The 140,371-nt window shown below is 38.2% G+C and overlaps 1 protein-coding gene across 3 annotated transcripts; it reads right to left on the reverse strand.

Moving 5' to 3' along the window:
- Window positions 1-39,029: 39,029 nt before the first annotated feature.
- Window positions 39,030-119,350, reverse strand: LOC126320553 (vitamin K-dependent gamma-carboxylase). Of its 3 annotated transcripts, XM_049994020.1 has the most exons (11): window positions 118,772-118,860; window positions 118,541-118,696; window positions 111,078-111,141; window positions 90,964-91,129; window positions 84,630-84,815; window positions 84,391-84,554; window positions 70,630-70,773; window positions 70,222-70,358; window positions 48,125-48,256; window positions 47,666-48,038; window positions 39,030-43,332 (listed from the first exon to the last, which is right to left on the reverse strand). In XM_049994020.1, the coding sequence occupies exons 2-11, from the start codon at window positions 118,649-118,651 to the stop codon at window positions 42,926-42,928; spliced, it is 1,884 nt and encodes a 627-aa protein (XP_049849977.1). In that variant the 5' UTR covers window positions 118,652-118,696; window positions 118,772-118,860; the 3' UTR covers window positions 39,030-42,925. The 3 variants fall into 3 exon arrangements, with proteins under 3 accessions (XP_049849977.1, XP_049849969.1, XP_049849984.1); XM_049994012.1 differs by lacking the exon at window positions 111,078-111,141 and having other exon boundaries at window positions 118,772-119,350; XM_049994027.1 differs by lacking the exons at window positions 118,541-118,696; window positions 118,772-118,860 and having other exon boundaries at window positions 111,064-111,141.
- Window positions 119,351-140,371: the final 21,021 nt, after the last annotated feature.

The following is a 140,371-nucleotide window of genomic DNA, read 5'->3' on the forward strand; positions in this document are numbered from 1 at the left end:
AGTGTACTGTAGTGCTCTCGAGAAGCGATGCGCTCCTAATGATTGGAAAAAAGCACAGGTCATTCTGATCTTCAAGAAGGGTCATCAAACAGACATGCAAAAATTTGGGCTTGTTGTAGAATTTTGGAACATGTTTTATGCTCACATATTAAGAGATTTCTGAAGATCAAAAATCTTCTCTGTAGGAATCATTGTGGGTTAGGAAACAACAACTGTGTGAAACCCAAATCACTCTCTTCATCGTGAGAGCCAGAAAGCAATAGATACAGGCAGACAGGCAGATGAGAAGAGTTCCGCACTACTGACCAATGAACAGAATATAGGTGTAGGGAATATCAGACCAACTGTGTGACTGGATTGAAGAGTTTCTAACAAACAGAACACAGCATGTCATTCTCAAAGGAAAGGAGTCTTCAGGCATAGAAGTAACTTTAGGTGTATCCCAAGAGAATGTTATAGGACCATTACTTTTTGCTATATGTAAATGATCTTGTGGATAATGTTGGAAGTTCCATGAGGCTTTTTGTGTATGATGCTGTTGTATACAAAAAATTCACAATTCTAGAAAATTGTAGCTAAGTTCAGAAAGACATGATTGACGCTTGGTGCAGGATTGGCAATCAACACTCAGCATAAACAAATGCAAAGTATTATGGCTAAATAGGCATAAGAGCACATTAATGTATGATTACAGATTACAGAGCAATCACTGGGTGCAGTCACATCCATAAAATATCAAGGATTGTGCTGATGCTAGACTAGAGCCATTAGAAGAAGCCACAGGAAGTGTAGTCCACCCACAAAAGGGGTAATTTACACCAATACTGGAGCATTGCTCGGCAGTCTGGGATCTGTAGGATAGATAGGGGAAATAGAAAAAATCCAAAGAAGGGCATGTTTCATTACTCTTTATTTAGTAAATGTGTCACTGAGATGCCTCACTAAAATAGAGTGGTTTACTGTTAAAGTTCTGAGAGCATGCATTCCTGGAACCAATATACTTGCAAAAAGACCATGAAGATAAAACAAGAGAGATTCAAGTCTACACTGAGGCATACCCGCAATCTTTCTTCCCGCAATCCATTTGTGAATGGAACAGGCAAAGGGGGAACTGACACTGGTACACGGAAGTACTCTCCACCACATACTGTTATGTGGCTTGCGGACTATAGATATAGATGTAGGACAATACTCCCATGGCTGAAATCCATATCACTGGAGAGGCTTAGCAGACCTAACCACCTATTGTGAGTCAGTGACTCATTAGTTCACATTAAAATGCAATAAAGTTTAAAATATGAATAAAATTCGATTTTTCTTACTGTATCCAGGGGTTTACAAAGCGCCCCAATGCTTGGAAATTAATTTTACTGGTAAAAGTTGATAAATCACCTTGCAGGAGCAGTGCAACGGTGTCTAGGAGGGAAGGGGGTGCCACTATTGGAGGGTTAAATGTGGTTTTACAAAATATAATTAAATCAAATATATCCATCAAACATTTAAAAACACAGTTTTCTGGCAGTAATGCATTATCTTTAGTGCTTCAAAAATACTACACAATTTTACACACATAATTTTAAACAGTTTTGTAATTTCCTATTCTGTAATGTTAATGGATAATTTTACTGTGGAAAAAATGGGCGTTGCATTGCAGGGTACCCGAATCCATGGGGGCCGTGACATGTGCTACATGGATAAACTGTTTGGTAATGATAGTTGGAAGAGAAAGAAGTAGATAACCAACCATATTCAAGACTTGTTTGGTGGGTGAGTGTCTACCAAATTGGGGTCACCATTGTGAGTGGTGCAGGTTCCTCAAAACTTACGGCATCTGATACATGGGTAAACTGTCTGTCAGTGATAGTTGATAATTGGAAGAGAAACAAGTTCCCAATGAGCCATATTCCAGGCATGTTTGTTGGATGGGTGTCTGCTATCATGGCCATCCACAGAAATTTATCCAGGAGGGAGCAAAAATGTAAAACTGCCATTTTTGAAATAACTGAATTGCTGAACCTGAAGATGTGCCATGTCTCAAGAATCAAATTTGTGAAAAAGCACACAAAACTTATTATAGTCTTATCCTAAATGACTGATAATTATCCATTCAATACTGGCTGTTGTGGCTCAGCAGTTCTAGGCACTTCAGTCTGGAACCGCGCGACCGCTACAGTCGCAGGTTCGAATCCTGCCTCAGGCATGGATGTGTGTGATGTCCTTAGGTTAGTTAGGTTTAAGTAGTTCTAAGTTCTAGGGGACTGATGACCTCTGAAGTTAAGTCCCATAGTGCTGAGAGCCATTTGAACCATTTTTTATCCATTCAATATATATTTGAGGTAGTTTACTTTGATACCTAAAAGGTAAGCATATTTCATTTGTATAGGCAAAGTATGTATTTTTGTATTATTAATATGATTAAGTATAATATTGTTGATGAATTAATGATCTAAAATAACAAGCTCATCCAATTCAATCAAGCATATCCCATGAATTATAAAACAAAGGTAGAAATATACACAAAATTTATTGAGGCAAGAACTTTGATTTTTTGCATTGATGTATGAGAAAGACTTCTTACATAGAATACACAGTTGATATTTAGATATAACACATATAATTAAAGCACTTTTGTACATACTATTTATTTAGATCATAGCAACAGTCAGATAAGATGGTGGAACTATCATGTACATAAGGTATGAAAGGGCAGTGCATTGGCAAAGCTGTCATTTGTACTCGTGCTTCATGTGAGATGGTTTCTGAAGTGATTATGGCTCCACAATGGGAATTAACAGACTTTGAATGTAGTATGGTGGTTGGAGCTAGACAAGGAACATTCCATTTAGGAAATCTTTAGGGAATTCAATATTCTCATATCCACAGCGTCAAAAGAGTGCTGAGAATACAACATTTCAGGCATTATCTCTCAACTCGGATAACACAGTGGCTGACAGCATCCACTAGTGACCAAGAGTTGTAGCGTTTGCGTAGAGCTGTGAGTGCTATCGGACAAGCATCATTGAGTGAAATAATTACATCAGTCAATTTGGGATATATAACAAAAATGTCCATTACGATAGTGTGACAAAATTTGGTGTTAATGGGCTATGATAGGAGTTGAATAATGTGAGTGCCTTCACTAACAGCATAACCATATCAGTTGGACCCTAAGAAGACTGGAAAATTGTGGCCTGGTCAGATGAGATCCTGTTTCAGCTGGTAAGAGCTGAAGGTGGGGTTTGGTGTGGGGCAGACTCCATGAAGCCATGAACCCAAGTTGCCAACAAGATACCATGGAAATGCCATGTGGTTCGGGCCCCCCTTTAGGTAGACCATACTATGTAAGCTGGTGATGGCTGTAAATGGGTTTGGGCCATGGCATGGACTGGATCCTCTGGTCCAACTGAACCAGTCATTGTTTGAAAATGGCTATTTTCAGTTACTTGTAGACCACTTGCAGCCATTCATGGACTTCTTTCTCCCAAACAACGATGCACCATTTCACCAGGCCACAATTGTTCGAACCTACTTTGAAGAAAATTCTGGATAATTTGAATGAGTGAATTGGCCTCGGAGGTCACCCAACATGTATCCTACTGAACATTTATGGGACATAATCAAGAGGTCAGTTCATGCAAAAAATCCAGCACTGGGAACACTTTAGCAATTATGCACAATTATAGAGGCAGCATGACTCAATATTTCTGCAAGACCTCCTAAGGAAATTGTTGAATCTATGCCATGTCTAGCTGCTGCGCTGCACCAGGCAAAAGGAGGTCTGACATCTTATTGAGAGGTACCCCATGACTTTTATCACCTCAGTGTATATTTCTATCAACATATCCATAATAGTAGTTTGATACAGCAAATAAAAAAATCTGAAATAGAGAAAAAAGGAAACAGAATGATGCAGAATCTCCTACCAGATGTCAACAAAATTAGCAGCACAAAATGCCTTTGATTAAAGGATTTCAAAGTGAAGAAAGAGTAAATGAACTGAGTTTTTATCTGTAACAGTTTCTTCACCTACAAAAGTTCATGTCTCATCATTTTAATAGATATAGCACCTCATTTATGTGTCCTATGCCTGCTTAATATTATTTGACATAATTGAAGTACAACAAAATGTGCTTCATCAACTAAATGAGTATGGGCAGCCTTCCAAAACCATGCAAATACTGAACCAGGATGGATGTTTGTCTCCCTAATTAGGTACATTTTTTTGCAGCCATATGAGCTCAGTTACAGTGTTCATAATTCTATGACTGAATTGTGTTGCATCTCACAGTGTTCAAGAAGTTGCCAACATCTGAAATGCATTATCTTTTTCTACAATGAAATTTGATACTTGTTTCCTTGTTTAGTGCAGACAACATCATTTTCTCTTTTCATCTATAGCACAGTACAGAATTAAATGGTACATTAATGTATTTTTATGATGTGACATAGAGAATGAGTGTGATTTTAAATATGTAAGACAGAATTCATACAATATTTTAAGATAACATGATATATAGAATTACATCACAAACATTCCACTTATAGTTGTGTTCCACTATGAATGGCACTTTTCTGATAGGCAAAGGACATCTGGGAGACATTCATGTTATTATAGTTTCTGGTTCTATAACTAAGTGCAGGACTATTTTAGTGATATGCACCATATTTTGTTAAATATTTTTTGAGAATGACCATTGTTGTATTCACATATAAGCACTGAAGGTTTAGGATTTTCAATGCAGGAAAAATAATGTGACATGAACCTTACCTTTTTCAGTTATATTTGTCATTAGAGTCATATGTGGCTGATGACTAGTTTTTGAGTGATGAATGCAGTTTGATTATAGCTGTGTTCCCCCAGAATACTACTCCATACTGGATTGCAGACTGTAAGAAAATGATATGCCTGTACTACTGTTTCTCTGTTTGAGCTTGTGCTTAAAACCCATAGTATATGTCAGATAACTCATAGATTAGATCCTTGGTCATGTGTATTCAATTTTGATGAAACTGAAAATATATCCCTAAAAATTTTACACCAACCAATATAAAATTTTGTTGTTTATTTTCAAGGAATGGTCAATTTGTTGCTCTTTGAGGGATATGTGATAGTTCACTGATACAGTTATTTCACAGTTCGTTATAAACATATTTTTTTCTGAACTAGTCTGTCAGCTGAATCGATGATATGTCTGGTGAAGGCTGAAGGTCTTTCCTGTCTAACCCGCTAATTAAAATGCTGGTGTCATTTGTTTTTGGAGTTTTTGATTTGTCATGAACAGCATCACTCAGATAATCTATGTAGGGTGTTTGACTGTTATGCATATAAATTAAAGGAATGAGTAGAGACCAATGAAACAAGCAAATAATCCTAATAAACATAGGTCTTCAAACTAATGGTTTCCACAATACCAAATATGCACAAGTGGAACTATGTCAGTGCTGCAACACTGTTATTGTCTAAGGCTATGTTTGTGCTGAACCTCTGTAGCTGGCACATCACTATCAGTTATTTGAGTAAGTTATCTTCATTGGTGTGAATTGTAGAGTGATGTTGAAGTGTCCAAGCACAGTTCAAGTTTTAGACGGCATTATGTTCCAGGTACCTGCCCCCACAGTGAACAGTAAACACAGTGTGCACATGTAACATTTGAAGTCATTTCCATGGCTCCTCAAGCATTTTCAGATGAAGAAATGGTAGGTATCCACTTCATGCAGAAGTGTTCTAATGGTAATGCACAAGAGGCAGTGCAATTATGTCACCAAATGTACTCTCAGATAAGACAGCCAGACAGCAGTGTGTTCACTGGGTCCCAACAGAACATGCATAAGGCCAGATCATTTATAAGCCTGGCATGAAACCAAGAAAAGTGTTTATACCACAAGTGGAGGAGCATGAACTACAGCAAGTGGATACAATGGTGGGCACAAATACCAGAAGGATTGCTGCAGCAGAACATGTCTTGCCCTCCATCATAAGGTGGATGTGCTGTAGCATCTCACCACAGGGCATGGATCACTTCCTTGTGCAGTTATTGCTACCTTGCCTAGCCTTCAAAAGCAGCTCCTAGAGTTACTTCTTGAGAGAGAGGCCTCCAAAGAGCATGACACAGCAGCTGACACAAGTTTTCACAAGGTATAAAGCCAGGGGGCAGCAGCAGTGCTTGGAGTGACACACAAGAGGTATGGATTAGCATGACATCTTTTCCATGTCATTGAAGGCAGTCTGGTTTGCTTATGTTGTGCATAACCAGTTGTTCAGCTCTGTGGACTGATTTCCTGCTGCACAAGCTGTTTGAATAGATGATCGTGTTTATGTTTCTTTGAGTTGTCATGCACACCTTGTTACTTGGCTCTGTGATTTTGTGAATAGTGTATTGTCCTGCCTGCTCTATGTGGTCTTGAAGCATTGTATTCTATTGTATGTTAACTGGGGGCCTAGAAATGACGGAGAGGCTCCGCCCCTACCGCAGCCACAGTGGTCTGCAACCCCATGACGACTACCACAGTCCACTTCACCCCTCCGTTGCCCCACACTGAACCAGTCTTGCAGGGTTATTGTGCAATTCGGGCCCAGGTGGACCCCCCACCCAACCCAAGGAACATCTCACACCAGACAAGTGTAACCCCTATGACTGTGTGGTAGAGTAATGGTGGTGTACACCTACATGGAGAACTATGTTTGCACAGCAACCACTGACATAGTGTAGCTGAGGTGGAATAAGAGGAACCAGCCCGCATTCGCATGGGCAGATGGAAAACTGCCTAGAAACTATCCACAGACTGGACGGCTCACCAGACCTCAACACAAGTCCGCCGGGCAGATTCGTGCCGGGTACCAGGTGCTCCTGCCCAATCCAGAAAGCCGTGCATTAGACTGTGTGGCTAACGAGAAGGCCAATTTTGAAGTAATTTGTCTGAAACTACTGGCCAGCATACTCTCTCCAAAAAAAATTGCCATGGTGAATGTTGTTATGGTTATGTAATGTACCCAGTCATCACGCAAAGATATATCAGTGGCCTACATCTTACCAAGTCCCTTTTTTTTAAATTGTTTTTGTGTTAAAATTCTTATGAAAGATAACCAGTTGTTCTAAGTTTTAATGTTTGTTTTCACTATGTTTTAGAAACTGGTGGGCTGTCTGGTGTTACTATTATCCAGGCCTTTTAAGCAAGTAGTGACTTCCAGCTAATGTTAAGATCCTAGCGAGTTGTTAATTATACTTCTTCCTTGAAGAAATTACAGCTCCCTTTCTGTAGTTCTGTCTTGGCAAAGCTTATTGCCTAGGGCATATCAACTTATTGGAAATGCTATATAAATGCAATGTGGTTAAACCATAACTCTACTTGTAGTATAATCCAGTCAGAAATTTATTTTTCTTGTTTCTTAACAGCACTTACTAACTTATTGGGAGAGTGTTCCATATTGGTGGCTTCTTGCCACATGGGCCTGGCTTACTTGCAGCCATGTGCACAGTTCTCAAGAATTTCCTAGTGTGGCTTGCTATTTGTTAACAGTCATGCATTGTGGCTGTCTGTGCTCAAGTTGAGTATCTTATGCTATTTGACTTTCACTGTAAACAAAATTTTGGTCTTAGCCAAGAGGCCTTTGATTAACTGGCTTTGCACAGGAAATTTTCTCTTTAATGTTTAATACATATTGTAGTCTTGTTCTAAGTTTTATTGTAATTTTTTATGTAAACCTTTGGGGAATCTCTATGTTACCTTTGTCAGTAATTTTATTTTGAGGGTCCACCTAAGTGTTGGACTAGAATTCACTTGAAGAAATTTAGTGTTTTAATTATTTTAAGTGGGTGGTTGTAATGGTTAAATTTAAAAATTTTAAAAAGGTCAGTATTGTTAAAGTCTTATTTCTTGTATTTGTTTGAAGTTATTGTTATTATTGTAATGTAATGGCCACCTTACTGGCCATTTTGAATACCTTTAATGGCAAATTAACTTCAGTTTCTCTACCTCTTTTTCAAAGTAGATCTGTTAGCAAAAGAAAATATATAAAAACAAATGTCATTGTTGTTGAAGGATAAATAATGTTAGTAAAGGGACCTAGTTCTTCCATGTCATTTCCTGATCCTGCTGATTCCTGATTTCATTGCTAGCCAATGAGCATGATTGCGTTCTTGTTGGCTAATCCCATGGCAGGGGGGAATTGGTATACCTCCATTAACATCTTTTGTCTTTGTCAAGTGTAAAATTTGTAACAGGTTTCGATTTCTTGCAGATAACTATGGGCAGTGTTGAGACAAGGAGCTGTGCAGCTATAGGCTAGCTGAAACACAAACATCTTTAATATGAACTGCGCGTTCATTGCACAGCTATGAAGGGCAGTGCTCAGAGTTTTCCGCAGGGTTCCTTGCAGCACTTGGTGAGTCTCTTCACATTTCATCCAAAATGATTGGTGAGGCAGGTGGCATTATTTCCACCATTTTTTTAAAAAAACTTTGGGTGAATTATTTCAAAACATTACATTCTGAGAGGGTAACCAACACACCTGTAAGCAGGTGTGTAGGGTTCAGGTCAAGTTGTGTCATTTCAATAATAATCTTATTGATCTAGCCCACCTTGTACTCAGCTACCAGTGGAAGGATATTGTAAAACAGCTAAGTGCAAGGATTAAAGAATTACAGATTAGGATGGGTGCAGATTTGGAGAGTGTGGGGGCAAGTGGGGAAGGGGGTGTTTTAGTTGGTCAGTTCCAATTTATAACTGCTGAAAAACAAGCTCTTGAGGGATCCATCAGAGAGTCTTTTGCTAAATTGTCAAATCCTGTTTGGTGTTTATTAAATGGCATCACTGAACTAGCAGTCGACCAATTGGATCAAGTTCATGAAGACTTATGGCTGATTGTTGGTTTGAATTATGTGCTGACACTTTGCAGATTTCACATTTAGTCATTCTTTCTGTTCCTTATCCTTTGTCTAAGGGTTTGTTAAGTGAGTTGCTGTCAGGTGTACTCTGAAAGCGGGAAGATCTGGAGCTGCTTAGAGCCCATATAATTGAAAGGAAGTTGCCAGCATGTCTTAAGAATGAACTTGAGTGCTTGTAGTATTGGCAGGTACAGCTTCTGAATAAACCTTATTTCAGCACATTGAATGTCCATATTGCTGTCATGGCTTTGAGTAAGAATGTAACCAAACAGAGCTGTATTTCTAACATCTTAGGGAGCATGAGGTTTGAGGATTGATCATGTATTGTCTTCACTCAGAAGCCACTTGCCTCTGCTCAACTCAATGATTTCATAACCTCTATTGAAGTATTTACATTTGCTGATGAGGAGCGTAAATGAAATGACCCTTCTTACTGTAGTGGCAACTATTGCAGCTCAGCTGTTAAATTATCATTTGAAGCATCTGATGTCAACTGGTCGTAAAACATTTCGTTTTGGCCAACATACTTTCTGGCCAGCTCTTTGACATCTTTAAACTTTTGGCCTTTAAGTGGGAGGAGACAATCATAAGCTTGAAGAAGGTCGTTTATTGTTATGAGACTCGCAGGTCCTTGGTTGCAAATTTGTGCATTATCAAAGACAGGCCCTACAAGAAGGCAGTGGGTGAGCAACTTCCCAGTCAGTACTTGAGAAAGGGCATACTTTGTCGTGAATTTGTGAAATTAGCTGAGCCCAAAATTTGTTTACCTGTTGAACTTGTTCCATCTTTATTTTGTGATTTTCATAGTTCCTTATTAAGGGGGGGGGGGGGCATCTGGGCCTCTATAAAACCCTTGCTAAGGTCCATGCCCATCTTACATGGCCATCCTTGTAGAAGAATATTCACCAGATAATTCAGATATGTGAATCTTGAAAAATGGTTAAGTCCAATTCCAACTTATGTAAAGGCTTATAGTATTCCAAATGGGAGCAAAGCCCGATGGATAAATCGTTCATCAAACAGGAGCTGGGAACCATTATATATTAGTTGTCGTTGATGCCTTTTCTCATTTTGTGTGGCTTTTGCCAAGTAGAGGGGCTACTGCCTCACTAACCATTTGTAATGTAACTCAGACATTTTCCTGGTTTGGTCTGCCAAAGGTGCTTGTTAGTGACAATGCTCCAACCTTTGTGTCATGAGAATTTAAACAGTTCTGTTTTGGTAATGCCATTAACCACATTGCGACCACCCCCTATTACCTTCAACCTTCCTTTTCGGAGAGTGTTAATCATAATCTTAATGCTGCCTTAATTATTTAAAATGCTAAGAATCAGACCAAATGGGACATTTCCATCCCTTGGATTAATGCGGCCTTCAATTCAGCACAGCTTCAGGCTTCTAAATCAGTTCTTGCTGCTTTGATATTTTCTTATTCTCTTATTTGCCCCTGGTTAATTTTTGAAGTATAAACAATGTGCTACCTGAGCAGATTACCCCCTGTCTGATTAAAGAAAACTGGCATAGAGCTAGGAAAAACATTGACATAACCCATCGTCATCAAGAAAGACAGTATAATCAAGGAAGGAGACCCTTTTGCGGCTGAGTTGGGGATAAGATTTTTGTTTGAAATTTTAGCATGGGGTGTAATCAGAGTAATGGTTTCAACCAGAAACCTTGCTCCTAATAAGTGGGACCCTCTGTAATTGTTAAGATATTAACTCTTGTTAGTATAATATTCCACATCCTGAAAACTGGGAAAATCTTGAAGGTAGATGTGAGCCATATAAAAACTAGCTGATTGATGTGTTACTCTCCTTCTAAAAAAGAAATTAAAAAAATAAAGTAAACAGAAAAAAAGTGGTTGGTTTTTGGCTTGAGTGGTGGAGATTGAGCTTTGGTGGCTCATTTCACTATCAATAACTTTAGCTGGCATCTTACCATGAGTTGTGGATTACTCCCTTGAGCAGTTACCACTGCCTCGCTTAGTCTCCAAAAGAAGCTGCTAGAGTCACATCTAGAGAGAGAGACCTCCAAATAATGTGGTGTCAGTAGTTGACAGGAGTTTTGGAGTTGGAGAGCAGCACTTGGAGCTACACATATGAGCAACACTTCACAACGCCTTTTCTAGTTATGGTTCACTTTTCCTCACCAGAACTTGGCAGGAGGGATGATCTGGTTTGCTTATGTTGTGTACCACTAGTTGTTCAACTCTGTGTACTGATTTCCTTCTCCACAAGGTATTGGAACTGATGTTCATGTTTATGTTTTTTTGAATCAGCATGCATGTCTTGTTGCTTGCTCAGTGATTTGTTAATAATGTATTGTCCTGCCTGCTATGTGTGATTTTGAAGCAGATCATCGTAATCTGCTGTCCAGTGCTCTCTCTCAAACAAATTTGCTATGGCTAATGTTGTTATGGTAAAGTAATGTGCCCAGTTGTCATGTATAGCTGTATCAGGGGCCTACATCTTACCTAGTTTTTTTTTTATTTTGTTTGTTTTAAAATTCTTATGCAAGAGAATCACTTGTTCTAAGTTTTAATGTTTTTTTTTTTTTCTTTTTTTTTTTTTTTTTTCTTTTTTCAAGATGTTTTAGAAGCTGGTGGGCTCTCTGGTATTGCTACTGTCCAGGCCTTTTAAGCACATTGTGAGCCCTGGCTAATGGTAATTGTATTTCTTCCTTGAAGAATTTACATCTTCCTTTCTGTAGTTCTGTGTTAGCAAAGCTTATTGCTTAGGGCATATCAACTTATTGGAAATGCTATATAAGTTTAATAATGGTTAAGCTATAACTTTACTTGTAGTATAACCCAGTCAGATAGTTATCTTTCTTGTTTGTTAGCAGCAGTTAGTAAGTTGTTGGGAAAGTGTTCCACGGTGGTAGCTTCTTGTCAAGTGGGCCTGGATTACTTGCGACTATGTGCACACCTCTCAAGCATTTCTTAGTGCAGCTTGCTATCTGCTTGCAGTCGGGTGTCCTGACTGTCGGTGCTCAAGTTGAGTGTCTCATGTTATCTGACTTGCACTGGAAACAAAATTTTGCTGTCGGCCAAGAGGCCTTGTATTGACTGGCTTTGCCCTGGAAATTTTCTCTTTAATGTTCAGTACATATTGTATTCTTGTTCTAAGTTTTATTGTAATTTTTTTGTGTACACCTCTGGATGATCCCTATGTTATCTTTGTTAATATTTTTCTTTTGGTGGTCTGCCTAATATCTTGGACTTGAATTTGCTTGAAGAAATTTATCTAGAACTGTTTTAATTATTTTATGTGGCTGGTTTATTTAAAATTGTTTAATTTAAAAGTTTTAAAAAGTCCAATACAGTTAAGGTCTTATTTCTTGAATTTGTTTGAGGTTATTGGTATTGTATTTTAATGTCTGCCTTACCATTTTGAATGTCCATAATGGCTAATTAACTTCAGTTTTTCTGCCTTTTTTTCAAAGTAGACCTGTTATCGAAGAAAGTATATAAAAATAAACTTTTTTGTTGTTGAAGGATAAAGGATGTTAGTTGAAGGGGCCTAGGCCTTCCATATCATTTCCCTGATTGTGGTAATTCCTGATTTCAGTGTATATTACATGAGGAACTGTTGCATCAATAGTATTTACAAAGTGCATAAGCTCTGGCCACACCTGACTTTCCAACCCAGGTTACCCTTGCCAGTGGATCCGTACACAATGTGGGAATGATCCACAGATCCTCACACAAGTTATTTGCAGACTAAGCATGCTTTATTCAAGGTTGTATTATGGACATCCACAATACACACATGAGAACACACCATTACCATTGTGTAAGCACATAATTGGAGATTTTCCTTTAATATGTGAGCAGGAGCCATTGGTGATTGGTTGATAGGGCCACATTTCCTACCTTGCCAACTTATTGCTGATGTGTACCATCATTTCTGGCAACACAAGCTAATCAACAACTTGGATGATGTCCTTTAGGGAGAAATGATGTGTGCATGATACACCCTTTCTGGTGCACAAGCGTCCTTCCATGTAGATGTTTGAGAATACCTAGTACAAATCTTTGACATCAAGTGTATTGATCATGGCTTGCCAGTACCACAGTACAGAACCTGTTGCATTTTGTGTGTGTGTGTGTGGGGGGGGGGGGGGGGGGACATTTAAAAGCATTAGTGTATTCCAGTCCCGTTGAAAGTGTTGATGAACTATAGGAATGTGTTGTCAATGGTTGTCATTGCATTCTGTCCGTGATTGGAATTCTTGTATGTTCGATGGGATTCAAGACAGGTGATCTGGGTGGACAAATCATTCATTCAAACTATCCAGAATGTTGTTGAAACCACCTGCAGACAATTGTGGCCCAGTGGCATGGTTCATATTCATCCATAAAAATTCCATAGTTGTTTAGAAACATGAAGTCCATGAATAGCTGCCAGTGATCTCCAAGTAGTCGTGCATAACCATTTCCAGTCAAAGATCAGTTCAGTTGGGCCAGAGTTTTCAGTCCTTTCCATGTAATCAAAGCCTACACCATTATCACCACTATGGAGTCAACACCATCTTACATAGTGTCTTGTTGACAACTTGGTTCTATGGCTTTGTGGGATCTGCTCTACATTCAAATCCTACCATCAGCTCCTACCAGCTGAAACTGGGACTCATCTGACAAGGCCCCATTTTTCCAGTTGTCTAGGGTCCAAATAATATCGTCAATGGCCCAAATAGTTGCTGCAGGTGATGTCACATTGTTAGCAAAGGCACTTGCATAGATTATCTGCTGCCATAGCCCAGTAATGTAAAATTTCACTACACTGTCTTAAGAGGTAATTTTGTCATACATCCCACATTGATTTCTGTCATTTAACAAGGTGTAGCTTGTCTGTTAGTACTCACAATTCTATGTAAATGCCACTGCTCTTGGTTGTTAAGTGAAGCCCATCTGCCACTGCAATGTTCACAGTGAGAGGTAACGTCTAAAATTTGGTGTCCTCAGCACAATCTTGACACTGTCAATCTTGGAATATTGAATTCCCTACTGTCCTACAAAATAGAATGTCCCATATGTCTAGTTCCAACTACTATTCTACATTCACAGTCTGTTAACTCCAGTTGTGCACTGATAATTGAGTCAGAAATCTTGTTGCATGAATCACCTGAGTATAAATGACAGATCTGCCAAGGCACAACCCTTTTATACCTTGTGTACATGATACTACTGCCATCTGTATATGTGCATATCACTATCCCATGGCTTTTGTCACTTCAACGAAATGTAGAATTCCTCATGTTTGAAGTTTTGTGGCTTTGGCCAGTGTTATATAATTTGAGCACAGGAAAGGAAAGCTAGCGATATGTTTTCTGTCATGCAGCAAACAGCATATGAAATAATGGGGTATAAAATTTTCCATTCCGATTACAATTTCCCCAAAATACAAATGATTAAAACACCTACTTTGATAGTTTGCGACAAAAAGTTATTTTGGTGGAATAAAAAGTAAATGGGAATAAACCCTCTCCTGCACGTCACAAAACAGTAAGATATAAAACACTTTACATCTCAAACCTGAGTGTGCCTACAAGCAGTCTTGTCCCACATATACATATAATTTCATATCTATCATTTGAATTCAGAAATATGTCAGTAGGGATGGAAGCAAGAAGAAACACAATTAACTAATTAGTCAATGCCTTGGAGAAATCAATTTATTTATTAACTCAGAAACTAAACCACAAATATGGGCAATGTGCAATACTGTGCATTCACATGTCTTTCATCTTTAGATCTCTACATATAATACATACTAACTATCCTGTTCACTGCTTTTGTAATGTTCCATTTTCATTGGTTCCTAAATGATGGAAACAATCCAAATCCATGTCACTGATGGTTCCTTCAGATCTTTCCTGTGACTCTTTTGTGTTGTTACTTGGTACTTGTATAGCAGCCTGCTCCCATGAGATACCAGATCAAGGTTACCAGAAGGTTTACGAATTGTATTTGAAATCAAATGTTGCAAGTGAAACATGCACTTGTGAACCAGTAATTTATGTGTTAGTTCCTGTAGCTGTGTAAATAAAAGCAAGGAGAAACCCTAATTTATCCATTGTCATAACTCATTTAAACAGTAGCAAAACAGAAACTTCCTGGCAGATTAAAACTGTGTGCCAGACCAAGACTCGTACCTGAGACCTTTGCCTTTCGTGGGCAAGTGCTCTACCATCTGAACTACCCAAGCCTGACTCACTCCCCGTTCTCACAGCTTTACTTCTGCCAGCAACTCTCCTTTCTTTCAGGAGTGCTAGTTCTGCAAGGTTTGCAGGAGAGCTTCTGTAAAGTTTGGAAAGTAGGAGATGAGGTACTGGCAGAAGTAAAGCTGTGAGGATGGGGCAAGTGATGCTTGGGTAGCTCAGATGGTAGAGCACTTGCCCGTGAAAGGCATAGGTCCCGAGTTTGAGTCTCTGTCTGGCACACACTTTTAATCTGCCAGGAAGTTTCATGTCAGTGCACACTCTGCTGCAGAGTGAAAATCTCATTCTGGAAACATCCTCCAGGCTGTGGCTAAGCCATGTCTCCACAATATCCTTTCTTTCAGGGGTGCTAGTTCTGCAAGGTTAACAGGAGAGCTTCTGTAAAGTTTGGAAAGTAGGAGATGAGGTACTGGCAGAAGTAAATCTGTGAGGACAAGGCGTGACCGTGCTTGGGTAGCTCAGATGGTAGAGCACTTGCCTGCAAAGTGCAAAGGTCCCAAGTTCGAGTCTCGGTCCGGCACACACCTTTAATCTGCCAGGAAGTTTCATATCAGTGCACACTCCACTGCAGAGTGAAAATCTCATTCTAGTAGCAAAACAGGATTAGCAAACATAGTCTTCCATTTACACTTGTAAAACTACAAGCAGCAGCTGAGCCAATGGTAAACCACGGTCGTGGTCAAAAATTCATAGGTGTCTGTAGCAGTGCAGAGTCCATACTATGTATTCTGTTGTTGAGTAATATACTCTGACATGAATTTATCTGTTATAATGGTGTTAATTCACAGAAATTGTTACAGTTTCTGACTTTGCCTGTCTCCCATTTTCATCTTTTGTTGTTAGGCTTTTCCTGTTGCCCTAGAAATGAGATACCGTGGTAGATGTGTGTGTTCTGTGTGGAAAGATATCTAACATTCCATTCTTCCAAATTCTCTGGCCATGTGCATTGGTAATATGTAAGGACAGGAAAGCTATTTTGAGTGAATGATTAACAGTAACAATAACAAACTAGGAATGAAAGAAGTCTATTGCAAAACAGAAAAAGGCTGATAACTTAAAATAAAAATAAGAAAAAGACTGATTGTTCATTTGGCACAATGCAAGGATTTCTAAGCATTTTGTCACTAAATTCTGTTCCGGCTATGTGGAAAAGTCAAAGTGATGCACATAGGTAATCCAATGATATTTGAACCAACAACTAAACTCCTTGCCTCAGGTCATGAGATGAGCTTCGTGCTAGGGAGGAAACATGTTACTGGTCCATTTATATCTCTGCCATTGCTCTGGTGGTAGTTGCTGCTAACAGTTCATAAAATGAAATACAAAACGTGTTGAATATGAAGCACAGGATTACATTCCTAGGGTCAAAAAATTAAATGTTTGATCTCAATGTCATGTCTATGTGATAATTATTTAGATTACTTCACCAGTAAGAAAAGATTATATGATGGGAATATAGCAGGATCACTCAGCACTAATCCTGAAAGTGAGTGAATATTTGTCAGCAGTACTGCCGAGTCTCAACTGTACTGGCAATATGAAGGAGCTCATGGACAGTTCACAATGCCCTCACTGCTATCCACAGCTTATTCCAGCTAGACCTCAGTGAAGCTGCACTACCAGACACTGATCTAAGAGTCAGCATCAGACCAACAGCAGATTACATAAATAAAAATTACAAATGAGATGCACTTGTGGTGAAAGCTTGTTTTAACAAAACTAAAAATGTGTGCAAAATGACCGAGCCCAAAATGTCAGGAAACAGTAAGATGCTACACTATGTTGACCTCAAATGGACTGTATTGACATCCAGACTTGTGTCATACACAACTAGAATATCAGACACATGAATAAACTGTGGAAATAATATGGAGAATGGACTACAACATTGATGCCACAGAGTAATAAATCAAATGAAGTCATACATTCAGTTTTTTTCCTAAAAACTAAATGTATGACTATTAAAGGAGAAACAAAAAAAGCAGAAATAGGCAAACGTGAAGTTGCACACTTTCTTATCTTTTTACCTCAAGATCTACTGTGGGTTGTTTATTGCATTCATGTTTTATCCTGTCTTGTTTGATAATGCCACTGACAGTATTTTGAAATCTTATCAGAGAATTCCTCTTATATTGTTGATGCTGTAAGTTGGTATTCATGAAGCAGAAAATTATGACAAGTTCTGAAAGGTTGCCAGGAGACATATGACATGGAGAGTTAGGATTTGTCATTTACTTGTGACAGTTTGCAGCTCAGTTAAAGTAGTGAGCACTCTACAACTATATGGACAAGACATTGCATCGATGAACCCTCTCTCTTGGCCTTAATCATAGCTGGGGTAGATATCTCACAACATTAAAGGTGATAGCAGGGGTACCTTATGCATGAAATGACCTTTTCGGAATCAAAAAGGTTTACTAACACAACATGATCTCTTAAGTGGGAATTATTTAGAATACTTCATCAAATTGGCAAGAAAAAGTCAAGCTAATTTAGCAGGATCAATCAGACCCACACCTCCAAATAACTGTTGTGACAACAGAGATGGAAAACCATTACCTACAATGTTGCAAAGTCTTGATTATGCTAGTGGCAAGAAGAATGCATTTTTGTATCTGGAATCATGCTTGATTGGATCCGAACATCCACTGTAACACATTGCTTCATGTTATGGATGTTTGGATCTGATCATGCACAATTCCATCTATGAAAATGCATTCTTCTTGTCAGTAGTGTAGACAAAACTTTGGAATGCCCTAGGCACTGTTACGGCAACTCTGTTTTCATAACAGTTGTTTGTGGGTGCTTGACTGATTGACCTGCTAAATTTACTTGACTTTTTCTTGTCAGCTCAATAAAATATTCTGAATGATTCTCTCTTACAGCATCACATTGGGTTAGCAATGTAACATTTTTTATTCCAAAAGGGTCGTTTCATGTATGATCTGCCACCCACTCTCACCTTTCCCATTTTGAGCTATCTATCTCACCTAAAATCATGGAAAGAGAATGTTTACTGTAGCAATGCCTTGTCTGCATAGTTTTAAAGTGATTACTTTCTAAAATGGTAGCTGCTTTCAAAATCAGATCCAATTTTGCTGTACAAGCTATATGTTACAACTTTCTTTCACTACTACTTTCATTGAGCTGCTAGCTGTCACAAGTAACTGATGAATGTTAACACTCCATATAATGTGTCTCCTGCCAACCTTGCAGGAGTAGCCATAGTCATCTACTTTGTGCGTACTGTCAGTGACAAGAATCTGTATTCTGTTCATCATCTCAATATAAAAAAAGACTGGATAATGTAAATAAAATAGAAAGAAACTTCCACATGCAAACAAGCTAAGTACACAATGTTTATGATAGATCTGCAGGTGAAAAATGTATGAAAGTGCACAACTGCAATTTCTTTTGTTTTGTTTCTGCTTCAATAGTTATACTCCCAATTTTTCCTTGTAAATCCAAAATTTGATTTATTATGTCATTGCATCAATCTATAAGCCTATTACCAATAATATCTCCACATTTTATCTCCACATTTTGGTTCTATTTCTGGTATTCTAATTGTGTATGACACAAGACCAGATGCTAGCCACAGTCCATTTTAGATCAACATTGCATAGTATCTTACTGTTTCTTGGAATTTTGGACAAGGTCGTTTTGCTCAAAATGTTAGTTTAGTTAAAATAAGCTTTCCCAACAAGCTAGACAGAATAAGTTGCAAGTCTAGTAGCTGGTTCAGATCACATTGACTACCAATGTGTACTGTTTCAGTTTTTTCTGTTTTCTCTGCAAGTAGGCTGAACGGATTTGTAACAAAATCTTTATAAAACTCTGGACTCCACCAACTGAATGGTCAGCCTATTGTTCTTTATATGTAATTTTAATCATCAACCTCATCCTGTAATGCAATAAACTTCATTCATTTCCAGTTTGTTATTGTCACTATTATTATTTTTATTTGTTCACTCACAAGATATTTCATATCTCTATTTGATACCATTGCACACGACCTGTGAATCTGGAAGAATGGAATGTTTGATATTTCACCATGTAGAATATACACATTTACCTCAGTGTCCCACCTCCAGGGCAACTGGAAAATCCCAACAACAAATGATGACAACAGGAGACTGGTGATGGAGGCACTACTCTGCAACATTTTTTGTTGATTTAACACCATGATGGCAGATAAATTCATCTGAGAGTACATTACTTGACACTCAAATATGTAGTATACACTCTGCCACTGATACAGATAGCTATTAATTTGTGACCATGGCCATGATTCACCACTGGTTCAGCTGCTGTTTATTGTGTTATAACTCTAAATGGAAGATTATTTTTGCTGATTTTGTTCCACTGCTGTTTGAATGAGTTATACTAATGGTTAAATTAGGATTTCTTCTTGCTTTTGTTTACACAGCTACAAAAACTAGCATGGAAATTCTGGGTAATCAAGTGATTGTTTTACTTGTGACTTTAAATTTCGAATACCATTTGTAAGCCTTCTGGCAAGCTCTATCCAGTACCTTGTGTGAACAGGCCTAGCAGTCTGCATTATCAGTACCAAGCAACAACATACAAAAAGTACCTGGAAAGATTCATTGTTTTCATCATTTAGAGACCACACAAGAAAGGAACACTGAAAAAGCAATGAACAGCCTAGTTAGTATGCGTGAGATGTAGAGTTCTCACAGGGGAAAACATATGAACCACAGAATTGCACATTGCCCACATTTAGATTTTAGTTTCTGTGTTAATGAACCTAATTTTATGTTTCTTCTCTTCCGAATCCTCAAGCGAATTGATTACTGTGTCACATCAAATAATAACTGGTTGGTCATAATCAAAGTGTAGGTGCTCACGAAGGTCCATTGGGGGCTGTAATTACCATATGAGAGCAAAACTTCGTAAATATGCTAACATGTTAATGTGGAACCATTTTATTCTGGAAAAAAGTTAGTTACAATTTTGGCCACCAGGTGCAAATCTGTTGCTGTACACTGTATGACAGTATGATGTCCATGGTGACAGTCATAACACGAGCGAACAGTACGGCTGTCAAGAGGAGAGATGGTGTCCTGTTAGTGAAACTATTTTATATGAATAGCAGCAGCTACAGTGCATTGAGATAGTATCACGGACTGAAACAACTCCTTAGGACAGGCCTGATGTCATTAAACGGTTTGAAGATGATGATAATGAAATTCACAAAGAAAGGTGAGATTGGTGTGGCACCTGGAATAGGAATGCATTCTATCATGGAGGAAGTTATTGACAAGGTTACTGTTGCAGTAATTGACCATACAGCATGTGCCCCAGGTAGTGTTAGTATTCCTGCATTGTCACGAGAATTGTACATCCCACAGTCAACAATATGGATATCTTTATGGTCTATTTTACACTGGTACCTGCAAAACATCCATATGGTACAACAAATGAAACCTCATGGTCCACAGCAGTGTTATGATTTTGTTCTTCAGTTTCTGGCATGGGTCAAAGTTGATGACATGTGGACAGGCAATATTCAGTGGAGTTAAAAGGCACATTCTACTTTATAGGTGCAATGAATGCATAGAACTGCAAAATTTAAGGTACTGTTAAACCACAAGTTGTGCATGAAGAGCCAAGCCTTTCAAGCACTCATCCTATGTGACTGTGCTCTGTGGATTCACAAGCAATTTTATTCTTGGTCCACTCTTCTTCAAAGAGAATACACCCAGGACCTGTCAGGTGCATTGTGAGATCGGCATGTTATTGAGACCTCCTTGTACAGTATGTGATTCCTGTTTTGCAAGAGAGGGCAACATCTCATGTCCCTCACCCAGTGAAAGATCTGCTTACTGCAACCTTCCACAAATGTATTATCTCTAGATGTTTTAGAGACGCATGGCCTGCAAGATCACCTGATCTGAATCCATGTGACTTTTGGTTCTGGGGATATCTAAAAGAATGCATTTACCAGGGGCACATTCAGTCTCTACCTGATCTGAAGGTCAATATAGAGGAACATGTTGTTCGGATTCCACCAAATTGCTGCGAGCAACTGTTGATCTCATAGTTTTAAGGAGTCAGCGTCTTGTCAACATCTCTGATGATGCTCATATTGAACAAAGTGTATTAGAGCCAGTTAATAATAAAACAACATTATACCTTTCTCACTTGTTTGAACTTTTATGCCTATGTCCTGTTCCTAACCAATCTTTAGCAAGTTTCATTGCCATATGATAATTACAGCCCACAGGGGCCTCTGTGAACAACAGCACTTAAACTGTAACCACCTGGTAGTTAACTCTGTTGCTTCTTACTTCCATCTTCATCAACATACATCAGCAAAATTAGTTATGAAATTCTATTTTTATGTGGCATAAGACTTGAGATTCAAAGTGTTTGATATCTTATTATTTTGTGACATTGGGGGTGGGGGGGGTGGGGAGGTTGATTTGCAGTTACGTTTTATTCCATTGAAATAATTTTTCATTGCAAACTGTCAATGTAAGTGTTTTATTCACCTGTATTTTATGGAAATTTTAATCATAATGGAAAATTATATGCCTCAATATTTCACATGTCATATGCTGTGTTAGCGGAAACTAATTACCAGCTTTCCTATCCCTGCACTGAAATGATAGAACATCAGCATTAACATCCCCCTTCACAGCTGGCAAGCTTCAAAAATGAGGATTTCTGAGATTTTTTGTTTGAAAATACATGTTAAATTCAGAAGAATGATAATTAGTGCTTTATTCAAAGTATCTTCTATAGTTTTTTATATATTTTTCCCATCTTTTGGGCAATTTGTGAATACAATGCGAGTAAAAATTTTTCCCTTTTGCTGAAAATCATTCATTGGGCCATTTTTTCACATCTTTGTATGAATCAAAGCACTGCTCAGCAAATGTATGACCCATCGATGCAAACAAGTGGTAACTGGGAGGAACCAAATCCAGTGAGTAAGGTGTGTGGGGTCGAACTTTCCAGCCAAGTTGTTCCAGCATGTCATAAACTGATTTTGCCTTACGTGAAGGAGCATTGCCATGAAGAAAACTTAACTTTGTGTTGCCTCTTTCAGTTTGTGGCCTTTTTTCAAGCAGCAAACTGTTCAAATAGTCAATTGTTGTTGATAATGTTTAGTAGAAACAGTTTCCCCAGGTTTTAACAGCTCATCATAATAGACTCTGTTCCCGCCAGATACAAAGCATCGCCTTTGTGCCAAAGCAATTTGGTCTTGTGGTCGATGTGGGTGGTGTGCCTGGGTCTACTCATGATTTTTTGCACCGGGATTCTCAAAAAAAAAAAAAAAAAAAAAAAAAAAAAAAAAAAAAAAAAAAAAAAAAAAAAAAAACGCTTGTCATCCTCTATAACTATACAATGCAAAAATGACTTCCTTTTGTACTAAGTGAGCATAACGTCACATGTATTTTTGTACTTTTCCATTTGTCTGTCATTCAACTCATGTGGTACCCATCTACTGGTCTCCTGAATCTTTCCCATCTCTTGTAGTCGATTGGAAACAGCTTGTTAATTTTGCTCGGCAAGTTGTTTTTTGTTCAACACTGTTTCTGATTCCACATCTTCATATTTTTTGGTGTTTTCCACGTTCCTTGTCTGCAACGTTGAAGTCTTCACTTTTGAAATGCTGAAAACATGGTTCACACATATCTTGGAATGAAGCATGTTCACCAGAAGCTTCTCGAAGTAATTGGTATGATTCTGCAGCAGTTTTCTTCAAATGAAAACAAACAGTTAATGCTGTCAGGGAATGCTTTTTGTTGGGTATAAATTTCAATATATTGAAAAACTAAACACAACACACACTTTTCCTGTTTATCACTCATACATGTCTGACGCTTGTTGATGACACAACAAAATGGCACAGTGTCAAATATTTATAGCACAAACTGAATTGGAGTCACATCTGTTGTCCAAAATCCACATTTCTTACTTGCACAACTGGTAGAAAGCCTGGAAGGCAATATTAATAAATATCAGGAAATAATGTTGCATAAAAATGAAATGCGTTCACACCTCCGCTCTGAGAGCTTGTATAAAATGAGCATGAGAAGCATTCCATTAGCATAGGTGCCCCTAGCACAGCTAAGACTTTGTAACATTGTTGCAAATAATTGGCAAACCTGTGACAGTGCACTTATTTTCATGTGTAGTTCTGAGTTGTTCTGCTAAACTCATTTGGCATTCCCTTTCCACTTTGATGACATGCTATGTAATCCACACACATGATGAGACACTGAGACAGAAAATTTAATTTTTGTATGTGAGGAATGCCATACAAATTAACAACTGTTCTTATTTTTAATCTTGCATTACGAGGCTCAGCAACCAGTATTGTGATGAGAAGAAACCAGCAGTGCTTTGTAAGCTCATTGGTTCTACACATGTCTTGTGATGCAAGGATGGTGAGAGTTCCCACTCCTAACCATGATGCAAACCAGTGGAGTCTAGGTTATTATTTTCCTTATTATTTACAGGAGCTGCAAATTGTTTGAAGAAATTATTTAACAAATTTCGAAGAAAACCATTACATATTACGTCTTCCTACAAGCTTGACTCAGTAAGCTGTGCTAATAGTCACAGGGGACTGATTTGTGACTACCAAGCTTCTTCACTACACAAACATTTCTGAAGAACTTCAACTCACCTTTCATTTGAGTTTTGTTCATCACTTAGGGTCCATACATTAGGGAAATTGTTAGGAACTGAATGCAGTTCCTCTGCTCTAAATCTGCATAACAGGAATTAGGCACCCTTGTAAACATTTGCTGACACTGACATTAGCAACTTACTTCCACTCTGGGCAGCTTGAAAATATCAAAAATTTGTTTGTTTAAATGTAACTCGGTACTTTAAATATCACTTTTGATAGGCATTAAGTTCTCCATGAATCTATATGCAGACCTCAAAATGTGCAGTGTGCCTGCATTGCTATAGAGCATCTACTGCAAAGTATTCACACAGTTAATCATATATATTTACAATGTGAAATCAAGCAATGACCGTAAAAACTCCTTACACCATAGTTACTAACTGTGGCTTGATGGAAAAAATAGAAGTTCCAGACGAAAAATTGTATGAAGACTCACTTATAAAAAGAAAAGAAACAAGTGTAAAGCAGTGTAGTGAGGTATTCTGATTGGATCACAAATTATACAATTAATTTTGAGCCATACTCATATCTTGCATTATAATGTAATACATTACTCATCACATAAAAATGGGCCATCTGCCTCCATTGTTATTAAGCATGAAATACAAATCAGAGAAATTTTTTGTGGAGCATCACTCAACAAGACTACAACAGTAAATACTCTCAAAAGAAACAAGTGATAGCTGATGCATTCACCACAGGGTGAGGGAGAGCAGTTCTACCATGGCAGCCACTACCAGGTGCCCGCAAATGGGTCCAGGAGAAGTCAGATGTACACAGCATTCAAGATAGTTTTCCTAGAAACCTACCCCCAAATATGTTATTGGATGGAACTGTTATTATCAATGTGCCAGAATGTGCTATATTACACTCTGGACTTCAGCATTTGGACAAAAGTCATTATAAAAGTTTCGGCTCTGAGCCATTCGTTCATGAGACATTGCATTCAGATTATGCAGTTTACTGCTAAACCATGGGTGTAATTGTTGCACAGACACTCTAACAGAAGACAAAACTTATCCAGTAACTGCTGCAGCCTACAGCATTGCCAGATTGTGCAGATATCCCTACAACATGGCCACGTTATTTGCTCCATGTCACAATCAGTGTGGACTTAAACTCTGCAATGGTGGCAGCTGGCCAGATTTTATATCAAAGTGTGTACATTCATAGGTGAAGAGGTAATAATATCACCTTTCTATTCCTTATCCGCAATTTTCGATATCATTTAAAGGTGCTGATATTCTGTTCATAACTGTATATTGTAAAGTATATGTACAGGTGCAAGATACATTCAGAATTACTATGCATTTTTTAAATTGTGGCAATGATCATAAAATTGCATGTAAAAATTATTTTAATTGTGTGTGCTAAATACTCCCTTTTTCATTTGCAGAGCAGAAATGTGACTACACTTTTCTTCAGTAAAACGAACTAGTTCCTAATAACATTTGATAGGAAAGAAATATTTCTGATAACTTATTTGACTTTGGCCACTGTTAACTTTACTTTCTCCTTGAAATATCTGTCCATTCAGTGACCATAGTTTAAAAAGTGAATGAATTATGAGATTATCTTATGGTTGGTAGCTGAGCATCTGCATTTGCTTTTTACCACTTCACATCATTCACAGACACTGCTTATTTCATCAAAATTATCATATAAAGTGTGTTTTGAGAACACTGTCAAGGAGAGGGAAAAGATTTATGTTTGTAGAAAGCCTTTATTTTATTTTTTTTAAATATGAGAAGCCCCCTTAAAAAGAAGCTATGAAAGAAGAGAATAATTTCTGGATTCCTAGTGTGGAATTCTTCTTACCATAAGAACTGTATAAATTGATTCCACTTAAAGTGTTCTCAGTTTCTAGTGACCTACAATGGGAGAAATGATCATTATAATGAAATAAAACAAATCAGAACTCCCACAGAAAGCTACAGGTGTTTGTTTTTTCCTTGCACCATTCAGGGGTGGAGTAATACAGAATTATTGTGAAGATGGTTTGCTAAAACCCCTGCATGGCACTTTAAATGTGGTCTACAAAGTATCGTAGATGGTGACTTGCTTTCTTGTTCATTCTTATTAGAAGCTTATCATTCATATTTTGAATTATACTGTCAAGAATGTTCCTATTGATCACATGAAAATTTTCGCTCTGTGAACTGAGAGCAATCTTTATCAGTACTGATTTAGGCATGTAAATGATTAGCATTGGCTGTATTATGTGAAAATAGTGCTTAATGCTTTTGGTATATCTAGAAGAATGAGTAATATAAATTCTGTTGTTGGTTCCATGTAAATCTTCAATCTGTTCTCTCTCTCTCTCTTTCTCTCTCTCCAGGGTGTCTACTCTCCAGGAAACAGGAAAAAATAAGAAATAATTTCACCTGGGAGAAAACCAGGAAAAACCCAAGAATTTTTCTGAAATTCCAGGAATTTTTCATTGTTTTAGTTTACAGTTATATTTTTTGTAATTCTGACTAATAAGAACTGATACTCTAACAATTCTGCTTTAGCCCACTACTACAGAATAATGCTGCAGCAATAAAACACAAACAAAAGAAAAACACCAAATTGCAACTTAAACTGCAAAGAAAATGTAGCATTGAAAAAAAAAAAGCACACACAAGCCTTTACTGACAACAAAGTGTGTCAAAGGTTTTAGCACAAAAACTATGCAATACTTCATAATAACCAACTGCTTTCAATGAGCAGATGACATCACAACTGTTTACAGTAATTTCATTTGATCCATTACCAGTGGAGCCACGCGCATGTAGAGTTACATATGAGCAGTGCCTTCCCCCACTTCAGGCTACTTGAAATGTGGCGTTAGCTCTGTAAGCAGTAGCAACAAGCAGCCAGATGTTAGCGGGTAAACTTGTTCTAATACACCCAAACAGCAAGATTCACACATTCACAGAGTGGTTATGAGTTGTAGTTGCGGCTAGTCTTCATATGATGTGTGTTTACATTTCATGATTTTTGTGTTTTCTCTTTGTTTACAGCTCTCATGTCGAATTAAAATAAAAGGGATTTCTGTGGCTGGGAGCTATCAGGTGAATTACAGTACATTCGCATAGTTTCAGTTCTCTGATTTGATTTGATTTCCATTTTACTGGCAATCAGGCATTAATCTGTGAACATAGAATACATTCTCAACTACCAAGGCCACTAAAATCATTTACGGCCACTAAAACAATTTATTCATATAGATAACCAGTTTCAGCAATTCTCTGTTGTCATCTTTGGATCTATGTTTACATCATAAGTGGTGCTGTACAGTGCACATTGATGAGCCAAAGCGCTATGACCACTGCCCACTGCGAGACTGAATGCCTCCTGGTGGTGTTGTGTGCACGTGACGCAGCATGGAAAGAGTGTAAGTGGAAGGCAAATGAATGGGTAGTAATTATAGTGAAGATATCTCAAAATCCAATTATATAAGCAGTTTTGATGAAGGCCACATTGTTGTGGTATGGTAGCTGGGAACAAGAATCTCTGAAGCGGCAAAGCTGATTGCCTGTTGGCATACTGCTGATGTGAGCACCTAGGGAAAGTGGTTGAAGGATGCTGGAATAACAAGTAGGCCACATGATTTTGGATGACCATGCCCCACCACAAAACATCTGCATCTACATAAATATTCTGCAAGCCACCATATAGTGCATGATCGAGGTTTCCCTGTACAGCTACTTATCATTTCCTTTCCTGTTCAACTTGCAAATAGAGTGAGGGTAAAACAACTGTCTACATGCCTCTGTACAAGCCCTAATCTCTTGTATCTTATGTTCGTGGTCCTTATGTGCAATATTGCAATATTATTCGTGGCATTAGAATCATTCTGCAGTCAGCTTAAAATGCCAGCTCTCTAAAGTTTCTCAATAGTATTTCTCCAAAAGAACATTGCCTTCCCTCCAGGGATTCCCATTTGAGTTCCTGAAGCATCTCCGTGAGAAATTACATGTTGTTTGAACCTGCCAGTAACAAATATAGCAGCCTGCCTCTGAATTGCTTCACTATCTTCCTTAAATCTGACTTGGTACGGATCCCAAACACTCAAGCAGTTCTCAAGAACAGGCTGTACCAGCATCCCATTTGCGATCTCCTTTACAGGTGAACCACTCTTTCCTAATTCCCAATAAACTGCAGTTGACCATTCAACTTCCCAACCACAGTTCTCACATTTAGGGATAGCTGCCATTCATCACACCAAGTGGAAATTAGGTCTAAGTTATCTTGTTTCTCCCTACTATCACTCAACTTCAACACCTTACCATATACCAAGGCATCATCAGCAAACAACCGCAGATCACTACCCACCCTGTCCGCCAAAATGCAGAGGTCAGAGGATCCCCTGCTGTATAATCCAGATTAGGCAGTGATCTGTGGCAGATCTGAGGACAGAGTACAATGCTGGTGCAGGCACAGACATTTCGGAGTGCACCGTTCAAAGGCCATTGTGGAGCATGGAGTTCCACATCATATGATCCCTACATGTTCCTATGTTGACCCAACGACATCATCAATTATAATTTCAGTGGGCACAAAATCAACCAGTTTTGACTGTGGAGCAATAATAACATTTTGCCCGTTGAATGAATCACATTTCTTGTTACACCAGGTTGATGGTTGGGTCCTTACACTGTCATTCAGGTGAATGGCTAAATAAAACATGCATTGGATCACAGATGTAGGCTGGTGAGGGCAGAATTATGCTCTGGGGTACACTGAGTTGGGATCTGTGATGATAATCAAAGGCATCATGACAGCAATAAACTATGTGAACATTACTGCAGGCTACCTGCATCGCTTCATGCTTAAAGTCTCCCCCTACAGCAATGACATCTACCAACAGGATACCAGTCCATGTTGTGATACCAGAAATATGCGACAGTGGTTTGAGGGGTATTATGATGAACTCACATTGTTGACTTGGCCAGCAAATGTGCCTGTTTTGTACCCATTGGAACATATATAGGGCACCAGCCGCATGCCAGTAAATCACCTTCCAGTAATTAGCAGGAAATGGTTGACTAGTGCATAAACATCAGGTGCCACACACTTCTGGAATCCTGTCAAGTACTTGTGGAATCCATGGCATCCAGAATCTTTGTTGTACAGTGTTTGAAAAGTGGGACAACATACTACTAAACAGATGGCCATAATGTTTTGGCTCATTGGTGTATGTCCATGTTGGTAAGGTGGGCTACACTAGAAGTCAGCATGTCAATTTTAGAATATAGACATACATTGTAAGGCACCTCTTACTATACTGATGGAGAAGATTATATAATTATGTCAACATAGATCCAAAGATGACAACAGAGAATTCCCAAAGCCGATCATCTATATGAATAAATGATTTTAGAAATTTATTTTGTGTTCATAATACTACAGATTGTCCCCATGTTGACGATGTCAAAAGTGTACAAGCAATAATCATCTTGCAGGACAATTAAGTTATTTTTATTTGGTTTGCTTAAGAAGATTGACTTCCATTAATCTTTTCTGCAAAGGCAACCAATTTATTTGAAACAAAGTGTTTCATTCCACACTGTTGGTTAGTTTCAACTCTTCACTGAATTTCAAGTGCATGTTTTCACCTTCTGGCCCGTATGGCATAATGACATAATAAAGATCCAAACATGAGATAATACAGGACTGGTACTCCAAGAAAAACTGGTATCCCAAAAACCACACTGATACACTTAACAGCGGGTAGGTGCCTATATCAGTGTGAATCTGGGCATACAAATGTGCACTTTAAGCTGATTTGTGTATTTCAGTATGGTTGATGAAATTCCAAAGCTTGTGGAGTATTCTGATGTCATGTTTCTTTTATGACATAATGTACGATCTGTTAATGCTATATACTTACCAACATAAGTAAATGTTCACTTGAAGATGACTAAGCAGGCAAATTTGCTAAGTAGTATTCAATAACATGTTTTGTTTCAAATATATTGACGGCTTTAACATAATTTTACAAATGTGACCTCTGTTGAAACAAAATGTTTTTCGATCACAAGACATGTTTCAACACTTGTCTGGTACCTTCTCTAGGCTTGAAGTTATTTCAGTTTCTGTTGTTTATGTCTTAAATTTACAGAACACCATTCTTCAGTAAATTATAGACTGGCAGTACACTGTGTTTTATCACCATAACTCCATACTCTTGGAATAGAACATAAACTGCCAGTTACACAGTTTCTTGGCCTCACAGATAACCTTATTAATTTTTTATACCATTTGAAAATGTCATGAAGAAGTTATTGTCCTTAGTTCTGACATATACCAACATTTTTTTTTATTTTTGCAAGAAATTTGTATTCCATCTTACTAGTTTTTGCAGTGCTGTGTGGATATAAACTTGATTGGAAATGCTAGATAATAGTACTGCAGAGTACAAATAAAAAAAATTATGTTAAGGCCATCATGTAGCAAAATATTTGGGTACTTTGAGTTGTAGAGTCTAGTTTTATATTCCTTGTTTGGGTAGGATATCATAAACAATTGCCCTAAGTACAAAAACTCCTTATGTCCTCTACAAACAATGTTCTACAGTGCTGCATATGGTCACGTGATGCCTACTAAGCATGAAATTTCAAACAGAAGTGCGAGGAAAGGCATATGAGCAGACCAAACACCAAACATGGGCTTCCTATGTCATCGTAGCTGCACATGAGCAAAACTGCCTGTTTTCTGGCTTTCTCTGGTAATTGTTCATGTCAACCTATTTCTAATAGGTCATGGGAAAACAATGCGAATGGTGGTTTAAGATGCATTACTTTCGAAATAAATTTCCTTTTACACAAGATGAATTATGTTATGTGTGAGAATGCGAGATGAATTTCTTACATCACAGAGCATTTGACTCTCATACAAAACAAATATTTTGAAGACTACTTACTTAGAAAAATTTCGGGCCCAGAAGACTAGCCACTTATGTCATTATTTAAAATTTTACTGGTACATTTGTGTTTCCTACATCTTAAAGGGTAACACATGTAAAAAACGACTGATATTATATGTCAAAGCTTAGCTTTGCTTGTTAGTGTGCTATATATCTATTAGTTTTCCTATTTGTGTGTTTGCACTACTTAACAGTGATTTTGCTGTGGCCTGAGTATATCACTTGTCCAATGTTCTGAATATCTGTTGTTAGTGGCAGGCAAGATCACATGACGTGCTATGGCAGGCTGACAAAAGTGCATCGCTAGCAAGATTTCACTGCTTAAGAAACTAATGTGCTATATTTGGAGGATATGTATATATACTTTCATAATAAGAACATACACAGTGTACATGTCTTAACAACGAAAATAATCAATTTTTGACAATATAATGTAATTGGATAGAAAAAAATCTACTCACTAAGCGGTAGCAGAAGAATACACATATAAGAACAGGTTTCATGTATACAAACTTTTGATGCCAGTGGCTCCTTCCTCTGGCAGAAAGGTTGAAGGGGAAGGAAGAGGGGTGAAGGAAGAGGACAGGAGAGGTTTAGGAAAAGGGGTAGAGTTCAGAGAAGTCACCCAGAATGTCAGGCCAGGGGACACTTACTGGATGAGATGAGAACTACGTAAAACCTTCTTTATGTATGTGTGGTCTCCTGCCGTCACTTGGTGAGTAGGTTTTTTATCTATCCAATTACATTACAGAGTAAATGTTGCTGAGCATCAAAAATATTTCCAATACACGTCGTTTTTTTGCTGTTTTTTGTTTCCTAAAGTGCCGGGAAGTTCTACACATTTGTATAGAACCTTCGCTTTCAAAGGATTTGTAAGTTTTATAGTGTTCAATACCCAGTGGACCCCAGTTGTTCTTCCTGTCACATATCGCTTCTTTCACCTCTGGCAACTATTAGTGAAAAGTGCAAATTATGCCCTAGTTTGAAATCAGTGCTAATCTGTAGGTCCTCCTATAGCTGATTGGGTAAGTAACTTCAAAGATTGGAGGAAGGGAAAACCACATCATTCAATAGAACCATTCCTTGTAAAGCAATATACACTCCTTCTTCTTCTCATACACATGAATAATTGGGATGAAAGGAATGGGAAGGAAATAATGACTTATAGCCACACAGGGCATTTTGGCAATGCAATGGTGAGAGTTGAAAATTTGTGCCAGATCAGGATTCTTGTCAGGCCCAAATTCCCTCTTTCTCACTCACCAGACGACAACCACCCCTGCCCATTAATCCCCAACTCGCAGATTTCTGATTCTCATAGGAGTTCGGCATTGGTTGTGCATTCACACTGAAAATTTTTCATCATACAGCGGTTGTGTCCATAGAGTTATAGACATGAGTGATGTCTGTTCTGTCGCAGTCCTGGTCTTGCACAAATTTTCAACTCTCACTGTTGCAGTGCCTTGTGTGGTTGGAATTCATTATTTCTTTCCTACCTCTTTCCCATCCTGTTTCCTTTCACCCCACTTGTTCATGCATATGTCCCAGTTGTTTCATTATGAAAGGTGTTTGCTCTCTCAGCCATGTTCGACAGAACAGACACCACTCACATCTCTAATCTCATATAACCTTAGGCATCATCTTCATTTATCACTACTTTTATGTTACAAAAACAGACAGTGGCATGGACAGCAATATGAATTTCGAAGATTATGGAGTGGTTGTTGTGGTCTTTAGTACCGTTTTGATGCAGCCCTCCCACCTACTATGTCCTGAGCAACCCTCCTCATCTACTGCAACCTATGTTCTTTTGAACCTAATTACCACAGTCATCTCTTGGTCTCCCAGGCAATTTTTACCTCCCACACTTGCCTCCAGTACTAAATTGGTGATCCTTTGAGTTCTCAGAACATGTTCTATCAGGTAATACCTACTTTTAGTCACGTTGTGCACCAAATCTCCTTTCTCTCCAGTTCTTTCCAGTAACTTTTCATTAGTTACATGATCAACCAATCTAATTTTCAGAACTGTTCTGTAGCACCACATTGCAAAAGCTTTCATTCTTTTCTTGTCATAATTGCTTATTGTTTACTTTCACATCCATAGAAGGCTACACTCCATATGAATAGCTTCAGAAAACACTTCCTGATTTATATTAGATGTTGACAAATTCCTTTTAGTCAGAAATGCTTTTCTTGCTCTAGGCAGGCTGCATTTTACATCTTCTCTACTTCAGCCATTATTTGTTATTTTGCTGCCCAATTTTTAGTGCCTCTCTTCCTAATCTAATTTCCTAAGCACTTGTAGTGATTCGAGAATTTCCACATAAATTCTGGAACCACTTGACCTTCTGCCGCCTCGAACACATGATGTTTTAAAGATAAGTATGAGAGAGAAAGAGAGCCTATTTACTGTGGAACAAAAGTCTGTGTGTGCAGGATGGACGTTTATTGTGGGAAGACAAGAGTTGCGTCAGATGAGTGATGCTGACAAGTGTTTGCTGCCCACGCCATAGAACCCATATGGAGGATGCACAAGGAGTAACTACGTACTATTCCTTGGTGGTCGAAAAACTATAATTGTTATAGACCATTGAAACACGATGTGTCTAGAGACTCTTACTTAGTCTTGGTGTTAGACTTGCTAGAAGCAAGACCTGTTTTTGAATTTCTGAGTGGTTCTAAAACCAAACTTGTTTGTAAATGTTAATTAAGAGTGTTTCTAAAGCTCAAAGTATGAGTGAAATACAACAAGATGGAGACATTTATATCTAAGAAGAGAATTTTATGGTGTATAAATACATCATGAATTACCTACTTATTCAACAAGGAAGGCATTCTGACTTTACAAATTCTGTCGCCCAAACTGTCACGTTAGAGCGTCGTGACTGACATGATCAGGACTCGAAGGAAGAGGAATTTTTAAATGAAATCAAGGTAAAAAGATATTCTGAGTTGCCATAGCAACTAATGGTAACAAGACAGGAAAATTGTTTCGCAGAGTTGGATTCTGAATAAACAGTAAAAAGGGGTGAAAATTAATAAATGCCATACAAGAAAAAATGCAAGGAAAATCTCAACAGTTTAAACTAAGAAGAGTTACAATGAGATCTATTCGACAATGAAGATCCAGTGTGGAGTTTATGCAGCCCTCACACACATCACGGGGGCATGGACCCTGTAACCAGCAACTGACACCAGTGACGCCAGCTGCTGCTCACCAGTGCTGACTACAAATCCGTTAACTAACACCGAAGCTGAAACCAATCTTTGACGCTGCTAGTGCCCATGCTGTTCACCGGTGCTGATTCCTCACCTGCTCACTGATCCACACCTGCTCACTGATGCAGCCTAAAACTCTAGGGTGAGCAAAAGGCAATTATTTGAGTGTGAGGTTAAGGACACTGTTCAATAACAGACTATTAGTATAGTTATTATACTCAGAGGTGAATTTTTTTAATGATAGCTCAACCTAAAAGTAAGGGATAATACTCAAAAACCTGGGGAAATATCAGAACCAGCCATGGCCATGACAGTGGGTAGGGAAATGTCGAACTGGTCTGAAGTAGTGAATTTAATCAAAGCTCAAAACGTCCAAATCACTACTTTAAGTAAAAATTTAGAAGCTCAGTGTTTACAATTAAATTCTAGATTAGATGCACAAAGTAAAGAATTTACTGTTCAAAGTACTTCTTTAAGAAAGGAACTAAATACAACTCTAAATGCTCAAAGACTTAAATTAGACACAGTGAATACTCAAGTAAATAATGAAATAGACAACCAGGGGGCTTCTTTAAGTAAGGAACTAAATGAGACCCTAAGAAAAGAAATAACTGTGGTATTTTCTAGTTTAAATAATCAAAATAAAGTCCTAAATGAGCAAGCTACAAATATAGGTTTACTAAGGAATGAATTTGACACTCTAAACCATAAAGTAGAAAATTTGAAAGTAGATTTAGGAAAAGAATTAACGAGTTCTCTGAACGTTCACGTAGACTAACTGTTCACTGACTTTAGTCAGACACAGAGTAACCGATTCCAGGATTTAACCAAGAAGTTAGAATTTGATATTGAAGACAAATTTAATAATTCAGAATCTGAATTTAGTGAAAAATTAGGATCTTGGGCAAACAGGATAAATAAATACCTGTGGTCCAATTGCAAATTGCAGGCATCAGCAATCAAGTAAATGACATGGAACAAAATGTTAAAGAGAAACTAGCAACTTCAGACATAGTAAGAGGATAATCTCTGGAAATGTGTCGACTAGTGCTTTTTCCAAACTTAATGATGACAGCAATGTTATAGATGACTTATGCGAAGAATTCAAACTTATCCATGATAGAGTAGAAAATAGAATAACTTTACCTAATGTTGTGTTACCGAGTAAAGTGGTAATTGTTTTGTTGAGGGGAGGCTTTACACAAAATTTAACGAGAAGTATTGGTCTGTAGGTAATCGAGTGAGGTTAAATGTCAGATCCATGGGATCCTGGCAGAGTCACATCTGTTGTCCCAAGGACAGGGTTAACGTTCTGTGTTAACGGGCAGAGTTATGACTGTTGGACCCCTAGTTGTTTTCGGTGTTTCCTCTGTACTATTTTTCCTGCACCAAATTCCCTTCAAATCTTAAAAACTATTCTGTAATCAATTCTTGAATTCTTAAACTATCCTATAATGTTAGTACCTAAATATGACTAAAATGTAATAGACTTAAGAGAATCATGGATAAACAGTGAACTCTAAACATGAAATGCAATGAATAGTATATAGTATTAGTGGAAAACATAATATGATGGTATTATTCAAACAGAATGATATATAGGCATGAACTGAACATAATCTTTTATGTGTGTATAAAACTATAGTATAAGCTTAATGACTAAACAACTATTTTATTGTAGTGTAAAATTTTCCATTTAGTATAGAACATTTTATACCTTTTATGAAATGTGATGTAGATGGGAGGGTTTGTATTGGTTTTGGATGGGGTGGGTATTATATATTGAAGCATGATTTACACTAAAAATAACTCATGGCTAACACAGAATACACATCACACCTTTCAAAACCCTCGTAAACAAGTGTGACTGAATCTTCACCATTTGCCATTCCATAGGGGTTGCTAAGATTTTCTTTGAGGACTTCAAAGGCGAAGATAAGAATGTCCGTTCTGTAGGAGATGTTTAACAACATGCCTACTCCGGCTTCTCACTCAAGTACCGGTAAAGTAGGGATCCTGGGGAAGTTGGGTGGGAAGGGTTTCCTGTCTTTGGGGCTATCTTCTTTCACTTCTTCGATCTTAGCAACCATTTCTACTTTTTCCTTTCTTACTTCTCGTTTGAGTACCTACCTACTTTCCATATTCAACTACTTCTATCGCAGAAGTCCTTCTCATTTTCCGTGGTTTCCAATAACCTACAACTTACTTTATATTAGTATGCTGAAGAATCAGGCTACACAAACACACTTACGCAAACACACAAAAAATACGATTACACAAACAATGATCTTACACATCGAAAGACGAAAACTATCAAGCGTTTTAGGGGGAAAGGAATGTGTACATTGGGAAAGGATGCACACATTATTATTTACAGTAACAGTTCTACATAGCACATACATGTGTGTCTGCCTATAATCATTTCATATTACCTATGTGCATAAGTATAGAAGAACTATGCTAATTTTACATCGAGTATACCTAAGTAGGAAGTGTGAGTAATTAAGAAGAGCATAAGCCAGAGACGAATGGTTTGTGATAATTGTTAAGAGGATTCAGTCTGACAAATATTCTGATGAATTTGAATTGTAGGATGATAGTGAGACTCTTATAGCTTGAGTACAATATATTGAACAGAGTATATAGTCATGATTAAAAGTTGAAAAGTAGAGGAGGACTCTAGGGTACTAAATGAAGTATTAAAAAGCAAGTGCAATCAGAGGATATTTAATTATACTGTACATAAAGATGTATACTCGTGTAATGAACCTAGAGGCCTACTCATAAAGGATAAGGAGGGCGCACCCAGCATTTATTGGATATAAAGGGCAGTTAGGCAGACCTGAGAAAGGCTGACCTATACTGTGTGGACAAGGGCACCAAGAAGTGGATTGACCTGTCCATAGGAGAATAGGAATTTAAAGAGGCATACCTACTGAAATGGAAGGAGGAGGGGCACTCATAGGGTCAACCCACATGTAATGTATAGATGCTGATCCAAGGGGAAAAGGACAGTATTGTGAAAGAAGTCACATATTTTCTAGGAATTATTCTGATACATTTGAATTCTATATTTCACTAGCATTATTATGTTTTCTGGGTGTCAATAGGAATGCTTTTATTTTGCCCAGAGTTCCTCCAGACTACAGACTACTATAAGTAATGAGGCCATTATGTACTAAAGAGGTAGTACAGAGAATCAGAATATTCAAGGGTCCATGACACCTGGAATTTACGATTGGAAAAAGAGAAAACAAAAATTTGGGTCCTCTCAATTTCTGGATATTGAAAGAGCTAACTCCAAATTGATTGAAAGGTTCACATTTTATAATTGTAGGAGAATGGAACAAAGTAATGACGAAGCAATAAGAACAAGAGTATTTATGATTATTTATAGAAAAAGATGTATTGTTGAAAAATGAAGTGTTATCATATGTGATATTAATGTACATGCTAATTATGTATTAAATATTGCATGTTTGATCTAAGGAGGGGGATATGTAGTGGTTCGAGAATTTCCACATAAATTCTGGAACCACTCGACCTTCTGCCACCTCGAACACGCATATATAAAAATTCTGAAAATGAATATATACCTGCGCTTGAAAATATACCTGGGCTGAACTGAAAGTTTGAGAGTACCGAGTTATTTCAAGTGAGAGAGATAGTAATTTTTTGATTCCTGTAACCTGCATTACTTCTTCGGAGAAGAAGTTATGGAGATCGATGCAGCTGCATATCCAGAGAAGAGGTGGCTAAACATTTCAAGCAAGTCAACTGTAGTAAGAGAAGTGTGAGGTTCGCAATCGAGCTTTGCACTGCTTCTCTTGTCGCCAAAACCATTAGACCCTGCCTGATTTAAATTGACTACATTCCATTGTATTTGTTTTATTTTTGTTGATGTTCATCTTACAATCTCTTCTCAAAACATTCATTCTATTCAATCACTATTCCAAGTCCTTTGCTGTCTCTTGACATAATTACAATATTGTTGACAAAATTCAAAGTTTTTATTTCTTCTCCCTGAACTTTAATTCTCTTTCTCTTTCCTTGGTTATTTTGGTTAGGATAGTGAATTCACTATGCTGTTCACTAATTCTCACTATATCTAATGTCAGCCTATACACTGTCCTTTCTAAGTTCTCTAGCCTACTGACCTGACTACGAGAGCTAATATTTCTCACTCTGGCCTGTAGAAGGCCAGTGTTCCCCCTCCCCCGTCCCGAGTAGTCCCTGCCCAGAGATGAGAATGGAAGACTATTTTAGAGCCTGAATATTTTACCCAAGAGGATGCCATCACTATTAAGCTGTACAGTAGAGATTCATACCCTGGAGTGTGGGTGGGGAATCATGGCTGTAGTTTCCCCTGCTTTCAGCTGCACAATAAGGCCATGTTGGCTAATGTCACAAGGCCAGGCCAGTCAATCATCCAGACTGTTACCCCTGCAACTACTGAAATGGATGCTGACCCTCTTCAGGAAACACACATCTCCACAAATCCCTCAGTTGTGGTAGCACTTGTAGTACCATTACCTGTATTGTTGAGGCATGCAAACCACCTCATCTCTGGGTGGGGAATCATCGCTGTAGTTTCCTCTGCTTTTAGCTGCACAATAAGGTCATGTTGGCTAATGTGTATCTGTTGCCTGCTGCCTCCCTTCAAGGTGTCAGCCACCATTACCGAACACTCCATCCCACTTTCCACTTCCTTTCCCCTTCTCTCACTCCACCTAGCACAACCCCTCACACCAGGCAAACTGCATAGGTAAGAGTACTGTACTGCTGACAACAAAGTATTTCTGACAACAAAGTATTTTGCACAGATCTCTTCAAGGACATTGGAAATCTCATATTCTCACTTGTACCCAAATTTAAACTTTAATATTTCTAATTAAAAATAAAAAGCAGATTCAGATGTAGTGTGGCAAAAAACCCTAATGTAACACACAAATATTATACCAAACCATTGGTTTTCTTATCACATCAGATAAATAAGTAAATGTTGTTAAGAAGTGATCATGACAGTCAGTGGAGGCAGATGATTAAAGAACAAAGAAATATTTTGTGTACTGTATAATCACAAAAATCAGCACCAAACTTACAAAGTGATTTATATTAAAAAAGTGTATATTCTGCAGTAATGCCATAACTCTGAAGACACAACAGTACAGTACATTCCAGAGTTAAAATTTTCAGAAAAAATATAGTAATAAAAATAATATTTTTGTGTAAATAGTTAAAAAGATTTATGAATATAAATACCATTATTAGAAATAATTTACAAAAAATAGTATTTATAGAAATAACAATGAAACGTATGAACCAATATGCTAATAACACAGCTGGAACATAATTACAATGTTTAAACAATGCAGCTCATTGTCAAAGTAATAATCACCTAATACAAAATAGTAGTTATAAAAGTAAAAGTAAAATACATACACAGTATGACTTTATAAACATCATTTGGCACATAACTAGGAAGTTTTCATTAAATTATATGAACTCTTCATTGCATGGATCTGTACTGACGAGAGCCTCATGGATGTGGGGCACATCACTTCATTTTAATGCTGGGCTTCACATACAGAGCTGAGCTGTCATAGATAACAGTCATTACCACCAAAGGAATGACATGAAAATTTGATAGACGACAGATTCCATGATATGGGCATTTGTCCATAGTAAAACCACATGCAGCTATGAAAGTAAAAAATTGCTACACATGTATGTGACAAAATGATTCCATATCCTTAAAATGAAACTTAGATTAAGCATAGTAATATTTACCATGGTGACACACAGCAACAGCACGAGGTCTCAGTGTAGTATATATTACACAATTTCAGATGCACATTAAAATTTCTATCGATTGGTTTTGGATGATAATTTAACTGTGATGGTGTGCAATTTAACTGTGTATTACATACCATATTAACTTAAATCAAGTTACCATGATTTTTAATATTGGGGTACTCAATATAACATTTAACTGTGAATGCAATATGTTAGCCACATGACAATCTGTATCAACTTTGTTTTTTTTTTAACTGAAAAAAGATATAAATGTATGCATAGTTAAATAGCTTTCAAAATAAAAAAATCCTGACTTCTTTAGAAACATCAATGTTTGAATGACTCCGAGATCTGAAATAAATTATATTCACACTGTGTAACAGAGGGTTAATGCACAGTTTTTGAATAATGTAAGTCAAAATATCTTTTGAGTGCAACAACGTGGAAATTTCATTAACCATGCTTACATTTTAAATTCAGAACATGCAAATTGATAGCATATCTTAGAAATATATAAAATAAAAACAATGAAATGCTTATGTGTTAATTTCTGAGGAAACAGCAATGAGAACAGGGCTGCCAGACACACAAAAAGGAAAAACCAGGATGGTATTTTGAAAAGGATCAACTACTACTCAACATACAGCAGAGATGCCAATTTGTACAGGTGCACAACAAAAAGACAGTCAAACAAATAAGCTTTTGGCCAAAAAGACTCTCATCAGAATTAGACAACACACAGCACTCACACACACTCACTCACATATGCACGACCACAGTCTCTGGCTGCCGAGACCAGATTGTGAGTGGCAGCATGTTACGGGGGAAGCAATCTGGGTAGTGGGGGCAAGGAGGAGGCTGGGGCAGGAAGGGGGAGGAATAGTAGAGTAGGGGTGAGAGACAGTAAAATGCTGCTTGTGAGAGCCCAGAGGGCTGAGGTGGAGAGAGAAAAAAAAAAAGGAAAAAAAAAACTTCATAACCTAAAGTCTTCCAACATGATACAAATGTGGACTCTGCAAAATAGCAGCACATGCCTTTGAAGATGTGCCTCTTTTCATCTGCGTGCCTAAGATTTAATACAAAGGCAATAGTAAATCTACAAAATTACGCTTTGTGTCACGATGTGATATTAAATTAAACACATTTGAAATTTGGTTTGAAAGCCCATCTTATATGCCATACTTCACATTTATTGTGATACATATCTTACACATTTTTTGTCTTCAGACTCATACTCAAAATTCTTCTTGGATGCCAACCAGCACGCCCATGTTGTGGGGTATTGTCAACCACTTTCTGAACAATAATAGCAAATCACAAAATGATTTACACAAAGTGCTATTAGAGTATACCAGACTTCTGTTACCAGAATTAAAGGAATATCCATAAGTGAAAACACCTGACATGTTCCTTGCTTGTCATTAATTGCACATTTTTAAAGTCTCCCTTTGTACTGTTTGCACTTCAAATATAAAATACGACAATCAGCTGGAAGATGAGCTTTAGTTTCAGCGTTCTTTGCTTTGTATTAAACTACACACAAGAGATAAACAATTGAATTTTGAAAGTGATGTTAGCACCAAATAGTCCCGAACTGTGACAACACAGTATTTTTCATGTAACACATGGAGAGAGATTAGGTTTCTTGTTGAAATTCTGATGCTAAGAAGTTTTTGTGTGCCTTTCATCAGTAGCCACACTTATTTTGCAAGTGTAGTTTGCCAGGAGTTCCTCACAGTTTGGATTCCAAGTTACAGTGTATAAATGACTAGGGTAGCTTACTTCTGTAGAAAACATCTAGACTTTGGTCATAGTACTATTATGACAAGCATATTTGGTGGCTTGGCCACTGTCAAAGTTCTCTGTCCAGTTACAAATATTCTTTGCTTTTAGAAATCATCACCAACATGCAGTTTTCAGTCACCCTTTACATGTATTTTTACACACATAAACATGCATGTGATAATTTGTAGTGTGAAATTTATATACAGTGTGTAATGGGTATAGGTGCAGATATTGTATACGTGGTACTTTAATATGTATACACATCATTGTATTGGTTGTTTTTCCCCTGCATCAAACAGTTTTCCCAAAAACACATCACAAATTTGGTGACCTGATGTTTTCTTCACAGTTGTAACTGCATCACTAAATGGACTACTCCTATCCATATTAACTAACTATTTGGCCTCCACACATCCGCACTTCAACACCTGATCTTCTGCCAAGGGGAAAATAAGCATAATGGCTTGCTCTTGCCACAGGTACTTGGAATTTCTACCCAATTTTTAGGTTTTACAAACCTAAAATATCAAATGACTTACAGTAGCTATAAGTATTGGTCTACAAGGGACATAAAAGATGATGTAATGTTGTTCAAAACACCATATCAATCACCAATAGAAATATCTGCTCTTATACCCATTACACCTTGTGTGTGTGTGTGTGTGTGTGTGTGTGTGTGTGTGATATACTGACTGAAACTGTGTGTTAGATGGGGATTCAGACCTGGAACCTTGTCTTTAATGGGCAACACACTTTATGACTGAGCTATTTAGGCACGGAACACAACCTGCCCAGCTGAACTGTACCTTACAATACTGAATTAACACAGATATTTTCTTGCTATTTTTACAGTATGATGGATAAGAGTTACATTTCTTAATTTTTGTTACACCCTTCCATTACAGATTTTACCATTTTCATCAGATGACACTGAAATGATAAATCAAATATGTAATTTATATGTCACTATCTCCCACTTATTTTCTCACATGTGCCTACTATACTAACTAGACAATGTTTACCACATCCTTATTTATGAGTTTAGATTGAAAATAAACTAAGATGATCAGAAACGAACTGAAAACACCATAAAAGATAAACAGGTGTGAAATTATATTAATATAGAACCAAAAATTGGGGAATGAAAAATAGCTAACACAGGGCATACTTTTTTTCTGAAGCGAAAACTAGAGAATTCTGCAGAGTATGAGACGTACACTACAGTTATTGACTAACATGGAATCTCCGATAATTTCTATGGGTAAAGCATTTTTCTTTTTCTTACTTATATCTGAAGTTATCATTATTTCTAATTAGTACCTGAATAATAATTTTCTGGCACTTTTCTAGTTTTCTGTAAATAAGTCAATTCCAAAATAATGTAGTCACATATTAGAAAAAACTGAAAGATGTATCTTGTCCACAACAAATTTTATGCTACTTTAACACGTCTAGGCATTGGGACAGAGAACAGTAAACTCAGAATAGCATTAAAAATCATACCTAAGGCTGTCAAAAAAGTTTTTATCTGGGATTTTAAGTCTGAAAAGAAATCATTATTTGGGTTTGGCATCTCTACATTTTCTGATTGGTCAGCTTCTTCAAGCAATTGTTTTGTGTAATTCGTATATGTGTACATGTAGCAAGCAGGTGTAGAAGATACCACAAGCACTTTATGGAAAACACCAACTGGAATCCGAATTGCTTGCCCCCGAGTTAGGAAGTGGCTTGTTGATATGTTTTTCCGTTCCGTGGTGACATTCACAAAGACTTCTCCCTCTAATATTGTAAGTGTCACATTTGATAAATCCTTTGCTATAAAATTTTCAAGGTAAAGACCTGTAAAAATAAAACAGTCAAACAGTCTGCTGTGTACTTACACCATAAAAGCATGCTTCATGAACACAAGTTCAAGACAAATGACAAAAACACTAGAACACTTTCTATAGCATAACAAAACATTTCATTATGTAACAGAACCAAAAGGTCCCCATAACTCAGGTATATATGATGAACAAATCATCACCATTGGGAATTAGTATTTCCTGGGTTAGTAATGCTCACAGAGAAGTGACACAAATGGTAGGAAATATTATACAGTTGCCATCAGCCACATAACTGGTGTCAAAGTTGTTTGCACATCATTTGGCTTTACAGTGTCACATTCTGGACAATATGCATTCTTCAAATTAAATTAAAATCCAAACATGCAACAAATGTCAATCTGGCATGATGGTAATACATGCTTGGATATCCAAACAATCAGCATTTCAGCACAACCACTTAAGAGTAGGTGGGAGTAACATCATCTATATTCTGTACAAAAGGAAAGTTTATGTAGCAGTTTCTCATTTATAAATCACATTTGAATGTTGGCTGTTTGTGAGAAGATAAAGATATGCCTTGAGTAGCAAGGAGAAACATCTACTAGTACATATGTGATTGTAACAGCAGCAGGACTGTGGCCTAATGGGATTGTAGTTTATTGTTCTCTGATATTGCTGCTTGCATCTGTCAGGATCCCATTATAGGGACAGTGCAGCAACGTATGGATCATCTCAGACTGTCAGCATGGGCACCATTGTCATGGCTTCCACTGATGTGGCAGCAGAAAGAAGTGTGCCAACAGTAGTGTTCCCAGTGGCCACACCAGACAGAGGATTGGCTCTGTGACATCTTTTCAGACAAATCCCAGTTCTGCATACATCATCATGATAGGTGTGTGTGTGTGTGTGTGTGTGTGTGTGTGTGTGTGTGTGGGCTCTGGACAAAATCACACATTGCCACATTTGTCATCATCAGACAGGACCAGCAACTGGTTTTATGGTTTGGAGTGCCAACATGAATAACTCCAGTTTGCCTTTCCATTAACTCGGAATGCAGGATTAATATTTCTGATGTTTAAAGACCAGTGGCTATCTTTGAGGTCTTTCAACAAGATAATGCAAGAACAAAAGATCCCTGCACTGTCCTGACCTACTATGATACAGAGGGTGTTGACTACTCTAACCAGACGACCACCATAAACATCTGAGGGAAAACATTCAACCATTTGCACACACAAATTCTCGTATCAAGCTGAAGCAGCATGGAATGACATAATCATATATCAACCCAAGCTCATTTTGATTCACTGCCCAGGTGTGTTAGAGCCATCATTGCTGCTTACGTGGCATCTCTGTGTACTAGATTTAGCATCCTATATAATCATAAATCACCTACAAATTTAATAATATACTCTTCCTTCTATACTGTTTATGCACCCAAAATAAAATTACGTTATTCGCTATACTCTTATTAACTATACTCAGTGCTGTAATTTCAATGGGCATCGCTGTTATTCTGTGTTTTGCTGCAGAAACAGCCATCAGAAGCCTTGTACATATTGATACTAGCTTAGGAAACATATAATAATAATAATAATAATAATAATAATAATAATAATATGTTCTACTTGTACAATGTTGCTCTATAAACATTGTAGGTGATATCAAATTTGTTCATAAAAATGTGAATTAGATGTATGACAATATTATAAAAGGATAGATTGCTACTCCCCATATAGTGGACATACTTGTAATAGATACAGATGTCCTCCCACCACCAGCTACTCCAGTCCGGTCACAAGCATCACCTATCCCATGAAAGGCAGAGCTTCCTGTAAAAGCAGTCATGTGATCTACAAGCTAAGTTGCAACCACTATGCTGCATTCTACAGGGCATGACAACCAACAAGCTGTCTGTCCACATGTATTGGCACTGACAACATGTGGCCAAGAAACAGCTGGACTACCAAGTTGCTGAGTAAGCTGCCCAATACAACATTCTTCACTTCAATGACTGCTTCACAGCCTGTGCCATCTGCATCTTTCCTACCAACACCAGCTTTTCGGAATTGTACAGATGGGAACTATCCCTGCAATATATCCAACATTCCTGTAACCCCCTGGCCTCAACCTTTGTTAGTCACTGTCCTTCATCCCCTTTCCAGTTCCCATTCCAGCACTACACATCCTCCTATTCCACCTACACACCCATTGTCTTTTCACTTCTCTCCTTTTCTGTCCCCCCCCCCCCCCCCCCCCCCCTCTGCTCTCCATCTGACCCCCCTGCTGCATGTAGCTGACCTACCCTATTCCCACATCGTCCTCGTATGCTCCCACAAGCAGCACTTTACCGTCTGTTACCCCTCATCTACCATCCTTCCCTCTCCCCACCCCAGCCTACTCCTTAACACCACCAGGCAGACTATTTCCCTCACCATGCACAGTAGCTCACAATCTGGCCTCAGCAGCTAGAGACTGGTAATGTGTATGAGAGTTGTGTTTGCACGAATGTGTGAGCACACTGTCTACTGCATAAGATATTTTGGCCAAAAGCTTGAGACAATGGTCGTGTTTGTGTGAGTTGTGTTTGCTTGAATATGTGTGCGAGTTGTCTACTGTAGAAGAACTTTTGGCCAAAAGCTTATTTGTTTAGCAGTCTTTCTGTTGCAACTGTCTGCGACTCAATACCTCCACCATATGGTGAGTAGCAATCCATCCTTTTCATAATATCATCAGTATTTCATCCTGGATTTCATGTTATTTCGATTAGATGTACGGAGGACAAGAAAATCTCCAAGGACGCAACTGAATATCCACAAAAACAATGGGAAAATGATGAGGTTTTCATTCACATTTGCACTGAAATTTCATCTCACAAGGGAAGTAAACCACAGCTAACACTGAATAATATTGATTTTAAAATATAGAGGTATTTGTTTTATCCCCCCTCCCCCAACTACCCCTTTCAACCAAGGCCATTTGTCTATAAAACTCTTCATTCATGTGCAACCATATTTACCAAAAGAGAAGTTATTGTGTTGTCAATGTTCTCTCCTTCTGAAAGTATGAATATATGTTGAGTATCAACGAACCAATTAGAACACAGCAGGAGGGAACAGCCCACGCCAAAATCTGAATAATGTGATCATTGAGGTTTTGACATTAGAGTACTGTTGTGCAAACACAGCAGAAATGATATCCACTTTGTCAGCTGCGGATACAGTTCTGTTTAACTGTGTTTTAACCCTTTCAGACACTCTGGCAACAGTTGTGTACATTAAAATTTACTGTGTCTTACCTGCAAAAGAAGCATTTTACCTAACTGAAACCTGAGTATCAGCAAGTCACTGTAGCAATGCACAGCAGCTCATGACAACCAGAATACACAGATGTGGTTGCTTCATTACATCCCAAGGTGTAATTGAATATTGTTCTTTTGCTTGGCAAATACTCAATGATCATTTTACTGTTTATTACAATACAGAATATTTTGTAATTAGTTATTTTAGTTCTTCAAATGAAGCCAAGTGAACAAAGTATGTTTTGAAAATGGGTACATATTTTTGCATAAATATTGCATCTAAAATCATTACAAAATCACCTAAGAGCATTATCACCCAAGGAAAAATTTTCCTTCCTCCAAAAAAAAATTCAGCTCTAAAGGGTTAATCATTTCAATGTAACTCTACGTTTGCTCTTTTACGACAAGATAGAGATGAATGTATGGCAACAATGGAATTGTTTTGGGAAATGTGACACTAGTACATACTGCATGTTTTTTTTTTTTTTTTTTTTTCAAGCAGATGTTTAGCTTTTATGCCAAATAACGCCTTATTTATGACTTTTGTGAATCTGCTAGTCATAACTGCCTGCTATATTGTATTGCTTTATCAGTGGCTTGTGCTTGTATGTCTTTATATTCTTTAACATATTACTGTTTTACTTATCTTTCAACAAATCTGATCTATTGCTAGCGTTTCATTACCAATTCCCCTCTGGTCCTATATTGTGTTGACTCCATTCATTCAGGGTCCTACCCAACATTCCTAATCGAAACCTGATTCATGTCATTCCTTCAGTCCTTTCCTTTCTTTCAGCAGGTGAAGGAAATCTTTTTCTGGAAGCTCTAGTGTTTATGTCATTTTTTGTTTGTGAGCCTGTATCTGATTCGTTAAGCAGAATTTTTTTAAATGTTTAATTTTATTGTATACCAGTTGGAAATTCTGGTCAGAATACAAATACATTCCAATTATTAATAATACCATCCCAATTACGAAAGTGACACAGTTATTTCCCTCAAACATTATGATCTTTCTTAAATTCAATTCAACTAAATTTTTCTTTACCTGGGAAATCTGCAACAAACAATGCATCACTATAATCAGACCATGAATACACTTCTTTTTCCATTTCCATTATTCTTTGCCTCCATGAGCTGAATTCAGTTAGGAGAGGCATTAACCATGATGGTTTCTCAAATGGAGACCATTCCACTCTCAGTATGTCTACATTGGGATCAAACATGCGTTGCTGGAAGCGGCCATTTAGAGAGCACCACACATCCACATATATTGATATGTTGTCTCCTGTTATATACTTGTCAATCTCAGTGCCTGGAACATGACTGTTTTTGTAGCTCAGAATATTCCGTTTAAGACAGTGAGCATACTGTACCACCATATCAGCATGTTTAGCCCAGCGGTCGGTCTGAACCCAAGCCTGCAACAATTTGATATTCAATGCAAAAAAGAATAAAGCATAACTCCAGTGTTATTACGATAAAGAACAAAGCTTATGAACTGTACCTCAGGGTCTAAGAAATGCTCTTTTCCTGATGTATTGTCCACTATTCTGAGAGCTATCATGATAGTATCCCATGAATGAACCATCATGTCCCATGAATAACCATACAGTCCATTTGTCCAGTTATTGTACCCCTAAAAACAGTAAGATGCTTGGTCTTCACAAAAGAACTAATCTTAAAGCACAGTATTTGTAATAAGAGATATGTTGGCAGACTGACATTTCTCAACAATATTTTCACTGAAAATACTAAAATCTGAGGAAGTGCCAGAAAATAAAGCAGCAGTAGAGTTGAATGTCAAGTAATCTTATGTAATTACATCATGTCAGCCATAGACTGTTAGTTTTATCTATTAAGTAGTATCATTATCAATGCATACTAAAACGTTTATAGAAAAATATAATTCCAGCAATCTACAAAAATTGTATATAGCATTGAAAGTAAGAAAATGACTTCCCACAATATTAAATCATTTACTGCTAAAGCAAGGGTTACTACATCTTCGATTCATTGCAGCATGGGTTCAGTTGAGCAATCCTAAAAGTTATTTCATTGTGAAATCTTATTTGCTTCCCAAAAAAAAAAAAGGCATAAATGAACTAAAGTAGAAGGGAACTCTTCTTTAGTTTTTCCAATAGAATATTGTCATCCTATATCTTTTCAAGTGTTGAATCACACCCTTGGCGATATCTTTTACTGTTCAATTACACCTTGTAGGTAACAATGAGTATTAATAACTGAATATGGTATTTTTCAAGCCAATAAGTAATTGGCTGGCATATCAGTCCTGACAGGATCGCCATGAACCCACTATTATTTCTGTACATGTAAGAAAACCATAACAATAATAATAAAAAAATAGTAGTTACCTTCAAATGCAAAATTCCAGTACTGCTGATAGAAACATTTAAGAAGAGAAAATCTATATCTTGCTTTTGGAACTGTCAGTTCTTTCATCAGGGAGGAAAGAGGAATAGGTGTGAGAAGTTTGAAAAGGAGGGTAGTTCAGTCAGACACCAGAATGACAGGGACCCCATCTGATCTACCAAGTTTCTTTTCTTTTGTTAAAGTATGCTCTTCCTCATTTCCCCTGAAGCTGTCAAAACGTTTTCTTTATTAATGACTCATAGATTTAATGTCAGTGTACTGTGTATAATAAATAAAATATTTCTGAATTAAATATGAAGATCAGAAATAAATTTTTAAAAAAGTAAAAAATAACTTCAACCTACATGATTACCGTCATATTTTCTCATTAGATAAGAGAGAGAAATCTGGGAAGAGAAAACATGTCAACAGACAATAGATTACACAGTGGAAAGAATTTTCTGCAGTGTTACTGTGTGAAGGACATGAGCACAAATTAACCTGAACAGAGATAAAGGAATTAACTGACTCCCCTATACCCCACACTTCAGTCATATCAGAGTCTCTCTACCCTGAAGTTCCAAAGAATTCCTATCGCCCTTTGCATTTTCTGCTACCTTTCCTTTCCATCCTTCATTAGCTTATAACAATTAATGCTGACTCTGGTTTTGAGATTCTCTCTCAATCAGCGACAAGAAGTTTCCTGGTAGTTCTCTGTAATTTTTTTAATACTGATAAGCAAATTTATTCATACACTAAAATATTATGTCTCCATGAGACAAGATGAGCTAAGCATCAACATCTCAAAAATGTGTAAAATGTATTTGTGAACTTCTACATGCAACAGTCAATAATATAATCAAAAATAGTGTCTTTCTGAAACGATTAAAAATAGTGATTTAAGGAAAAGGGCAGCAAATAAAAATTCCAGTTTGATCTCTTTTATGATAAAAGAAAAGCTATAAACATAGCATGAAAGTTCTGGTAGAATGTAAATAATTTAAGAGTAAAGGAGACCACTCACCAAATAGCAGAAACATCAAGTCATCTACAGGCAAACACAAAACATAACGAGAACTTATTAGCTTTCAGAATAAATCCTTTCTCGAGTACAAATGCATACATGTAGGCACCCGCATGCCTGTGCCCTACATTTATTAGATAAATTTAAGAACATGGAATTACAAGTATCTACCATTGACTTGGTAAAGTTTTACCTAATTAATAGGAAAGAATTTGCACTTCGACAAACAACAAGTATCACGTATGGCGCAAAACCAATAACATTAGGTATAGCATGCCTCAAGGTTCTGTACTGGGGGCACTCCTCTTCCTTGGGTGAGTAAAAAGCAGTATTCCATACTGCAGACGGAAATGGAACAAAGAAAAATATGAGTGGAGTAAGAAGCATTTCCTTACAGCGTTCCATAATTTATACAGTACAAAGAGTACACAAGCTAGTTTGCTGCACAGATAAATGATGTGACCATCCAATGAGAATCCTTAATCCATGATCAGTCCAAGTGATTTCATTGTTTTATTTTCATTTTTAGTTACCATGGTTAATGCACAGCTGGTTGGCTTGACACCAGTGACTAGTCATTTGTATCATTTCTTTGTTGTTTTCCTGTACACTTTGTAAGTTCTCTCTTGTGGCTATTCATCAGCATGTAATGTAGTACGTTCTTACATGATATATAATTCAAAAAGCCATTAATGTAGACCAGTCACCTCTGGTGACCAGCAGGCCTCATTCACATACTTAGTGAAGCATGTGGACTGGCTTGTTCCATCACATGACATGACAGCAACACCCCTACCTCTTAAAGTCCAAACTATATCACCTGTGCCAAAATCATGCAGTTACGTAGTGTTGTATCGTGTGTCTTGTGCACATGTTTAGAAACAATCGTGCCATCAAACATTTCATGCATGCCACCAGAGACACTATGTTTTATATAGGTGTGTTTTGGTTTTGTTATTCTTTGATTATGCTTCCTTTTTTTTTTTATCGTCCATGCTGGAATGAGTTTGTGCATAGTTATGAGATAACTCTGATGTTTTGTTCCTGGCAAGTTACGGTATTTTCAATTGCAGGCTGAGAATGATCAAACAGGCTGTGTATTTACTGACATCTTCTGTGGCTGTGATCAATAACGCTAATGTTAATACTGTTCGAGGGAGTTTTTGTGTAATATAGTTCAGCTGTATTAAGTACACAGAGGTTCTAATGGCTGAAAGACAGTCTGCCCAACTTGTACTGACAAAGTGGTGACACCGATATGATTTACCTGCATAGTATCATCCCCCCCACCCCATGAGCCATGGACCTTGCCGTTGGTGGGGAGGCTTGCGTGCCTCAGCGATACAGATAGCCGTACGGTAGGTACAACCACAACGGAGGGGTATCTGTTGACAGGCCAGACAAACGTGTGGTTCCTGAAGAGGGGCAGCAGCCTTTTCAGTAGTTGCAAGGGCAACAGTCTGGATGATTGACTGATCTGGCCTTGTAACAATAACCAAAACGGCCGTGCTGTGTTGGTACTGTGAACGACTGAAAGCAAGGGGAAACTACGGCCACAATTTTTCCCGAGGGCATGCAGCTTTCCTGTATGGTTAAATGGAGATGGCGTCCTCTTGGGTAAAATATTCCGGAGGTAAAATAGTGCCCCATTCGGATCTCCGGGCGGGGACTACTCAAGAGGATGTCCTTATCAGGAGAAAGAAAACTGGCGTTTTATGGATCGGAGTGTGGAATGTCAGATCCCTTAATCGGGCAGGTAGGTTAGAAAATTTAAAAAGGGAAATGGATCAGTTAAAGTTAGATATGGTGGGAATTAGTGAAGTTCGGTGGCAAGAGGAACAAGACTTCTGGTCAGGTGAGTACAGGGTTATAAACACAAAATCAAATAGGGGTAATGCAGGTGTAGGTTTAATAATGAATAGGAAAATAGGAATGCGGGTAAGCTACTACAAACAGCATAGTGAGCCCATTATTATGGCCAAGATAGATACGAAGCCCACACCTACTACAGTAGTACAAGTTTATATGCCAACTAGCTCAGCAGATGACGAAGAAATTGAAGAAATGTATGATGAAATAAAAGAAATTATTCAGATAGTGAAGGGAGATGAAAATTTAATAGTCATGGGTGACTGAAATTCGAGTGTAGGAAAAGGGAGAGAAGGAAACGTAGTAGGTGAATATGGATTGGGGCTAAGAAATGAAAGAGGAAGCCGCCTGGTAGAATTTTGCACAGAGCTTAACTTAATCATAGCTAACACTTGGTTTAAGAACCATGAAAGAAGGTTGTATACATGGAAGAACCCTGGAGATACTAAAAGGTATCAGATAGATTATATAATATTAAGACAGAGATTTAGGAACCAGGTATTAAATTGTAAGACATTTCCAGGGGCAGATGTGGACTCCGATCACAATCAATTGGTTATGACCTGTAGATTAAAACTGAAGAAACTGCAAAAAGATGGGAATTTAAGGAGATGGGACCTGGCTAAACTGAAAGAACCAGTGGTTGTACAGAGTTTCAGGGAGAGCATAAGGGAACAATTGACAGGAATGGGGGAAAGAAATACAGTAGAAGAAGAATGGGTAGCTTTGATGGACGAAGTAGTGAAGGCAGCAGAGGATCAAGTAGGTAAAAAGATGAGGGCTAGTAGAAATCCTTGGGTAACAGAGGAAATATTGAATTTAATTGATGAAAGGAGAACATACAAAAATGCAGTAAATGAAGCAGGGCAAAAGGAATACAAACGTCTCAAAAATGAGATCGACAGGAAGTGCAAAATGGCTAAACAGGGATGGATAGAGGACAAATGTAAGGATGTAGAAGCTTATCTCACTAGGGGTAAGATAGATACTGCCTACAGGAAAATTAAAGAGACCTTTGGAGAGAAGAGAACCACGTGTATGAATATCAAGAGCTCAGATGGCAACCCAGTTCTAAGCAAAGAAGGTAAGGCAGAAAGGTGGAAGGAGTATATAGGTTTATACAAGGGCGATGTACATGAGGACAATATTATGGAAATGGAAGAGGATGTAGATGAAGATGAAATGGGATATACGATACTGCGTGAAGAGTTTGACAGAGCACTGAAAGACCTGAGTCGAAACAAGGCCCCGGGAGTAGACAACATTCCATTGAACTACTGACGGCCTTGGGAGAGCCAGTCCTGACAAAACTCTACCATCTGGTGAGCAAGATGTATGATACAGGCGAAATACCCTCAGACTTCAAGAAGAATATAATAATTCCAATCCCAAAGAAAGCAGATGTTGACAGATGTGAAAATTACCAAACAATCAGTTTAATAAGCCACAGCTGCAAAATACTAACACGAATTCTTTACAGACGAATGGAAAAACTAGTAGAAGCCGACCTTGGGGAAGATCAGTTTGGATTCCGTAGAAATACTGGAACACATGAGGCAATACTGACCTTCCGACTTATCTTAGAAGAAAGATTAAAGAAAGGCAAACCTACATTCCTAGCATTTGTAGACTTAGAGAAAGCTTTTGACAATGTTGACTGGAATACTCTTTTTCAAATTTTAAAGGTGGCAGGGGTAAAATACAGGGAGCGAAAGGCTATTTACAATTTGTACAGAAACCAGATGGCAGTAATAAGAGTCGAGGAACATGGAAGGGAAGCAGTGGTTGGGAAGGGAGTGAGACAGGTTTGTAGTCTCTCCCCGATGTTATTCAATCTGTATATTGAGCAAGCAGTAAAGGAAACAAAAGAAAAATTCAGAGTAGGTATTAAAATCCATGGAGAAGAAATAAAAACTTTGAGGTTTGCCGATGACATTGTAATTCTGTCAGAGACAGCAAAGGACTTGGAAGAGCAGATGAATGGAATGGACAGTGTCTTGAAAGGAGGATATAAGATGATCATCAACAAAAGCAAAACGAGGATAATGGAATGTAGTCAAATTAAGTTGGGTGATGCTGAGGGAATTAGATTAGGAAATGAGACACTTAAAGTAGGAAATGAGTTTTGCTATTTGGGGAGCAAAATAACTGATGATTGTCGAAGTAGAGAGGATATAAAATGTAGACTGGCAATGGCAAGGAAAGTTTTCTGAAGAAGAGAAATTTGTTAACATCGAGTATAGATTTAAGTGTCAGGAAGTCATTTCTGAAAGTATTTGTATGGAGCATAGCCATGTATGGAAGTGAAACATGGACGATAAATAGTTTGGACAAGAAGAGAATAAAAGCTTTCGAAATGTGGTGCTACAGAAGAATGCTGAAGATTAGATGGGTAGATCACATAACTAATGAAGTATTGAATAGGATTGGGGAGAAGAGACGTTTGTGGCATCAAGGGATCACCAATTTAGTATTGGAGGGTAGTGTGGAGGGTAAAAATCGTAGAGGGAGACCAAGAGATGAATACACTAAGCAGATTCAGAAGGATGTAGGTTGCAGTAGGTACTGGGAGATGAAGAAGCTGGCTCAGGATAGAGTAGCATGGAGAGCTGCATCAAACAAGTCTCAGGACTGAAGACCACAACAACAACAAACATAGTATCACTGGATTAACGAGCGCTTACAGAAGAGATTTTCAAAATGACTGAACAAACCCCACTGTGTCATGAATAGCTGTAAGGATAGCACCTTTCTGGTCACACAATCCAGTTTTGTGATTTGCATAAATGGAGGACAGTTTTTTCTATTCTGGAATTTCGGTACATGCTTCCAAGTTTCCGCTGGTATGACACGGAAGCGCAAGATATAATTACCTCGCCAACAGAGGCTAACTGCTATGACCAGCTTAAGGCAGAATTGATCTGACAAGTGTCAGCAGTGCAGGAAGAATGAATCTGTCGAAGAATGAAACTGTCAGGTTATCACTCAAGAAGATACTGGAGACTGCAAGCCTTCGCAGTACTTGTGGCACTTAAGAAGCAAAGTAGACATGCCAACTGTTCTGGACAGCTTACTGCTCACAATACGAAGTAGCCATTTGCCAGCACCTGTCAAGGCAATTATAGTGTCACAGTCTGGCACACACTTGGCCATTTGGCCATATTAGCAGAGATGGCAGACAAACCCAGGACACAATGACACTGGCTCCTGTGAGCACAATCACTGCGCAGTGCACTAGCATGATGCCAAGTGTTCCACAAGCAGATTATAAGGCCTTGGTGGCCAAGGTATGCCTACTGATGCAGCAGATTGGTGAACTGCTATCTCAATGCAATCTGAGCAGTGACAGAAGCCAGAATCAATAGTGCTGGTGCTGGTGTTTGTGCAGCAGGTTCATCAATGACCTCCTCCACAACTGAACCTGGGCTGCACGGTATCTGCTGCTGTCACGAGAAATTCAGGGAGCAAGTGCTCACATTCACAACCCTATATATTTACCCAAAAGGCAACAGGACGTTGGCGCCTACTCTGATTGCCAATAAGAGTTCCGTGCCTGTCTGTTAGTGATCAACGGTCCAGCTGGAAAAATTTAATAGACACTGCATCTTATTTGTCCATTTACCCATGGGCTATGTTGCACAGGAAGTGGCTACCCACGTTATTCTGTCTGACCACTGTAAACAATTCAGTCATAACAATGTACAGCACTCTGTGCTTGGAACAAGACCTGGTTTTATGATGAGACTTTGCACAGGATTTTACCATTGCAGATGCCGCTCAACCTATCATCAGGGAAGACTTCCTTACCCATTATAATTACTGACGGACATGAAGTACTCATGCCTAGTTGACAACACCACAGGCGCAACAGCATCTGGTTTTTGGTGGAATGCATCCATCCATACTGGCAAAGTAACGCAAGTGGTGGATGGCGAATATGTGGAGCTGCTGAATGGATTTCTGGCTCTTGACATGACAACCCAAGTGCCTAAGAAGGCAGGGCATGACACTGTACACTAACAAAGCCGATCAATGGTCCCCCACATCCTGTAGATCATGACATTTGGCTCCAGATCATCTTAAAACTGCGAAAGCAGAGTTAGACAGTATGATTTGTGAAGGAGTAATGTGGCCTTCCAACAGACCCTGGTCCTCATCATTACATTTGGTCCTGAAAAACTGTGGTGCATGGTGGCCTTGTGGTGACTACAGAGTCCTGCATGCCAGAACTATGCTGGACAGATACCCAGTGTCATTGTTGCGTGACTATAACTATGCACTGAGTGGTGCAATTATTTTTTGCATCCTGGACTGTGCAAAAGCATACATACATATCCCTGTAGCTGAATGAGACATATCCAAGACACTGATCATCACTCCTTTTGACCTGTTAATCACTTTGGGCTCAGGAACACTGCTGAAACGTGGCAATGCTTCACTGACTCAGTGCTACAGGACCCAACTTCTGCTTTCACTTACCTGGACGAAATTTTAGTTTCTTTGTCATTGGCAGAGCAACATTGGTAGCATTTAATGGAATTGTTTAAGTGGTTGGAACACTAAAGCATCATCCTGAACACCGTCAAATGTGTCTTCAGGAGCCCCAAGTGGATTTATTAGGGTATAGGATAACAGCAGCAGGATTGCTACCACTGCCATAGAAGGTGGAAGCCATCTTACGGATTTCACCCCAATTATGGCCAAGGAGTTGCATCAACTCCTTAGTATGTCAAATTTTTATTGTTGTCACTTGCCACACACTACTGAGTTACAGGAACCATTAATTGCAGTACTCTCCAGCCCCATGAACAATTATAACTCATCTATGAAGTGGACTGATAGCATTTGTGTGGCATTTGAAGCAACCTGAAAGAGCATCACAGATTCCGCACTACTGGCACACTCTGAGCCCACTGCACCTTTGGCACTATTGGTTGACACTAGCCAGATGGTGATCAGTGCAACATCACAACAATGATGTAGTGACACACGGCAAACTCATGTTTTTCTTGCGCAAACTATTGCCATCAGAAAAGCTGTGGATAGCCTATGACAGAGAACTTCTGGCCATTTATGAGTCCATTAAATACCTCAGCCCTCACCTGGAAACTAGAAGCTTTATTACCTACACCGATCACATATCGCTAACTTATGACTTTTGCCAGAACAATACAAACTGTTCACCTTGGCAACACATCTCACAATTCCGCACAGACATCTGGCACATCTTCAACATTGACAACATGGTGGCCAGTTGTTCGTCTTGGGTCAGAAGAATCTCTAGCACAATCAGTTATACCACACTTGCCGTTGCTCAACAATCAGGTCAAGAACAACACAGACTTTTATCAGCAGGAATATTAGCATTGGATCCGCAATTTATTCATTCCAGGGAGTGATGTCAAGATGTACTGTGACATGACCATGTCAAAACCATGGCCATTCCTATCAACTTCCTTCAGAAGGGATGTCTTCAATATGCTACAAAACTTGTGCCAATCTGGTATTTGATCGACAAAACGTCTAGTGACAAATCTCTACTTGCGGCTGGGTATGCAGAATGACCTCCATGAATGGGGGAGGTGTTGCCTTAAATGCCAATGTAGCAAGACACTGCCACATGCCAGTAACCAATAGGGAACTTTCTGGTCACAACGCCCTTTTCAGTCATGTCCAAATTGACATCACTGATCCATTGCCATTGTCCGACAGTCAACATACTTGAAATGATAGATCTTTACACCCGCTGGCCAGTAGCTGCACCAGTGGACACTGTGGCTTTTGCATTCATGTTGTATTGAGTGTCACACTTTGGCCACCCATTATATGTCATGAAAGACAGAGGATAACAATTTGAATACAACCAGTTCAGACAAATCAAAAGTATTGTGGCCCAACTCACCACAAAACAACAAGAAGTTTTGTGGCCCAACTCACCACAAAACGATGAGCTATCACCCAGCCAGTAACAGGATGGTTAAGAGATGGCATCGCTTACTTAAGGCAGCACTAATGTGCCACAACATTGAGTGGACCAAGGCCCTTCTAATTTTACTACTTAACCTCAGAAACACTTTCAAACTGGACCTAGATGCTTCTTTGGCAGAACTGGGTACAGTGACATGTTGAGGTTTCCAGGATAATTCATAGAAACAACTGCTTTGCCACAACCAAGAGATGATCAGCCAGAATCCCTACACCAACTGCAAGAGCATGTGGCCCAAATCCGCAGACACCAGCCTCACAGACACGATACAGCAACCACCTGTGTGCATCAAGACTTGAAAACCTATTCACATGTCATGTTCACATGCAGAAGGCATCAAACCATTATTGCAGCCACTATACTTAGGATCCCACCATGCAGTTGCAAGGGGAGACAAAACAAATTATATTTCAATTAGTGGAAAGGCGACCAACGTTTCTGTAGGTGATGTTAAACCGGCTGACAACCTCCACAAAGCAACAATACCAAAGTTTCCAGGACTATGGCCTCACCCAACAGCTGCCTCATCACTACCTTCACAGCTGCCAGTGCAGATTACAACAGCAGCGCCCCTACCAACACATACTTCAAGATCTGGTTCCTGTGCCCACTGTCCAGAATTCAGAATAATGCTCCACTTCCACCACGGAGGCTGATGTGGCAACATTGCGCTGTTTTACACAGTGTTGTATAACGTGTCTCATGTGCGTGTGTTTAGAAACAATAGCGCCATCAAACATTCGTGCCAGCCACCAGAGGCACTGTGTTTTATATGTGTGTGTGTGTATGTGTTTATGTTTTGTTATTCTTTGATTATGCTTTCTATTCTTTTTGTATCCTCCATGCTGGAATGAGATTGTGCGTAGTTAACTCTGATGTTTTATTCCCTGCATGTTACATTATTTTCAGTTGCAAGCTCAGAACTCCTATGGCTGTGATCAATAAAGTTAACATTAATATTGTTCGAGGGAGATTTCATGCAGTGTGGTTTAGTCGTATTAAGTTCACTCGGGTTCCCATGGTTGATCAACAGTCTACCTTGCTTGTACCAACATCACCCGTGACATTATAGTTTACGTAGTAATGCTCCGATATAAATGGAAGCCCTCTCCCCACCTGCCACATCAACAAATTATACCTCAAAGCATGTATTTTTGAGAATACATTCACTTTACATTCACTCCCTCCTTTAGATATATTTACATTTATTTAAATGTCAGAGGCATTGTTTCTTTACTTACAATTTTTTACAATAGTTGTCTTAAAAACTCCCATTGCAAAATCCCTCAACACCGTTAGTAAAGAAACAATATTGTTCACACTTAAATGAATATAAATATCTGAAGATGGGATTCTCAGACATCTGGAAATGTGATAATGGACAAATAAATGCCTATAAAAGCATATGGATGCAACTAAATCATTATAAAATGCTTTCAGATTCAACAGTTGCACTAAATTTGCACTTTTATGTATTAGTCCTAAAATACTTTTGATAATTGATCACATAGGCATGACATGTTTCTGTGACACTATAAAAATTAAGGCACCATTTTTTGTTCATTTTAAAAAGTTTAAAAGTCTTAATCACTTGAACTTAGCATAGATCAGCTGAATTATACAAAAAGCCAAATGGGAAAAATGTGAACAATAGAAATGGTGAATATCCAAAAATGTGTCCTGGGCAGAACACAAAGTGAACATCTCCCTCGCTCTCTCTCTCTCTCTCTCTCTCTCTCTCTCTCTCTCTCTCTCTCTCTCTCTCTCACTCTCTCTCTCTATCTATCTCTTTCCTGTGAGTTTCTTCCATGTGTTGGGTTGAAACCAGTTGATGGCTGTGGTGGTTTGCAGGTGGATTAAGCATGGAATTCTGTCACTGATGAGGTGAGTTTTCATCACAGTGCATAGACTTCCAGCGAAAAGTGCAAGCATTCAAGCTACACATATTCATGAACAACTGGGGACACCACACAGGCTCTAGCAGAGTTTATGATAGTGGAGGTCAGTGTACTGTTGCCAGTATACACCTGAAGATGGCCAAGAAGACTCTGTACCAGAATATTGTGGCAGCAAGTAGCTGACATGTGGCAGTTCACCCAAAATTTTATGGAAGAGTTATATACACTCCTGGAAATGGAAAAAAGAATACATTGACACCAGTGTGTCAGACCCACCATACTTGCTCCGGACACTGCGAGAGGGCTGTACAAGCAATAATCACACGCACGGCACAGCGGACACACCAGGAACCGCGGTGTTGGCCGTCGAATGGCGCTAGCTGCGCAGCATTTGTGCACCGCCGCCGTCAGTGTCAGCCAGTTTGCCGTGGCATATGGAGCTCCATCGCAGTCTTTAACACTGGTAGCATGCTGCGACAGCGTGGATGTGAACCGTATGTGCAGTTGACGGACTTTGAGCGAGGGCGTATAGTGGGCATGCGGGAGGCCGCTTGGCCGTACCGCCGAATTGCTCAACACGTGGGGCGTGAGGTCTCCACAGTACATCGATGTTGTTGCCAGTGGTCGGCGGAAGGTGCACGTGCCCGTCGACCTGGGACCAGACCGCAGCGACGCACGGATGCACGCCAAGACCGTAGGATCCTACGCAGTGCTGTAGGGGACCGCACCGCCACTTCCCAGCAAATTAGGGACACTGTTGCTCCTGGGGTATCGGCGAGGACCATTCGCAACCATCTCCATGAAGCTGGGCTACGGTCCCGCACACTGTTAGGCCGTCTTCCGCTCATGCCCCAACATCGTGCAGCCCGCCTCCAGTGGTGTCGTGACAGGCGTGAATGGAGGGACGAATGGAGACGTGTCGTCTTCAGCGATGAGAGTCGCTTCTGCCTTGGTGCCAATGATGGTCGTATGCGTGTTTGGCGCCGTGCAGGTGAGCGCCACAATCAGGACTGCATACGACCGAGGCACACAGGGCCAACACCCGGCATCATGGTGTGGGGAGCGATCTCCTACACTGGCCGTACACCTCTGGTGATCATCGAGGGGACACTGAATAGTGCACGGTACATCCAAACCGTCATCGAACCCATCGTTCTACCATTCCTAGACCGGCAAGGGAACTTGCTGTTCCAACAGGACAATGCACGTCCGCATGTATCCCGTGCCACCCAACGTGCTCTAGAAGGTGTAAGTCAACTACCCTGGCCAGCAAGATCTTCGGATCTATCCCCCATTGAGCATGTTTGGGACTGGATGAAGCGTCGTCTCACGCGGTCTGCACGTCCAGCACGAACGCTGGTCCAAATGAGGCGCCAGGTGGAAATGGCATGGCAAGCCGTTCCACGGGACTACATCCAGCATCTCTACGATCGTCTCCATGGGAGAATAGCAGCCTGCATTGCTGCGAAAGGTGGATATACACTGTACTAGTGCCGACATTGTGCATGCTCTGTTGCCTGTGTCTATGTGCCTGTGGTTCTGTCAGTGTGATCATGTGATGTATCTGACCCCAGGAATGTGTCAATAAAGTTTCCCCTTCCTGGGACAATGAATTCACGGTGTTCTTATTTCAATTTCCAGGAGTGTATATGTTTATACATGCCATTCGCTATATGTTTGATATGAGTGGTACCATTCAAATGGGTCTATAGTCATTCATATATAGGAAACATAACTGCGAGCTTAAGACATTTTGGAAAATTTCCTCTATCAAGTATTCTGTTTGACAGTGAGAGGATTGGTATTTTGATTTCCTTTGCTATACACTTTATGATGGAAAATTGTATTCTGTTTTGGGATATTTTTGGTTTGTTTATCCATTTGTAAATGATATTTAAAGTGATTATGGTCTAAGTAAATTCCTAACTTCCCATCTGTTTTGCAAGAGTGAGCAGGGCTTTTGCATCTAAGGTAGAATCACAGAGTGGGGTGGTGCTGCTGGCACTATTTACAAAACAGTTAATAGGGATGCTGTTTTCTTTATTGAAATTATTTAATTTCCCTTTTAATAACATTATAACCTGATTTACATTTATGTTTAAAATTTAAAATACACTTATCAATTGCATTGCACTATGCAATTACGATTTGGGATCTGTAGAGTTTCTCATATTTATATACTTTTCCTTGTCCCTGTCACTTCTATGAGATTTATCTTTCAGAATGTTTAGTACAAGGGTGGTTTGAAAAGTTCGTGGAATCACCATGAGAGGTGAGCACTACCACAATGAGTTTTTCACATCATACTCATTGGGCTGTTGCCACATCAGTGCTCTTGGAAGAGAGAAGTAGTGATTTGCAAAGATGGAAAAAAATCAAGAGTTGAGCAGTGATAAAGTATTTCGTAAAGAAAGGTATGAAAGCAAAGGACATTCATCATGCCGATTTCCAGAATACATTGGGGGACTCTACTCCTTCATATTCAACTGTTGCCAAGTGGACAAATGAATTTAAATTTGATCGGGAGAGCTTAGATGATGATTTGTGCAGTGGTCGGCCAAGATGTGTCACTACTCCAGAAATAATTGCAAAAGTGCACAAAATGATCATGGAGGATCGTTGATTGAAAGTGTGTGAAATTACTCATGCTTTCCATATGTCATCTGAAAGGGTATATCACATTTTAACTGAAGAATTAGAAATGAAAAAATTATCTTCAAGATGGGTGCCATGGCTCTTGACGCTGAACCAAAAACACATGAGAATGGAAATATTGGAACAATGTTTGGCTCGTTTTAGGAGAAACAAACAAGATTTTTTGTGCCAGTTTGTGAACACAGATGAAACCTGCATGCACTGCTATATCCCAGACACAAAACAACAGTCGAAGCAGTGGAAACATGCTGACTCTCCGCCACCGAAGAAAGCAAAGACAGTTCCTTTGGCTCGATAGGTCATGGCATCAGTGTTCTGGGATGTGAAGAGGATTCTGTTTGTAGATTATCTCCCCACTGGGCAAACAATTACTGGAGAATACTATGCTAACCTCCAGGACAAATTGCAACTAAAGATATGTGAAAAAAGGTTAGGTTTAGCAAGGAAGAAAGTCATCTTCCATCAAGACAATGCACACCCGTATACATGTGCCATCGCCATGGCAAAATTACATGAAATAAGGTATGAATTGTTGCCACACCCACCTTATTCACCTTATATGGCTCTGTCAGACTTCCATCTCTTCTCAAATATGAAAATTTTTCTTGGTGGATGAATATTCACTTCAAACAAAGAATTAATAGCCGAAGTTGACAAATATTTTGCAGGCCTGGAGGAAACTCATTTTTGAGATGGGATCAAGGTGCTGGAACATCACTGGACCAAGTGCACTAATCTACAAGGAGACTACATTGAAAAATAAAAAAAAGTTTCAGTGATGTAAGTACTTTTTTCTATTCCATTCCAAGAAATTTTCAAACCACCCACATATTATCCTGAGTTTATTAAGTTGCAGAATGTACCACTAATTGGTACATTACTACATTATCATTTGGTTAAAATGGGCCACATCTTTTCTATCATATGCCTAATATGTGTGAGGAACATGGAAAAGCATTTTATCAATTGCTTTATTATCATCCATCTAATGAAACCAACTGGTTTATCATCAACTCTGGACCTTGCTATGGTGGGGTGGCTTGTGTGCCCCAATGGTTCAATTAGTCATACAGTAGGTGCAACCACAATGGAGTGTAACTGTTGAAAGGCCATACAAAAGTGTTATTCTTAAGGAGGGGCAACAGCCTTTTCAGTAGTTGCACAGGTAACAGTCTGTATGATTGACTGAACTGGTTTTATAATGTTAAACAACATGGCCTTGCTGTGCTGGTATTTTGAACGGCTGAAAGCAAGGGAAAGCTACAGCCATTGTTTTTCCCAAGCACCTGCATCTCTATTTTGTAGTTAATTGATCATGGCATCTCTTGGATGGTAAAATAATCCTCCATTCTGGTCTCTGGGCAGGGACTACTCAAGAGAAAGTTATCATTAGGAAATCTACATGCCGGATCGAGACTCAAACTCGTGATCTTTGCCATTCACGAGCAAGTGCTTTACCAACTGATCTACCCCAGAACAACCCACAACCTGTCCTCACAGCTTTACTTCTTCCAGTATCTTATCTCCTACCTTCCAGACCTCTCAGGAGCTCTCCTGCGAAACATGCAGAACTAGGACTCCTGAAAGAACGGATACAGACTCTCTCCTGTGAACCTTGCAAGACTAGCACTCCTGGAATAAAGGATATTATGATGGCACAGCTTAGCCACAGTTGGTCCAGGAAGTTTCATATCAGCGTACACTCTGCAGCTGAGTGAAAATTTCATTCTGGAAACATCTCCAGGCTGTCGCTGAGCCATGTCTCCACAGTATCCTTTCTTCCAGGAGTGCTAGTCTTGCAAGGTTTGCAGGAGAGCTTCTGTGACGTTTGGAAGGTAAGAGATGAGATACTGGTGGAAGTAAAGCTGTGAGGACGGGGCACGAGTCGTGCTGGAGTGGCTCTGTCAGAAAAGCATTTGCCTGTGAAAGATAAAGGTCCCGAGTTCAAGTCCCGGTCCAAGCACACAGTTTTAATTTGCCAAGAAGTTCCATATCAGTGCAGACTCCGCTGCGGAGTGAAATTTCTTTTTGGGAATCTATGGGTTGGAGTGTGAAATGTTTGATCCCTCAACAGGGCAGGTATGTTAGAAAATTTCAAAAGGGTAATGTGTAGATTGAAGTTAGGTATTGTGGGGATTAGTGAAGTTCTGCGGGTGGATGAACAAGACTTCTGGTCAGGTGAATACAGCATTATAAATACAAAATCAAATAGGAGTAATGCTGGAATAGATCTAACAATGAATAAGAAACTGGAAGGCAGGTAACCTACTATGAACAGTATAGCAAACCCATTATCATAACAAACATAGACATGAAGCCAGCAGTCATCACAGCAGTGCAGGTTTATATCAATGAGCTCTGCAGGTGATGAAGAGACTGAAAAAAGTATGATAGATAAAGTAAATTATTCTGATAGGGAAATTTTAATTGTGATGAGGGACTGGAACTCAATAATAGAAAAAGGAAAAAAAGGAAAAAATAGTAGGTGAATATGGATGAAAGAAGCTGCCTGGTATAATTCTGCACAGAGCATAATGCACTGAAGCACCAAACAAACCAGTATAGGCATGCATATTCAAATACAGAAATATGTAAACAAGCAGAATGCAGTGCTGCAGTCGGCAGCGCCTAAATAAGACAACAAGTGTCTGGCGCAATTGTTAGATTGGTTACTGCTGCTACAAAAGCAGATTTAAGTGAGTTTGAATGTGGTGTTACAGTCAGCACACGAGTGATAGGACACAGCATCTCCAAGGTAGCAATGAAGTGGAGATTTTCCTGTACGACCATTTCAAGAGTGTACCATGAATATCAGGAATCCGGTAAGAATCAAATCCCTGACATCACTGTGGCCAGAAAAAGATCCTGCAAGAACAGGACCAACAATGACTGAAAAGAATTGTTCAACATGACAGAAGTGCAACCCTTCTGCAAATGGCTACAGATTTTGATGCTGGGCCATCGATAAGTGTCAGCATGTGAACCATTCAATGAAACATCATCGATATGGGCTTTTGATCCTGAAAGTCCACTTGTGTACCCTTGATGACTGCACAACACAAATCTTTATGCCTCGCCTGGGCCTGTCAACATCTACATTGGACTGTTGAGTACTGGAAACATGTTGCCTGGTCAGACGAGTCTCATTTCAAATTGTATCAAGTGGATGGACGTGTCTAGGTATGGAGACAACCTCATGAATCCATGGATCCTTCATGTGAGCTGGGGACTGTTCCAGCTGGTGGAGGCTCTGTAAAGGTATGGGGCCTGTGGTGTTGGAGTGATATGGGACCCCTGATAAGTCTAGATATGACTCTGAGAGGAGCCATATACATAAGCATCCTGTCTGATCACCTGCATCCATTCATGTTCATTGTGCATCCAACAGACTTGGGCAATTCCAGCAGGACAATGCGACACTCCACATGTCCAGAATTGCTACAGAGTGGCTCCAGGAATACTCTTATGAGTTTAAACACTTCCGCTGGCCACCAAACTTCCCAGAATGAACATTATTGAGCATATCCTAGATGCCTTGTAACATGCTGTTCTGAAGAGATCGCCACCCAATCGTACTCTTACGGTTTTATGGACAGCCCTGCAGGATTCATAGTGTCAATTCCCTCCAACATTACTTCAGACGTTAGTCGAATCCATGTCATGCTCTGTTGGGGCACTTAAGTGTGTTCATGGGGGCCCTATATGATATTAGACCAGTGTACCAGTTTCTTTGCCTCTTTAGTTATAATCATTACTAACTCTTGGTTCAAGAATCCTGAAACAAAGTTGTATACATGGAAGAGACCTGGAGGTTTCATGTTGATTATATTATGGTAAGACAGAAACTTCAGAACAAGATTTTAAACTATAACATATTTCCAGGGACATACGTGGACTCTGACCACAATTTGTTGGTTATGAACTATAGATCAAAACTAAATAAATCGCATAAATGTAGAAAATTAAGGAGATAAGACCTGGATAAGCTGAAAAAACTAGAGGTTGTTGAGAGCTTTCAAAGGGAGCATCACACAATGACTGACTGAAACAGGGCGAAGTAATATAGTAGAGATGAATGGGTAGCTGATAGAGGAAATAGTGAAGGCAGTAGAGGATCAAATAAATAAAAATTCAAGGCCTAGTAGAAAACAGGAGATATTTAATTTAACTGATGAAAGGAGAAAATATACAAATGCTGCAAATGAAGGAGACAAAAGGGGACAAAAATGTTCAAAAAATGAGATTTACAGCAAATGCAAAATGGCTAAGCAGGAATGGCCAGAGGATAAATTTAAGGATACAAAAACAAAAATAACTGGGGGACAGATAGATACCACCTACAGGAAAATTAAAGAGATGATGGAGAATTGAAAAGCAGCTGTATGAATATCAAGAGCTCATCTGAGAAGCCAGTGCTAAGCAAAGAAGGGAAAGCTGAAAAGTGGAAGGAGTATATAGAAGGGCTATACAAGCAAAATGTACTTGAAGGCAATATTACAGAAAGAGAAGGGGGTGTAGATGAAGGTGAGATAGCAGATATGATACTGCATGAAGAATTTCACAGTGCACTGAAAGATCTAAGTTGAGACAAGGCCACTGGAGTAGTCGATATTCCCTCAGAACTACTGATATCCTTGGGAGAGCCAGCCATAACGAAACTATTCTACTGGTATCCAAGATGAATGAAACAGCTGAAATGCCCTTCAACTTCAAGAAGAATGTAATAATTCCAGTTCCAAAGAAAGCAGGAGCTGGCAGGTGTGAACAATACAGAACTATCAGTTTAATAAATCATGGTTGCAAAATACTAACATGAATAATTTACAAAACAATGGAAAACCATTACAAGCTGACCTCAGGGAAGAGCAGTTTGGATTCCTGAGAAATGTAAGAACATCCAAGGTAATACTGACCATATAAGTTATCGTAGATGATCTGTTATGGAAAGGTAAATCTACATTTACAGCTTTTGCAGACTTGAGGAAAGCTTCTGACTGTCAAATGGAATACATTCTTTGAAATTCTGAAGGTAGCATGGGTAAAATATAGGGAGAAAAAGGTTGTATACAACTTGTACAGAAACAAGTGAGTAGTTATAAGAGTCAACGGGCATGAAAGGGAAGCACTGGTAGAGAAGGGATGCAGGAGAAGAAATAAAAACTTTGAGGATTGCTGATGACACTGTAATTCTGTCAGCGACAGCAAAGGACTTGGAGGAACAGTTGAACAGAATGGACAGTGTCTTGAAAGAAAGATAAAAGATGAAGAACAACAAAAGCAAAACAAGAGTAATGAAATTCTGTCCAATTAAATCAGGCAATGCTGACAGAATTAGTTTAGGAAACGGGACACTAAAAGCAGTAGACGAGTTTTGCTATTTAGGCAGTAAAATAAGTGATGGTGGCTGAAGTAGAAAGGATATAAAATGTAGACTGACAATGGAAAGAAAAATGTTTCTAAAGAAAAGAAATTTGTTCATGTTCAATATAGATTTAAGTGATACGAAATCTTTTCTGAAGGTATTTGTCTGGAGTGTATCTTTAAATGGAAGTAAAACACGGACAATAAACAGTTCAGACATGAAGAGAATAGAAACTGCTGTAATGTGGTGCTGCAGAAGAATGCTGAAGATTACATGGGTAGATCATGTAGCCAATGAGGAGGTAGTGAACATCACTGGGGAGAAAAGGAATTTTTGGCATAACTTGACTAAAGAAGGAATCAACTGATAGGACTCATTCTGAGATATCAAGGTATCAGCAATTTAGTACTTGAGGGAAGTGTGTGTGTGTGTGTGTGTGTGTGTGTGTGTGTGTGTGTGTGGAGGGGGGGTGGGTGTCTGCCACTAGCTTCACACAGAATTCTATATATGGCTTGTCTTTTCTGTGGTATAACGAGCCGAATTTTCCATTTTAAGCCATAGTCCTGCATGATCTGATACTACTACAGTCCGATCCACGAATGGCGGTTCGCACATGTTGAGGCACAGATAAGAATAGTGTTGCTGACAATTCCAAGTGACAGCTGCAGTATGTGCATTCGCATGCTTTCCGCTTGAAGAAAGCATATATCTTGCAAATTATGTCTCTCACTTGCTTCTGGAATGTATCGCTTACCATTAGCATCAGCCATGACAGCTCACGACAAATGGAATAAAAATTCAGCAAACAGTTCACTATCATAACGTTTAATGCTTGCATTAGCTATGGCATTCATAGCAGAGCGCTCTGAATATTACTGATCGCTCACTGGCTGTCGGAGTATGCATGAAGTAGTTGCGCAAAACTAGCCTAAACTCAACCGCTATTGTTCGTGACTCCAACTATTGTTCTATAGCACCACATTCAAGAGTGTCTCTGTGTACATTACTAATTATGTTATCACAACACGCATTTAGTCTAGAGGCTTTTTATTCAGACAGTAGTAGTTCACTGGCTTCAGGGAATTAACCGTGTGACTCACATTTTTCCTTTGCCATTTTTTATGTGTTAATGTCATCTACAATTATAATTTTATGCTGTTTATTTTTGGACAAAGTATTAAAGAATTATTTTTTTCTATAAATACTATCTCATCAGTTAGGAGTTCAATAATGTGAGGCAATAATGAATTTTTGTTCGTACATTACCACACCAGCTGCCTCAAACATATCTTTGAGATGTATTCTACTAAGGTCTATGACTGAGTAATGTTAATCAAGATTGCTTTTTATATAGACTGAGAGCATGTGAAATGCTTGTAATATCTGGTAACTAGAAGACACCCAAAAGAAGAAACTAGTTTGTTTCAAACTGTTCTCTTAGTCCTGAAATAGTTACATATGCAGATGATATGTTTGTTGTTTGCAAATATAAAGTTTATTATGACTTAGAGAACTGCTGCAGCAGTGTTATGAATGAAATAGTGGAGTATTTTATTGAAGGCCCTCTTAGTTTATGCACCAACAAAATGACAGTCATGGAATTTGAAGGGAAGAGGCAAAACGACACTGTGGTAGAAGTTTAATTACACAACAAAATAGTAAGAACAGGAACTGACTAGGTACAATGACCCAAGGTAAGTTCCTTTTCTTACTGTTTTATTGCATAAGTAAAATCCTACCCCAGAGACATTTTGCCTCTTCCTGTCACATTCAATGACTGACACTTTGTTGGCACATAAACTAAGAGGGCTTTCATTAAAATACAAGGTACTGATGTTGCACAGCATCTGTGGCATCAGAAGTAAATGAACTTTAATCTACAGCAACATAATACAATAACCAGAAAGAAATACCATAATAACAAGACAGGACTGTGTGGATGCAGCAATCAAAATAGGAAATTTATTGCCTCCTGCAGTCGTACGCCTTCCAGTCCCAAAGTTGAAATTTTACCTTAGAAAGCTACTTACCAGTAACCATTTTGTTCTTTGGAAAAGTACCATTATTTGACACAGAATAAAACACTCATGTAAGTATAAATATGTTCTGGTGAATACTAAGTAAGATGCCTCTTTTTTGTTTGTAGTATGTCCCACAGAATATTAAGTTATTTCTATGTCATACTATTGGAATATATTGCACCTCTATAGAATAGATGAACAGAGAGATAATATTTATGTACACTGAAAAGCAATCATAAGCTCATGATGCAATTAGAAAAATGAATTTTTAATATTGATATGCAGCTTTTGAAAACATGCAAAATCATTTGATATCAAACAACTTATTATTATTTTCATTATTATTATTATTATTATTATTATTATTATTATTAGTGTAATATGAACCATTGTATTCTGAAATTCACTTCAGTCACCTTTGTTATAAAATGAGAATAGGGTAAGAAAACCTGCAGGCCAGTGTATGAAATGAGCAATGTGGCAACAAAACTGTGTTTCCAAGTAAGTGAAAGTGTTTGTGCTGGGACAGCTGACTGCTGATGATGAGACTTAACTGAAAAAAGAAGAAAAACATACTTTAATAAATACCAATGACAACACAGTTTTAGAATGCATTTTCCTGTATACAGTGTAAGAATATAATAAAATTCAGAGTTTGTGTACTCAATAGTATTCACAAATATTCATTCAAAATGTACTTTGAATCTGTCCTCAATCTAGGTTTCCTTATGAATATATTAATAATAAACTAATGTTATTGGCTTCAAACGTATTAAATTATTTTTACTTCATTAGAAATTTCACAAGTTAAAATCAAAACTTACAATTCTTTAGCTTCTTCTCCTCCAATTTAGTCTTTGATAATGAGCGGCTCCACAGTAACTTTTTGATGTTCAAATTACAAGTTTTTGGCCAATCAGGATAGCAGAATATTGGCATAGTTGCCAAGCATACATATGGAAACATTCCTGGGAAAGGAAAATATATTGGATGTAAGCACTGTGATAAAAAGGTACATTAAAGTCACATAGCATTAAAAGTCCAATGATATACACATGCCACATCCTACTTTGATACTGGATCAAAGATTTTCTAGTTAACGACTTAACAATTTCTTGAGCCTAGAGAAATAATGGAGCCAAAAAGTAGTGCCTCCATGTGACATAACAATACATAGTATAGAGGATGTTGTTAACCCTTTTAGTAAATATGAGATATTGCGAAAAATTTTCATCATTCTACTTTTTTTTAAACTTCATGAAATAATTTCCATTGCATTCAGCTCATTTCACAATCTTTCAAAACAGTCACCAAAATAATTTCCCTGACAGCTGAGCATATTCAACATCTCAAACCTGTCAGTACTTTTCATTTTGCAAAAATTCTTAAAACTGAATAATCACTTGTGGAAACAAGGTAAAATCACGTAGCAGAAGATTAGAGCAGTAGAATTGTTCACTAACATGTTGAATTAGTGTGATATGAAAGAGCATTGAAACTCATAACAATAACTGGCAGAAGTCGACCTGAATGGAGTGCAGGATCTCAAATGTCATTGCAGCTGAGGAAACTTGCAACACAATGGAGGAATTACAGGAAGCAAATTAAATTTAGCTTACGACTCAACAACGTAATACCAGAGCATGATTAAATGTACAGAGCACTGAAACAAAATGTTTATTTAGATTTCTCATAGAGTAACCATTTTTAACTATATTTTGCTTCAGTTTTTCCAAATTATTCCAAGCAAATGCTGCGATGGCACCTGTACATGGGTTGTAACTAACATCTTCCCTGTTCTCTTTCCTGTTACTAAACAGACATAAAATGAAATAAATTCTAAAACTATATGTGTATGATCATCATCATCAGTGTTTTTTCTGTTGTTTTCATTTTATTTCATTTAAAAAGTTTTACACGTCCAATGTAATTATAAATGGCTCCAAACTACTTACATAGTGCCAATGAATAAATTAAATAAATCCATATCCAAAAGTTGGTATTTGATGTTCTCTTTATGTATGTAATCTGTTGCAATCTACTAGGTGCTGTATAATGTAGAGGAACACATTTGTGACATGTGGCTGAAAAATGGCATTCCAAATTGTATCTACTCAAACCCCACACACAATGAGCAACTTTTGAAATTAATAGATAGGTCTAAGAATAACTAGTATTTATTGTGCACAGTTATGGTCCTCAACAGTCCTTGTTTTCTTATAATGTTCAGACAAGGACTGCTCTGTCAAAATACAGTTCCAAAAACATATGAAGAAAAATATATACCTTTGGGCTGTAAAAATTCCCTTGTGCAATATTTAACATTCACAATACACAAAATTTAGGCAGGGATCCCTCACTACATGGTGTAGCCATAAGGCTTGCATTAGCACCACGAAAATCCCAACACTGCCTTGTTTACATGTTCTTGAGACTATAACATTCTTAAAAAACCACATAGTCCCAAATGAATGCAGACTAAAGAAAAACAATAAAATTCACAAACACTGCACTAAAATAACTTCAAACCAGCATTTGCTACATGCTAATACACATCTTGGTAAAAGGAGAGCAATTTAGTGAAGCCATGACACGCACTCCGCTGCTCAACCCGCTGAGGCTCACTTCGCGCGCGCCAATGCCACTAGCCCAATGCCATGCCCGGATGTAGGAATGGAGGAAGAGGCAAGATTGCTGCTGCTGTTGAGCTCCTGCTAAAGGCAGTCGGGAGCAATAGTTGTGGCAACAAGAAGAAGAAGTGGAAGCCTGTGGCACAATTACAGTGCTATAAGTGTCAAAAGTTGGAACACATAGACAGGGAATGCGATGGCGCAGTTGCGTGTGTTAAGTGCGGGAAACCGCACGACACACGAAACTGCAACAAACCAAGAGGTACCGCGGCAACATGCGTAAATTGCGGCGTCTCACACGCCACAAATGCGCGCAGCTGCGGCTATCTGAAGACATAGAAGCAGCAGAAAGGGGCCACCACACATGAAGAAGAAGAAAAGGTGGACACCCCACCCTCCTACTCTAGTAGGGGAAGCGGGCTGCACCACAAAGACAATGTGGACGCTTTCTGCCAAGCACTGCAGGAAGCCAACGACGATGCAATCATCGCGCTCAAATCCACTATGGCGGAGGAGAGTGCGGCCCTGAGAGCAGAACTAGATGAGACGTGTTGGGAAATGACACAACTAAGGGTTTCCCTATACCTCGCGTCTCGCACGACGCTGGATGTGGCGCCGACCCCCACCAGTATAGGGTAGTCGCGGAAACACAAACGACCACCTCTCTGGCTGACGCGGCAACGCAGGTTGCTAGGGAGGTGGTCGTGGAGTCGGGGACAACTACCGACAACAAGGAGACAGCCCCCTCGGAAGCACCCATCACTCCTGTCTCTGCGGAAATGCACACGACAGAGGAGACGCCCATGGAAACCGAGGCAGAAGAAGAAGATGAGCCGTTCGAGTGCCTCTCCCTCCCCAACAAGAACTGTGTGAGGAAGGTGCTCACCAAGATCACAGATCCCCTACGCAACAGCTGCTACCCCCATCACGGCAATCTCTATCCTTTCACGGTAACCAACATCCCTAGCCTACACCATAAACCATATCCGTTCCACTGGGTGTGCGAATCCTTAAACCAGAAGATAAATGGGAGGGAACTCGTATGGCTTGCAGATCTGGAGCTGATAAATGGGCATCCGATCTTCACCGACGAGGACTAGCGGTACATGACGGACCACGCCCCTGTACATCGAGCAACAGACGCCGCCTGTGGACATCTTCCACCTGAAGAAGATCGAGTGCAGGCAGCCCGGAAGTAACAAGAAGAAGAAGAAGAAGAAGAAGCCGCTGGAGGCATCTGGCAAATAATTCTTTCTTTTACAGAAACCAGAGGCCAATTCAAAACCTGAGGAAAAACATCCCTAACAGCGAGGAATTGAGGAGGAATAGCTTAGTCAAGCTTAAATTCCTACACCTCGGGCCAAGGCAGGCCCATCAATATAGCGACAGCGACAGAGTAAAGCCATGAACTGTTACATGCTGCATCACGGTTTTTGGTCTATAGAAGATGACCTGGGATAGTAATTGTGCTGGTTATGATCAAGTGCAACATATAAGTAACTCAGTGAAACAAATCTTATACAAATCTGTTGCAATTTACTGTAGGCCATCATCTACCCAATGTAAATATAAACATTGATCCTCTGAGCAGATAAATAAATAGTTACATAATTAATTTTTGTTTGTTTGAAGGCACTTGTCTGTAATCCTGGTTTCCACTGAAATTCTCATGCCACAGTATCACAGAATGTGTCTGGAGATGCCAAAACAAACTGGCACAGCTCATTGATAAAGTAGAGTATCTCACAGAAATTTGTTTCTTTGTATCAGTCATTTGATCACACCAGCAATGAAAATATATAATGAGATATTGGACAATACAATACAAGATTAAGAATAAATTTACAATATGAAATAATAATCAGTCTTGACTGCAAATTTTTACTAAAAATTAAAATTCATGTCAGCAGTAACCAGCTTCGATCACATCTAGATCATCATTACACAATGTCTTTGGATTAAAAAAAAAAAATTAATTCTCCTTAGAGTGTAACAGGTGCAAAATTATACTATCCACCTGCATACATAATCATAATTAAATTGAAAAGTTTTTATATAATTAGGTGGTGAGCAGAGACAGTGATTGGAGCACTGGCAACTGTCAGAAGACTCCTCTGGCAACTGCTAAATAGCGTCCAAATGCTCCAGAATTACAAAGGGTAAGCTCAACCCATCACCTGCTGCATGATCTCAACAGGAGCCAATGTAACTTCATATACAATGTTAACGTATGCAACAACTTAAAATATCAGTATAGATACAAATAAAATATGATATGAAACATTACACAAATTAAGTAGGCTGTAATAGTAATTACTTTACATTTGCAGAAGATAATTACAAATGTGCATGAACAATCTATAAAATTCATTGTAAGAAGGCTAAACTACCATCTATGGGCACTGCGCAAAAGTTCAGACTGAGGTGTTGAAGCAAAGATAAGCACTGAGATGCCAGCCATTGCCGTGGAGAAGGCAATGTGGAACCTCTCGATGAACAGTGTCAGTGGCGTGGAATATTGCACGCCAGAAATGTAATGGCAGAAGCATGCGATCACTCACTCCAGAGACAGGGTGCTGTTACATCTCTGGCATGCCATATTCCTTGCCACTGACACTACTCATCACGAGGTTTCACGTTACACGCTCCACAGCAATGGCTGGCACCTCTGCACTTATCTTTACTTCAACAGTGCAGTTTGAACTTTCACCCAGTGTCCATAAATAGTAGTTTAGTGTTCTTATAACTAACTTTATTTATTGTTCATGCATATTTGTAATTAACTTTTGTAGATATCAAGTAATCCTACTATGACCAACTTATATTAATGTAATATTTCATACCAACAATGTAGGAAAAGATAGGTTGCTACTTACTGTAAAGACCACATGCTAAATTGCAGACAGGCACAACTTTCGGCTGCAGCCTTTGACAGAAAATGGGAAAAACAAACACACCAAATTCATTCACACAAGCCCACACACCTCACACACACATGACTGTCAACTCCAGAAGCTCTGGCCAGAATGCCAAGACTGAGCCTGAGCTGCCAGAATTGGCAGTTATGTGTGTGTGTGAATGAATTGTGTTGTTTCTGTTTCCCTCTTCTTCTGATGAAACCTGCAGCCAAAAGCTTTATGTGTAAGTGTGTATTAATTGTGGCTGCCTGCAACTTAAAATGTAATCCGTATGGCAAGCAGCACTCTATCTTTTCCTACAGTGTTGATATTCCTAACTGCAGTTTACATTGTTTAATGTTTCATATTGTATTTTATTCATATCTAGATTGGTATTTACAGTCATCACATACATTATCATCATACGTCAAGCCCTATAGGCTCGTGATGAGGTTGTGCAGCAGGAGAGGGTCAGAGCTTTCCCTTTATAGCATTTTGACACTACTTAGCAGTTGTAAGAGATTTCTTCTGACACTTTTTAGTGATTCACTCATCATATCTGCTAACTGCCTAATGGTATAAACACCTTTCTATTTTATTATGATCATGTATCCATATTTTATTTACACAATAAAATGGATCATTTAATTTTGGTACCTGCTATCCTGTAAGGAGAACTTTATAAATTCTTTTCTTTTTTCTTTCATGCCAGAGGCGTGGTCTGATGCTGATATAGACATGACTGAAACCGGTTGCCACTGACATACAATTTTCAGTTTTTAGTAAAAATTTGCGATCAAGACTGATTATTATTTCAAATTATCTAATCAGATTGTTACTTCCCAGTAACATTTTCAAATTTGCAGTACTCAGCAATAAACATCAGTGTTGTGGACTTCTTGTCAGTACCACAATACACATTTTAAATATATGAATGGTTTTCAATGGAACACAGTTAAAGTTGAAATTTTATATCCAATACAATACAATACAACGGAAAGATGGCACTACCTCTTGTTGTTGTTGTAGTAGTAGTTGTTGTTGTTGTTGCTGTGGTCTTCAGTCCAAAGACTGGTTTGATGCAGCTCTCCATGCTACCCTATCCCATGGAAGCCTCTTCATCTCTGAATAACTACTGTAACCTATACATCCTTCTGAATCTCCTTACAGTATTCAACTCTTAGTGTCCCTCTACGATTTTTACCTCTCACACTTCCCTCCAATACAAAATTGGTGATCCTTTGATGTCTCAGAATGTGTCCTACCAATTAATCCCTCCTTTGGGTCAAGTTGTGTCACAGATTTCTTGTTTTCGCAATTCTATTCAGTACCCCCTCATTAGTTACACGATCAACCCATCTAATCTTCATTATTTTGAAAGTTTCTTTTTTTTTTTTTTTGTCTAAACTGTGTATCACCCATGTTTCACTTCCATACAAGGCAATACTCCATACGAATACCTCCAGAAACGACTTCCTGACACTTAAGTTTCTCTTCTTCAGAGATGCTTTTCTTGTCCTTGCCAGTCTGCATTTTATATCATCCCCACTTTGGCCATCATCAGTTATTTTGCTGACCAAACAGCAAAACTCACCTACTACTTTTAGTGTCTCCTTTCCTAATGTAATTCGTTTGGCATCCTCTGATTTAATTTGCCAGTAGCCTTGTTTTGCTGTTGTTTATATTCATCTGATACCCTCCTTTCAAGACACTATCCATTCCGTTCAACTGCGCTTCCAAGTCCTTTGCTTTCTCTGACAGAGTTACAATGTCATCAGCAAACCTCAAAGTTTTTATTTCTTCTCTGTGAATTTCAATCCCTACTCTCAATTTTTCTTTGGTTTCTTTTACTAGTTGTTCAATGTACAGACTGAATAACACTGGAGATGGGCTGGTTTCATTCCCTGTATTTTACCCCTGCTACCTTCTGAATGTCAAAGAGAGTATTCCAGTCAATATTTTTGAAAGCTTCATCTAAGTCTACAAAAGCTATAAGAGTAAGTTTATCTTTCCTTAACTAATCTTATAAGTCGTAGAGTCAGTATTGCCTTACGTGTTCCTACATTTCTCCAGAATCCAAACTGATCTTCGCCAAGGCCAGCTTCTACCAGTTTTTCTATTCTTCTGTAAAGAATTCATGTTAGTATTTTGCAACCTTGACTTAATAAACTGATTGTTCAGTAACTTTAAAATTTCAGCAACTGCCTTCTATGGAATTGGAATTCCTACCTTCTACTTGAAGTCCTGTCACATAAATCTCGCACACCAGATGGAAGAGTTTTGTCATGCTGGCTCTCCCAAAGCTATCAGTAGTTCTAATGGAATATTGTCTATCCCTGAGGCCTTGTTTCAACTTAGATCTTTCAGAGCTCTGTTAAATTCTTCTCGTAGTATCGTATCTTCCATCTTCTCTTCATCAACATCCACTTCCCTTTCTATAATGTTGCCTTCAAGTTCATCTCCCTTTTATAGACCTTCTATATAACTCCTTCCATCCTTTTAGCTTTCACTTCTTTGCTTAGGACTGGTTTTCCATCTGAGCCATTGGTATTCATAGAGCTGCATCACTTTTCCCCAAAGACTTCTTTAATTTTCCTGTAGGCAATATGCACTTTTCCCCTAGTCAAATTCACTTCTAAATCTTTACGTCAGTCCTCTAGCCATTCCTCCATAGCCATTTTGCAGTTCCTGTTTTTTTGAATGTTTGTATTCCCTTTTGCATGCTTCATTTGCTGCATTTTTAAATTTTCTCCATTCATTGATTAATTTAATACGTATTGTGTTATACAAAGATTTCTACTGGGCCTTGTCTTTTTACCATTTGATCCTCTGCTGCCTTCACTGTTTCATCTCTCAAAGCTACCCATTCATCTTCTACTGTATTCCTTCCCCCCGTTCTAGTCAACCACTCCCTAATGCTCTCTATGAAACTATCAACAACCTCTGATTCTTTCAAATTATCGAGATCCATCTCCTTAATTTCCTACCTTTTTCCAATTTCTTTAGTTTTAATCTACAGTTCATGGTTAGAGACCACATCTGCCTGTGGTAATGTCTTAGAATTTAAAATCTGGTTCCTAAATCTCTGTCTAGCCATTATATAATCAATCGAAAACCTTCCAGTGTCTCCTGGTATCTTCCATGCATACAACCTTCTTCTATGATTCTAAGCCAAGGGATCTAACATTCCACACTCCAATCTGCAGAATAACAGTTTTGTTTCTCCTGATGAGCATATCCTCCTGAGTAGTCCCCACCTGGAGATCCAAATGGGGGACTATTTTACTCATGGGATATTTTATTGAAGAGGATGCCATTATCATTTAACCATGAAATAGAGCCACATGCCCTTTGGAAATATTATGGCTGTAATTTCTTGTTGTTTTCAGATGTTTGCAGTACCAGCAGAGCAAGGCCAGTTTAGTTGATGTTACAAAGCCAGGTCAGTCAATTATCCACAATGTTGCACCTGCAACTACTGAAAAGACTGCTGCCCCTCTTCGGGAACCACATGTTTGTTTGGGCTCTTAAAGAGATTCCCTCAGTTGTGGTTGCACTTACAGTACGGCTATCTGTATTGCTGAGACACACAAGTCACCCCGCCAATGGCTGTCTGTGGTTCATTGGGGGCTGGAATTGCCTCTAAGGAAATAATAATCAAGCTAATGTTTTACCTCTTAATAAAAATATTTATCAAGCTAAGTACAGAAGCTGTATACTCTTTAATATAATAGAATCAGTGATACAGCTGATACTCCATAATTGCCACCTGAAGTTATTTTCTATCATCAGTGTTTTTAGTATTTGTGGGTAACTTACTAAACAGCTTCAATCCCAAGTGTATACTTCCTTTCTGGTGTGGAATTGAGTTTGCAGGTACTAAATGTAGACTTGAATTTGCATGTACTAAATGCAGGTTCTTTTGTATTCTTACATTATGAGTGTCATTTCAACAGTCTTGCACACTGCACATGCATGATGGTGGCATGAATAAGTTGAAATTCATGTCAGTTGTTAGTGAGACTTTAGGCATGATGATTGTGTTTGCTGGTTTACAGGGCTTTGTTGTCAGTAATTCAGTTTTAAAATGGAAGCTGGAACTGAGTCAGCTTGGATTCCACATAATTACTAGCATTCCTATATTAAAATTGAAGAACCTAACAGAAACTGATAAAGCTTTGAGATAGGTGTGTGGGAATAATGTAGTGGCTAGTAACACATTATCACAGTGGTGTGCTTGTTTCTGTGAAGGTTGGGAAAGCACTGAAGGCAACCCAAGAAATGGAGGGCCATCAACCGCAACAGACTACAGCTCTCAGGTTATTGTTAATGACATTTTGAGACAGGATTGACAAAAAAATGTGAGGAAATTGTATATGGTGCCAGAACATTCGTCACTTTACATTACAGAATCAAAACTGAAAAGTAGCAGATGGGAAAATCTGCTGCCAGATGGGCTCCACATGAGCTGAGAGAAGAGCAGAAAGCAAGTCACAAAAGAATTGCAGAAGGATTGTTCAGCCTTATCAAATGAAAGGACAACAGTTTCTTAAAAGTACTGTTGCACTTGATGAAATCTGGATATAAGATTCTGACAAAACCTGAAGTCTCCATTGCCACAATGGGAAAGTTCTGACTCTCTTCACACCCCAAAAAAAGGAGCAACTCCACAGATAACATTTTGACACAACTGACGATGCTACCAGTTAGGTGACATGAGTAATCAAACAGTTCAACAACAAAGACATGGTATTTGGAATACAGATGTTGCCAAAATGTTGAGAAGCTGTCATAAGCAAGAATGGAGATTATATTGAAAGTCTGTAATGATATTTTGTAAAATAAAATATTTTCTTCAATCCTATCTTACAGTGTGCAGAACTTTTGAAATGTCCCTCATATGTTTGTAGATTCAGATTTTTCCCATCACTACCTTAAATACCTCTCTTAAGAAATTTCAGTGTTTCAGCTACATTGAAGCACGGTAGTGTTTTTAGTTATCTAAAATAGGCATATGAGATTCTCTACTTTTTTGCCAGTTATTTTTCTTAGAGCTCTCTTTCACTTCTTGAAAGTGTTTCACGGTTTTGATGAGTTTCCTCAGAAACTGATTTGCTATGTAAAGTGTTTAGGCAGCACAGGAAGTCTACTACTGTACAATACTCTACTCTTTATAAATGGGCAGCACAATTTTGTTTCAGCCCCTCTAGCAGCATGCAACAGTATTGTGGTGCAGGGATTTCAATTTCTACCAGGACTGCAGACATGTACCTGCAAAAAATTGTATTACTTCATTTTTTAGGTGATAAACATTTATGACTCACTCTCATATATCTAATAGTACTTCATAGCATCACTGCTGGCACTGCTAAAGTGAGACTATTAGGAGAAGAGAATTTATTGCCAAGTCTGCACATCACAGTCTGTACTAATGAGACCATTATAATAAAAATGTCCTTGGCTTGACTCTCATAATGACACATCTTTTACAATGGTCCAATGTTGTGCCAACATTTGGGGGAAATCTGCACAGTCCACTGCAGCAACTGGGTGAAGTGCATCTCATTCCATCCAAGTATAAAATTTTGTGGCCCAGTGCAGTTCTTTCTAATATGTGCCTTCCAAACATGAATAATTGTAGTGCTATGACAGTCTAAATAGATTAGAACTTCATGAGATACAAAATAGCATTCAGCCATTTTAAACTCCTTAATTTAAACATACAATGTCATCTGAATAGATGAATGGTATATTGATCTCTCAGAGAATATGTATATAATGTAGTTCCTTTTGAAGAGTCATTTTTTATCTGCGTTTCTTGCGGGTATTCAGCATTCTGATTTAGTACTAAGTGGAGTCAATTCAAACAAAGACTGCTCATCAGATTCATTGTCAATTTAAACTATAGTTTTTCTTGTCAGTGATATCTGAAGTGTAATTTTACACACCTGTTTGCTAGTATGCCCAAAAGAGGTTGGTTGATTTCGAGGAAGGGACCATACAGTGAGGTCATCAGTCCCATCGGATTAGGAAGGGAAGTCGGCTGTGCCCTCCTAAAGGAACCAACCCAGGATTTACCTGAAGCGATTTTAGGGAAATCACGGAAAACCAAAATCAGGATGGCAAGACATGGGTTAAAACCGTCATCCTCCCAAATGTGAGTCCAATGTTTTAACCACAGCTCCACTTCACCCAGTAAATTAAACAGGAAACACTTCCTAATTTTCTGCAAAATTAAATTCAGTTGTCATCTGAAAATGCCTAATAAGCCAAAAGACAGTTCATGACAAAATAAATATAATTTTGCAGAACATTAGGAAGTGTTTTCTATTTAATGTTGTTATGTTCTGCCAAGCACTGACAGAAAATTCAGTTAATAGTATAATTATCAGTTCAACAACATTTAATGCTAGGGAGAGCAGAATTTGAAGAACAACCCATATTATGCAAACAATTTATATGAACATCCTTTTTAAGAATCTATTACACATAAGTTAATCAGGTAAAACTAGAAATACCTATATTTTCTATTGTTATTGACAATGATGAGCCAAAACATTATAACCATCTGGTTAATAGCATATTGGTCTGTCTTTGGAACACAGTGCACTCATGATTCTATGTGGCCTGGATGTGGCATCACCTTTAGGTATGTGAGAACATGCACAGCTCACATTAATTTCCATAAATTATGGGCAGATGGTCTGTGAGAGTGGAGCTGGGACTTGACAGTGTCACCACTGGGTTCACGCGAAGTTGGTGGCCAATACATCAGCATTAGTTTATTATTGTGCTCCTCAAACCATTGTAGAATGATTTTGGCCTTATGTAGCTGCAAGTTTTCATTCCCATCAAGAAGACGTCAAGCATGAAGGAAAGCAAGTGGTCTGCAATTACGAGGGTCGGTCAAAAAGTAATGCCTCCCATTTTTTTTCTACTTAAAAAAATTAAGTTAAGTGAAAAATTTGAATTTGGCGCCATTCCTCAAACCTTCTTCTGCAATCCACTGCAGTAGTAACTTTCTGTGTCAACAGGTGGCAGCACAGCAGAAGTTTGTAAGATGGCCGACATCGATGTTCGTTTGAGACAGCGTTGTGTGATTGAATTCTTGAATGCAGAAGGTGAAACGCCCATACGCATTCATGAAAGACTGAAGAAGGTGTATGGTGTTGTGACAGTGGATGTCAGCACTGTTAGACGATGGGTTCGTCGTTGTAAGGAAGCTGAAGGGCAAACACCGTTGACTGACGAAAAGCGGAGCGGCAGGCCGGTGAGTGCAGTGACTCCACACAACATTCAGCAACTTGATGACATCATTCGTGGTGACCGTCGGGTGACTGCAGATGAAGTGTGTCGCATTATTTCTCTTAGTAAAGGCAGTGTGATCACGATTATTAAACAATTGGGGTACTCAAAAGTTTGTGCACGGTGGGTTCCAAGAATGTTAACCGATCAGAATAAAGAGGCAAGGAAAACAATAGCCTCCCAACACTTGCAGCGCTTCCGTTTGGATGGAGATGAGTTTCTGAAAAAAATTGTGACCGGGGACGAAACATGGGTGCATTTTTTTGAACCCGAATCAAAGAGGCAGTCAATGGAGTGGCGTCACACAAGCTCGCCGAGGAAGAAAAAATTCAAAACTGTGCGATCGGCAGGGAAAGTTATGGCAACAGTTTTCTGGGATACAGAGGGTGTGATTATGGTTGATTTTTTGGAGCAGGGATGCACAATAAATTCTGTTCAATACGTCACAACCCTCAAAAAACTTAAAGCACGTCTTCAGCGAGTTCGCCCAACAAAATCAATGGCAGATGTTCTTCTTTTGCATGACAATGCAAGACCACACACCAGTCGTCACACCTCTGACGAGATTGTCAAAATTGGATGGGAAGTTTTGCCTCATCCCCCATACAGCCCTGACCTGGCACCATCAGACTTCCATCTGTTCGGGCCACTAAAAGAAGCTCATCGTGGGATTCATTTTGAAGATGAGGAGGCCGTCAAAACATCCGTGCGTCAATGGCTTAGGAAGAAGAGCTGTGATTTTTACCGTGCTGGGATACATGCCCTTGTTCAAAGATGGACCAAAACTGTAGAGATGGGCGGAGATTACATTGAAAAATGACAAAATGATCCTCAATGTTGTGGTTTTCAACCTATGTAATTGCATTTAAATTTCCTGACAATTAAACGTAGAAAAAAAATAGGAGGCATTACTTTTTGACTGACCCTCGTACATTCACGTGCTCCACAGATATCATGATGCCATCAATAACTACCACGAGACCCATAGAAGACCAGATGACTGTCCCCTTAAGCATGATACTACCCCACTGACCTGCCTTTGTGGTGTGGTGCATGTTTCAATCATTCTTTCACCTAGTTAACTAAAGGCCTGCTGTAACGAGAAACATTTCTGCTGATCAGTGGTCCAATCTCAAAGATGTGATCCCATTGCAATCTTAACTGATGATGTCATCAGGTCGGTATTAGAACATATAGGAGTTGTCTGCTGTGGAGCCCCATGTTTAACAAAGTGTGCTGAATAGTAACTCTAATATACTTGTACCTGTCCTGGTATTTCACTTTGTTGTCAGATCTGTCACAGTTCGCCTCCTGTCGCTTCCACAGTCCAAAATGAGGTGTGAGGTCTAACATCTTCTCTTCTACTCGTAGTTTCACCTTCCTTTAAGCACTTTCCAACAGTACCATGCAAACAGCCAACCAGTTTCACCATTTTTGAAGGCCTGATCTCAAGCACTGTACCATGACAATCTGGCCTTTGTCAATATCACACACATTAGTGGATTTCTCAATCTGGAGCCAATATAATCACTGGAATGATAGCTCACTCCTATCTGCTCTGCTTGTGTACTTCCCTTACATCGCCTACAATGTCAACAGGCAGCATTCAGTCTAGAGATGGGCAATGCCTTTAATGTTTTGGCTCATCAATGTATACAAAGGACAATAAAATTTTAGATAAAATGAGATTTATTTGTTATTACATTAATTCCATAATGCCTCAAACATTATTAATATTAACTGCAATATTTACCAATACTAAAGATTGTTGAATTCATAAGGTGGAATGTTGTACAGAAGAATATAGCATAAGGTCTTGTTTTGTCAAAGAAGAGCCAAAACCCTATTGTTAGATCAAGGAGAAAGCCACTGACATGTACTATCCAATAATCCACTTGCTCTGGTGTTAGTAACAGCCTGTAACCAATACACAGTATTAGCAAATAATGTACAATTTCTGGCTTGATCTACCATACATAAAATTTTACTCACTTGAAAGGATCAAATACCCAATGGTTGTTCAGGTTAGTCATAGAATAACCTTCAATCCAGTCCTGGTCCATTTTCTTCAGTCCAGCAATAAAGTAGACAATAAATAACTGTACTCTGAGAATGGCATAGTTCCACAATGGGACTGGTGAATCATACTTCACTTTACAAAAAACTGCATCTAATGACCTGGAAGTATATGCAAACATAAACAACTGACATTGTTAGTAGTTCACATGAAGCACCAAGTGCAGAACAGTAGAGAAAATGACATTACATTAAACATGACTAGGCAGTCATGTTAAGTCTGAAACATAGTTACTTGATTTTTTCCTCTCCATTTTACTAACACTACTAGTAAGATGCCGTATCATAAAAATTGTTTTGTCAAACTATGGTTCATAACCTCTCACAAAACTGGTCGCCATATCATTCTGACTAAACTGACAAAGACTTTTGTGAAGTCAAGAGGAATTCCATTATGACTATGCTTATAGTTTAAACAAATCTTTAGGTTAAGAGCATAATTTTTCCTATGTATAAAATTTTATTAAAAATAGTTATAAAAGCTACTCATCATATGACACTTCTATTGGCAAAAATACATATATTTCAGGCTTTTGTGCTTTGTGCTGAAAAATTTGGTTTTGAGTTTGGCGCTAGATTTGACTGTCCAACTTCACTTGGCTGTCAGCATGCAATTCCTCATCCCAATTCAAAACAAAAGTGCATCTAACAAAACCTAGTCCTACAAATAGATTTAATAGAAATGTACTTCAAAGGAGAGGCTCTAGCAACACTGTAATTGTGTGCATCATAGTCAAGAACAGGTAGCATGAACTTTGATCTGTGCCAGAGCTGTCCCAATAGCTCAGTGAGAAAAGGTAGCTGTGAGGAATGATATGCAGACTTGCCGATGTTCAATTCATGTTCATGCCAAACATATATTCCTCACTCGCTCTTCAATTAAAGCCTCAATTTGTATTCAATTTACATCTCCACAGTGTGGTATCTTGTGTATTTATTTCTGTAATTATTGCATTTATTTCAACATTAAGAAGTAACATGAATTTCTGACAGACATAAATGACCACTTTGTTTTGTCCATGACACAAGTAATGCCAATAGAAAATACTAGTGGATACAGTATCATCATATATCCAATAAGGTACAAAAAACACGATAGGTAGGCTACACTAGATTGCATATTGTGCTACCCACAACAATTCCATCCTGTACCATTTGATGATCAGGCTTGTCTTCACAGATCAACGTTCACTTTAGAGAAGATGTTCAAAATGACCATCTTGCATTTGCAAGCACTTTTTCACCCACTGGATCGTACTTTGCTGGACCCTGTGCAACACACCTCCATCCATCATTGTCGAAGTGGTATGCATGTGGATATCCATGGGTAGAGTGCTATGAACCTGTTCCGTTAAATGCCCCTACAAACAACAATCTAGTGGATTAAGGTCTGGTGAATGTGGAGGCCAGAACATTTGATTTCCATGACTTATCTGTTTCCCTGGAAACACTTCATTTAAATAGTTATGCACATTCAATCCAAAGTCTGGTGGTGCACCATCATCATGCTGAAACCATAACTGTCACTGTTCACCAAGTGAAACATTTTCTAATCAATCAGGCAAAGTACTGAAAGGAAATGTATGATACAGGGGCACATTCAATTTGTCTGGCAATAGGCAAAAGTCCAGAAGGACTCCTCCCACATTTGTTGTCCACAGTGTGCCTGAAAGCCATTTACGTGGGTGACATGCAGGTTGTGTTCCAACCAATAATGGCTGTTGTGGAAGTTGAAGCTAGATCTGAAAGTCCATATCACTTTATTTATACAATGTTCTTTGTCTTCCATTGGTGCAAAAGCCATTTGGAAAACTGTTCATGTCAAATGTGGTTTCCTAGTCACTGGTGTTGAGTTAATGTGTAATGATCTGGGGGCAGCTCTTCATCGTGCAACACTTCAACAACCAATCTTTGAGAGATCTGGAAATTCCTTCGAATATCACAGATACTTTAGCAACATGGCTGGTGGATGGTTTCAAGAATCACATCCTCTGTATTTGAGGTACAACTAGTCCTTGGATAATCTCTGTCCATTACTCGTCGATGAAGATTACCCATTTCCCAAGGTGTAACTCCAGGCTATGAAAAACATTTTTATTGGGGTGGTACCTTTGAGGGTACCATGCAGCATACTAATGTGCAGCAGCAGCAGCACCTTGGTTATTAAATGCACCCAGCACCAAACGCATATCAACATATTCATCGCTTGAGTACTACATCAGGAAGCCACCCTACATGAACTTGGCAGGACTAGTTATGTTTGTGCACTGCACAGTTAGTAGACGCATGCATGCATGGATCCCACTGCCATGTGAGAGACTATTGTCATATGACAAAGTGACATCCTGCTTAAACACAGTGAGAACTAGGGAACAGATGTCTAAAAATGAAAAAGAAACCTGATGAGGATTTGAGCCATAGCTCCATGCTGGATGTGGCTTTGATGTCCCAGCAGTCTACTCAGTGAGCTACACTGGCTGGTATGGTGGTGCGGCCATATACGCATTCCTCCGTACATTCCGATGCACTGCATGATGTGTCAGTGTGCTAGCTCCCTACTTTCATACATGTGTTTTTAAAATGCACCACACTCTGATTTTGCTAGATAAACTTTTGTCTTGAATCTGGATGAGAGATCACATGCTGACTTTCAAGCGTGGCATTTTTTCTTCACCCTGAAGACAGAATAGAACATTTATTGGCATTTCAGTACTTCCATATAAATAGCTATGTCAGAGTTTAAAATAAAGGCAGGAAGCAGTTATATACAATAATCACTTAGAAGCACAATCACAGTAAGTACAATGTTTCTATAACCTTCACAGGGAGTCTTTTTGTCGATGAAATCTTCTCGGGCTTCCACCCAGGTAGGTGCGTCGAAAATCCGTGATGTTTCAATGAGTGTCATTCTCATCATCTTCTGGTGAAGTGTCAATGGACCAGTTGGGGGGAAGGGGGAGGGGGGAGGGGGGGGGGAGCCGCATGGGGGCAGGCGCGTTAGTCTAGCTTAGAATCACGGAGAGCTCAGCATGGTCGCGCGATTCTCAGCTAGACTAATGTGGCAGGCGACCGGCCCCGCGCGGCTTCCCCTCCCCCCCCCACCATCAGCCCAGTGCAGGTAGGAGGGGTGGGGAGGGATGGCCGCCGTGCGCTGCTGACCAGCTATATACAGAGGACAGCCATGGTCCATCGACACTTCGCCAGAAGATGATGAGAATGACACTCATCGAAACGTCGCGGATTTTCGATGCAGCTACCCAGATGGAAGCCCGAGAAGATTTCATCAGCAGTATACACCGGGAATGCCTACATTCACAGTTTTTTGTCATTTGTGGATAATGCATTTCACAGCTCTCAATTCCTAAGAATTTGATAACTGAATAGATTTCATTGTGTACAACTCTAAGAATGCACTGTGTCAGAATTAAGGAGGTCATCATTTGAACTATGTGTCTGACAATCTAAGCATATGTCAAAGTGCGCAGCTGTAATATGACTGCTCATGCAAAGTACAGTTATAAATATGAATCATGTGATCAGGCAATAGCAGTACTACCTGTAGCTATTTTCCTCCTGAGGATGTAGAAGAGCCTCTTGAAGGAATATTGTGGGGTAAACATCATATGCACAGACTGAGAGAATAATTTCATTTGATGTTAGATTGCCGCATTGTCAACTTATAACCAAGACATCAGTATCTTCACAAATATCTGATTTATATTGAAGACTTTTTTTTATTGGTAGAACTCAGTACTTATACAGTATAAGATAGGGCATACAAGATGCTAGTGTGACCAATTTTAGGGTATTACAATGTTTTGGATCCTTGACAAGGAAGCATGACAGAAGACACCAAACAGATTTAGTGCTGGGCAGCCAGGATTGTATAGTTCATACATAATACTTCAGCATGTCACCACTGGAGTCAAAATAAAATAGCACAGCCCATTGATAAAGTACAGTATCGGTGCAATAATAATTTTTCGGCATTTGAAGATCCCTCACTTAATAATCATTTCTGAAACATGAGTTAGCTGATGTCAATCTTCAAGCACCTGCAATTCAGATTTTTCAGAATTTCTGTGACACTCTACTCTGTGTTGAACAAACCATTTGTGCTGCCCTTCTTTCTATACTGCCAATACTCATCTTAGACCAATTTGGTACAGGTTCTATGCTGTGTCTTCACTATCAAGAAATCCTTATGACAATTGATATGCCGTATAATTGCTCTTCTGTCAATAAGCACTGGTGTGAAACTGAGTCAAATGATTTTCAGATGTCAAGAAGTACTGCATCTACCGGACTTCCCTGTTCCCTGGCTTTGGGGATTTCATCCCAGTAAAGCATGAGGTTGGTTTCGGATAACTGTTTTTTTCAAAATCCAAACTAGTTGGCATGAAGGTCTTCTGTTTGAAATGCATCATTATGTTTGAGCTCAAAATTTGATCTAAGAGTCTACAAATAATGGAGGTCAGTGACACTGGATGGTAGCTATCTGGATCACTTCTGCTGCCTTAGTTGTAAGTGGGTGCGAATTATGTTTTTTTTTTCCAACCACTAAGCACAGTTTTTTTATTTGAGAAATATATGGCACATTATGGTTACGAGAGGGGCCAACTCAGCTTCAAATTCTCTATAGAATCCGATAGGGATTCAATTAGGCCCTGGGGCCTTGTTCAGTTTTAGAGACTTCAGCTGTTCCTTGAGCCCAATGACACTTAATAGCTACATCACTAAATTTTTCAGTAGTGTGAGGATTAGGCTGTAGTAGTATCTCTGGATCTTTCTTTACAAAAGGAACAGCTGAAACAAGAGTTTAGCATTTCTGCTTCTCATTTGCTAGCATCAATCTCAGTTCCTGTGTCATGCATGAGTGTATGTACATTAACTATGTCACTATCAAGAATTTCTTTGGGTTTTTTGAGAGGCTGTCAAAAACATTACTCCACAGTAGTCATCAAAGGCTTCACGTATAGCTGTTTCACAGTAAAATGTTTTTCATTTAAAATTCCTCTAAATATAGCCCTCTGCTTTCTTTTACAAAGAGTGTCTGGAGAAAGTATCTTTAGAGACTGTATCATGGAAGGTCTCCCCATTATAATATGTTCTATGAGGTATACTTCTATTCAGTGCTTGGTCAGCTATTCTTTTAAAATTCATCCACAATTCCTTTAAAGTCCCTAGCCAGAGGTGAATGTGCCTGCCTGAAACACAACACTGCTTCATCTTTATCTATTTCACTGAACATGTAAATCTTTTTATTTCTCTGACCTTTGTAATTTGATCATGATTATTGCTACAAATGCATCATGCTTGCTGGTACCATTTTTGTTTTGTGTATCATGAATGAGATCAGATCTATTTCTAGTCATTTGATGTAATATATTTGTCATGAATTTTATCTTAATTATCTCTATTTTAAGTAGCTTTCAAAAGAAATCTTTCAGCATTGTTTCTTACGGTGTCTTGTCATGAAGACCACTCAAAAAACTATCAATTGTTAGATGATTTAAATCTGCTCCAATGGTGACTGTGTAATTAGGGAATAATGTGTACTAACAAGCTGAGGTTTTTTCTCAATTTTTGGTTACCTCTGAGAGTGAGTCCGGTGGTTGATAGCAGGACTCAGTTCTAAGTTTATGCCCAACATTGATATCGAGTCCAGGTCAAATTAAAGTGTAAGCACAATAAATTTAATGTTAATAGAAGACTAAAAAAAATGAAAAAAGTTGCAAATTGAAACATATACATTCTACAGTTTGTTACTCTACGTGAAAAGACAATTTAGAAGTTTTTATGGCAAGCTGCCTTGAAAAAATGAAATATTTACTTGAATATCATTACCTGAAGATTTCACCATATTCAGAAGCTAAACATGTTCTGTTATTGTTCAACTGCTATTTGACTGGCAATACACAACTTTTTATTCTGCCACTTAAGTTCAACAATACTATAATTCTGCCTCTATTATAACAATGAATTTAAATATAAAATTTAATAGGTTTTTTTTTGCATGTTTCTGACATTTTACCAGAAACTGTATACATTGAGCAAATCTTGCTATAAAGCTTCAGATGACTTGCATGTGCTGTAATATGATAGCCAAATTCATGTTTCCAGTTTCCAAAACTATTTTTGTTAAAAAAAATAATTACATACAGTTATAACTAACCTTAGCAAATAATTAAACATGTATGCACAATATATTTTTGTAATACAATGAACGTGGAAATGAACTTTTCCTTACCAATAGTGGTTTGCGTTTGACCCTAAGAGTAATAAAGCAATGAGCCCATACAGGTATGTGTGGTTGTTCCAAGTTGCTTTGTCCAACAGAAATATGTAAAAATATGGAAGAATAAATGCAACACAACTCTTCTTAAAATGAAATCCAAGCATAATTCCAAAGGCTCCTGAAAAAGTAAATTTGTGTTTTGCATTAGCATGAGTAAAAATGGGTTGAGAAAACAGGATATTTCTGTGGTGATATAGATGCATGAAAGTAAAACAATACACTAAGGACTCTGTCTTGAAGTACTACAGACATTCATTATAACAGTAGTTGCCAACAGCCTGGAGAAGGTGGTTCTACTTTTTGGACAACCAGTACGAGGCTGCATGACAACTGTCATATTAGTATCTTACCAGCTCTGAAGCACAGATGTAAGTATTACAGTAAGTTCTCCTGTATTGAGTCTGACAAACCTAAAATACTACATGCAGATTACAGGCAACACTAATTAAGAGAATGCAATTGTTTAATATTTATTGTTGGTTTCTCACAACTGTAGCAACGGATTAACTTTAAACTATATGTTTCTGCGAGTTGTGGTGCTAGCAATATGGTGTGGTGGTTAGTGTTACTGGTTCGCATGCTGCAGGTTGTCCATTCAAAACTGAATACCAACAATTATTTGTTATATAGAAGTTATAATTTCTGGAATGTTCTTGAAATATCTTATATGTATAATGTTTGTATATTCCAGAATATTTTATGTTTGTTTAATAGCTGCACTCTCCATCAGGAAGTAATTTCTGTTGCAGCTGTATGCTAGTGTTCATAATAAACATGCTTTCAGTGCTAAGTATTGTACTTCATTAATGACCCTACTTTGGAACTGAACTTGAGTCTGGTTTCAATGTTTGGTGGAGGCACTGGGCACTTTAAAACATCTACATCACAGTGACTCCAATTAAGAAATGTAAAAGCTGTCACATACACGGACAGGAACCAGAGTACAAGCAAATACATCATTCCCATGGACCATATATTCAGAAAACCAATGGATTCCAAGCCAGCAGTAAGTCAGCTGCACATTAGGCATCTATCGGTGTTGTCTGTCGGTGCTGGTCAAAATCTGATGAAATGACTGAAAAGATTTGACCAAATCACCAAGTAAAACAGATGGGATGACATGATATGTTTGGAAAATGTGTACTTTCACTTGGAGGACACAGTCCAGTAGTGGTTTGAGAACGATGAAGAGATATGAGATAAAGTCCAGACCGAACTGAAGAAAGCATTTGGCAATAATCAATAGTAATTTTGCTTAGCAGAAAATAACTGAAGAACAGGGCTCAATGTCATAGCAAAATGACAGAATCATACATACAGAATGTTTTGTCCCTTGGCAACATTATGAAGCCAAATATGACAGAAGTGAACAAAACCTTACCTTTGATGAAAGGAGTTGCAACATTCATATACCAAGCTCACCTGGTAAAGAATATCATGTGGTGCCAGTGCATCAAGGAAATGCAATGGGAGAGAGATGGATGAAAGAATATGATGGAAATAATAGAGAATGATGAGAAGAAGTGTTATTAAGTTATTGATCTTTGGTATTAAACTCCACCTCCAGTCGAATGCATGGTGATGAAAGGACTCTGCAAAGTATGGTCAAATGACAACCGAGCTGTTGTGCACTACTAACTAATGTTCAACAACTATTATGCTGTAAGATATCAACTATTACATAAGTTATATTCACACCAGTCCACTGAAGATGATTATAGTCAACCTGTGGGCCTACACTCATCACTACACCATGAATGAGGTTACTCACGTAAATGCCATAGCTGTTAAGAGTACCTACTGCTCAACTAGCCGCCAAGCTCAGGAAAACTAAGCAAGATCACATCTATGGAAGTGTAGCCACTTGAAAATCCACTGTGGATGACAGGAATGCTCAATGAAGGCCAGGCAGTCTGGGTGCCAGTTAACGCAGGGGCTTCTTTTTCTGTAATGTCAAGCACTTATCACTGTCACCTAAAGAAGGCCTTGGTCCACGATGCAAAAGGAATTGTGTAGAAGGTTGCAAATGGGAAAAGTCCAGGTGATATGAACATGCATTGCAAGAAAAACTATCAATGACACAACACGACCCTTCGAATTTGTTGTTTTAACAGAAAGTAGTTGTGGTTATTCTTGGATGTAACTTCTTGCAGGCATCACAAAGATCAGAGCACTAGAGTGATGAAGCTATTCCAACAAACACATGTAACAACATGTGGTTGTTTGCTGATGAAGACATTGATATCCTGCTACCATAATTGAGATGAGTTCCAGTTATCAATTGGGACACCCCGTTAAATTGTGAATCTTTTTTTGATTGGTTGATTACAAAAGGCTACACAGGTTCACTCAAGAAATCTGTATGTCAGTGGGTGGGAAATCATTGTGGGTGAGCAAGTAGAACTTTGAATCATTAACTGTCACTAGCAGCCACAACTCACCTCTAAAAGTATCTGCAGACAGACCGCCGAACCGATCCAAGAAAGAAAGCTTAGTGTCATTGATGAAAATTCATACTCCATTACCACAACAGGAAACACAGGTGGCGAAGCTACTATCAGACTGCCAATATGATCTGGCCTGACCAAGGAACAACAGAGGTGAGCAATAGCAATGACACGCCAATTTTTGAATGCATTCAAGTCCATAGTGGAGAAAAGACAGCCCATAATAAAACACAATACCAACACTGGGGATCATCCACCAATTATCCAGTGATCATATAAAGTTTTGTCAGCTGAATGATGGGTAATACTGGAAGATGTGGAGAAGATACTGCTAGATGACATCATTTAACCTTCACAAAGTCCTTGATCCTCTCCGGCAGTCCTTGTGAAGGATGGCACATGGTATTTCTTTATCAACTACCAATCGTGACAAAATCACAAAGAAAGATGTCCATCTATGGCCATCATGCTTTGATGCACAGGTGGAAAAATTCTCCTTCAAGCCTGCCTGCCCATCTCAATTGCAACCTTTAAAGAAACTTAAACTGTCGCCATGGAGACACAAGAGTACTGGTGTACTGAAGCACAGTGCTTAAAGCAGATCAACTTGAGTTTCCACAAGCCTTTGGAAGCTTCATTTGACCAGTTCAGCCTGCTGCACCTAATAACAAGTTGTGCTATATATGCGACAAGACTAGCCAGGTATATGTTTGCACAGGTAGTTTCACTGCAGTTCATTTATCATAATAATGGGGGCACCAAAACAAACAAACCAAACTTAAAGGCAACTGAGGAGAAATTATGAACTAGGAAATACATACCAGTCAGGAAATGGAGCCCAAGTCCAGCAGGGGAAATGTTGTCATGTGTTTATAAAGCAACTTCAAATAAATTAGCAGGTGTCTCATGGTGTAGATTGTATAAAAAGTTACTAAACATTCATTTGGAAACCTCGAGTGTGTTACAACATTTCTGTAAATTTGACCAGCAGTTTAAACACTCCAGAAAAATTTTGAAAGAGGACAAATACTTAGTGGCTGATGATGTGTGAAAATGTGTGCTAAGGACTTGAGACATACTAAATTTTAGGCAAACATAATGAAATAGGAAAGAAATACGGCTCAGTGAATATTAAAAACCACATTGTACTGGTATGCAACATAGTGGGAAGACAGCTTAGTATGAAAGAAAAGCTTCTCTTTCAGACATGCACTTCTTAGATTAACATAATATGAAAAACAAACTTAATGTTTACTAAAATACACTAGAGGAACTGAGGTTGAACTATTTTGGCCACTTAGAATATATTCAGCAAACTCAAAGTACAAATCCTGGAAAAGTAATTAAAAGTGGTATAACTGGGGTCATATTTGGCTGGAACATTAAGGTAACAGTAAATAGACTTCCAAACCTTACTTTAGTTGGCTTTGCAGTATAATAGACATCTTCAGAGGTTTTCCTGGAATGAGGCACAAGAAAGATCCTTCCTTATCCTTAAGGAGGCGCTAACATCTTTTCCAGTTCTGGCATTGTATGACGAGAATGCCGATAAAGAACTTCCCAAAGATGATAATGGTTTTGGAGCAGGGGCAGTTCTAGTAGATCTGGGAAGGTGCTGAAAAAGTGATAGCCTATTTTTCAAGAGTACTTTTTAAATCTGAGAATAACTGCTTTACAGCTGAGAAGAAGTGCTTTGCAGTTGTTTGAGTTACCAACAAGTTCTAGCAGAATTTATTTAGCAAACCACTCACCGTTGTGTTGGATGACCATTCTGTATGCTGGCTGGATAGTCTGAAAGATCTGCCGGGTCAGCTGGTGAGATGGCAATGATGCTTCAGGAATACAACATCACAATAGCATACAAAAATGAATGCAAACACTGAGGGCACTGACTGCCTTTCAAGAAATCCTTTGGCAGAACACAGCAGCATGGACAAAATCTCAATCATCACCACATGAAATCACATTGCTGCTGAACAGAGGGAAGATCCAGCATTTCTATGAAAACCACAGAATCCTGGAGAATGAGGAACTCACCAAAAGAGGATTCCAGATGATAAATGGAACATTGTGAGACTATGACTTGATGGTGTGGAAATAGCTGTTCATGACCCTAGCTCATTTTTGGCTTAGTATTTCCATGACGCTCCAACATCTAGTCACCTGGAATGTGTGAAGACTCTAGACAAAATCATATGCAGATATCACTGGCCAGGTCTCTACCAGTCCATTACATACTATATGAGCCACTGTAAGGAATGCCAATAATGAAAGCACATGCCATGATTATCTCCTACCCTGCCTGCAGCAGCATCATCCCACTGAACTGGAATTGACCTCTCAGGGATGTTTCTGAAGTTGACAAATGATAATTGATAGGTAGTAGTCTGTGCTGACTGTCTCTTACCTATGCTGTCATCAAAGCAGCACTTACTGCTAGAGCTCTGAAAATTGAAAGTTCCTTGTAGAAGATGTCATGGCAAAGTACAGAGCACCTCGTGTAATGATCAGTGATCATGAAAAAGTTTTCCAGTCAAAACTAAAGTACAGAGCACCTCATGTAATGATCAGTGATCATGAAAAAGTTTTCCTGTCAAAACTAATATCACAGGTAATTTCACATTGCAACATCACCCACAGGATGACAACTGCCTACAATTCATAGACAAATTGCCTCACAAAATGCTTTAATAAAACATTGGCAGATATTCTCTCGATGTGCATTGATGTCAAACAGAGAATTTCGATACAATATACCCATCATGACATTTGCATCCAACACAGCAAAGCAAGACACTAACCACTACACACCATTATTTCTGTTCTAAGGTCATGATGCTATAACAACAATGGATACACTGCTCCCTTTTTAATCAGACAACAGTCCACATGACTAACTAAACAGCTCGTTACCAAGACCAAAGAAGCAAGACAGCTGGCTTGCATAGGAACGATGCACACCCTGGAGAAAGACTGAAAGCACTATAATGCCAAGCACTGGTCAGGGAGATAGAGCCTAGAAGACTTAATATGGATTTTTATTCTGTGGGGAAAGTGGGACTACCAAAAATGTCACTGAAGTGCTACTTTGAGCCATGTACTTCATTGCCTGTTAACCATCACATATGAAGCCGAGAATTATGACCCGTCATAAAAAGACGAAAGCACAGAGACATCATCCATATCCTCCATATGAAGACAGTCTAGTGGCGCAGAGTGATGATCGGCGTTTAGAAGACCCACTTGAGACTTGTGAAGCTTTAATACTCATCATACTAAAAAGGATGTAATGACAGAACCAGAACACAAGGATCTGCCAACACTGCCAGAACCATTGAAAAGATCTGGATCCAGGGTGGAGCAATGCCATGTGCTGTGATGCTACAGTGTGGTGTAAAGGTTACCATCACTGGCTGGTGTGCTGTGGGTCACCAGTTCAAACCCAGCCACCAGTAATTATTTGCTATTTAGAATTTTTCCAAGGTGCTTGAAATATATTTGTAATGCTTGCATTTTCTGGAATATTCAGTGTTTGTATAAACAGCTGCACTCTGCATCAGGATTTCATTTCTGTTTGGCTGTACGTTGGTATTCATAATAAACATACTTTCAGTTCAGCACTTGATTGATGACCCTGCTTTGGATTTGGACTTGTGTGCCATTTCTATATGAGAATATGGCTATTTCAGCTGTTAGTACACCATCTTTAGTAAAAGAGGTGAATAGTACACACAAGAATAAACATACGTGGCTGGGAAATTTAGTCATACAGTATGACTGTTGTTAAGTGTGATACTTAAAACAGGTTTTTTTCTCTCAAAATTTTGATTAAATGTGATGTACAGTTATTTATCGGCAGCTGTTATATATGATTGGTGCCAGTTACTTAGCAGAAAGACGGTAATTTTGCAGTGATGTGACACTTTTATTGCAAGAAAATAGATGGCAGGCAGGTACAAAATACATTGAAGGCAGTTCATAGTTAATCTGCACTAGCATTCAAGACAGTTTATTAACAGGTAAATGTATATAAATGTTGTCATAAGAACAGGGCTAATTTAGCACATTCCTGACAACCAAATGAAGTTTCATCTGAACAAACGAACAGATAAATTAAGCACCTTTTATGAAAAGACTCATAATACCTAGAATTAAGTTCTTGGTATGAAGAAACTGTGTTTGAACAGATCTTGTGTTTCTTTTGTTTGAGCTAAAATTATTTGAGGAAGAATATTTCAAAATTGAGCTTGGAAAATCTAAAGAATAATTTGAACGGTTTCTGGCATTGTTAGGAAAATACAACAAAACACACAGTCAGCATCACCCCACACATTCAAAAACAAAGGATGTTTGAAGGTGAAACTGCACTTAAAAAGCAGGAATAAAATAAATTAGTGTACACAAAAAATGGCTCTTTCTCTGAGATAATACATCTGGGTGCATGTCAGCCACTGAGATGACTAAATTGTTTTTGAAATAGTTCTCTGTAGACCTAATACCCAACATCTGACTCATATGATCAGTACTGTTTTCTAGTTTCAAAATATACCTTTGAAAGAAGAATAAAAATGTTATCTGCTTGAGATGAAACAAATTTATTTTCTTGAGGAACAAAAATATTTAAACTTGTCAGGTCAAATATATTAAGATGAATAAAGATTATGTTACAGTTTTCTGCTGCTATAAAAAATTTTATTGTTATGTTTTTTACCAGAATTCTCAATCTATCCTATGTTAGGTTCAATACAAACTATTTCAGTAAACATTGACTTGATTTCTGTTTGAAGCATTGATAAATACTTGTAGTCATTATCTTCATCAGCAGTCTTTAATTGTGTACCTAAATATATTTTTAACAGACCTTCCAACTCTGCTAGTGATTGGTTGACACGTGATGTTACTTGGTACTGTTAGCAACAATTTTGGTTTGCTACATTTCACTGGGGTGTGCCTATGTTTGGATTATGAATTTTACATTCTAGCCTTGTGATTTTTCTATATACACTGAAAGAATGTGCCCCATTACAATAGTGACACTCTGTATAATCCTAATACAGAAGTAAAAATACAGGTAACTTTCCAACTTCCCTTCTTTTCCTTCTTCAGTCCTTAAAAATATTTATGGTCAGTATTTTTGTACATGGCTGCACTACAGCAATGGTCAGAACCCAGGAAATGAATCCAAAGCAGCCAATCAATTGCAACAGAAGGTAGTTTTATTCTAAGGTTAAATAAAACCACCTTTCTGTGAACTGGTTTGATGCTTTGGGTTCATTTATTTATTTATGATCAGTTCATTTTTATCTCACCTATAACTCAACCATCGGGTTCTCAGATGTGTAATATTGGTGTCACTTCCTGTGTCTCTTATCATTCACGTGTTGGTCCTCCCAAAAGCCATGTGCGAAAATGCAATTTTTCATGTGCCAACATTTTCTGAGCAATGTGAATAGGAACCTTTTCCCCTTCACGCAGATCTCCAGAATGGCTATCTCACTGGGTAGGTTGGACAGTCATAAGAGGAAGCAGCATAATCACCCTTGCAGTTGATACAGTGAGGGGATGGAGATGGAAACTCACCCTCATGAGCGTCCCAGCCACAGGTTACACATTTGTCTCCATTTTCATGAGATTCACAGATATGTTTGTAGTGCTGACATTTATAGCAATGTCTGGGATTCGAGATATATGATCTGACAATAATAGCTTCATAGCCAGCCTTAGTTTTTGGTAGAAGTACCACATGGTCAGATGTGAGGAACAAAATGTGGTTTGGCACTAATTCATTACATGGTGAACTGCAGTCAGTGAGATGGGCTATTATTTCCACCTCAGCCAGGCCATCAATCACGGAACTCAAGAGTGTGGTGGGTCTCTACTTTGTCAGGATAGGTGTGGAAAAGTGTTGCATTGAGCAGTTTCTGTGTCTATAAAACAAGCAAGGTCCCATGCTGCAACTGAGAGCAGGACTTCACAGGACCAGCAATGGCATCTACACCCTTCTGAATAACCAATGATTTAACTGTCATGAAACTGTGACCATCTTCTGTGAGTATCCAGGCGCAGGTGCAGCTATGAGAGCCAGTGGTTCTTTCATCTCAACCCAATTATGTTCTAGGGACAGGGAACTCATCACGGAGAAATCTCCCATGATTGCTAGCATCTCCGACGGCCCACTCCTTCTTGCTGGAGACCCACCTCAGGTGGGGCTCACCTACGTTAGGTGACTGTCGACACCTCAGGTCACACCTCCCATACACCAGACATCAGACATAGGGACCAATCGACATAGAGGAAGGTACCAGCTCAGTCAGTCACCCCCCTCTGGGTGTATGTGCGAGCCCTACTTGTATGGGATTTCCCAATCACTTTTCATGCATCTAAAACACGTGAGCTGTCCTTCAGGAATGCACAGGGAGGAAGAAGAAGAAAAAGAAAAAGAGAGACCTCAAACACCAAATGGGAGGAAGTGTAAGAAAAGGACGAACAAAGAATGAAAGATGTGTGGACAGGGCAAATCCATACACAGTTCTACCAAGAACTTTGGTTTTCTGAAGAAGGCACATGACTCAATCCCAAGAGAGGGGAAATGGATAGCATGAGGCTAGATATGCAGTGCACAAAAGGGAAGTAGCACTGCAAAGGCTGCCCCCCCCCCCCCCCCCCCCCCTGGTAGCCAAGTGCATGCACACACACACACACACACACACACACACACACACAAACACACACCAAATAGTGGTGAGCCTCCCTTCAGGTCAAAAGTAGACTGTATCCAACTCACCAAAAGTTGAAAACTGCCATCCTAGTGGAGAATAAAAACCTCTACAAGCATATTCTTTTTTTTTCCTTCTACAGCTATTCTTTCCTTCCTGAAGTATTCAGACCAAGTTGTATATAGCAATTTCTGTCTTTAAAGTATTTTTATGATAAGCTGCCCTTTGAGGATCTGATTATTATCTGCATCTTGTGTCCATCTGATTGATCCAGGGAACAAAATAGACAATTGCATAATACATCTACATCTACATGACTACTCTGCAATTCACATTTAAGTGCTTGGCAGAGGGTTCATCGAACCACAATCATACTATCTCTCTACCATTCCACTCCCTAACAGCGCACGGGAAAAATGAACACCTAAACCTTTCTGTTCGAGCTCTGATTTCTCGTATTTTATTTTGATGATCATTCCTACCTATGTAGGTTGGGCTCAACAAAATATTTGGGAGTCTATGATGGGAAACAAAACATTAGTAAGACAGATACTGGCTAGAAAGCTTGAAGACTGACACATTACGATGGCCCTCATAGTTACTGGGTCACTCCTGATGTGTGAAAGTTTTTAACCCCAGTGACGGCATTAATGAAGCAATTAGGGGTAGAGCTAGTGGTTCAATTTCGACACTGCTCCATGGAATCCTTCAGACTTATTGAGTCCATACAGAGTTATGTGAATAAATCAAAAAGGCTGAGATGATCCCATCTCAAGTAAAGTACCTCATCACTGCACTTCCTCATTTGGCTTCGAAGAATTTGCTGTTGTTTCTAACAAAATGCATGTTACATGTGTATTGAAACTGAGTAACTGAAATATAATCTGTTCACCTCTGCATGGTTTATGATGCTGCAGATGAACACTGTCTTTCACCACCATAATTCCTGTAATTCCACAACCACATCCTCCAAACTTCCACAAGCCACTATTTTCATTGCTCTCTTGTCGATATCAGTTGTCACTCAAGGTGGTCTTTCTGTAGTAACAAACAAGTCTGAAATTGTGCTATAAAGCATATCTCACACACAGTCACTCCCTCATATTAACAGACTGTTTGAAATAAATCAAAGATGAGCACCTTATCAAACACTAAAATAGTAATAATTTAACTATGAGCACAAACTGTTATTTCATTCTGACATCCAATGCACTGCTGAACTCTACAAAGTTTCCATACCTTTATTTGATGTGTAAAAAATCAGAATATGTTAGCAACAAATCACACACTTTCATGCAAACCATGTCAAACAAGAAACATTAACATGCTGGAGTGATAATATATATGATGAACCATGCTACAAAATGCTCTTGCAGTGCATAATTCCAAGGGGGACTTCATCAGACGATGCCCACTTCCTGCAGATATGCTTCAATAAGAAAATTTCCAAGCAGATTAAAAGTGAGAGAATGTACTGATTTCACCAGGAAATAAGCTAAGGACACTCGCTGTAAAATTTTGTGTAACTCACCCCAAATATCAAGTCTGTGAGCCACCTTCCAATGCTTCCACCAGTTATGTCTTCACAGTTCCCAGTCTTCTGTAGTATTAATAATCTTATGACCCTCTCTCCTGTCATAAATGAAGCATCAAATACCAGTAGGATTCCTTTGTTCCACTTACCAGTTGATGAAATAATAAAAACTGGAACAGGGCTGACATAGGAACAAAATACATCATATGGTTGAACCTATACCTTTGTCATATCTTGTGGAAGTTCTTCAACGACACAAATGACAGATGGGAAATAGGAAAAAGAAAGAGGATATGTAGTTGGTGGGGAGTAGAAGTGACTCTGAATACTGGTTGAGACAGACGCAACTTTCAGAAAAGCGGCGAAAAGTAACAATTGTGGACTAAAAGGATGAGACTCAAATTTTAGTTTACTAATGATAAGTTTATTTATTCAGCATATAGCATACATGGTGTTTAAAAATACAGCACAGTTAAATACATGCAGTTATTACTTCAAGTCAATTACAAGCAATAAAATCAACTTTATCTACAATAACATAACACTGAGATGCAAAGATTACATCATCATATACACTGTCATATGACAAGTGAAAATACCTGTCCTCTTGCACTCACATTCTTGTACTGTATGTTTGACAGTGAGACCATAGCATGCACACAATTCAGAAACAATAACTTATTTCACATGTACATGAAGCTTAGAATACATTTTACACATGTTTCATTGTTAGCTAAAACTGGAGAGCAGATCAGGAGACAACCAGACAGATACCCCCATATTAGCAAAAAATATGCATGTAGTTAAAATGCGATTTACGAAGTGTGTTAAAGTTCTAGCGCATTCTAGTTTTTTCTGACAGTTGAATGCATCTGGAAGCATGAGCTTGACTTTAAAAAATACAGGCATTCCTTATTTATGCACAAGCAAGACGACACCACTATCTCGCACACAGGGCTCTTGTTGCACCTACCAAACTGCACTGCGTTTCTTGTACTGAAAATAGTGACATTTAGTTTACAATGACAGTGTGCACTCATTCATTTTCTTCATCTGCAAGGCATGAAACAACCACTCATATTCACCATCCATTTTGACATGTAGTGGTGGTGTAATGGATGTGCAGAATGTCCACACATGGCCCAACAGTCCAAACTAGACGAATTTGATATAACAGTGAACCAAATCCACAAACCAGCTAGATTATCAATATGATTGTGCACATGAAGTAAATTATTACTGAGGCCTGTCAATTATGAATGAGATATATCATCTCCAAAGTAGACATTTTCATGTGATCTGTGTTGTACATCCTGTGTGATGAAAAACTTATCAAAAGTAACTTCTTAGTGGGTGCCTTGGATGCTGTCTGTAAAGACACAAGTCTGCACAGGTGGTGTACAGTTGTTGCAAGCATTGGAATATGAGTGTTTAAGCCATATCCAAACAGTTTCATCTTGCATTATATTGCTCAGTTCCCCAGTTTGTATTCTGAATCCATTAACATGCCTTTGGATTCCAGGATCCTTTGTTTATGAGGATGTTCTTTAAAATCTCTGTGTCTTGGTACAAAATTTATGTTGTACAGGAAAGGCTAAAGAGTCTGCCGGTAGTTTTCTTGTCAGTGCTTTATTCTGTCTATATTTATTTCTTCTTATGATATTCCTTTTCAGAGAGGAATGTGTGCTGCCCCAACTACTGACTATGTGTTAACATATTGCTATAATTATTTGTGTGAATCAGCCAGAGTTTACTAGGCTCATTTAATAAACCAAAAGTGCTTTGAGAGAAGCTATCTTACAGGTGCACTTGCACACATAGAAGGTAAAACTTCTACATGTGGGCTGCCTCTATGGAAATACATATGGTTTTGGGAACAGCAGTTTTAGAGCTGATGAAATGAATGTAGATTGCAGGAGTTTTTATACCTCTCTGACTTCAGGACGATGTTGTATGTTTTGTCACCTTTAGCTTTAGCTTTGTTACATTTCTCTCCTTCGGCACACAGTGGATAACCACACCTTAACACATTGGAGCCAGCAGCCTACTAGATATGTTCACTATGTTTTAGTCATAAAATCTGTCGGACGTATGTCATACGTTCTTCACTTCCGACTTATTTATTTGTGATTTAAACACATGTTTTATGTTTGTAAGTGGTGAGACTAATTGTTTGGTTTGTCGTAAGGGCATTGTTGATGGCTAGTGTGCACCAGTCTCTCGTGAATGGTACCAATGTTACGTGAACTGCGTGTGTGTGCTCAGAGTATTGTTGAAGATTGTTGTGTTCTATGCTGGCTGCCGTGCTGTGCTATTGTGTGAGTCCTTCCCATGTGTAAAAACATATAAATAGTGAATGTGGCTAACAGACATTGCTTGTCTAACTTAGAAATTGAAGAACTCTTGAACAATAGCTCAGAACTTGATGATCTTTTGGACAACATTGGCGATTTTTCAGAAGACGACAATGACTCACGTGAGCTGCAGAGTGAAATCTGTACTGCTGATAGAAACGATGGTAGTGAGTATGAAGAAGCTAATACACAAGTTTCTATTAGTCAGGTTTGTCATTCAGTTCAACAGCCTGCCCTTCATAATGAAAGGCATCATTTTGATGCACTCCCTGAATTACCTCTGTTTGAAAAAACGAGTGGAATTCAGGTTCCTGTTGATACATTATCAACAGAACTCTACTGTTTGTTGCAATGTTTTGGTCACAGCATGTTTCTAAAAGTAAAGTCAGAGACAAATATATACTCCAGACTGCTAGTCCAGCACTATGTCAATTGTGGAGGTACTTACAGACACTGCACCCCCATCCTCTCACTATTTTAGAAGGTCGGGAATCACTAGTGACCTGCCCTGGGTTTGTGCGGGTAACACTAAGCATCTATAGTTGGACGATTTGTCTGGCATGGTGATAAGTTATATACACAAACCTTTTTCATGAATACTGGGTAGAGCCACTACACAGTATATCTATCCACGAAAACTATATCAAAATCTGTAAAGTAGTTCCTGAGAGTAGCCTTCAATCCAGACAGAAAAATACAGTGGGGGACTTTAAATTAGTAATAAGCCTAGCTATTATATGTTTCTTTATTACTTGTTATAACATTATTAATAAAATTCCCCTTGATGTGAAATTTCCCTGGCCTGTGTAGTCTTTTAGTTTTTTAAGGACTGTACTTGTCTGGTTTGCTAAACCCACATGGGTTAGAAGGATTGAATTCTGAAGCTTTTTTTTTTTCATTAGTTTAATGATTTCAGTGATCTCCTCTAGTTCCCTATGCATTTAGAAATAGATATATTCTGAAGCTTTTTCATCAGTTTAATGGCTTCAGTGGTCACCTCTAAGTCCGTAGAATAGGATACCTTTCCAAAGATTAGATTAGATTAGATTAGATTAATACTTGTTCCATAGATCATGAATACGACACTTCGTAATGATGTGGAACGTGTCAGGTTAATAAAAGATGTCTGTACAAGAAATTACATTACACAAAATATTGCATGACACTAATGATTAAGGGTTTTTTTTTTTTTTTTTTTTTTTTTTTTTTTTTTTTTTTTTTATATATATCTAAAAATTCAGCCAATGAGTAGAAGGAGTTGTCATCTAGAAATTCTTTTAATTTATTTTTAAATGTTAGTTGGCTATCTGTCAGGCTTTTGATGCTGTTTGGTAGGTGCCCAAAGACTTTTGTGGCAGCATAATTTACCCCTTTCTGTGCCAAAGTCAGATTTAACCCTGCATAGTGAAGATCATCCTTTCTCCTGGTGTTATAGGTATGCACACTGCTATTACTTTTGAATTGGGTTGGATTATTATCAACAAATTTCATAAGGGAATATATATACTGTGAGGTTACTGTGAGGATCCCTAGATCCTTAAATAGATGTCTGCAGGATGACCGTGGGTGGGCTCCAGCAATTATTCTGAGTACACGTTTTTGTGCAATGAATACTTTTCTACTCAACGATGAATTACCCCAGAATATGATGCCATACGAAAGCAGTGAATGAAAGTAGGCATAGTAAGCTAATTTACTGAGATTCTTATCACCAAAATTTGCAATAACCCTAATAGCATACGTAGCTGAACTCAGACGTTTCAGCAGACCATCAATGTGTTGCTTCCAGTTTAACCTCTCATCAATGGACACACCTAAAAATTTTGAAAATTCTACCTTAGCTACAGACTTCTGTTCAAATTCTATATTTATTACTGGAGTTTTGCCATTTACTGTACGGAACTGTATATACTGTGTTTTATCAAAATTTAAAGAGAGTCCGTTTGCTGAGAACCACTTAATAATTTTGTGAAAAACATCATTTACAATTACATCACTTAGTTCTTGGTTTTTGGATGTTATTACTATACTTGTATCATCAGCAAAAAGAACTAACTTTGCATCTTCATCAATGTGGAATGGTAAGTCATTAATGTATATCAAGAACAGTAAAGGACCTAAGACCGAACCCTGTGGGACCCCGTGCTTGATAGCACCCCAGTTTGAGGAATCAGCTGTTTTAACATTACACGAACCACTTATTTCAACTTTCTGCATTCTTCCAGAAAGTCTTCCAAATGACCTCTTTTCTCACAACAATAAATATATTTTAGCCCATGTGTGTCCTATTGCTTTTTTTTTTGTTTTCAAGAGTTGCTTGTTTGGGAGGCTGGGAGCTTTTACTCACCAATGCACCAACCAAACCTTTGGAAGTTTTATTATTACTTCTTTTTATTATGAATATCCATAACATCATCAAGAGTAATGGATCTATGCTGTCCACCCAGCCAGATCCCTGCAAGCCTAAACAAAGTTTGGAAGGCTGTCCACTATCAACCATTTTACTTTAATATTTCTCGGTATATAAGTATCCATAAGGTTGAGGGCTCTACCACTGTAATGATGAAGGCAGTTTAAACCAAAATCCCTTAATCAGACACTCACAATATTTTACTGAAGCTTGCTCACATCTTATAGTATCAAAACACTGCTGGCACTAACCAGTTCCAAGCTTCAACAAATTAATACCCACTTATTTCTAAGTGAACTCTCAAAGTTGTTGACTATTTAGTACAACTCAAGGAGCACAAACAGCATAGGAATGCTACAGATATACTGTGAATTACAACCCATGGTAATATGTATGGGGTAATTTTTATGGTCTGGAGAACACCATCCTTCAAGAATTTCAAAAACTCACTCAAGTATTTGGTTCTTTCAGTGTACCATCTAGACAAAAATAAGTAAATATTCCACATCACCAACGTGGACTTTATAGATTCAAACCAAAACAAATGGAATCTTCAGAAGTTCATCTTGACTAGTTATGTAAAAAAACATAGTTCTTAAGAAAATCAAACAGCATACCGAATACTTTGAAGAGTCTTGAGTAACCGTGACCACACAAGAGCTGTTGAGGATTTGAAGCCACTTATTAGTGCAAAGGTGGAAGAATACGAGTCCCCAAGGGAACACAATAGTGCTAAAATTTATGAAGCACTTCACTGTGATCATAGGCTGAACAATATACAAAATGAATAAAGAGAGAGCAAAATTTTCAGAGTAACCATCATACTACAAATTAAAATAAAGAGGATTGTCTGTTGAGTCACCTTCATCCTTGACATTTGAAAGGAAGATAAGAATTCAACATTTTGCCAGTGATGATATCACTAGATACTAAGCACAAATTTGGATTGCACATGGATGAGGAAATCATTCATCTCTTTTTCCATAGAATTACTTCAGCTTTTGCCCTATGTGATTTAGAGAGATCCTTAATTATGTATAGCTGGATTGCCAGGTGATGATCTGAAGCCCCCTCCATAAATGTTGGACCCTAATGATTTGGTCACTTTGCTAAGTATAGTGTTTGGAAGGACTGGTGCTGCAGCCAACGGGGACTATCCAAGAGTGAAATATTATTATTCTTCTTCTCGCTGCTATTACTCTCTACAAGTTTTTGAATGTCACTGAAGTTTTTGCATCTGAAGAAAGAGGCTGCAGATTTTAGCTAATAAGGGTCAACTAAATACTGTTGGGAATTCATCACAAAATTATCACTGGAAAAAAATCTCCAACAGTTCATTCTACAGTGAAAAGGGACTATAATTAGAATCTAGTGAGGCATTGCTGAGTTATTTAAATGTGTTTTTCTCCTGAAATATTACAGTCAAGAGGACACTAATGTGTAAAATCACATAAAGGAGAGTTTAGTCTATTATTACAAGTATCACCTATGAGTTAAATCTTTTGCAGTGGAGAAAGTAGAATATGTTACACATTAAATAGAAACTATGAAATAAGTTAGCTCTCATGCTAAACGAGCTTCACAATGGTCTTCAGAGAGGCACATTGCTCAATATTTGTAAAACTGCACAGAAATCATTATATCAAGGAAAGAAGCAGACTAGGACCATTCTGCTTAATTGGAATAATGGGTAAAATACCAGAAAACTTCTCAGTGACAGACTGCCACATAATTACACATTGTATTTGTTAAACATACAGAAGTTCAAAATGTGGAGCAGAACTGTTTGTATGCAGCCTATAAAAACATGTTTTGAATTGTGGCTGATATGATCTTCCAGAAGTCTGTGACAATCTCTGATAATCTCCACTGCCCTCACATTTACAGACTAGTCCGTGGTTGCTGTATGATAGTTGTCAAGGCTGTTGTAACCACAGGTGTATCAGTTTTGAAAACTTCAACTTTATGTTGTCCTTGAGGGCCAGCATGTAGGCACATATTTTACGTATAAAATATGGAATTATTGGTTATATCCTTCCATTAAAGGATGAGGAAGGAGGAGATTAGTATTTAACATCCTGTTGACAATGATGTCATTAGAGGCAGAGCACAAGCACGAATTAGGAAAGGATGGAGAAGGAACCATCCTGGCATTTGCCTTAAATGATAAAGGGAAATCACAGAAAACCTAAATCAGGATGGCCAGATGTGGGTTTGTACCACTGTCCTCCCAAATGCATGTCCAGTGTGTTAATCACAATGCTACCCTGTTGGTCCTTACATAACCAGCATGATGGCAAAGATCTTGGTGCAATAGCTTAAGCTGATTATCTACTCCCACTAGCAGAAAGTATGAAATTGGAAGATAACATCAGAACTGTTTTGGACAAGTTTACAGGTCAATGTGAATAAACAAAATTTTCATTTGCTCCACTGAAGCCAAATTACTTACCTAAAAGTCAAACAATGGATGTAAAGTTGCAGACCGGCACAATTAAAAGACACTTACATAAAGCATTCAGCCACAGCCTCCATCAGTAAAAGAGAGACACACACCATTCACACACACAAGCAAGCACATTCTTGCACACACGACCACCAACTCCAGCATCTCGGCCCAAAATGTAAATGTCTTTTAATGGTGCCTGTCTGCAACCTGAGGTGTCTGCTTTACTGTAAGCAGTGATCTGTCTTTTCTTACCTAAGAGTCAATTAGAAATCAGTCCTTTGATCATAATAAAGAAATCAAATATAAGCAGAGAAAGTAATGTGAGTTATCTGGATATTCAATTAGACTGAATATAAGGTTCAAATTACTTATTGTACAAACAAGGAGGAGGGTGATATTTATATTTAGCAAACTTATTAGGGTTGAGTAAAGATTCTACGACCATATAAAATTATATCATAAGAGTTTACTTGTCTTAGTAGTCTGTGGTCTCATAGAGCCAAAATTGAAAAACCTGTCATGGCTGTGGAAAAGTGCAGCCAAGTATTGCGCCAGGAAGTATATATGTCTTTGGAACACCTCCTACAGATACAGTATTCACAATAATGAGTCTATGTGCTTGGGATCTAACAATAAAACAGCAAACTCTGAATAATTACTCAAAAAAGATATATTTTGAAAATTGGTGAGATCCATACTAGGTCAGCAAACATTTTATCAATCTGGAATTTTTTTAAAAATGTGATTTTTTTTTATCAGTGGCAACAGCTAAAGAAAATCTCATCCACTGTACAAAGAACACTGGAGGTATTTCCCGACATCTAAGAGACATTAAATAAGAGACAGTCAACCAATACTTCTCTACCAGACATACTTTTGTTGGATTGCGAGAAGTTAACGTGGGCCACCAGAAGTAATTCCCTGCAGCTGAGCTACAATTTCTAATTACAAATGTGTGAATACAACACAGTCATAATTCAGCCATCTCCTATATGGAAACAAACTTGTTGACACAGGATCCATAGCTCCTTGGGGCACACACTATACTCTCGCATGTTCCTCAGCTCAATATAATTGAAACCAAGATTCAACGGGCCATATCACACACCCCACAAACACACTCCCATGATACCATGATGTTCACAGGTCTATACCAGTTGCTGAACTCAGTGATAAGTGTCAGCAAAGAAAAAGAGGTCTGTCATCAGCTGCTGATACCCTCAAAGTGCATATTTGTCTCCATACAGTCTTAGGTGAAATAGTTTCATGGCCACATTTAAATCAGTGGTAATCTGACTAACAGTACATCCAATATTGATCACCCTGTATGACCCTGAGGAGGAGACACTATGTCTGTTTCACAGACATCTGAGGTTGTCCTTTGCTGTGGCTTATGTGCATGAAAAGATTATCTCTGCTGTAGCCTACTGAAAATCCATTATATACTGTTGAGCTCAGAAACCCAAATTGTTGTGTAATCCCAAATAGCCTACAGTATACTATGACCCTCCACCTTGCACCATCTTCCATCCCACATTAAAAATCAACAAATTTGTGATGGAGTGCCTACAACAGATCCCTCAGATGTGTCACGCTATAAGCTGCATCTGGCCAAGACATTAAGGGATCATAGAAGGCATAACTGTAAATGAGACAATCTATCCATGATTTTTAGCCACTCAGTTTAGAGAAGTAGCACATCCAATTTCTGAATCTGAGTAATGAATAATTATGTATCAACAAACATGTCAATCAATCAAACTAAATCAGCGCTCACTCTGGGTAAGAAGATAATAGTGACCTTGTTACTACCAGGCCCAAGAGAAAAATTGATGGTGAAGAGAGAAATCTCACGGGTGCTTTCAAATCTCAAAACTGTTAAGAAGAACTTCTGTGCAAGCAAATACCTAAGTCTGCAGCAGCTCCATCTTAGTTAAATAATGTTCCACAAAAATATTGTGTACAATACCCCCCTTGACTGTAACTGGTTAAGAAACCAGGATGACAATTGGAGGACATCCTCAAATAATGGTCTGGAATGAAATCATCCCTGCCAATTGTACCCACAGCTCCCCTACCACCTTCTATGAAAACCACTGCAATATCCTTATGCCTATAACACACTTAATCATGCTCTCTTACCCCATGGTTCTTACTTGTGAAAGGCCACTCCCTTATAAAACATGCTCCACACACCTTTCCAGTATAAGGTATTCCAATCTGCAAAAAGTAAAACAAATGCTATGAAAACAGGGAAGCTAGTGAGAACAAAAAAGAACTAGCCAACCTGTAAGTTTTAACTAAAATGTTTAATTGACTTTCACTTTTTTGCATAATCAGGTGTTGTGAATATAAATAAATAATCTACAATACAAAATATTGGGTAAACCTGTAATGAATTACCATTGTACATAGTGTATATCAGAAAACCATGTAACACAAAGTGCACAGATATTTACTTCAATGTGTGGGCCCCTTGAAACTTCATCCCAGCCTCAGTGCTTCTAAACCCCAAAGACAAAGACTGAACTTTTAATATTTAATTGGCTCTTCGTACCTACTAGTGTCTCAATTTACATCACTTAACTCCCCTTTTGCTTCCTCATTCTTTTTTAAATTATTTCTTACTCCATCTTCTATTTATATCCTGCTTTCCGCCTTTGTTTCTTTATCAACAACTTTCTACAGTACTCCTCCTTCATTTTTATATTTGTGGGTAATAACTAAAAAATCCTCCTTCCTTCTTGTTTCAAAATCTTCATGCTTCAATCTTTCCAAATTTTTCAATCTGAACTCTAGATTTTGCTTCTGGTTTCTGGATGCTAATAACATGCATTCTGTATGGGATGTCAACTGAAACCCAAAACTGTCAGCAAATCTTACAAATTACACTATCGTATCACATATTCTGAAACCACAATATTTCTTTTGCATGACTGTAACTTAGTCCCTGTATAAGAGTTTGAAATAAATTTAAAAAAAAAACTATTTAAAACGTTTGACACAGTACCCCTATCTCAATGTATTTCAGCTATGTCATTGTTCCAGAGAACACCTCATAATTCTGTTTAACATATACTATCATGAAGTTCAAAAAGGGGTCCACTACTCAGGAACACTCATCTTCAAAAATTGGCCAGCAAACATAAAAAATTTAGTTACAAATAGAGATCAGTTTAAAAGGAGCATGAAAGACTTACTAGTGGCCAGCTCCTTCTACTCCATTGACGAATTTTTTAATAGAAACAAATGATGTGTTGTACATATTTATATTATTAGTATTGTTATTTCAGCTTTAAAAAAATTAAAAAAAAAAAAGGTGACATGTTCCACATCCACGAGGATTTCCTCAACATGGATCTATGGAACGAAAAACTAATCTAATCTAATCTTTATGTGATACTTGAAATTATGTAGACAACACAAAAATTGTTATCAACTCATCACTATATTCAGTAGAAACATATGCAAAATGACCTTGTAGCTGGAAGCTGGACTCACAGGTATTAGATCAGTATTATGTCCCAGGTCTCTTTCACCTCACATTTTTCCTGATCCATGGGGTGAATTTTTTTCCCATTTCAAACACCTATACATAAAACATCTCCCTTTTCACACCAATTGGTCCATATTAATAAAGGTACTACTAAAAAGTTATAAAATTTTGAGGTTCTACTGTTTTGTACACCTTTCTCAGTACATTTAGGGATATGTTAGAGACACAAAAACCTATTTGTGGCAATAGTGCATGGATTAAACCACTGCAGGTTGACACAGAAACATGCAATGTAAGTGGCATGCCAATATCAGAGCTTAGTGTGCCTGTAAAAAGCCATGTGGGTAGTGGTCTTGGATATAATGATTCTGCTAGTGAATTTTGCGTGTATTTGAGACACAGTAGAGAAAGTTTTAGAGTGAAGGACCCATTCAACAGCAATACAGACAATGCTGACTCTGTACTACTGTCCAAAATGAGAGTTATTAATTTGCCTTAAGTGCTTGACAATGTCCTACCGGCCGATCACCTGCCCTGCAAAGACACCTTATAGTAGCTCGCGTAATATACAGCTTCACTTAAAAGATTATTATATACATTCCTCTCACACAAAAGTAATGCATGACTTGGGAAATGTGGTATCTTCATCATTGTTTGTGGGGTAAAGTCAAATTCACATATGAGTTACATTTGGGCCTGAAGAGTGATTTTTGCGTATGTTTGTCTAGACACATCTAGAACCCATTACAATATGTATAAGATTGCAGAAAGGGACCAATATGGTTTTCTTGCCTGGGATAAAATCATGTTAGCATAAGTGCCACTGCTTATGTTTCCTTAAAGTACTGTGATGAATAACAGGAGTGAAATTCTGCAACACAATCTGCAGCTTTCTCAAGCTGTGCATCAACATGTGTTCCATTGGATGGATTACAACATCTGATTTTCTGTACCTGCAACATGAGGACATCAGACTTAAATTCAATTACACAAGCATGTGGTACTCTAATTTGTAGGGCCAGAGCCCTAGTTCTGCCACCACAGATCACTGCTAATCTTCAGAGGACACTTGCCCAGTAATGGGAAGGATTACCACAAGCCATGCTTTCTGTCCTGATCCACAATATGGAGAGCTTTAGTAGAACTTTTACAGTGATGTATGAGCATCACACCTCATGCTGATGTTCAGAATGCCAGTGATTAAGAACCATTACATATGGCACCTTTATTCACCCTGTCTGCCCGGTACACCCTGTATTCACATCACTGTTCACAGTATCACTTGGAAACCTTCTAGTTACACATAATTGCTATGCCTTGTGTTGGTTTGTGGAATGCTAATATCCCATAACTTACTGACTTGATTATAATTTGTGCACATAGCCTTCCTCCAACTTCACTGAGCCAGTAACTTGTAAGCTCATGATCCCTTTTTGTATTGAATACTTCTTTTATCACCTGAAAGTGTTATGGGTTCTGCCAATTCATGGTGGAAGATTCTGTTGTATCACCCAAATTAAGTTGTTTCAGCCTCTAGATTATATTTTACTGTTCTTTAAGTGTATGTGATGAGGGTATCTTTTAAGATATGAACAAAATTCAGAAAGAGTACGACATTTGATGTTAATGTCAAATCTAAACTTGGAGGAACTATGTTGCACAGTTGTTTAACATGTGTGGTTCACAGATGAATCAGTGTAATATAGCCTCCCTCTGCAATTATGGGATTTAACCAATAACATTGATTAAAAAATCAAAGAAATTAAACCTCTGCCAATTGAAGTATATGGCTGGGCAGGAGAAGCCAGTAACACTAGATAATGGTTGCTACAATTGTGTGCTTGACAATGAACTAACAAACAATACTGTCACTCCTAGGATGAAAACATAGTGGTCAGTTGAGTTTTGATGCAAAATCTGTTTTTATTGTACAATGACTGGAGTACACATTAAAGTGAAAATAATGTTTAAGAGTGTCATTAGAGATAGATATCTACAACCCACTCATCCCATGTGACTTCAAAATCCATGCAAGTTATCAAGGCCAAGTTTTCTTCAACCACACTGGTAACTTCCAAATTCTTCTATACCTACAGTAAAATACTAATAATGAAGAATACTTCACATTTTGTAATTTGTATCATTAACTTGGGGACAAGCAGCAGTGTTACCCCATGAGCTAACATTCACAATAAACAACCAACAAATTAAAATTGGTCTTTCAGTTTGCTAGTTTAAACCATAAATTCACAGAACAGTTTACAGCTGAAATGAAGAATGGACACCTGCAGCATGAAACATATCAGTGAGTTTCCTCCATAAAGCACACAAAACTTGATATCAATAAAAAAAATTGTTTAAAATCAAATTCACATTTACTCTTTATAGGAAATCTACTCTTTTACCAAGAACCAATGGAAGATTCAGTTAACATGAAAATCTACTCATCAAGTGATGGCAGAATAACACACATATAGAAGGTATTAAAATGTGCAGGCTTTCGGAGCCAGTGGCTCCTTGTGGCAGATGAGTTGAAGGGGAAGGAAGAGGAGTGATGAGATTTAGGAAAATCAGTAGAGCTTGGTTGAGAAGGATAAACTGATTGCTGGGGACTGTACTGGATGAAAAAATTGATTATTTTTGTTTATTCATTACAGGGTAGGTTACGTAACTAAGTGCAAAGTTCCTGGAGAAAGAAAACTGGATTTCCACAGAACAGGGATCTTACAAAGCACTGGTCTTACATTTACATCTTTCACTGTTTCCAAGAAATAGATATAAATTACCATACTCAATAAACTATCAATTACAGCTATTGTGATGGACAGTGAAATTACAGCACAACAGATAAAATAAGCCAGTCACTAGATCAGAAGTTTGCAGATTACATTCTTCCATCTGGATATGCATTGCACATCCATGTTATTGTTATTATTATCATAGTTATCAGTGATGTGGTCATTTATTATAGGGTCAATAACATATATATCCAATGTTGTCTACACCTGTTGGAATCTGAGGGTTTAGGAGCAACTTTGCTAGACTCCTGAAAGTAAAGTAGGCTGAAATCTGGTAGGCAGCCCATAGCAGCATAGTTGAATCAGTGTCATTAATCAATACTTTTTCAGTGTTCTAGCACTACTCACTACAAACTGTTGTGCAAATTGTGCAGTTATTACATATGGACATCAAGCCTGTATTGTTGAATACAGAACTCTGTACTGGCAGCAGCTGTACATTCCCAACTATACATGCACACAGACAGTAAGCAAGCAGATTGAGAATTAATATACTAGCAGACTTAGCTTTGTTGACACAATGAAAATGCATGCACACAGGTCCATTATGCTGCAAAAGGTACTGGAAATAATAGAAAACAGTTTATATTTTGTACACGTCCAAAGGCTAGAACATATATATGTTGAAAACAGTCACTATCAAAGTTAGCATCTTAACAATTTTTACATTTGTCTTCCTCCTGTTCGTGCGGCATTCTGCCACACACTACACTACATTGCTCATAACCCCCTTACTTTTGGCAGTGACTTGTATGAGATGTCTAAATGAACTTTTGTTTTAAGCACTCAGTGCATCCTTATCCTACTTCTATATGTCCAACAGGAATCACAATTCTTTCCTGTATATTTTATTACATTACTGAATAAGTAATAAGTCTTATTGGCTTGATCCGCCATTGTGAATTGGCCACAAAAATAACAGGATTCTAATTTAGTGGCAAGAAAAGGATACAAATACACAGCTAACGACAACAGTGTTACGACATAAAAAAGCTGCCAAGGGGAGATGCTTTTAGTGCAGTACTTGCTCACCAGTCTAAGATTCAGACCACACAGGATTGGTACAGATAGATAAGATCCAAAGAAAAGCTAATTTGATTAAAGCTGGATTTAGTAGACACAAAAGTGTCACAAAGATGCTCAATCAACTCCACTGTGATAGAGGCATTGTGGATCATGGTATGGTTTACCACTAAAATTCCAAGAATTTAAGTTCCTACACAAATCGACCAAAGTATAGTTACCTCCTGTGTATATCTTGCAAAAAGAAAAGGAAGAGAAAATCAGGGTTATCTGAGCTCACACAGAGGTTTACCAACAATCATCCTTGCCACAAATAATTTGTGAGTGGAGAAGGAGAGGAGAGGAGAAGAGATGATAGTGGTGGTGGTGGTGCTGGGGAGTGACATTGGTACACAAAGTACACTCCTCTGCACACCATAAGGTAGCTTGCAGAGTACATACATAGACAGAGAACTAGAACTTGTAAAGGCAAGAATAAAGATTTTTCTCATTTATATGAAATGGAATAAAAAGATCTAACCTCTGTTTTTTGGTTTTCATTCATTTGTGCACTTCTACATTTTTAAACATGACAGGATGGTTTCTTGCCATTTTCTAAACATTTAAAAGAAGAATAACTACAGTTCTTTATTAGATGGAGTTGTTCTACTGTACACTACAATAACCTTTGCACATTTCACTTGGGAGAAACCACTCGACAAGAAATCCATGTTTAGAACAAGATCAGTTCATTTCCAGCACCTTGTTTTTAATATACATAACTTTACAACCAAGTTAAACCAGGCATCATGATAATTAGTAAACAGGCTGTACTCGAACTCCATCAAGAAACTTTTAGGAACGTGTGGGAGCTATGGTCTTCAGAGGCTCATTCCACAGTAATTGAGTTTCATCTGATTTCTTGACCCCATTTGTCTTTGTATTTGTATTGAACTGAGAACATCTGTGCAACAGTGCAAATATAGACAGTATGAGCTGTGTGTTTCAATGGAAAAATAACACACCAACCGTCTGCAAGTAATTGTTCAACACATTGACCTAGGTTTCGACACATCTAATCTCTTCATTAAATGGTGTCCATCAGATGTAGTTCCTTGCAAAGTATACATGCCCAAGGCTAGAACATTTTTAATTTCTAACTTGAACATGTCTGCTCTAAACTTTGACTGTTGAAGTCTCGCAAAGTAACTTTACAGCTTTTAACATTTCATTTTCATGGAGACATCCTTAGAGGAGTCTAAACCTAGGTCAATCTATTAATCAATGATTTGCAACCAGTTGGCTGTGTTGTTTATCCATTGAAACTTATATACAGTTGCTGAAAGACAGCCAGGTTAACTGTGAGCTGTGTGTCTCATTTAGAAATAAATCTATGCCATTAAATCACAATAATGACAATAGTAACATACCCTTCACTCTTTGCCCACAAAGTTGCATTTATTACTGTCTTTCCCTGTATCTGGTTAGCTTTTCCCCAACAATGTTAGTTGTCCATTAACAGTGGTACATAGTAGTATGGATACGTTTAATGAAAATTGAGCTAGTATGCAACTTTTTTATAGGTTCATTACATACAATGGAGGGGCAGCACAATGCACTGTAATACAAGTGTTTGTGTTTTATCTGAGGTTTATTGCATTAACCTCTGTTTTATGCTTTTGTAACTGTTACAGGCTTTTTCACTATTTTGATGGTATTTTTGCAGAAACAATGGTGACTAAGGTAGCAACATGAATACATCATAATTACATTATTATTGTGCAAAAAGCCACTGGAGACCATGGCTCCCTTATATCGAAATGCTCAGAAAATACTCCCAAACAACCACCAATACTTTTCGGTATGATATCTCCTGTGCAATGGAATGCCCGAAAGCTGCCATTTGTGAGGTTTTCATAAACCACCTGTATGATTTTACGAACAAATAGTCTGTAATCAACATCCTTACTCTCTTTTGTTTATTCTGAGATTTCATGAGACAATGTGTGCCAAAGCTACAAAGTCATGAAATGAATCACAACATAATACATAAATGCAGACAAAACACGAAATAAATAAGAAAAAAATATAAAATAAAACATTTCTGGTTGTGTATACAAAAACAACACGTTACAGTGCAAGGCACTAACCTAATTTAACTTTTTGTAAAAAAAAAAAGAACGGCTACAGCACTGTCTTTCAATATAATGTTGAAAACACAGCAAAATAATTACCTAAGCAGTTCACTTTCCTTACATGAGACTTCAGAAAACTCACACATACTGCATATAAGTAGGAAAAAAACTTAATTTAATCAGATTACCAATCCACATAACGAGGTAAACGATGCACATCCACTCCAGTGGCAAAGGATGAAGGTTGCTGAATAAGGGAAAACGACACTCATCTGGATTCCCCCAACGGATATCTGCATCTGCGAGACCTCTTTCCTCTGGTATATCTAAGACCATCAGCAGCCCTGTAAAACGATGCTGTGCAGGAGCCTGTAATGTTTAAATTATTCTAAGAACCAATTTGTAAATCGCAAATGTACCAAAGAGTGCTCGTACAACTCCAAGCGACGAAGGGTCTGTGGGTTTGAACAACAGTTTTACAAAACGTTCCCATGTTTTCAGTTCGGAAATAGAGAAACCAACGTATTTCTCGAACGACGATAAGTTATGGTTCTGTTCCCTTAATGAATCCTTTAACTGTCTTGTGGGTTGCACAGGCAATGGCGTCGCCTGTTTCTGCGGTTGTAATCTTCGTTTGACCATTCTACGTGCGTATGCTTATTGTACAGTCTCAATTGTTAATACTCTTCATTGTATCACTCCGGAAGAGAGATGTACAACTTAATTTTTGGATATCTTTATACTGTCTGCTTGTTACAAATTACAAACAATGCCCATCTCGTCTATTAGTTCCCCGAGAATTCAAACTGAGTTTCACCGCGGATTGTGTATTACTGGTCTCTGTGTAAGGCTTACAATCATTATAGGTTGCTTCCTACGCACACGGCGCCAATTAATTTCCAGCCGCCTCTCTCTCTCTCTCTCTCTCCCAGATGTCAAAACAATGTTCACAGCTGTTTGGTCACGGACAGTATATCTTTGCTGTTGCCATGGCAACAGCATCTTAATCAGTGGCTGCACAGTTCGTTTCTAAAATCCATGGATTCATGGTCTTCAAGTATTCATGTAGTATTTTATGAAACTATTTTAATCCATCGTTCAGTTTAATATTCATCTATTGCTTTAATAGAAAAAATATTTTGTATGACTTTTCATAGTTTTATACGTTTTCAACAATAGATAACTCTTCGAAACATAAGCACCGGTACATACAGTATATATTGAGACCCCACCCTAAAGAAATGTCTGTTCTTTCAGTGTGAATCACAAGTATAAAAGTAATACATACTGAAAACACCACTTAGTTTGTATATCTGTATTGACAAGTTACAAGTTCTTCTCACTGGCTGGTGTATCCACTGGGTTTCTGGAAAATTGAACCATAAATAAGGGCAGAGTACCTAAAATACTTCTTATAGAACGAGATTTCCAGCGTATATACAAGCGGTATTTTATTTCTTTACTTTCAAGTTCCACGGATATTTGATGCGAGTGTACCGCTAGGATACAGAACCTGTCAGATTATGACATTAATAACCATATGTAAATGGTCACGAAGCCTACAATCCACATCATATGCAAACAGATACATGATGTTCAAGTGTTCAAATAATAATACAGATTATAGTAGCAATGATGGTTATACAAATAAACTATAAGGCTTTCATTCTAATTCATATGAAATCATACCGTCAACAATTGATGTACCAAAGCCACATTGTCAATTCCTATAGGAATGTTTAAAGTTAAATACATTTCAATAGCCGGCCGCGGTGGTCTCGCGGTTCTAGGCGCGACTGCTACGGTCGCAGGTTCGAATCCTGCCTCGGGCATGGATGTGTGTGATGTCATTAGGTTAGTTAGGTTTAAGTAGTTCTAAGTTCTAGGGGATTGATGACCTCAGTTGTTAAGTCCCATAGTGCTCAGAGCCATTTGAACATTTCGATAACTTTTACACGTTTTCGAAACATTTCTGTAAAGAGTAGAAAGAACTATTAAAAAAGCTGAGTCTTAGCTCTTTTTTTTAAATTTAGTCTTATCTCCAATAACTAATTTAACATGAACTGGGAGTCTACTGTATACTTTTATGCTTGCATAATATACTCCTTTCTGTACCATACTGGATTTTTTTATATCTTTGTGAAGATCATAATTATTTCCTCTCTTTTCTGTAAATTGTATGGTTATTCTTCACAAAGCACGTTAGTTAAATAAATGTATTGATATGGCATCCGCAGTTGTTTGAATAAATTTCTGTAAGAGCATCTAGGTTGCACTCAACTCATAATTATGATGACTCTCTTCCATGCAATAAAGACATTATCTGCCCATGACTAATTTCCCGCACATGATGCCATATGTCATAAGTGAGTGGAAATATCCAAAGTATGCAGCTTTGATTGGTTCCAGGTCACAAACAGAAGAAACTGAGCTGATGACAAATCCTGGCGAATTCAGTCTTTACATAGATCGATGATGTGAACTGTCCAGTTTATAGCGTTTTTAATGTGTAAGTCCAGGAATTTGGAGGACTCAATTTTCAACATTTCTTTGTCACCACACATTTATTTCAACATTTTTCAGTTTTGTTTGCTGTTTCAAACTGAATGAACTGAGTCTTGTTAACACTGAGGGACCGATCATTTGAAGGGAACCAGTCTAGGGCTTATTTAAATTTAATGCTCACAGATTTATCTAGAATGCAGTTTGGTATCTTCTCTACCATAATGGTTGTGTTGTCTAAAAATAGGGTGAAGTGTGGTTTTTGTGTCATACCTCACGGAATATCATTGATAAAGAGCACTGAGCCCTGTGGTACTTGACATTTCATTGTGCCCCAACCAGAGCAAGCAGTTGCCATTGAAGAATTATTCAGTACTACCTTCTGCCATCTAGATATGTATCACGCCACATCCCTACTTTACCATAGAAGTCATAGCGCTCAGCCTTTGCAAATAGAATTTTGTGATCCACACAGTCGAATGCTCTAGGCAGACCACAAAAGATTCCAACTGGTAACAATTTTTTGTTTGTTGATTTGAGGAGTTGGTAGACAAATAAGAAAATGAAGTGTTCAATTGAAATACACTTCAGATATCCAAGAGTTTTTCATTAAGGGTATTATGTTTATTAAGATTATCATGATTCTCTTGAACATAAATTTCTCTACGATTTTAGAACGACTTGTTAGCAGTGAAGCTGACGAGCAGTTGGAAACCTCAGCTTTATCATCCTTTTTGAACAGTGGATTAACAATTATCTTTTGCGTCCATTAGGGACAGTATCTTTATTTTAGTCATTAAATATGTGAGAGGAACTTCAAGAATAACTTTTCATATCCACACCAATCGAATTCTTATTTTTCATTTCTCTTATTACCTTCTCAGTCTCACCAGTTGTAATATAAGGTTTATGCATCTGAGTAATTTTTTCCTGCACTGCTTTCTGAAGAAGGTTCATAGCTTCAATCATAGATTGTTTCAACTAATGTCATCCACTATTGTAAAAAAAGTGGTTGTTTTTCCTGAAATATTAAACACTCTCACCCTACCACCAGAACAAGAGTGTAAAACTGAGAACACATCACATGCATAACGAAAATTTCTTGCTCTTTTCCTGACATTCCACTTCATTGAGTAACAATAAGGTAGCTGATGTGAAATGAAAAGTCATGCAACTTATGTCGTGAAGTCATTTCTGGAAAATCAAAGGTACTGAGTGGAAAAAAGTATTGAATTGAATGCTAGTAGTCTGTATAGCTTTCCAGAGAAAAATTAAGTTTCTCTAAAACTATTCACGTGACATTTGAACTGCAGTGGCGCTATGAACTACAGTTTTCACTTGCTGCAATGAACATTCTAGTGGCACAATTTTCAGTGCAGCGTCAACAGGTATGAGGGACAATCAACAAAGAGCGAGACTGATTTTTTACTGTAGCTTCCATGACGGTTTCTTATCCATACTATGACTATTGCAAAAGAGTGGATTTTTGTGTATAATGCCCATAGGCACCGACACTCTCGTGTCGGTAGATTCGTAGTAATGCTCTAGTTTATGGACGCTCATTGTACACATATCAAAAAGTTTTGCATCACCTCGGTTCCGAGAGTTCCGGAACCTGTACAGTAAACTGGAATAGAGATCAACATAAACATCATTTCCGCCCTTTTTATTCCTCACGATGTCCACACATTGCATGTTGTACCACCATACAGCGAGACCTTCAGAGGTAGTGGTCCAGATTGCTGTACACACTGGTACTCTAAAACCCAGTAGCACGTCCTCTTACATTGATGCATGTCTGTATTCGTTGTGGCATACTATTCACAAGTTCATCAAGGCACTGTTGATCCAGATTTTTCCGCTCCTCAACGGCGATGCGGCGTAGATCCCTCAGAGTGGTTGATGGGTCATGTCGTTCATAAACAGCCCTTTTCAATCTATCCCAGGCATGTTCGGTAGGGTTCATGTTTGAAGAACATTCTGGACACACTAGTCGAGAGAAGTCGTTATCCTGAAGGAAGTCATTCACAAGATGTGCACGATTTGGACGCGAATCGTCGTTTATGATGACGAATGTCTCGCCAATATGCTGTCGATGTGGTTGCACTATCGGTTGGAGGATGGTATTCATGTATCGTACAGACATTACGGCAACTTCCATGACCACCAGCGGCGTACTTCGGTCGCTCACGACGTCAGCCCTAAACAGCAGGGAACCTCCAACATGCTGCACTCGCTGGACAGTGCGTCTAAGGCGTTCAGCCTGACTGGGTTGCCTCCAAACACGTCTCTGAGGGATGTCTGCTTGAAGGCGAATGCGACACTCGTCGGTGAAGAGAACGTGATGCCAATCCTGTGCGGTCCATTCGGCATGTTTTTGGGCCCATCTGTACCACTCTGCATGGTGTCATCGTTGCAAAGATGGACCTCCTCATTGACGTCGGGAGTGAAGTTGCACATTGTGCAGTATATTGCACACAGTTTGAGTCTTAACACCACGTCCTGTGGCTGCATGAAAAGCATTATTCAGAGTACTACTGCAGTAGTAGGCCTTGGGCAACCTGAGTGAGGCATGTCATCGATAGTTCCTGTCTCTCTGTATCTCCTCCATGTCCGAACAACATCACTTTTGTTTACTCCGATACACCTGTACGCTTCTCTTTTGAGAGCTCTTCCTGGCACCAAGTAACAATGCGGACGCGATCGAACTGCAGTATTCACCATCTGGACATGGTTGGACTCAGACATTCCTCCTTCCTGCTGGAACGATTGGAACTGATCGGCAGTAGGATCCCCTCTGTCTAATAGGCACTGCTCATGCAAGGTTGTTAATATCTTTGGGTGGGTTAAGTGACATTTCTGGACAGTCAAAGGGACTGTGCCTGTGATACAATACCCACAGTCAATGTCTGTCTTCGGGTGTTCTGGGAACCTGAGTGATGCAGAACTTTTTTTCAAATTCTGAGTGCATTTCAACCACACTGCTACGACAAACTGCAGCAGGCATACAGTGAGGACGCATTATCTCGAGCAACAGTGTTTAGGTGAGTCAAGGACTTCAAAGAAGGCCAACTTGTCTGTGTTAATCAAGATGGGCTTGGTGTTTCGGTCTCTTCTGTGACTGAAATCAACATCAACTGCTTGTGATTGCCCTTGAGAATCGGCGGATGATATTACGCAAAGTCGCACGGCAGTGTCTGTACGATTCTGGATGATCCTCTCCCTATGACCTGTGTTAATGCCCATCGGGTACCATGTCTGTTGATTTCCCAACTAAATGCTGTGCAAATGGAGATAGCCCATTAGGTGCTGCATTCCTTTGCTGAGGAGGGGATGTGTTTCTGGATTCGATTATCAATGGAGATGACTCATGTCTGTTTCGGTATGATTCTGAAGGAAAACGAGCCAGCACCATATGGAAATCGTCATGTTCTCTAACACAAATCAAGGCGAAAGTTGTTCAGTCTGCAGGGAAAGTGATGGTGATCATTATTTTGACTGTCATGGAATGATTTACTAGCATTCAGTTCCCCATCACACTACTGTTACAGCAGCATAACACATGTCAGTACTGGTTAAACTGTGGAAGCACATTGCAAGGAAAAGACTGGAACTTTCTCGACTGTGTGCTGCCTTCAAGTTGCGGCTTCACCTCGGAAATCAAGTCTGGCTCAATTCAACATAACCTGTGTACTACCACAATGTTGCACCCTGTGATTTTTATCACTAAACGCAAAGCTTCAGGCTGTTCAATTTCAGATCTCCAAACCACTGATCAAGAAAAGTGAGATGACTCTCATGGACCTGACAAAGAATGGCCTGCACCAAGTGTTGAAGGACTGGCAGAGACGTTATAAAAGTGCGTTCAAGTAGGAGGGACATACTCTGAAAAATATCACGTAATCACCGAAATGAAGTACTAAGCACCTATGGGAAAAAATCAGTCTCAGTTTTTGTTAGCCAGCTGTCATGTTATACAGGTAGCAATGAATCTCTTCATTCAGGGCCAACACTGAGGGCTAAATAAAATGAATAAACGAATGCTAGGTCTCAGTATGGATAAAGCAAAAAAAAACCTGAGTTCATCGTTTACATCTACATGACTACTCTGCAATTCACATTTAAGTGCTTGGCAGAGGGTTCATCGAACCACAATCATACTATCTCTCTACTATTCCACTCCCGAACAGCGAGCGGGAAAAACGAACACCTAAACCTTTCTGTTCGAGCTCTGATTTCTCTTATTTTATTTTGATGATCATTCCTACCTATGTTGGTTGGGCTCAACAAAATATTTTTTGCATTCGGAAGAGAAAGTTGGTGACTGAAATTTCGTAAAAAGGTCTCGCCGCGACGAAAAACGTCTATGCTGTAATGACTTCCATCCCAACTCGTGTATCATATCTGCCACACTCTCTCCCCTATAACGCGATAATACAAAACGAGCTGCCCTTCTTTGCACCCTCTCGATGTCCTCCGTCAATCCCACCTGGTAAGGATCCCACACCGCGCGGCAATATTCTAACAGAGGACGAACGAGTGTAGTGTAAGCTGTCTCTTTAGTGGACTTGTTGCCTCTTCTAAGTGTCCTGCCAATGAAACGCAACCTTTGGCTCGCCTTCCCGACAATATTATCTATGTGGTCCTTCCAACTGTGAAATGCTGAAGAATATCTGGTCAAACAAACCTGTGACAGTACATGCTGCTGATATTTGTTTATATTCATTGTAATATCTTGTGTTATATGTATTTGATATGGGACCTATGTACTTGAAAAATATTTTAGGGTGAGTTTTGGAAGCAATCTTTTTTATGGACCGATTACATTTTCCCTGAATCCTGCCAATAACCTACAACAAATTCCCACCAATGACCTACAGCTGATCCTATCTGACCATTCTATTTTATATCCTTTCAATTTAATAGAACTAGGTATTTGTACTAGTGAATTGTTTACAATTTTGACTTAACGATATTGCAATCTTAGAATTTATTTTTTACTTTATTATTATTATTATCTTTTAGTGAACAACTTAACATTTCTAAAGAGTTAAAGCTAATTGCCAGTCTTTGCATCCCTTTCAAAGCTTATTGAATATTTGTACAACTTTTTCATATATTACTGCTTTTTTCCATATAATTACCGCACAAAATGAAAGCAAGGGTCAAAACACAATTCCCTGGTGGCTCAGCTGAAATTATTTCTACACCAGTAGGTGACTTTCCATCCAAGTTAACATGCTGCACCCTTACTATCCACAAATCCTCTAGCCAGTCACAAAATTCGTTTGATATTGTATACAGTTGTACTTTCATTAATAAGTGTTGTGTGGTACAGAGTCAAATGTGTTTTCAATGTTAAAAAATACTGCAACAAATTGATTGTACTTCTCACGATGTCATGCAAGCAAAGTGTAAATTAGGTTTTGCAAGATTGACATTTCTGCCACCCATGCTGAATGGATTGGAGGTAATGGTTAGCAATGAAACTTGACCATAGATTTTTGGATGACTACACCTACCGATACCTTCTTATAGATGAGTGTGATCTCTGCTTTCTTCCAGCTAATGGGAAAAAGATTTTTTTGTGAGATCTAGGTATATTATGGTTAGGATACGTAGAAGGGCAATTTACTGAATTTCTACTCTGCAGTAATTTATTACACAGTATTTGCAGCAATTTATTCTACAGTCTTTTCCAATTTCCCTGAGGTTTATTTTGTCTCAATTCTGTGCGAGTTTACTGTATGTGAGTTCCTATGTCTTCTGTCCTTATATGAATGTATGTGTCCATCCATAAACAGAAGTTAGCTACCTCCATCTAAGCTTTCATTACTGAAGAATATTACTTACAAAAGATACAAATGAGACAAAAGGATTTTTGGTTTTCAAAATAAAGTTTTGCTTGTTACATATTTCATAGCTTTTAGAATGGCCTCTTACAATGTCCTTTTGAGCTAGGGAACACCATATCACAGCAGTGACTATGATTATGAAAAGCAAACAGTTTTTCAGCTATATGGATGTACAATTAAAAAGAATTTCGATGTATTTTAGTAGCAGATGGAATTTATCTTTCTACTTATGTGTACACATCTTCCATATTACACCACCTCAGTCCATATTCGAAGGAATTATGAGGCTTATTCGTTTTCAACGGTTTTGCCCTTAATCACTGAGCGTATAGCTGCAGTGCATAAATCCCTGTTTATTTATTTCATGTCCCATTAATCTCAAACGAGGAACACGGCATGTGAGATGTGGAATAAGTAAAAATATTATGGAACAGTCATGTTTTACAATACCAGTCTCAGTAATTTTTTTTAAAATTGAGGAACTGTAGACAAATTACATGTACCTTCAGACTTCGTTAAGTATTTACAAAAAAATATAGAAATGTTCTACCTTACAGCGTTTTATTGATATGAAATTTAAAACAGCTACATGATGTACACATAATGGCAGATTTCTTTTATTATTTACAAAAATAGGTAGCAGTACTATAATTTTATGTTGTTATGCGGAAAAGAACAAAAATACTTATCCACAGAGAGTTACTGTAAATCCCTATGCAGAGATAAGTGTTTGAATTAGTCCATCATAAAAAATAAGATCTACATGTACAACAGACAATTATGTGACAAGAGATAAAGTAATTCATCCATTAAAGTTGTATAATTTATCATACTCTACTTATAACTAGATATCCTCAGTGTAGTAAAGCAGCTTAAATCACCTAATAAAGGCAAGGCCTCTGGTCCACATTGTACTCCAGTCGGATTCCTTTCAGAATATGCTGATACAACAGCTCCATACTTGGCAATCATGCACAACTCCTCACTCATCGGAATATCCATACTTAAAAACTGGAAAGTTGCGAAAGTCACACCAACTGCCAAGACAGGAAATAGGAATAATGCAGTGGATTGCAGATCTATACCACTAATGTAAATTTGCAACCTGATTTTGGAATATATACACTGCTCAGACACTATGAATGACCACAAAGACAACTGTTTACTGACAAACAGCCAAAACGGATTCAGAAAATGTCATTCTTGTGCAAGAAAACTAACTCTCTATTCTCAGAAAGTAATGAGTGCAATCGTCAGAGGATATGATTGATTTCATATTTTTAGATTTACAGAAGGGTTTTAGCACCATTCCTCATAAGTGATGTCTAATCAAATTGTGTGTCTGTGGATCATCATGTCAGTTGTAAGACTTGATTCGTGAGTTCCTGCGAGAAGGGTCACAGTTCACACTAATAGATGGAAAGTCATTGAGTAAAACAGAAGCAGTAAGTGGAATGCTATAGGAAGTGTTATATACCGTCTGCTATTCCTGATATGCATATGCGATAAAGCAGACAATCTTAGCAGCCCTCTTAGATCTCTGCAGATGATGCCATCATTTACCATCTTGTAAAGTCATCAAATGATCAAAATCAATTGCAAAACGATTTATACAAGATATCTGTATAGTGCAAAAAGTAGCAATTAACTCTAAATAGTGGAAAGTGTGAACTCATCTACATGAGTACTTAAAGGAATCTGCTGAATTTCAGTTAAAGAATAAATCACATTAATCTGAAGGCCGCAAATTCAACTAAGTACTTAGGGATCACAATTACAAATAACTTAAACTGGAACGATCTTAGATAATGCTGTGAAAAAAGTAAACCAAAGATTGTGCAGTGTGTGCAAAACACTTAGAAGGTGCAACAGGCCTACTGAAGAGATTGCTGATATGACACTTGTGTGCCTTGTTTCAGAGTGTTGCTATGGTATGAGGGATCTGCCTGAAATGGGACTGACAAAGGTCACTGAAAAAGTTCAAAGAAGGGCAGCTCGTTTTGTATTATCATAAAGTAGGGAAGAGAGCGTCATAGATTTGATATGTGAAATGGTGTGACAATCATTTAAACAAGGCTTTTCGTTGCAGGCAGGATCTTCTCATGAAATTTCAATCATTAGCTTCCTCCTCTGATTGTTAAAATATGTTGTTAGCGCCCACCTTAAGAGGGAGAAATAATCATAATAATAAATTAAAAGAAATCAGAGCTGACACAGGAAGATTTAAGTTAGCGAATGGAATGGTAGAGAAATTGCTTGACCTCTGCCAGGCACTTAATTCATAATTGCAAAGTAATCACATAGATGTAAAAATGCATTTACTTAGCTATTTCGCAATAGAAGTTCCTGTTTTATGCATAAAATTCTTCTAATGTGTAGATAGATATATCTAACAAATAATTCTTTAATTTAGCTTTAAATAGAGATTCATTGTATGGGCTCTTTGTATGTCAGGAGCGACACTTAAAGTTAGTCAAAAATAGTAAATGATGTGGTCAAAACAGAAATGTACTTAACAACAAAAATAACTTGTTTCTTTGCACCACATAGACAGTGCCATCTGGGACGATACTAGTCATCCCATAGATTTTGCTGATGGTCCTTATATGTGTTTTAACCGTCGAAATATGGACTCATTTATTATTTGATGAATTTATTTATTATTTCATGTTTACAATTAAAAGTTGATAGGTTTCTTAAAACAAGTTACAATTTTTATTAAATGCTGAAATAATACAGTTATCATCACCAATACACATGAACATCATGCAAATGTAATGCTGGATTTAGGAATTGTAAGAACTTTTAAAGTACAGTTACAGCATTCAGATATTATGTATGCATTCTAACATTCAATCCCCTGACTCTAATCATCATTCACAGTAAAATGTAGCTTAATCAATAGTTATGTGTCAACTTAGCATTCACTTGTCATAACAAATTTTTATAAATGATCTAATTGTAACAGTTATACTGAATTTTTGACAACAGATCTTTAAATTGCGTTTTGCAGTATGTGTTAACCCTATGGGTTCCCCAGTGTCTTCTGTCGAAGACTGTTTATCTACATATTTCCAACTACTTCATGTTTACTTAGAGATTTTCTTTTTACTTTTATTTTGGGGTATTTCCAATTTTGCAGTTTGTTGATAAACATGCTGCGAATCGATCTGCATCAAAATAAACATTTTCGTTCTCTTTTGACAAAACTACATTTTCTCCAGTATAAGTACTTTTAACATTAATTATAAGATCCAATTCTGTGTTTAAAACATTATTATCCATAAAACTGTGCATCTGATCCTTTGTTTTCGGGTTCTCCTTTCTTAGTTCCAGGTCGAGTTATTGAGGTTTGTAATCTGGAAACTCATATTTTTCGCTTCATTTTTCGTAGTATACCTCCTCACCCCCCCCCCCCCTTTTGATTCGATTTTACAAGCGAATTTTGTTTCTTGATTCCTCTGTTCTACTACCTAAATTCTTACTTTGATCTCTTGTTATTGCATCGACTTAATTATTTATTTCCTCAAGTTCTCCTCCCAAAAATTTTGTTAACTATTGAAGTAAATTTTGGTGTAATAATTGTGTAAAAACGGAGTAGCCTCCTCTTTCTGATTTGCCATCATGAACAATTTTGCCTAATACACGAAAAATATTGACTCTCAGTTCATATGGCCTTAATACACTGTCTGTCACTACTCCACAGAAGAAGAAAAAAATCGAAAGTACTTATCGTTTTGATGTTTCCGATTTTGATGTTGTCTCACATAATTAGTTTGCATTCACCCTGTTTGTTACATCTGTGGACCCCCATCCCCATCCTCTGGGACTTCTGGTCATAATCTTTTCAGAAAACTTCAAATAATAACCACTGCATCACAGTACATATATTCACTTACTACATGTGTTACATAATCAAGAAAACTACTCATGAAAATAATAGAAACTGTCATAGCTATATAGGAAAACGGAAATATAATCTGTGTTATCACCTTAAGAACCTGGCAATGGTGGACCATTATTTTGCTTTTCACTTTTGGTTCTTATAGTTGCCAGTATTATTCATATGTTCAGTTTGGTGCCCATTTCATTTTGCATTTCCTATTTGTGATGTGTTGATACACTAAACTTAGAAATAATTAACAAGACTGTCCTAACAATTTTCAACATATCCGAGCTTAGTCCATTAAATTTAACTTACCGCCATTGGTGGCTATCAAACTGGTTACTTAATTTGTTGTTTCTTGAAGTTCATAATTTCAGGATGTATCTCTTCACTGCAAATTGTCTCCACCTAAAAAAATTGGGCTATTGGTATGTTAAGTTAATCAAAACTGGTAAATAATGTGGGCAAAACAGAAATATACTTCTTTCTTTGCACCACAGAGATCACATAACATTGACCCTACACAATCTGAGACAACACTAGCCATCCCAAACTGTTGCCAATGGTTGTTGTATACGCTTTAATAATAGAAATACGAGAGCATTCATTGATTATACAGTAATTTTGAGTTTACAATTAAAAGTTGATTGATTTTCTAAAACAAGTAACAGAATTTAGATTTATAAATTGTCACAATCTTTCTAAGATGGTTAATATGCCAAAATAATAGAGTTGTCATCACCAAAATACGTGGAATACCTCTCTACAATAATGTTTGACTTCGAAACGCTGATAACTTTTGAAGTACAAGTTTGATTTTGATATTAACATGATTCCTGCATCTTCTAACTTACATGAGCAATAATTACAATCAGGTTTCTGTATAAGAATTTTGTAAGTACATGTTTCAACTTTTGTTTACATTCATTGCTGGTTTTTGAATAGTTGCTAATTTTTATTACATTTCATCAGTATTACTTTCCAGCTATTATAATTACATCAATTTATTGAATTTATAGTGTTAGAATGCATATCATATGTTTGTCCTACTTTGTGTGAAAATTGCAAGATATTATTGGGTACTTCTTTATAGTCAGAATTTCGGTTTTCATTGAGAGTCGCCCCATTCTGCTACTTTACAGCAACCATTGCCAGGTTCTTAAGGTGATAACACAGATTATATTTCCGTTTTCCTATATAGCTATGACAGTTTCTATTACTGTCATGAGTTGTTTTCTTGATTACGTATCACATGTAGTAAGTGAATATATGTACTGTGATGCAGTGGTTATTATTTGAATTTTTCTGAAAAGATTATGACCAGAAGTCCTAGAGGATGGGGATGGGGGTCTACTCTAAACACAATTGCTATAGCCTTTTGTGGTCCACAAAAATTTTCTTTGCCAACACTGAATTCTCCCATAAGATAATTCCATAACATATAATGGGGAGAGAATAACTGAAGTTTGTGGATTTCGTAGTGGTTAAGCCTTCAATGGAACAGAACATTCTGATAGCATATGTAGCTGAGCTCAGTCATTTTAGGTTCTGTTGGATAAGAGTGGACCAATTCAGTTTACTGTTAATATGCACTCCAAGGAATTTAACACATTGGATCTTTCTGTTAGTTGATATCCCAATGTCACATTTATTTCTCTCTCATTTTTACTTTTGCTCAAATGATAAATATTGATCTTATTTGAATACAGTGAAAGATCATTTGCATTGAACTAATTATTCACTTCCGAGAGTGTGTTGATTATACTTTCCTCAAAACTATCTACTGACGGTCCACTCATGGAGATGGTGGTAGTGGCAACAGGTAAAGTATTTTTACAGGGGAGCCTTGCACAACATGGGCGATTATTTACATCAGTGGCCATAGAACTGAGCATTGAGATGCACTACAACTGAAAGGAGGTCTTTGAAATTGAGGAGATGTATCCCATACCCCACTTGAACCATTTAAAACTACTTTCTGGTTTCCATCCTGGAGATTTGATTGTAGTCAGCTATCTACAACATACCTATACCTTCTAATCTAGCTTACTGCATCGTTTGCCATTTTGAAGTTTACAAAACATTTTGGCTGATCAAAGCATGTAAGGGTTATTTAACTTTTTCAGAATATAAATAACGTATCATGGACTATAACAGTGACAGAAGCAGGGAATTATCAGATCAGTATGAGACTGCATTACTTCATTAGAAGAGCTTGCTTCCTTCCTGTAACCTAAAAACTTACAGACGTTCTTCTGCTATTATTTCTGCAAAAGGTAACAGAAAGTAAATTGCTGCAGATATATTTTGAGCACTTTGTACTTTTATTGTGTAGATCCTGCAGGAAACTGAGAAGCATTTGAAACACAAGTCTTAAAATCTATTACCTAGCACTTTGCACACATGTCTGTGCTGTAGAAATAAATCCCATCTAGCATACATGTACGCAAATAATTTTCCTAGAAACTCGATATTTAATGTTTTGTTGAAAGAAATATAATGTTGCTTTTGCATTATTGTCTACAAGGCATTAAGTGGCAACATAAATAATAGTAAACAATGCACCACTTCAGATATGAAGCATTTTTATACTGAGATGTAAGTACCCTTGCACATTTTAATGTCAGTTTATATGTACTAATTCTTGCTTTGTTTATGTTTCATCTTTTTCAGTAGAGGAATATCTGAGTAACCCATGTCAACTACAGTCAAGAAAGTCTGCTTGTTCACTACAATTTACACATATTTAAAGTTTTGACTAATATAGCACTTATTTTTTTGGTATCTCCTGCATCTCATGTTGTTCTTTTGTATAACGGATTTATGAGTAAAGCATAGGTGACATGCTGGTAATTCAAAATCATGTTAGTAAAGGGGAAGTTCTGGTACATAAAGTCGAAACCACACATTTTCACTATGGTCCTGACGTCAGCTGATAGTGTGTGGATTGTTACATTATGAAAAAATAATGTGTTTACTGGGTGTGCACTGTGTGCAGTGAGACATTATTTGCAATTCAGTATTCTACACTAAGGGTAAACTGAATGTGGCTGCACTGCTTTAAACAGATTGACCTTGTGTTTGGGGGGGGGGGGTGGAGTTTCAATCTTCACTTAGCCATTGTGATTTAGGTTTTCTACAGTTTCCTTAAATTACTTCAAGGAAATGACAAGATGGTTCCTACTTTAAGGCTGCAGCCATGACCAACTACTTGTCTCTTCCCTGTCAATTTAGAACTGTAATTATGTAAATGCAATTACACATTAATTAAGTTATTTTTCTTGTCTTTTTTTAAATTTAATGTTATGACATAATCAATATCCTTGTGAAAGTGATTTCTGGATCAGTAAAACAACAAGAATAACAGCAACTACTACTACTACTACTACTACTATTCTGATCAGCTCATGAACATCTGAATCATTTGATAGTTTTGAAATTATACAACAAAACTGTCTGCGTTGTTTGTGCTAGTCTTGGAAGAGTTCCTCCTCTTCTCCAAAAATTTGGAATGTGTGATGTAATAGGCTCATGTGGGTGCAGTATAATAAATTATATTCTTTTCCACTTAGTGGCATTTTATTAGATGCCTTGTTGTAGTTGGGAATGTGAGGGTATTTGGTGGACAAGATTAGACAGCTGGTGTTTGACATCACTTTTAGATAGAGATCACTGATTTTACTAAACTTCTCTGTAGTTCACAGTACTGGGTTGTTATTCTGTATTGTGTGCAAGTGCATTATGACAGTTCATTGTATATTTATTACAAAACCACTTATCAATGTATGAGGTACACTTCTCAATATTGCTACAGATATGTTCAGTAGACCTTCCTATGATCATTAGACTCATGACATCTGCAGCTTTAATGTATTTATGGTATGAGCTAATTTCATCTGGATCATTTGTAAAAAATCAAAAAGAATTTAGGTTCTAAACTGGAGCCTTGTGGGGCGCCATGTTTTTATTTTTGCCTGTCAGCCAGCTCAAGAATGTCCATGATAGTATTGGCATTGGGAATGCTTACTGTAGAGGCAACACTCTAACACCAGCATGAACCCTGGAATTCATAAACATTGCATGGTTATGATCGTATGTTACGTTGTTAACCACTGCTACATCTCAAACTCGCACATTGTGATATACTTCTTCAGTACCTGCATAGTGTTTCTCCTATGCTTATCATTTGTTATGGACTGTGAGTTAACAATTCAGTACCCTGTTAACAGTTTGGTGTAAAGTTTCGTTAATTTCACATGTATGTAATATGGCCTCTCTTTTCATGGCCACAGGAGGGCGACAGGGGCGCTACCTTAAACAGCCTATCTCGTGAACTGATATATAACGTAAAATTCTATTTGAGGAAGAAATGGACAACAGTGGGTTTCTTATACTTTTGTCAAAAGTCGTCGAACGAGTAGCTGGGGCTCTGAAAATCAGAACGACGTCTGTGAAAAAAAAGGGAGAAGTGTGCTGGAGACATATAGAAATCAACTGATGATCTTTTCAGTCCAGGAGAAATCAGAGTGCATGTTGCTACACGACGGAACTGGGTAATTTTCAAGTGGGTACAGTTTGGCAACATATGTATGGCTCTTACATCCAGAAAGAATATCACAAATGTAAGAATCTCCCTCTCTCATAATGAGGTACAGAATTGTGTTTTAGAGGAAGAGCCAGCCTTTCAGTGATGCTAAAAGGAACAGGGTTTCGATGGAAAAAGTTTTCTGGAAGAAGAGTTCTGCTTGAGCAGGAGGATATTGTTGCTCAGAGATACCGTATTTTGAGTTACACACAAAATACTTTGGTTGGATGAAACGTGGTAAAATGTTCTGACTGTGTCGACTAACGACACAATATTATGAACAACGAAAGCTCCTGTTGGAAAAGGCATATAGAATAAAATTCTTTCTTTATGTTTGTTTGGTATAGTTTTAATAACACCAAGCCTAAATTTATTTTATAATTTTAAATTAGATTGGAATCTGCTATTTCTTTCTCCAGCCAGTAAACTGACAGGAACAAAGATGGCATGTTCTCAAGTTCCAGAACATAGCTGAGCTTTTCCCTGTAAGCAATATACATATTAATCAGAAGGGCTATATTACAGTATGAGAAACACATTTCTCTCAATCGTGGACATTGTTCTCCTCATTAATGTTGGGTATTGATGTGGCTGAATTAGGACTGGTCCCCACAACCAATGTTATTCTGCAAGTCCTAAGAAAAGGATTAAATGTTGCAAACAGACTTAGACCATTCCCCACGAAACATATGAAAGAAACTATGGCTTTAAGTGTCATTACTGTCAGTGTGTATGAAAGTGAAAATTGAAATGGAAGAGATCGAAGTTATAAAACAAAAAGTAGTGCATATGGCAAAGATGAGTGCCATAAAGGAAAATTATAAACTGCAATCATAAAAAGAAAAACTATTGTGAGCGTGCAGGCAAAGCTTACAAATTGCTTTAAACACAGTGAGTGGTGAATTCGGCTATCACTGGGGAATATTTGCATTTACTGTTGACAGCACTGGTAAGTGGCCATATGTTGGACTCCTGGCCGAAAAGGATGGATTGGAGCACGTTTGTTACATTAAAAGATACACATAAAACCTCATTAAAAGCTTCATTCTCACTTGAATCTCCTTAAAAAGGATGGTTACATTGCTTCTGTGTAACAGAGTGACGGTTTGCAGAGCTTAAAACCAGCACCATAACAACATTTCATGGACATTTGTTTGCGAAAGTTTTAAACATAAAATTTTATTAGGAAATTCGACAAGAATGTATGGCAAATAGCTAGTAACGCACACCAGTATTGTGCAATAAATATGAGGCAAAAAAGTTATCAGATACCCTCATCTAGATCAACTGTTGGAACAAACAGAGTTAATTGTTAAAGCCATAAAAGAGATAGTTTACAAGATAAAGCTCAGAATGTACTGGAATTTGGGAAAGTACCTTCTTTGTACCTTCAGACTACTGGCTGGAGAATGTAATTGAAGATTCCAACGTAGATTTAAATTATAAGATAAAAATTAAGCTGAATGTTATTAAAACTACTCCAAACAAACACAAAGAAAAGGTCATATTCTTTGTGTAAATGTATATGTAGTAATTAATAAAGTTTTTTATGTGAATATTAGCTTGCCTTATTTCCCACCATAATAAAAATCTCAAGAGTTTTCCTGTTTACGAAGTTCTAGATGCATGTCTTTTGGATGTGTGTAGTGAGCAGTTGGGCGACCTGCAAAAACAGGCAAAACTATGTAACCAAAAGTATAACAACCTTCGATTCGTACCTATTCGATAATAAACTGCTATAATTTTGGAATTTTCTACAGATCATTGCTTTTTTTGGCGAAAATTTCTAAACTCTAAACACTTTTTCAGTCATATAGGGTTGCTGTACTTTCGCCTACAGTTCCATCTCACCCAGCTACGCACATTCTGCTTCCTTAGAAGATCATCTTACCCGGTCCAAAATCAGTACATAGAGTCCAACTTACGATAATCCATATGCATCTTTTGCACAGTTATAGTTCCAAGCAGCAGAAAGTGGATAGTTGCGTGGCCTGGAAAAGTGGCCGAAACTAGGTACAGGAAAGAATAGTAACCCTCGTTTGGTACATGTAAGACTGAACAAGTGCTTAAAGTTTAGGAATTTTCTCCACAAAAGGCAATACTCTGTAGAACATTCAAAAATTTCAGTACTTCTCTATCAAGTAGGTACGAAACAAGGATTACTATACTTTCAGCTACCTAGTTTTGACCACTTTTCCAGGTCATCCAATTACCCACTCCCTGCTACTTTTTACTATAATGATGCAAAAGACCCATATGGATTACCATAAGTAGGATACTATTTATGGACTTTTGGCAGGCTAAGATGCTCTTGCTATGACATCACAAACAGTTGGTCTTAGTGCCGCAGGACGGACTAAATCTGACGGGTCGGCTGGGGCTAGAGTGAATGTTTGTTGGGGAAGCTAGCTGTCACATGACTGCAACAGGCGAGCTGAGCTGAAGTGATAGCAGCTAGCAAGCCACAAGACTCAGTGGTCATTGGGTTTTTCTAGGCAGGAAGAGGGATATCTTCCAGTGACACAGTCATGGGACGAGCTAATATGGAGGGACCTGTGAGTTGAAATGTCGTCACTAATATGATTTTAATGAGAATACAGTAAACCTCATTACAAGCAGGCCAGAGAAAAAACGAATGACAGTTTTTGATCCGTGGCAGTGGGACAAACTCGTTGAACATAAATCCATGTTTGAGGCTTTAATAGTTAGAAAGCTATTGACTTTATTACCATTATAGTTTATAGTAAGTTGGAACAACTCAATCCATTTCGAAAGTCACTCTCGTGGTACACCAGATGAAAGAGGAGTACAATGAACAGGTTATCTTTCTAATTAAACAATTATAAAATTTATAAACAATTTAGTTTATTTGCATAAATAATGTCAAAACTATGAACTCCTCCACAGACACAGAAATGAGGTTATCAACTTGAGTTTCGTTCCTTAATCAGGGTTGCCATGAGTTTCCCCTAGTGAAATTCCCTGAAATTTCTCGGATTTCCTGACAAGTTTCAGAATATTTTTAGATATCACCGGTAAGTTAAGTCATAAGTCGACAAAAAACGTAAGGACTTTCGTATTTTTCCCCTGTGTGAGCTAAAATTTTAAATACTAACATCAACATCTTTTGTAACTAATTATTTTTAGACAGAGAAAGCAAGCCATATCTTATGTGTGTTTCATTAAGACCACAGCTGTTATTTTACTTCAATAAAACAAAACACATTTGCTGACAAAAATACACATTTCCTTGGAGTCACGAGACAGATTTAAAATACCTTCACTGATTTCAGAAACAGCCTCAGAAAGCCGTAGGCCTCTTCATAAAAGTGAATAAGGTGGGGAACAGTTGCGTAAACCAACACTATAGGTGACCACCAAAAAAATGTTTCTTCTACTATGTTCGGTACTGTGTTATGACTATTATTTTACAGGTATGTGTGATTTTTCTTTTGAGAAGTATGTGAATACATAGTGCATAAACTGCCACAATTTTCTTATCATCCTTCTCATCCATACTTTCTAATATATCAATTATTTCCAAAGTGCCAAACTGTACTAGAAAAAATAAAATGTCTATAAAACGCTGCACTGTGCAATTTACTAGCAGTGAAACAGTCACAATGCCATAAATCTATTTCCCATGGCCTCTGGCCTGCCGAGGAGCACCACAGTCTTGGATTCTTGGATAAACCACGAAAATCCACCGCGTCATGCCACAAAAAAACAGACCCAGCTTGGAGGCAGTTTGATGAAACAAGATGGGCAGGGCTTGCACATTAGTGGGAATCAGTGGGCTTAAGATCGACAGGGCCGATTGGTAAGAGACACCTGCAGAAATGGCCTGCAGTTTTGGCCTATTGTGGAAGTCCACTCGTGTGACCAGTTATTCACGTGTCATAGACAATATATTGATGAAATGAGACCATAGTGATCAATCCATGCAACAGATAACTTGGAAAAATAGTCTGAGAATCAATAATAATGAAGGTAGGTAGCAACTCACTGTAAAGATGATTGCTGAGCTGGAGACAGGCATGTAGAAAAAATAATAACACTCTCACAACTAAATTTTGGGCCATAGCCTTTGTCAGAAATCAAGAGCATACATCACGCACAACTTGTGCACACATGACCGCCGTCCCTGGCCGCTGTACAAACCACCTTTGAGAATCAGATCCTAAGAAACCACTGCTCATGTCTCCCAGCCTCTCGTTGGCAGCTGCTAGGTTAGTGGCAAGAAGTGGTGGCAGCACTGGCTGCAAGCTGAGGGAATGGTAGGAAGGGGAGAAGCAGTAAGGATGATGGAGTAGGGAAGCGGCAGATGTGCTCAGTTATGGCTAGCCAGCGACGCGGATGACATCTCAGTAAACAAACCATTTCGTCTAGGTGAGGCAAAAACGAGACTTTTCTGGGGCTTTTCCGATTTCCCTGATTCAAGAATTTGTGACAACGCTGTCAATATTTTAGTAATTTGAGACGTATCTAACTGTTGTTGTGATTTATAAAACAGGTAAAGTTAGTGTTTTGACTAGAGTGCTGAATGTGGCGATTTATGTGTTTGAGATTGGTTTAAAATTGTTAAAATAATGTATAAATGAGTTTATCAACAGATTGGAAAATGACTGTAAAGATATTCATTTGTTTTATCATAAGTAATGATCTGAAATTGCTACGAAAATTACGAATGGTGGTCAGGATCACAGTATCTGCACTGAAACGAGGAGTCATCATGTGACTGAAGCTTTAAATAAGGGTGTGGGGCAGATTTCAGGGTCTTCCGCCTGTCATCTTGCGTTTCGAGTGTTGGTGAAGTATTTCGTCTGGTGCCAGTAATGCTGTGGACAGTGTGTAGGCTGTGAATGTTATTTGCATGTATTCGGCCTTGTACATACTTATTTAGCACATGCTGGTGGGTATAAATGCTCTGTCTGCACAAAGTAATACCAAAATTTGTGACTGTTTTACACTTTTTTATTTTTTTATATTTTACGCACCTATCCCCATAGGACCAAATTGAGAAGTAAATGGAGCATGTCAGTACATGAAAGTACTACATAAAAGTAATAACAGACAAAATAAAATATTTTTGAACCCAAAAAAAGACAAGCCATACATTTGTGTAAAAACAACCAACAATATACTAACACAGGAATCAGCTTAAATTTTTAAGGAACTTCTCAACTGAACA

This window comes from Schistocerca gregaria, chromosome 2 (genome assembly GCF_023897955.1).
Source record: "Schistocerca gregaria isolate iqSchGreg1 chromosome 2, iqSchGreg1.2, whole genome shotgun sequence".
Classification (NCBI taxonomy): Eukaryota; Metazoa; Arthropoda; class Insecta; order Orthoptera; family Acrididae; genus Schistocerca; species Schistocerca gregaria.

Excerpts from the sequence above, each read along its gene's own strand:
- LOC126320553 (XM_049994012.1), bottom strand. The coding sequence starts at position 118,994 with ATGGTCAAACGAAGATTACAACCGCAGAAACAGGCGACGCCATTGCCT. Across the intron at positions 70,774-84,390 it reads TTCAACAATCTTTAGTATTG|GAATGTTTCCATATGTATGC; the intron begins GTAAATATTGCA and ends TTCCTTTCCCAG. Across the intron at positions 48,039-48,124 it reads AGCATTTCTTAGACCCTGAG|GCTTGGGTTCAGACCGACCG; the intron begins GTACAGTTCATA and ends AAATTGTTGCAG.